This window comes from Coturnix japonica, chromosome 26, assembly GCF_054131305.1.
Source record: "Coturnix japonica strain WE chromosome 26, WE-NBRP24, whole genome shotgun sequence".
Classification (NCBI taxonomy): Eukaryota; Metazoa; Chordata; class Aves; order Galliformes; family Phasianidae; genus Coturnix; species Coturnix japonica.
Window position 1 is genome coordinate 1,318,898 of NC_140688.1, and position 138,813 is coordinate 1,457,710.

The 138,813-nt window shown below is 46.1% G+C and overlaps 11 protein-coding genes and 1 long non-coding RNA gene across 21 annotated transcripts; 3 read left to right on the plus strand and 9 right to left on the minus strand.

Moving 5' to 3' along the window:
• Positions 1-6,756: 6,756 nt before the first annotated feature.
• On the minus strand, positions 6,757-21,121 carry LOC146756524 (uncharacterized). Its single transcript, XM_085524223.1, has 6 exons — positions 21,019-21,121; positions 20,378-20,574; positions 11,720-11,850; positions 10,943-11,127; positions 8,646-8,744; positions 6,757-6,968 (listed from the first exon to the last, which is right to left on the minus strand). The coding sequence occupies exons 1-6, from the start codon at positions 21,119-21,121 to the stop codon at positions 6,757-6,759; spliced, it is 927 nt and encodes a 308-aa protein (XP_085380349.1).
• A 4,175-nt stretch (positions 21,122-25,296) lies between these two features.
• LOC146756525 (E3 ubiquitin-protein ligase Itchy-like) lies at positions 25,297-29,882 on the plus strand. 6 transcript variants are annotated; one of them, XM_085523954.1, is made up of 7 exons: positions 25,323-25,763; positions 26,687-26,807; positions 27,470-27,575; positions 27,762-27,858; positions 28,364-28,436; positions 29,112-29,209; positions 29,551-29,882. In XM_085523954.1, exons 4-7 carry the CDS (start codon positions 27,792-27,794, stop codon positions 29,727-29,729), a joined length of 417 nt encoding a protein of 138 aa, XP_085380080.1. In that variant the 5' UTR covers positions 25,323-25,763; positions 26,687-26,807; positions 27,470-27,575; positions 27,762-27,791; the 3' UTR covers positions 29,730-29,882. The 6 variants fall into 6 exon arrangements, with proteins under 6 accessions (XP_085380083.1, XP_085380080.1, XP_085380079.1 ...); XM_085523953.1 differs by having other exon boundaries at positions 25,323-26,807; XM_085523955.1 differs by lacking the exons at positions 25,323-25,763; positions 26,687-26,807 and adding an exon at positions 26,810-26,936.
• Positions 29,883-34,734: 4,852 nt separating this feature from the next.
• Positions 34,735-36,987, minus strand: LOC146756526 (protein MANBAL-like). The gene is made up of 2 exons (XM_085524265.1): positions 36,605-36,987; positions 34,735-36,166 (listed from the first exon to the last, which is right to left on the minus strand). Exons 1-2 carry the CDS (start codon positions 36,821-36,823, stop codon positions 36,059-36,061), a joined length of 327 nt encoding a protein of 108 aa, XP_085380391.1. The 5' UTR covers positions 36,824-36,987; the 3' UTR covers positions 34,735-36,058.
• Positions 36,988-37,761: 774 nt separating this feature from the next.
• LOC146756527 (uncharacterized) lies at positions 37,762-40,020 on the plus strand. Its single transcript, XM_085524224.1, has 2 exons — positions 37,762-38,689; positions 39,062-40,020. The coding sequence occupies exons 1-2, from the start codon at positions 37,762-37,764 to the stop codon at positions 39,157-39,159; spliced, it is 1,026 nt and encodes a 341-aa protein (XP_085380350.1). The 3' UTR covers positions 39,160-40,020.
• A 5,014-nt stretch (positions 40,021-45,034) lies between these two features.
• LOC146756528 (testis-expressed protein 264 homolog) lies at positions 45,035-54,653 on the minus strand. Of its 2 annotated transcripts, none has more exons than XM_085523959.1 (5): positions 54,540-54,653; positions 53,851-53,921; positions 52,638-52,810; positions 49,448-49,669; positions 45,035-45,469 (listed from the first exon to the last, which is right to left on the minus strand). In XM_085523959.1, exons 1-5 carry the CDS (start codon positions 54,641-54,643, stop codon positions 45,332-45,334), a joined length of 708 nt encoding a protein of 235 aa, XP_085380085.1. In that variant the 5' UTR covers positions 54,644-54,653; the 3' UTR covers positions 45,035-45,331. The 2 variants fall into 2 exon arrangements, with proteins under 2 accessions (XP_085380085.1, XP_085380087.1); XM_085523961.1 differs by having other exon boundaries at positions 52,638-52,928; positions 54,540-54,614.
• A 2,226-nt stretch (positions 54,654-56,879) lies between these two features.
• On the minus strand, positions 56,880-57,836 carry LOC146756529 (E3 ubiquitin-protein ligase PHF7-like). The gene is made up of 4 exons (XM_085524225.1): positions 57,794-57,836; positions 57,436-57,527; positions 57,258-57,344; positions 56,880-57,008 (listed from the first exon to the last, which is right to left on the minus strand). Exons 1-4 carry the CDS (start codon positions 57,834-57,836, stop codon positions 56,880-56,882), a joined length of 351 nt encoding a protein of 116 aa, XP_085380351.1.
• A 560-nt stretch (positions 57,837-58,396) lies between these two features.
• On the minus strand, positions 58,397-71,051 carry LOC146756530 (kinesin-like protein KIF20B). Its single transcript, XM_085524266.1, has 12 exons — positions 70,835-71,051; positions 67,193-68,396; positions 66,614-66,752; positions 65,762-65,884; positions 65,201-65,362; positions 64,065-64,250; positions 63,332-63,451; positions 61,621-61,822; positions 61,107-61,187; positions 60,252-60,378; positions 59,569-59,711; positions 58,397-58,557 (listed from the first exon to the last, which is right to left on the minus strand). Exons 2-6 carry the CDS (start codon positions 68,338-68,340, stop codon positions 64,080-64,082), a joined length of 1,743 nt encoding a protein of 580 aa, XP_085380392.1. The 5' UTR covers positions 68,341-68,396; positions 70,835-71,051; the 3' UTR covers positions 58,397-58,557; positions 59,569-59,711; positions 60,252-60,378; positions 61,107-61,187; positions 61,621-61,822; positions 63,332-63,451; positions 64,065-64,079.
• A 3,021-nt stretch (positions 71,052-74,072) lies between these two features.
• LOC146756531 (uncharacterized) lies at positions 74,073-76,914 on the minus strand. Its single transcript, XR_014937400.1, has 4 exons — positions 76,714-76,914; positions 75,950-76,061; positions 75,447-75,518; positions 74,073-74,199 (listed from the first exon to the last, which is right to left on the minus strand). It is a non-coding gene; the product is annotated as an uncharacterized LOC146756531 (long non-coding RNA).
• A 588-nt stretch (positions 76,915-77,502) lies between these two features.
• Positions 77,503-81,074, minus strand: LOC146756532 (kinesin-like protein KIF20B). The gene is made up of 5 exons (XM_085524226.1): positions 81,007-81,074; positions 80,768-80,884; positions 80,437-80,575; positions 78,952-79,136; positions 77,503-77,574 (listed from the first exon to the last, which is right to left on the minus strand). Exons 1-5 carry the CDS (start codon positions 81,034-81,036, stop codon positions 77,503-77,505), a joined length of 543 nt encoding a protein of 180 aa, XP_085380352.1. The 5' UTR covers positions 81,037-81,074.
• An 8,383-nt stretch (positions 81,075-89,457) lies between these two features.
• On the minus strand, positions 89,458-98,398 carry LOC146756533 (hydroxysteroid dehydrogenase-like protein 2). 2 transcript variants are annotated; one of them, XM_085523963.1, is made up of 11 exons: positions 98,331-98,398; positions 96,396-96,559; positions 95,880-95,978; positions 95,632-95,746; positions 95,230-95,399; positions 94,320-94,418; positions 92,425-92,619; positions 91,896-91,945; positions 90,827-90,995; positions 90,142-90,270; positions 89,458-89,766 (listed from the first exon to the last, which is right to left on the minus strand). In XM_085523963.1, the coding sequence occupies exons 1-11, from the start codon at positions 98,345-98,347 to the stop codon at positions 89,654-89,656; spliced, it is 1,320 nt and encodes a 439-aa protein (XP_085380089.1). In that variant the 5' UTR covers positions 98,348-98,398; the 3' UTR covers positions 89,458-89,653. The 2 variants fall into 2 exon arrangements, with proteins under 2 accessions (XP_085380089.1, XP_085380088.1); XM_085523962.1 differs by lacking the exons at positions 89,458-89,766; positions 90,142-90,270; positions 94,320-94,418 and having other exon boundaries at positions 90,857-91,945.
• An 11,205-nt stretch (positions 98,399-109,603) lies between these two features.
• LOC146756534 (uncharacterized) lies at positions 109,604-111,377 on the plus strand. 3 transcript variants are annotated; one of them, XM_085524268.1, is made up of 4 exons: positions 109,616-110,368; positions 110,455-110,518; positions 110,671-110,781; positions 110,879-111,377. In XM_085524268.1, the coding sequence occupies exons 1-4, from the start codon at positions 110,361-110,363 to the stop codon at positions 110,951-110,953; spliced, it is 258 nt and encodes an 85-aa protein (XP_085380394.1). In that variant the 5' UTR covers positions 109,616-110,360; the 3' UTR covers positions 110,954-111,377. The 3 variants fall into 3 exon arrangements, 2 of the variants coding, with proteins under 2 accessions (XP_085380393.1, XP_085380394.1); XM_085524267.1 differs by having other exon boundaries at positions 109,608-110,518; positions 110,671-110,734; XR_014937383.1 differs by lacking the exon at positions 110,671-110,781 and having other exon boundaries at positions 109,604-110,518.
• Positions 111,378-135,188: 23,811 nt separating this feature from the next.
• LOC146756535 (protein MANBAL-like) lies at positions 135,189-136,368 on the minus strand. Its single transcript, XM_085523964.1, has 2 exons — positions 135,983-136,368; positions 135,189-135,544 (listed from the first exon to the last, which is right to left on the minus strand). The coding sequence occupies exons 1-2, from the start codon at positions 136,199-136,201 to the stop codon at positions 135,437-135,439; spliced, it is 327 nt and encodes a 108-aa protein (XP_085380090.1). The 5' UTR covers positions 136,202-136,368; the 3' UTR covers positions 135,189-135,436.
• Between the last annotated feature and the right edge of the window lie 2,445 nt (positions 136,369-138,813).

Sequence of the window (138,813 nt, forward strand, 5' to 3'; positions counted from 1 at the left end):
CACGGTACAACAGATGGGGCCTCACAAGAGCAGAGTAGAGAGGGACGATCACCTCCCTATCCCTGCTGACCACCCCTCTCCTGATGGAGCCCAGGATCCCATTTGCTTTCCGGGCTGCCAGAGCGCACTGCTGGCTCATGTTAAGTTTCTCATCCATCAGGACCCCCAGGTCCTTCTCTGCCGAGCTGCTCTCAAGGACCACTCCTCCCAGCCTGTACAGGTGCCTGGGGTTCTTCCAACCTAAGTGCAAAACCTTGCACTTTGCCGTGTTGAACCTCATTAGGTTCACTCAGGCCCACCTTTCAAGCCTGTCAAGGTCCCTCTGAATGGCATTCCTTCAACTGCACCACTCAGCTTAGTGTCATCATGCACACACACCCATGTGGACAAATTCTGTATAATCATCTCCTCACTCTGGTGATAAAATCTCCCCGAAGAAGGATCCTGCAGCTCCACCATGGCACCTTCTAACTGAGGAAGAGGACCTTTGGTGAAGAAAAGAGCACTTGGGCAGTATGAGTCTCCAAGCACATGTGCTTCGTGTCTCCAGGCTGCTGCTGAGACCCAAAGGTGCTGTAAATCCATATAACTACCTTCACTTTTGCAGTATGACTGAATTAGGCACAGAAATATGGATAAAAGAGGCATTAAAATCAGAGCAGTTGGCCTTCAAGGCACACAGCTTTCAAAATGGCTCGGAGAGAAGAGCAAACTCTTTGCAAGTAACTATTACCACACAGTTCCATTTGGCTAAGTCAAAACATGTGCATTCTATTCGAGTATGATGATCTTTACATGCAGTTTATAACTGTAAAAAGGTATGTTTCAACTTGGGGAGAGGGGAGCTGTGGTGAGAGCCATGGTTTGGAATCCTTCAGGGCCAGCATGCTTATCTGTGAGTCTGAGGGAGACGCCTCCAGGCCAAAGCAGGTGCTACAGAGAGAAAGGTTTGACACAAATGGTTTTATTTGACTGCTAGAGACAAATGAGTAGGAAGAAGCTATGATTTCTTTGCTGACTGCTGGTAAATCAGAACTGCAGACTGTAGGAGAGCTTAAAGGAGCAGTAGTAGGAGTGTGAATGAATGCTCTCTGTTCTGCACTAGGATGGATGTGTGACCAGCATGACATACCAATCTTCCACTCCCAAATCATGCTTTCCTGGAGGGCCTTCAAAACACTCTCACTGAGCCAAAAAAGACACTTTCTGGGCAGGGAAGGTCCCCAGAATGCCCATAGCCCCACCTGAGCACCTGACACTGGCACTCTGTGCCTGCCTCACTGAGCCTCTTTGTATTTTCACCTCTGCCCAGCATCATGTAGAAGGGCTGCCAAGGGCTGTGTGCCTGCGTGCTCCCCTTGTGACAGCATTGTGTTGTAGGTGCCAACAAAGGGAAAGCACGGACAGTGCAAAGTAGCTGATAATTGCATTAAATGGGACTGTTTTGGCAGCACTTTGATTGTGTGCTGAACATACTTACACGGATCTTCATTAATTTAGGGGCTGAAGAGAGGCTGCAGCTCATTGCACAACATTCAGAGGTTCCCTCCCACATGCAAACGCATCTTTTGAAAAGCCAAGCCTTGATCTCGTTTGAGGTACCTTAGAAAATGTAACTGCAGTGGATCTGCTGAAGCTGAATTATTTGTGGAGAGAACATATTACATGTCTTCCCTTAGATCTAGTCACTACTTATCTCACATGTGCTGTTGTATTAGACAGAAAAAGCACAAAATGGTGTACTTCCTCTTGTTCCAAAGGAAGTGACAGTCGTTATTCTTTCCAGCAAATGTAATTGCATCAATTGTTTCTCACACAATACTCACAATTAAGGTTTCCAAAAGAACAGCTAAACTATAAAGCAGAGGGGAGCTGTTATTCACAGGTGTTGGATTAGATCTAATTTATGAGTGTAGCAGAAGCTACTTAGATGCGGGTGCTTAAAGCACATTCCTTCCTCCTATATTCTGAAAGAATACTTAGACCACTCAAGGATATTTCAATACCCTGAGCTTTTCCTGGAAATGCTTGAATATGGCGTAGGCAAACGAGAGATAAAGGAGAATCTTATAGCACAGGCAGATGACTAATGATGGTGCAAGCCATAAAAAAACACAGGACTACTAACAAGGGAATGGAGATCAGCTGAGTAACCAAAAGAACAGGGTTTCAAATATTCATTTTTACACAAATGCAATTGTGATAGAGTAGGTGCATTATTCCGAGGGAAGGCAGAAAGTGAGATAGAGTAAAAGCTCTGCACTGTGCTGGTCACAGCACATTCAGCATTTTGCAAGCAGCTCCCAGCTGCATAGAATTGAGCAACACACCCATGAGCAGCCCACAGCACTGGAGGTGCTGCTGCCCTGCTGTCACCTACAGGTTGTGCTTAAAAGTACTACTATATGTGAATACTTATGCTGCAGCTCTCTCCAGCTCCTCCAGATCTGAGCAAGACTGGATCAAAGAAGGGTAAGGTGCCCTGTTTTTTGAGGCAGCAAGGTTTTTTATTCATAGGGGAAAAGAGGTGTAGTCCAACATGAACATGTGCCTCTAAAATCTTTGTCAGTCTTCAAGGGAGGGAGCTGGAATTTCATCTGATTAATTTTTCCCCACTCTCAGTTCTCAGGAGGGTCACCGGCTGAGGAACTGGCAAAACTCTTTTCCCATTTTGTTTTCAACCTTTACCTTTTGTCAGCTCACTCTGCATCTTCTAGATCCCAGCCACCCCCAGTTTCCAAACACACCACCTTCTCACCCATCCTCTGCTCATACATGAGGTACCGCCAGCTGATGTTTATTCAGCTCAGAGAACAGCAGCGTATCTAACGGTCTTTAGTTATTAACACAAAAATCTTACCATGTGCTCACACCAAGACAATCTGGTACCATCACCCTTTCAGGTCATGCAGCAAAGCACTTGTTTGACTGCTTTTGAAAGATTCTTTTTCTTGCACTATCCCCTCAATACTCTTCATGTTATCTAGATGAGAACAAGCCACATCTGCTTACATCTCCTTCCAGATGTAACAGCCCTGGCAATCCTAAGGCATACTTCCTGATTGCACTGCTGCAACCAGCATTACACATACAGTATTGCATAATGTAGCCAAGCGTGGGAACAACCACACAGCCACAGGCAAGCTGTCACCTCAAAAGGAAAGTTCCTTCATGTTTTTCATGGCGCTGGGACTGCAGAGTGCAGAAGTGAATTCAACATTCTCTGTATTATTACCAGAATTCAACAGGGATGGAACCTTTACAGCACAAATAATTTTGTTTGAGCACAGGCTTTGAAGACTATAAACTATTTGACCATTGCACGAGTTAGAAAATAAATTCTAAGTCTTGAAATATTCTCTACATACTTAGGAGTAAAATGCCCTACATTTTGAGCAGTTCTGTTGGCAACACTGTGAGGTTGCTACCTCTGGCTTTGCACGTGCTCTTGAACCAGGAGGAGGATCTGTGCTCTTGTCCACTTAGAGAGCATTTGTGCTTTTTCTCATGAGTTTCCATTCTTTCCATGCTAAAGAGGGAAGGTGATGTGCCTGTAAACATGTTGTAGTTTAAACCTTCTGGTGCTGCACGCAGGTGCTGTGGGACGGATTACCTTGTTTGTGGCAGTCTGGGCTGGGGGTGTGTTTGTGTGAAGATCTGCAAGGTGATATTTGCTCCTCCCAGACTTCTTATGGGACATGCACGCATGCAAGCAAATATGTAAAAGAAAACCCACTTCAGGTGTGTTGCATTGCTCCAAAGGAGTGTAAGAAAGGAAAACACCAGTTACATAATAGAAGTATTCTCAAGAAGGAATTGTTTAATCACAAACACCTTTCAGTCTTAATAAAACTAAATTAGATCTTCTCTAACAGATCAGCATTTTATCCACAGTTGTTATACACACAAAAAAAGAGAAAAAAGTAGATTATCGTTTTAAAATGTAGCATTGCTATTATAAAAGAAAGGCTGGATGTTCTGCTGGTACAGCTTCTCCCTCACAGTTTAGCATTAAACTGTGTCAGCATCTTCTCTAGCTTCAATGCTAGTGCCATGTTACCTTTAATCCTTAATTTTCCTGACATGAAGGCCATGGTTGGCATTAGTTTACCTAAAAAGAAGACACAGAATCATCAGGAAAAGGAAAGGAACTGGAGATTGCGATATCATATAGTAGTTACTTTGCTACCAAGTTCTACTGTAAAAGCATCAGAAAAGAGGTTCAACAGATTGACTGGATGCTTTCTGAAGCTACGCTCTGAAAAGTTCAATAGCTACTGAACAAAGCAGTAGATATTTTTATTATAAAATCATGGACTCACAGAGTGACTTACGTTGGAAGGGAATTTAAAGGCCATGCACTTCCAGCTACAGCTCATCCAATTCCAAGACCACAAAGAGAGGTGAGCCTGTCAGCTCATCCATCAGCAAGATGTTTCCTGCCACCAGTAGCTGCCTCAGTTCTGCCAAACCCGTTTGTTACTCACCAGTGAACATCTTCACAAAGTCGCCACTCGACATGCTCATCACAACATCAGCTGCTGCAGGAGGCTTCCCAAACCCAGCACTCCCACTGCTGGTTTTCAGGTCAAGGTACCAAGTGCCTCCTTCATCACCTGAGTGGAACAGGGAGAACCTGTGGCAGCACCACAAGGACTGATGTGCCCTGCCCTTTGCTACCCCCGCCTGCTTTTCTCTCCCATCTTCGTGCTAGACGTGCTGGAGGTGCTGTGCCAGAAGCTGCCCCGCGCTCTCTGTGCAGACAAGGTCAGCCCCAGCAGATGCCCCACAGTGCCACAGTGTCAGGGGACAAGGCAGTGGCTGCTGGTGGAGCTGGAGGCAGCAGGGGTTTGGAACAGAACTACCATGCTGACCCTGTGCAGCACGGCCAGCAGGGTGACACAGCAGAAATGAAACACCAGGAAAACACACCACAGTCCCCAAAAGAGCACCACATGCTGCTGATGCAGAAAGCATCTCCCTGTGACAACAGCAGCAGGGTAAATCCCACATGTGCTGAAGTTGGCTCTGAAAGGCAGCATCTTATAGAGCACACCCAAAGATGTCCCTGTTCCTAGACCAGTTATAAAAGACAAGTATTTACATGTGAAAATACAGACTGACTCTTGCTAGAAAAGTGAGCATTTGAGAATTTTACAAGTGATGGTCTTACCTGACAATTCAAACTGAAAGACGCCCTGCGTGGATTTCACTATTTCTTTATTGAGTTCTCCCTGAATAACTCTGAATGTTTCTGCAACAGGCCCCGCTGAAGCTGATTCTTTATTAAGCTTGGCTCCACCTGATGCCTGTGAAGCACCTAAAAGAAACAGATGGATTCTCTGTAAAATGCTGGAACGCTCTATCTCACTTATCTTTCTAAGAATATATATGTTTTCAGCAGTTCTTCTGCAAAAGCTTCTAAGGTGTGAATCAATTCACTACTTTAATCAGCAACTTTCTACACTGCAGTGAATGTGCTCATTTAACATTAAGAAAGAGCATTTGCAATTTATAAGGCATGTAATGCTTAGCAGCCCCTAAAAGCCATGCAGAAGGTCAGTGTATCAGGAAATAATTATTCTACTCAGTGAATTGCTACTGTGTTGGAGATCTGGGCAGTTGGCAGTATCAGTTCCTGGCAGAAAAGTCTAAGTGCGCACTCACAAATAGTATTTTCAAGGGAACTGGGCTCTTTTCAAACTTAGCCTCTTTCTTTCCTATATTTGTTTTGGCACTCCTATAAAACATATCCAGTATTCCTATTTGCCCTCCAATAGAAACATCACTATTCTGAAAAAGTGAACCTGATGCTTTTGTAAAAAAACAACTTCTCTATTTCATCTTGTAGACATTCACATCATGTACGACTGTGAGAACTTCATGTAGGAATAGAAGCTTCTCAAGTTCTCACACTGCAAGAAAGATGTAACACTCCTGCAAAATATGCTGATTGCTTGTGATTTTTTTACAGCAATATTTACTCATAATCTTCATACCACTTAACTCTGGTGGTAAAAAGCAAAAAGGTTGTTCAAAACAAGGTGCTGATTATGAACTGTGAAAGTTGCAGACACTAAAGTCACTTCCATAAATCAAACAGCCCAAATACAAGAGATTTTGCCACATAGCTTGAATGTAGTCCAAAAGTAACTTGAAATAGAGGAGGCATTCATTATCATCACAAATAATCGACATGTACATGCAGAGGTTGCCCTTCCACGGCCTTCTGATTATGTGGCTGTCATGTCAGTTTCAGCATCCAAGAAGAAGTCAGGCATCAGGGGGTGACCTAAAGGGGAGTTGAACAATAACAGTAAGCCCAAGTAAGGGTGAACAGCACAAACAGGAATCCATTCTGAAGGCAACAGCACCTCAATTTACCAGTAAATGAACTACAGGTTGAAAGAAGACGAGGTGACATGTTTAGGTTCTGGTACATTTAAAATCAGACCCAGAAGCCTCTTACAAATTCAGTCAGAAACATCTGAAGATGAAGAAACACTATCTCACTATTTGGTAAATAGTAATACATGCGCTTGTGGTGCAGGTCTATTTTCTTTTTGCTAATGGGTTTAAAATATATATATATATATATATATTTATATAGGCATTGATTATTAGAGCCTCAGTGGACTATTATGTGCTTTCCCAGAATCCACATTCTCAAACGTGAGGCAAAGCATCTTTTGACTGAGTCAAAGGAATATATCCATATTCCCCATATGGCCTTCCTTCCTTCGCAAACTTCTCGTTTTAAAGATCTCTTTTACCTGGTGCAATTGCATAGACATCAAAATCCTTAACGCCTTCTTCTCTCAGTAGAACTTCATCAATAATGAAGTTTCCAGTGAAAGTTTTCGGCTTTGTTAAAATGCAATATGCAGCATCTGCAATTATGTCAGTTTTTCTGCACTGCTTCTCTATTCCGGATCCTCCCAGCATATCCATAGCAGCTGTATGTATGGCTGGAAAATTCAGAGGACAGGAAATTACAAGTTTAACACTAATGACATCACATACTCATCTCTTTGGCAAATGCATAAACTTTATTCTCCTCTCACATGAAAGTAAATCATGAGAAGACTAAACTGTGAAATACCATCAACCAGCGAAGAATGGTCAACCAGCAAACAATCCTCAAAGTGTAAAGATTCCCTTACTTGAAAAGTATTAAAGGAACCAAAAGAGGAATAAAGGGAAGAACTCCTTGTAATATTCATATTATTCAATGCTTCTATCAATGCTTTCCACACAAAGACTTCCTCTGGCTTTATTCAGGACATGAAAAACTAACAGGACAACTATCTTTCTCAAAGTGAATGTGCATCAGCAATTAACATTTTCTGCAGCCATTACCATACTGAAAATCTCAATTTTAGCCCCACAATAACTTGTGAGATAACAAAGTGACTCTAAGTTAAAGATGAGAAACCCAATAGCACAAACTCAAACTTTTCCTGGCTTATGCTCCTCTACTTTCACATTACAGCCAATTATTATTGTTCTAAATATAGCAAAACTATGGGCAAAGACTGATATGAAAAACCATCTACTGTCCTGCAATCTGCACATCCTTCCATCTATTTCATACAAAGTGCTGCTGGTTTTCCATTAATTCATACATACAGCATCTTCCACTTTGACCCTGCAGTACCTCTACTACTCATTCACACTCTTACAGCCTTTTGGCAGGCTACCTCTTTCACTTTTAGTTAAATCGAGAGCTCATAACATCTCACTATCAGCATATTTTCTTATTTCAAGGAGCTGGATGAACCAATAGAACCATCCTAGAACAGTGTTAATCTCCAGCATTGAAGCTGATCACATATATATGATGTTCTTTAAATTAAAAACTTTGTAATTGTAATGTAGATTCTACAGAAGTCACCTCTCTCACTCTCTAAAGTAGTTAACTTTTGTTTTGGCAGATAAACCTTTCAAAACAACATTTTTCTTCCTAGACTGAACATTACAAACTTTTATACTTCAGAACATGAACAGTTTTCATCAAGGAAACACCGATACATACAAATTTTGAAAGCTCACTTGCTGCTTCTAATGCTTTCAAGACACTGGTCTCTTTGTTCAGCAGCTACCAAACCTTCAACAGCAGCCCTGGTCCTCACTGACCCATGGACAATAAACTGGAGCTAGTATAAGATGGGCACACCAAGTTATTTTTCTGCTATGCGGCCCTTCAGTGTGCTGTGACTTGCAAGAAGTGTTGGATGGTTGTGTGAAGAAGCAATTGATTTCCCACTCAGCCAAAACTTTTTTTTTTTTTTTACATCTACAGAGGTACATATCTTGTCAGCTTCATCTATTTCCTGGCAATCTAACTAGCTGGGGATTCTAAATATTGACATAAACGTCCAATACTACTCAGGGATGGTGTGCAAACCAAAGTTTGAGTCATGTTGAAAGGAGCAGTGACAAGACAGGAGAAAAAGCAGAATGTGCTCAGGCTGAAGGTAAGTTTAAGTGAAAACAGGAAGGCAACAGTGAGAACTAGGAAAGAAAGCCAATACCCACACAACATCTTTGATCACAAAAAAATACACAGAAGTGCTCGGTGTTCTGAATCAGTCCTAAATAAGACCACCTGTATAGGGCAAAACACAACAATTCAAAATAATCACCTGTTTTAGGCCATAAAGCATTGACAGCAACTTCTCCTTTAAATTCTTCTGCCATTCCCAAGACACACATGGATATGCCATATTTAGAAATTGTGTAGGCTACAAAAAGCACACAAAAATCCCATATTTAGTAGTATACATATTTAGTCTACAAATAGAATTTTACTTTTGAAGGATGTAAGTCACGGAAAAATCAACTTTCTGGGGTCAAAGCATCATCTTCCTAGAGTACAGAAACTCTCCCAGCTCCTACCACCCCCTTCAGATACAAACTGACCCTTTTACATGAGTATTGAATTGGGGAGGGAAAAAAAAAAGGAAAAAAGCACGTTGTAAATCCTTTTTGTATACTCTGAGAAGGGGATGTTGCAGAGAAGGAACATGGACCTGCAAGAGGAGTTTAACCATGTTCCAAGTGTTGAAGTTTAAAAGATAATCCACAGGTTTAAGATGAGCAACATATGTTCTAGCCCAAAGACGCAATTGGGGCCTCCTTCACTCCTCAAAGATAATTTCTATTTAAAAAGACAGCAATGAGCTTTATCGCTATCAAATCAAATGTGGAAGCATAGAGAAAAAAAGATTTTGCCTTCCTATCTCTATTGGGAATAGAAAACATGGTGTAGTATTAAGAAATCCTATGAAAAACTCTTAACTCTTACCTGCAGAACCTTCTTGGAAATATAAGCCTTTCACCACCACTGAAGACTTTTTGTACAATAATCCAAGGCTGCCCACAGCAGAACTGCTGCATTCTCCAAAAGCAGAAAATGAGTGACTTCTAAAAACAACAAAACCAACCAATTCTAACGTTTTGATACTCAGTGCAGCTCTCTGTAATTTAATTCTTTTGGCCCTCTGAACACAGAGGACCAGTAGCTCAACACGCTGTAAAGGCAAAGTCCAGGATCACAATCCCAATGCAGGGTGCCAAAGACAAGAGCCAAAAATCAGATTTTCAAAAATGACCATGATTTTCCTTAAGGCTTTCACAGTAAAACTCAGTTTGCAAGTAACTGCATTTAACCCAATAAATCCCCACAAGTCTGTCCAACCAACCAGCAGGCTGACACAGCTGTGCAAACGACTTGTGACTGAGCCCCTGTGTACAAAGGTGTCACACAGAGTGGAAGCACCAGTGAGATAAAAAGGAACTGGGAATATTGCATGAGCATTTCAGCACAGTGTGAGGAGAACCAAAGTTCACCTGCAGCTGAGACTTGCAAGGGAAGCCAGTGGCAACTTGTTTATCTGCTATAATGTGGGTAGGAAGAGCATGAACAAGGGAAAGGCGTTGCTGAGTGGCATGGGTGATTCAGTGAGAGCAGACACTGGTAGTGCCTTGCTTAGGAACATGGTTTACCAGGACATGAGAAACTAGCCATAGATGAGAGGTAATCTTAGAACTTGGAAGGTTGGAAAAGACAATATAGTCCAACCTTCAACCCATCCCCACTATGGCCACTAAACCATGTCCTTCAGTGCCACATCTAAACCCTTCCTGAACATCACCAGGGATGGTGACTTCACCACTTCCCTGCGCAGCATGTTCCAATGCATCATCAATCTCAGTAGGTAAAATCAAGCCTGGTGAACCTGATTGACTTCTGTGATAGAATGAAAGGATTTGAGGCCAAAGTGATAACAGCTGACACCATTCACATTAGCAAGGCTTTCATTACCATCTCTCAAAATACTTTTGTATCCAAGTAAATACATAATAGTCTGGATGGTTGAACAGCCTAAGGGGTAAGAGAAATGTTAACTGGACAGGTTCAGGGAGTTAGAATCATGCAGGTGGGCTCCTTTTGCAGCAGGCACGGCCGCAACCAGGGCAGCCCACAGGCTGCACCGTGGGCGCTTTCTGCACTCGTACAGGATCTCATGACTACTGCTTGCAACACACGGGAACGAATAAGGTCAACGTATGTCCCCGTTCATTAGCAGCGCAGAAATAACGCCGCAGCAGTCACTCAATTCAAATTCCACAGCACACCCACAGCCGCACTTTGCCCTCCGGACGTGCACACAGCTCGGCCCGTGAGCAAACAGCACCGAGCGGGACTCCGGGTCCGACCCAGCCGCTCCAGGGCCACCGTGCCCGGCCGCGGCCTCCACCCCGCGTCCCATCGCCCTCAAGGGGCTGCGGAGCACGCGTCTGTCCCTCCGCCCGGCCCTGGCCCCGGCCCCGGCCCCGGCCCCGGCCCCGGCCCCGGCCCCAGCTCTGCCCCGGCAGCTCCTGTGGCTCGGAGCTCGCGGCCCCGCCGAAGGAAGGAGGAAAGCCCAGGTCGCCTTACCCAGTGTTGGGCAGCATGGCGGCACGGCCATGGGGCGGCTGTCGGCTCGGCACGGGACGCGCTCCCCGCTCACACCGCCCTCCGCGCAGCCGCGGCCCGGGGAGCCGGGCGGAGCCAGGGCCGAGCGGGGCGGGATGAGGGGCGGGTGATGGAAGTATCGGGATGAGTTCCCTGCGGGAGTACACCTCGTTCAACCAAGCCAAAGCCTTGCACGTTTTCACTGACAAAATTAAAATCGCATCTGAGATCTCGCCCTCAAGGAAAGGACTGAATGACCAAACTGAAGTGACAACTGAAACGATTTATTATTGAAACAACCTGTCCTTATAACTATCGGTCTATCCACTACCACTTCGGGCCACTATGCGGGCGCCGACATGACCCCACTGCAGGGCGCTCACTCGTCATCTTCATCACTGTCATCTTCATCGGTGCGCAGCCAGCAGCCTTCCTCTACCCAGACAGAGCTGGTGAAAGGTGGGCGCTGCGGGTCCTCCCAAGGCTCCCACTCCTCTGGCATCACCGTGACTTCATGCTGTATGTTCACCGTGAGCGATAAGGAGTGGAAAAGCAGGCCGGCCTCAGGAGCACGCTGCTCTTGCTCTCTTGGGCGCCAGGGAAGTTCCTGCAGCGCTGGGTTGCGTGGCAAGCTGTCTCCCATGTAAGATGAAGCGGTGAACGACAAGGAAGTAGAAATGTCTCCAGGGCTCCAGCCGCTGTTTGGTGGCAGCAGGGATGGGTCCAGAGGCTGGTTCATTCCCCAAGCTGCTGCAGCACGCATTGGCCGGCTGTGAGAGGCTCGAGCTTGGCATCGGCTGCGGTTTCTCCTTCGGCGCTTGGGAGGCCGGGGTCCCCTGGCTGCAGCCGCCTGGGTGCCGGCTGCCGGACCCGCTGCCTGCAGGCAGCCCCTGCGGGAGCAGGAGCAGCAGCAGCAGCAGGAGCAGCAGCAGGGGCCCGTCTCGGCTCTCCTTCTCCGGGCAGATCTCGGCCTGCGCTGCTCGAGGAGCCGAGAGCTCTCTCCTCCGAAGTCTGGGTTCCAGTTGACGAGAGGCTGCAAAAGGCAAAGGAGAAGAGTCAGTTGTTATCACCTTGCGCTTGAAAGACAGCAAGGTACAGGAGATTTTCAATTGCTAAAGACGGACATGGGAGTGAGCAGCATCACGAGCCGATCCTTGACCACCTCTTGCAGGGTGGGAGCGTCTTTGCTCAGTCCAATTGAAGTTTGTCCTTGCAGACATTTCTGCGACAAAGCGGTTTTCGCTGTGCCACTCGGCAAGTGAAATCCTTCTGAACACCCTGGGGGTTCTGATGGGGTGTCATTGTGATGGCACGTGTTTGTGATGGGGGCTTCGGCCACTCCCAACATGGAGTCACAATGATCACCCCAAGGTGATGCCCAGCCCTTTTCACCAGAGCTGTGCTCTGTCCTTTCATCCCCATCTTGTCTCAATGCAGTGCTGCTTATAAATCAGATTATAAATCAGATATAATTCCATGGGCTTTTCTGAACTCTCATGATCTGCAAACAAGAAGAGAGCAAGAGTTTCTACTGCTTTGTCCAGTATTTAATGAAATGTTCATCTCTGATCTGTGGTTTCATCTCAGTTTAAAGCTGGTTCTTTTTTTGCCTGTTTAAATGTACAAAGTATTTGTTGAGCGAGGGTCAAATCGCAGCTTTTACAATGTTGAGTTCTGGCCATGTTTTGGATCTGTGATATCCACATTTACTGCCATTCAAATCATTCCTCAGTTCCCTTCAGCAAAACTTTGGAACAGAGCAATTAAACATGAGGCAAAGTGACAAAAAGCAAAACATAAAACACATACATAAAAATGTTATTCAACAAGTAAAGTAACTGTTATGGGTTAGCCCTCAGCTGTACCTTCAGAAATGGCCTGGAAAAGCACATTCTTTTTCAGTCAGTCAGCCTCCTTGATGATGATTCTCTTTCTTCTTATTTAGAGACTTAAAGCCATCCCTGTCTTTCCTCACATGGCTTCCTAACATTGCATCTGTGTTAGGAAAGCTGGGATTTAAATGTGATGCAGTATTTGAAATGAGGCTGGAAAAGGTGCTGCCTTCAAACCTTGGGAGGAAAGCATTACTAACAGAATATTGGCCTCTCATACCACGCATCTACAAAATGCCCGTCCTCATTTTGACTTGACATGGTGTAAGCATGAATAAGATGTGGATCTCTAAGAGAAGACGTAACTAAATCCTGCTGCAGTGCCCAGCAAGGAGAACATTTTTTCTGTAATGACTGTGTATAATGACTCAAAGAGAAGACATATAACAGTATTTCTTTATGTTTTGTGAATAATACTTCTTTTGGTTTTCACCTTTTCTGCAGATAGCAAACTGCCCTCTGTTACTGTGAGATGTATGCCACCTAACTGAACGTGATTTTGCTGGAGATGCATCCAGAGCAGAACAAAGCTGTCTCTGGCTGCCCCCTGTGTTTTTCTCTCTCCATTAAAGCAGTAGTTCATCCTGTGGGATGAAAGCTTACTGTGCTGCCCTGGGGGATAGTGATTGTGAATGGCAACTGTGTCAGGGCTGTGTCTGGCTGCTTGTGTGGTTGTACACATGTTTAGAGGGGAGAGAGGACAGGACTGTCATATCCATATATAAGCCATTATGGATTCGAGCCCAATGGAACAAGAAATTCAGTAGCAATAGACAAGGAAAAACAGAAAGATGGAATCTTTGTTTTCTGATGATGTGTTTATGCTATACTGCTTATCCAGGGATGAGCATGTGTCCTAGAGGCAGCATCATGGGAACATAGACAGGTATCCCACCACCTTCCACTCAGGTCCTCAGTGCTGTGCTGTGGGATATTGTGGGAGCTGATGGTGCTGACTATGAGGGGTACTTGATCCTTGCATTACAAACTTTCATGTGGTGCCATTCTTGGACTTTATGCTCTAAACAGACAAGGCTGAACAATGTGCCAGTCTGCTCTGCACTGTAAGGACAAACCCCACAGTGGGTGCTAAAATTCTTCTGGACATTTGCATTCCACAGGATTTTTACATGAGTGTAGAAATGCTCTGCTTATAAATCCGTTCCTCAGGTCACAGCTTTTGTAAAAAAGAAGTGACTAAACAAACTTGTTGCCCTGTTATCAGAAACTGAAGAAAAACTTCAGATTCTTTTACTGGCTGTTCCAGTTAATAAGTGAAAGAAAACCAGCTCTAAGGCCTGTGTAAAATACAGGCGCTATCTGCAAGGTGCTGAAGGTAATGAACGACGCTGATCGCTAACTGTACCAAGAAGAAAAGGTAAGCTCAGCCTTCAAGTCCCCACGGGCTCTGTTTCGATGACCTCTTTCATTTCATCAGCTCCACTGGCACGTTTTTTTCCCAGCCTGAGTAGGGAAAAATCCAGCTATGTGTGTGTGCCAGCAGAGGGAGCGCTCAGCACACGAGATTGAATCACGGAATATCCCGATTTGGAAGGGGCTCTCAAGGATCATAGAACCACAGAATAGTTGGGTTGGAAGGGACCTCAGGGCCCACCCAACCCCTGCCATGGGAGCGCTGCTACCCAGCAGGTCAGGTTAGAACAGGGCCATCCAACCTGGCTGACCCCTTTACTTTAACCCTTTGAGGCTGATCTGTCAGCCCATGGTTCACCCATATTTTGCCTGGATTTTATTTATTGTGGTGGTGGCCCAAATGTGGTTTGACTCCCCACCCCCAGTTTCTTTTAAGGCTAGGGCCCTTCTTGTTCTTAGGCTTGTGGCTGGATTCTCTGACACACACTGAGAGAGCTTTACATGCATTTACTACATATTTCCTACATTTAAAGTCAATGATTGACGGGATTAACAGACTACAAGCTGTGAAAGCTGAAAGGAATGAGGGTTTATTTAAAGCAATCAGTAGATAAAGCTTATCTTTGTTATAGGTAACATTCCTTTTTCATCAGTAACTCAGTGGTGCAAATGTAAGCTGAAAAGTAGAGAAACAAAATCTGTCCCTCTCAAAGAACTAGCGTAGATTTCTCACAACTTATAAGCCAATATGATAAACTGAAAAGGCCAGATTTTTTATTTCTCTACTCATTGGTGTTTCTGCACATCTCATTATTTAAAGGGACTCTTCCTTGCTCAAGTATGATGGTCTTCTGAGTTCCCAACCTGAAGTCATGGCTGTGTGGTACCCTCCTGCACCAGCTCTGCTTTGGGGTCTGGCAGTTCCTTCTGTAACTGCCTCCTGCCATTCCCACCTGGAGATTATGCTAAAGAATGGAGAGGGAACTTTGCAAATGAGTGAGGACAGTAGCACAGCACCTCCTGAGAAAGGCTTACTTCCACAGACTTTTATTGGTGGGCTGCACACATCAGCTTGATGTTACCTTAAGGAAATGAGAAAGTGAAGGGACAACTGCACAGTAGACAGCCAAGAAACAAAGCCATGTAGTCCCCAGAGGATTTTCTTCTCCAGTGTCAGCAAGTAGTAAGGATGAGGAAGGTGACAATAACTCTTCTTGTCAGACTTTTCCCTCTGTTAGCAAGGGAAAATGAGGAAGAAAAGTGTATGCATTTCCTCCATAGCAGAATAAAGCTTAAGCAAGGCAACCTCTGTGCAGGAAAACAAAAAAAATCTTCTCTTGTATTTCCTTAATGTGAACAGTACCTTCTAGCTTTCCCCCTTACTTTCTCCCACTGATAGGAACCACATGGCATGAGCACTAGTTTGTGGAACACACCTTTTTCATCAATGGATGAAGTTTTATCAGGGTGGAGGATAACTGCCACATCATTATTTCCAGTTGTAATCTTTGTCCTAAGGGTGTGTTAGCATGTGTGGGATATGGTACTGGGAGACTACAGAGCACAAAGTTCTGGATCTTTTTTCCCTATAAATATGAACTGTACTCCATAAAAATGCTTTGTCCAGAAGGTTGTTGTCAGCTATTTCTTCATAAGCTGAGAGCTTGCTTTTTTATTATTATTAATTTTTGTTTCTATTTATTTATTTATTTATTGGGGGGGGGGAGGGAGGGGGAAAGAAAGCATTAATGTGATATGGGGGAATGCAGAGATTCAGACTTTGGAGTAAAAGGAGAATACTGAAGGCCACATCTATTCACCAAAAACCACATCTCTCAGAACTCCAAGATTACCAGGCCCAAAATGGAGGGAATAAAAGATTAATGCTGTTGCCTCATTCAAAACTGGGAAGAGACAAGCCCAGATGGCTCGTTTTCTTATTTTCTTTGCCTGAGGAATAAGTGTTACACTGCTGTTGACTGTTAAACACATCCTAACTAAGCAATGTCCTATGTTTGTGTTTATCAGTTTGATTGCTGTCATTTTCCTTTCTTTGTAGAAAGGGAGAGACCCAAACAGAGTGAGGTTTTCTCCATAGGAAATGAACCCTGCTCCAAGAATTCTGCAGCCTGAACAGATGTGACGCACAAGACAAGTTTGTCAGCCTATTACAAATGGGCAGTTGCCTGAAGGACTGCAAATGGCCCTGGGATTTCTGTGACAGAACTGAAAATCAGCCCCTCAGCAGCCCAGCTTTGTCACCACAGACTTTCAGCCCTTCCCTCTGCCTTTCTGTGGGTGCAGCAACTGGCTAAGCCTGAGCTCTCTAAAGCATCTTATAGAACAGTACATCTGTGCTCACAGGTCAGCAGTAGGAGGGCAGAAGTGGAAGGACTGTGGGTCTGTCATAGCATCTGTGCATCACTCATTGATAGCTAATCCAATTCTGAACAGAGGATCTCACACTTAGCAACGCAAGAGGGCTAAGAGAATGATCCAGTTCCACATTCTTAGTGTTGTGAAGCACACTAGGGAATAACTTGGGGAGACAGCCTGGAGACCCAAGTGTCAGGGTCTCTTAAACATAGAAAACAGCCTATTGTACTTATCTGACACATAAAAATTACACATTGCACATTCTTACTAACGTCAGCCAAGTATCCATTCTATAATTAGCATATATTCACACTGCCAGATCTCCTGCTTTCTTTCAAGTGGTTTTCTTGTTGAGCTGTTATTACACAGTTTTTAATCATATTCATTGTACAGGCTCTCGTTTAATTTACCCTGCATTACCTGTGTATGTCTGCCTTGTGACAGCTGACACATACCTGCTGTGACCACAGATATTTCATGTCCCACCAAAACCCAGGGGTCTCTCCCATCATTATTTACCTTCCAGCACAAAGAGGGAGCTGCCATCAATCTAAGAAGGGAATGATGAACCATACTCCTGCCCTTGTTACCCATTCCTGTAGGGTAATAAAGAAGATGGTTACCCTAAGGAAACTCTGCCATACTCTTCATGTGCAGCTCATCAGGAACTTTTCTGACTCCTATTTCATATTTTCCAGATTAGTATTTTTTGCCTGTAAGACATTAATGTTATTCATCTAACGCAGAAGTCATTTTCAGTCCTGAAAGGGGCTCGTTCTTCACACTTTAGAACATTTTTCTATGAGCTTTGTCTTCCAGACAAATACTGAAGAAATCAGAAATATTTTCTGTATAGCAGCAGTTTATATTCTGACTTATGGTGCACTGTCAATCTCCTTTGTCCTTCCACAAGAGAAAGCAACTGGAACAGGTTACTTTGTGTGGTAAAAGCGTAAGGAGAGCTGAAAATGAGACTTCTTGGACTTTAAGGAGCCACAAGAAGAGCCTAGAAAGTGAATGACACTCATGTCTCTGAACATTTAGGTGGACACCAGGGGAGCAAAATCCTTCCTACTGTAAGAGACGAGCAAGTCCAAGACCTCCTCATAAGACTGGATATGTCCAAGTCCATGGGGCAGGATGACGTGCTTCCCAGAGTCATGAGGGAGCTGGTTGATACGCTCACCCAGCCATTCTCCACCGTATCTGAAAAGTCATGGCTGTCAGAAGAAGGCAGGAGAAGTCCCTGGGGTCTGGAAAAGGGAAACATCACTCCCAGTTTTTAGAAAGGCAGGAAGGAAATCACATGGGAAACTATAGGCCAGTGAGCCTTACCTCTGTGCCTGGGAAGATCATGGAGCTGTTCCTCATGGAAGAAATGTGGAGAACGATTTGGAGGTTCTGGTGGACAAAAAGATGGACATGAACCAGCAGTGTGTGCTTGCAGTCTGGAAGACCAACTGTATCCACAGAGAAGTGGCAGCATGGAGAAGTAGGCTCTTGCTCCCCTCCACTCTGCCTTCATGAGTCCCCATCTGCAGTACTGTGTCCAAATCTGGAGCCCACAGCACAAGAAAAGTGCAGAGCTTCTGGATTAGCTCCAGAGGAAGGTCAGAATGATAATTAGAGGTCTAGAGCACATCTCCTGTGAATAAAGAGAGGAGAATTAGGCTACATGTTAGGTTAGATACTAGGGGGAAACTTTTTCAGACAGAGGGTGGTGAGGCAATGGCACAGGCTGCCCAGAGAGGCTGTAGATGTGAGTTACCAACAGTGGAGTCTGGGAAGGACAAGAATCTTCCATTAATCGGTGACTGCTGGAAGGCGACAAAAATAGTGCTCTGCATTACAGTAGTTGAATTCCTGTTCCTCAAATTGTCCCACACTGCCTTCTATTTAGGAAACAAGCTCAGGGCACTCCTTGCCTCATTGCTCCTTTTAATTCAGACCTGCTGCTTCCTACAGGACCAGAAAGACGTCTGCTTAAACACTTGCGTAAGCCTGCCCTGCCCCAGTCAGGCAGAGTAGTATTTGAAACGCCAAAACCATAGCAACCTTAATGCAGATGGCTGCACCCTCAAGCTTCTCTGCCTGAATCTGGCTTCTTTTGGTCTTGTGTCCTCCATTGCTGTTCCAGCAGGGAAGACGCCTCAGACCCTTGAGGATCCCTTATACTATCTGTGCCTTGGTTTCTGGCCTGTGTAGGAGGGATGTAGGACAGAGTGTTGAGCAGGAGACAACCAGATGCTGCGGCGATCGACTGGCAGAGAAGGACCAAAGTACTTCAAAGGTGGGTAGATGTGGATCAGATCTATGGGGCAGGAGCTTCTGTGGGGCAGATGTGGGTCTGATCTATGGGGCAGGAGCTGCTGTGGGGCAGATGTGGGTCTGATCTATGGGGCAGGAGCTGCTGTGGGGCTGATGTGGCTGTCATGGTTTTGTAATTTTTTAATTTTGCTCTCAGTATTCCACATCATAACATCATGTAAAGTATGGATACTTGTATTGAATGTGCAGCCCACAGAAGAAGACTACATATCCCAGAGAACAACAGGGGTAATGATAAGTCACGGGACCAGGACGCTGTATAATCTCGTTCCCAGGCTGGAGTGCCCTCCTTCTTCTCTCCAACTTCTCGGAGAGTGGGAAGCGTTCCAGCCGTGTCGCCTAGAGTTCACAGTCGGCCTCTCGGTTTTCGGGGACTCTCTCATTCCCTGTTTGTTTGATTTGTTAGCCTCAATTATATTATATTGTGTTATCTTGTATTTCGTTATCATATTTAGAACTTCTTTACAGTGAGGGTGACGGAGCACTGGAACAGGCTGCCCAGAGAGGTGGTGGAGTCTCCTTCTCTGGAGATATTCAAGACCCGCCTGGATGCCGAGCTGTGTGATGTGGTGTAGGGAGCCTGCTTTGGCAGGGGGGTTGGATGATCTCGATGATCTCTAGAGGTCCCTTCCAACCCCTACAACTCTGTGATTCTGTGTGATTTTGTAATCAAGCTGCACTCTGCCCGGGCAACAGCCAAACAGGCAGAGGTGTGTGCTCCAGACTGTGCCAGCCTTTGGCATCAGCAGGAAGCTCTGCCCATGCAATACTCCCCTCCTGGCTTCTTTTGACCTCCCTGTAAGGTCTGGTGGCACAGCTTGATCCCAGGTCCCTGCTGGGCTGTTACTCTGCCCCGGGAGCAGCTGCCAGGAAAACCAGTGCCACTGGGAAGGTGACGTGTGCAGTGATGGTCTCTGTCACTCACTTGCCTGCTGTCTTGAGCATCAGTCCATCAGCCTCCCAGGCTGACTCCTCTCAGCCCTCTGGGTACAAATCTGGTGCAGTGGTGCACTTAAGTGAGAGACTTACAGGGTCTGCAGATTGTTAAGGGCTATTTGCTGTTTAAAGCCTAGAAGCTGTTTCTGATTCCTTTAAACCAAACCCAAAGCATCGTGTGTGTGTGTGTGTGGATAGGTGTTTGTGGGTACCAGCGTGGGGAAATCACAGAACAATGTCCTACACTGTTGGTGTGACACTGTTTAATCGTGGTGGTCTCAGGCCGCGGAGGTGGCCCAGGGTCTCTTGCAATGCATTCACCATTAGCAGAAGTTGTCACTGGTCCCAAGAGGGAAGCCGGGGAGAAAAAGGTTTTTCTGCACCTCTAAATGTAGCAAGTCCTCTGCCTCTGTAGAGCATTGCATGGAAGCCCCTTTCAGGGAGCATCAGGACCAGGGCAGAAGGACCAGAGTTTCTTTTCCTTATCACCAGACCATGTGAGTTGTCCCACCACACACTTTGGCAACTTCTGGGGTGACTGGTCCACTGGTGACACTGTGTACATGGGCACAGTTGGAGCCTCTTGAGAAGGTGATTCTCCTTTGTGGAAACGGTCAGCATTGTGATGGGGTGAGGCTGAAATCTCTGTTTCTTTGAGAGCAGCCAACCTGAAGCTGCTTCGTAGTGAGGAGGGTGACTGTGTCTGCCCTATGGGAGAACAAGTTCTCTGGGAAGGTTTACGGCTGCAGAGGCAGATCTGGGGACTTGTGTGCAGTGAAAGAAGCCGGAGGAGAAGAGGGGGGCAGGAGCTGCTCTGCCAAGTGGGAAATGAAGGCACAGAGCGCTGCTGTGGGTACGTGTCCCAGGAGCCCACTGGGTCCCCAAGACATATAGAGCTCAAAGTCCACCCTAAACCTTGTTCCATCCCACAGAGGTGACAACTGGAGGCAGTAGGAGAAGGAAGGGATGGTTCATTGATTTCATCACAAAGGACTTAAGGAGAAATATCCACTGCTGGATATTTCTCAGGGGGGAGGACGCCAGTTCCAGGGAGCTCTGTGTGCTGGGCACAGACTGACTGAGCCCTTCCATTTGGGTGGCTGTGGCAGCACAACCTTCCATCGGGGTTCTCCAGAGGGAGCCGTGTCTCACTGCAGGGCTGGCAGCTGTCCTGGTTGTTCCTTTGGCTGCTCACGGCCTCAGCCACCATCAGCCCCAGCACCATCAGGACCCCCAGCCGAAGGGCCGGGCGCATTGTGTTGCTCTGCATAAACCAGCAGGGGATGGGAAAGGACGGTCGCCTGTTTTGTGCTGATGGAGTTTGTGATCCGCACGTCCAAAGAAACACAGCGCGAGCATTTATTGCCTGTGGAGATGAGCTGCTGGAGGCATCTCCGGGGCAGAGCTGGATAGCGAGGGTGGCCAGAAAGCAAAGGGAAGGGAGGGGAGGGGGACAAGGGCGAGGAAGGAAGGGAAGGGGTAGGAAGGAAAGCGAGAGGAAAGACACGGAACAAGACGTTAATTTTGGGTCCCGGGGGCTGGACTCGATGATCTCTAAGGTCCCTTCCAACCCGCAGAAGACTGTGATACTGTGATACTGTGAATACCAATAGAAAAAAATACAAAACCACGACAGTATGGCAGCCCAAAAAGATTCCCTTGTGGAAGAAGGGGGAGGGTGAAGGAGGGTGAAGGAGGGGAGTGAAGGAGAGTGAAGGAGGGTGAAGGAGGCCGAGGGCTCTTTACCTGGGGCCGGCACTTCTGTGACCTCTTGCTGGCCAGAGAGAAGGGCTGCCCGCTGGGCACAGGGAGCGCCTTGGAGCTCCCGTGTCGTGCCCTGCCCTCCAGCCCCCTCCTCATCCTATGTGGAATGCCAGTGCCAGCAGTGCGGCCGCCATTTTAGAACCCTCTCCATGTCACCTTGGTCACCGCTGCCGCGCGCAACACACTCACCTCTGACAGTTGTGGCAGTTAGCAGCCATGTCAGCAGCTAAGAGGGCTAGGGTAGAAGTTTTCCCTGTTTCAGGCGGGAGGATGGAGCTGGGGGCCCTAGGAGTGAGAAGGAGGAGGGGGCCCGCCATGACCACCAGGCAGAGGAGGGGTAAGAGAGCCATATTCCATCATGCCTGGACCAGCCCCGTGACCACCACCCATGTGGAGCCTATGGAGGTGGATCCCCCTCCAGAGGAACCGATGGAGGTGGATCCCCCTCCAGAGGAGCCCATGGATGTGGATCCGCCCGCGGCATAGCTGACCTGGCACCACACCACCGTGCCAGGCCCTGCGTTGGCATGGTCACAGCTTCACCATCACTGGTCCAGGCACTCGGCTCCTTTCCTGCTGCACGGCCCCTGCCCCCAGCGTTAGCTGGGTGGCATTATTTAACATCTTCTTCTCCTCCTCCTTGTTGCTCCACCGGTTCTGTGGGCCCCCAGTTCCTTCTTCCCCCTGTTGGAGTTAGGTGCTTGTTCTGTTCTTTGTTGTTGATGGTAGTGTTAGGTTAGTGTTAGCGTTCAGTTTAGTTTTAGCGTTAGGGATAGGTTCCTGTTTGTTCTTTAGAGTTAGGCATAGGTTCCTGTTTGTTCTTTAGGGTTAGGTATAGGTTTCTGTTGTTATTTTAGAGTTAGGCATAGGTTAGTGTTCGTACTTACAGTCAGGCATTGGCTGCTACACTCAAGTCAAAGTAACCGCTGCTCCCTGGGTAAGCACGCAGCTGGTTGCTCACCCCGAGCAATGAGTGCGACTGCCCTGAGAGCAGAGGTTTGATGACATCTGCGATGAACTGAATTTCCCTCTTGGGACTTTTCCTTTGCAGAACATGGAGGAGCAGAGCGTGAGTGGCTGAGAAATGGAGCTGGGACTCAGGAGAGCAACACGTGGCTGTGTCCCAGAGCTCCCAAAGTGTGGCCATGGCAAGGTAGGCGTGCCTTACCGTAAGCGTTGTTCAAGCACAGCTCCTGGCACTGTCTGCAACAGATCCGCTCTCTGCGTGCTTTCTTTCAGTCACTGGTGTTGTGCAGCACAGCCACGGCACGGCCCTCAGTGCGTACCCGAGGAGCGTGAAAAGGTAGGTGGTGAATTTTCATCTTGCTAACGCTAGGATTAGGAATGGTGAGCATCCCTAAAAGATTGGCCACGAAGGTGTGATCTGCCTCGGGGAGAAGTTGATTCTCGCCTCTTCAGCTTTTCCCTTCTTTTCTGTCCACCTGTCCTTTCCAGCTCCTCCTCCCCTCAGCTGCAATTGGGGCAGTGCTCGAGTGTGAGGACTCTTCCTTGGCATGCGGTAACAGACAATGCAGATGTGAGTTTTGTGTCCTTCCTTGTTCTTGGGTCCGTAGCCCAAGGATATCTTGCGAGCAGCTCTCTAAGTCAGCCTGTGCTGGCAGCGTGCGTGAGTGAAATAGTGCCTCTTTTTTCCCTCTTGCAGCACTTGCCGAGGCAAGGCAAGCGCTACTCAGCTGAGGAAGAAAGCCGAGAAGGAAAGCGGAAAGCAATGATGAGGGCTTGAGCAAGAAGCTACAAAGGACAGCAGAACCACCTGCAGCGCTTCCTTGGAGGTGGCACCAAAAGCTGCTGACTCAACAGTCCAGTTTACCGGCACAGCCGTGCTTTCCCTGTCATGAACGGTGGAGATGATGGAAGTGAACTGGACAGGAAGGACTTGTGCTGCGTTAGAAGCAAAGAGGGCTTCACCTAGGCAGGACTTGGTGTATGGCAAGAGCTGGAGACGCTGCGTTCCTTCAGGGTGTGTCTCTTGAGATCCAGGCCTGGTGTAGGGTTAGGTTGAAATAGGGCTGGCTGGGACTGGAGAGGGAGGAGGTGACGTAGCCCCGGGATTTGGCTTCTCCTTGGGTCTGACTGGAGGCTGAGTGACTGATTGCTAAGCGCAAATCCTGGGCACTGGGGCTTCATTTTGGGGTGTGGGCGGGGTAATAAATAGAAGCCGAGTCCTTTTGTACGCAATAAAATTGAAGCGAACTTTCTAAACCTGGTGCTGCCTCTTTCAGTAGCTGGTCAGAACGTCCCTCGCTCGGGCTGGCAATCACAGGGCGATGAAGCGGTCGGCTTCACGCCTCTCCCTTGACATGGTGCACGTTTTCCCCTGTTTCCTTGTTGGTCTTCCCAACCTGTAGGTGCTGGTGACAGGCTGTGAGCATCTCCTTACTCTCTGAGGTCCGACAGAAAGAAACCAGAGGAGGGGAAGCAGCCCGCAAGGAAGAAGGGTGTCCCGTGCTCAGCCCCTTGAGTTGGCCTCTCTTCCCTGAGGGCTCCTTCAGCTTCTGAAGCACCGTGTGTTGCTGTTTGCCCTGGGAAGCCCAGCTGCACGCTGGCAGCTGTGGCCTGTGCATCAGCCTCCCCTTGAGGCCCAAGGAGTTGTTTGTTTCTATGTATTCAGTATTGGTGTGGCATTAGGTTGTTTTGTTCTGCTTTGAGATCAGGGGTAATTTAACACTGCTGGAAGTAATTGGGGTTCAGGAGTAGCATATGTAGAATTTTGATCATGCAGCAAGTTGTGATTCCTACTGTGTTAAAGAACTGGCACACACATATACGCCTGCAGCCGGAGCTTGATTGACTCTCGTCAATACGGCCTTCCAAAGCCTGGCCCTGGGGAGCTGTCCAAAGATTTTCCAACCTTTTGTACTACCTAAGTTTATTTTAAACAGCCAAGGAGGAGTAATCTCTTAAAGGCTTTTTTTAAGGCATTGGACTAAGTTTTGATTATCACATCTCAGGAAGCTTCTGCATTCCACCTAGTGCTAATGTGATACATCAAGAGCAGATTACACAAGAGATTCAGGCCTTGCTGCCAGTCTTTTATGAATCCGAACTTTGTTTCATGTTGCCAGATATTCTGGTTTCCTTTTCAGGAGATTCCTTTGCTGTATATTAAGAAGGCCAAGGGCATCCTGGCCTGCATCAGAAACAGTGTTGCCAGCAGGAGCAGAGAGGTGATTGTCCCCCTGTTCTCAGCACTGATGAGGCCGCAGCTCGAGTGCTGTGTTCAGTTTTGGGCCCCTCACTGCAAGGAAGACATGGAGTCCCTGGAACGTGTTCAGAGGAGGGCAACAAAGCTGGTGAGGGGTCTGGAGCACAGGCTGTATGAGGAGCGGCTGAGGGAGCTGGGAATGTTCAGCCTGGAGAAGAGGAGGCTCAGGGGAGACCTCATTGCTCTCTCTAACTTCCTGAAGGGAGGCTGTAGTGAGCTGGGGCTCGGCCTCTTCTCTCGTGTCATTAATGATAGGACCAGAGGGAATGGCTTCAAGCTGTGACAGGGGAGATTCAGGCTGGACACTACGAGGTATTACTGGTCAGAACAGGTGGCCAGGCACTGGAATGGACACAGGGAGGTGGTGAAGGGAAGGGGCCGAGGGCGAGGAAGGAAGGAAGGGAATGGGAATGTAAAAGAGGGAAAGCGAGAGGAAAGACACGGAACGAGACGTGAATTTCGGGTCCTTTTCCGGCAGCCGCCCCCCCCCCACCAGGCCCCAGCCCGGCCTGAGCCACGTGACAGTGCCAGTGACAGGAAGTGCTTCCTGCAGGCGGCGGAGAGCACTTCCGGGCCATGGCGGCCATGAGCGGGGCCGGGAGGAGCGGGCTCCGTGCTGCGAACGGGGTCGGGCCTCGGTGCGGGGGCACGGAGGGGCTGTCGGGGGAGGAGCTCGCGGCGCTGCCGGCACCCAGAGGCGGCTCCCGGGCGGCTCCACGGTCTCGCTGTGCTGCGGAGTCACCCGGCCGGCCCCAAAAGCCTGGAGGCAGAGCCTGAGCCGGCCCCGGCCGTGTTGGTGTGCGTTGTTGTTCCGGGGGTGTGAATGAGGACTCCCCGCTGGAATTGGTGCCGATGGATCCGCACGCCTCGGTGCCGTGTTGGGCTGGGGCAGTGGGCGTGGATGAAGGTTTGTACGGATGGAGTGGGTCTGGATTGCAGTGAGCGGGACAAGTCCGGGCTGCGGTTTGGCATGGTTGTGTTGGTTGCTTTTTTGCGCGCTTTATTGCTGTGGCCGTAGAATTCCCTCTTTCTTACCATCTGATCTGTGAAGGCTTCTTTGTGGGAAGGTTTTGAGGGATAGAAATTGCTTTTGTCATGAGTCATCTGGAAAGGTTTCACAGAAACAGCGACATTTGCAGAAGGAACGTATTGGCATTGGCAGTTGTGCAAAATACTCATTGGGATAGAGAGGAGGGAGTACCTGCAGAAGACCATTCTCTTCTGGTTTTGAGGAAGCCAGGGAGAGCTCAGATTGCAGCTTAAGCAATGTTCTTTTGTCACACTCTGTGTCCTGTGTTGCGTTCCCCAGAGTTTCATCTCTCCTTTCGATTCCAGTTCTCCTGACAGGTTAGGCTTGAATTCAGCATAATATCTGCTTCTCCCTGGGTTCAGGTTCTTTGCGTCTCCTGCCTGCTTTTCTCCCTTTTCTTAATGGAGAGTGGAGTTTCTACCACAGAGCAAAGTTTCCTGATTAACAGAAACAAATATGGAACATATTAGATGAATATAGCTCTGCATTTTTTTCTTCCTCTGGGTAGCAAGGGACTCCTGTGCTCTCATTAATATCAACAGTGAGTAGATGCTGCCTGCTATTGGAGCCTAAAATGCTTTCCATAGTTGAGTGGTTGGAAACATAGGGTTTTAACTTAAAATTGTTTGTGCAGGGTGAAGGTTGGGAACACAATTAGAATACAGTTACACAGTGCTCTATCCCCAGAACTTTCCAGCATTTTTCTTAACACAGCTTACGGTTCATTTCAAAACAAACTAACAAAGATGAACTTGGGTTAGCGTAGCCCGTTTTAAATGATCCTTCTGTGTCTTTTCCAGGCTGGTAGCAGAATGGAGACTTTCCTGAGGCGCTGAGGAACAGACACAAGCTTCTTTTGAAGGCTTCAATGAAATTCTGCCCCAGCAGTATCTGCGGTCCTTTGATGCTAAGGAGCTGGAAGTAAAAGACTATTGTCAGATCCAGGCTGCTACATGTAATACTTGAATTTCAGTCAGAGTCTGAAGAGCAGAGTTCATTAAGGCTGGTGGTTCTGCTTTCAGGATGTGTGAGAGAAGCCTTATGTATCAGGTAGTATTTGGTTACTGTGTTGTTCTTCACTTTCTTCTTTGCAACCAATTTAGACACATTTCTAACGTTAAGATTCTGCCAGCATAAATTTTTTGGCTGACAGTGTTTTTGTAGTCCTTGACAATGTGATTTGCATGTGTCTAAAGAGTGAGTGACTGGAAAGCAAGGGAGATAAGAACCAAATATCAGCGGATGGTCAAATTACAGAGTGGAGCAGGTTTTAGCTGCTTTTGGTCTCTCCAAATTATACTCTGCAGCAGAACATCGTATTTCTAGCACAAAATTGTACGGTTAGGCAATGAGAAAGTATGGTTTATATGTCTAAATGCATTCGTTTTCATGACTGGTGTATCTTCTTTGTTGCCACGGATGTTATTATTTGCTGTGGAAGTTTCAGAGTTTAATATTAAAACCAAGCGTACTGTGATTGCGGGTGCTTTGAAGTACAGTAGTATTTCAGTACAATAGTCTTGCTGTAGAAGCAAAGTAGTAGCTTGTAGTTTCCATGTTTATGAAATTTTTCTTCCCTAAAGGTGCTCCTGTGTGGAATTCAAGAAATTGATCTGAATGACTGGCAGAGGCAATACCATCTTCCGGCATGATAGCAGAACCTGCAGACAGATATTGTGGTTCTGGCAGGTTTGTAGACTTCTTTTTTCCACACAAGAATGCAGCAACAGCTTAATGAGCAATAGTCAGAATTACTCAACAGATAAGTAGCATGTAAATGTAAATGATAACTGCTAATCCAGCTGTCCCATGGGGGATGGGGAAGTGAACATTTCAATATTAAACTTGACATCAATGTTAATTATTATTTTTCAGTTTGGGAAATAAATAGATAATGAGAAGAGAATGAGATTTCTACAGTTTGTTACTGGAACGTGCAGATTACCAGTAGGAGGATTTGCTGACCTCACGGGTAACGAGCCCTCTTTAATGCATTTTATGCTCATGTTATTTCCTTTTTTCTTAATAAGGACCAAGCTGTGTGTTTAAGGGTATTTTTTAATGAATTTATATGGAATCTGAGTCTTGCATATTGGTAGAGCTGTGATAGAAAAAGGGATGGATGGAATGTGAACACGCCTTGCATCAGTGACTTGATCCATGGTTTGGACATGGTCCTGGCAGGGCAGCCTGCTCTGGGTATCCTTGGTTGATCAGAGTGGCAGGACTAGGTAAACTCCAGAGATTCCTTCCAGTACCAAACCAACGATGTGATTCAGTGGTTGAGTTTCTTTGAAAACCGCTTCATATTTATGCATTTCACTACGTGGATTTCTTCAGAGGGATGTAGTGAGAGACAAATGTCTTTGTGCTCTGCAAGTAGTTATAGTCTTGTTTTCACGCGCTGTGTTCATGTATTACCTACTGGTATACACGGGCAGTTAGACCTAAGAATTCATTGTTTGATTTTTGTACAGGGAGCAACAGACCCCAAAAATTTTGCATTGAGAAAGTTGGAAAAGAAAACTGGTTACCTGGAAGTCACACCTGGTAAGTACGAAGGATCAAACTCTGCTGTGGTTCTGTTCTTATGGATAGAAATCTACTTTGAGATTTTAGGAAGTGGGTGTGATATGGAAGTGTCTGAGACTGTGTGAAAGCAAAGCACTGGGCTATGGCAGTAAGCTCTGCTGAGTAATAGTTGAACTTCTGAAAAGCAGTTTTGTTGTGGAGCTGATTCCATTGTAAACGCCATGGATCTGCACATCACTAAAAACGTAAAGCTACTTTTAGTACTTAAGGTTGTCCTTTTTTTAAAGAGTTTGGGATTGATATTTCATTATCACCACGCTCGATCTTGGCAATGAAAATAAATAGCCACGCTCATGCTCCCTCTTGGCTGGAGAAAATGTAGCTTCTGCTCAGTTTCTCAGTTACGCTGGTGCTTTGTGAAGATGCTCAGATTTTAAGTTTCAGATACAGAAGAGAGATTAGGTGAGACTTGTTCCTAAATACATTGCCAGTTATGGAAAGTTATCGCTGCTCAGGTGCTTGTTGTGCTTTAACTCTCACTTTCATAGACAAGTGCATGTCAAGATACAGGTGTTTTAGAGGGTACAAATGCAGTTTTCCTTCTGAACAGGACAGTTCATATGCCTGTGTTCCTCATGGATATTTGGTGGTTTAAACTGTTGTTCAATAATTAAGGTTTCTCTTTGTTTTCAGTTTCAGTCGCTTGGATCTTCCAGCCTATAAGAATTATGAGCAGCTGAAGGAAAAGCTGTTATTTGCAACTGATAACCCCACAGCATCTGCTACCCCAGGTAATATTGGACTTCCAGCTGAGATGAATGACTTTACTGCTCCCAGCACTGCTTGAGCAACCTGATCTGTGTGAATTCATACTGCATAACAAATACATACTCGTATGTAGCTGCCAACTAATCCCAGTTCTCAAACATGAAAGTAACTTCTGTTTCGTTGTTTGCCTTATGAAAATGACATGAAAAACTGAATGAGCTGCTGAGCTGCTGATGGACGAATTAACAAAGCCTTATTGCTCCAGGTAGCTCAGGTGTTCCTATATGAAGCTGCACAGTAAATGAGTCATGTCTTCATCTGATCAAGCAGCGGGAGCTGATATTTTAATGTGTTTCTGTTCCAGAAAAAGAAAAACTGCAAACGAAAAGTCTGTTAAAATTGTCTTGTTTGCATCATTCTGACATGCTGCGCTCTGTCTGTGAATTCAGCTCTTGGTTCTGTTGGTATCTCCAGCCCCTGATTCTTGTGGTGTCTTCTGCATTTTCTTCAAGCATCGCTGTTTGTGTATATATGCTCTATTGAACAAGGACATGAACTGGGATCAGCAGCACTGGATGGTAAAATACTTTACTGAAATTCATTGTCGGCATTTCCTTGTATTGTAATTTCCAATACTCAAGTAACTGTAACAATATCTGTGTAAGTCAAATATTTTTATAAAATGACTCAAAGAGATGCTCGTCCTGTCGTTATTGGTTTGGTGTTACGAAGCACAAGTGTAGAAATGAAGGATTGAACTGCTGCTGGGGGTTGCAGGTAGGCTGGGTTTCTGTCGTGTGCTATTTCTGCCTGCTGGGGATGTGAGCGGGCGTTGGGCCCGAGCCCCGCTCGTGTTGGTCACAGCACAGGGGCTGCAGGAAACACTGGGAGAGCAGAGCAGGGAGAGCCGGGCTGTGTGCAGGCCGGGGCATGACACGGAACCTCGGCAGCTGCGCAGCTGCTGAGCTTTTCCCCCAGGTCTTCAGACTCTCAGGTGATAAGGCTGTGCAGCAAAGCCAGCTGGGCACTGCTGATACTGCGGGCTTAGGGGATGAAGCCCTGCAGCACCTGCATGGCACTCCCTGTAGTCTGCCATCTTTATGTGCACAGCTGCTGTAGGTGTTGTTGGAGCAGTGGAGTGGCAGTGCGGTGCTGCAGGGCAGCTACACACCCCAGGGGCTCTCCATAGGCTGCAGTGATGTGACCCAAGTCCCACACTCACTTTCTTTCCCGTCCCCAAGAATGACATACCAGTAGCAAAATATGTTTTCCCCTTTTCCCAGTGTCCAAAGACAGAGATGAGGTGTCTTAGCAAGTGCACCAGCAATGTGTGGAGCAGAACCGCCTTGGGAGCCACTGTCACACCTGAGTTGATCCGTTTTAGGCTTCCCATGGAAATGTAGCATTTTGACTCTTTGTTAGTAAATCTTTGAGGTTGCATTTGACTTGCTGTTGCAATGTCTGCTGCTTGCTCTTCATGCAGCTAGTCCATGTATTTGTTTATGTAGTCAGTGCTAGGGTTTGATCTAGACAGCTCCGTCATCTTTTCAAGAGCTGCGCCATGGTCGGCTGTGGAGAGAGGGTGAGTGGGAGGGGACACCTGTGTCCCACAGTGGCTCCTCCAGTCAGTGAAGGTCCTGAAATTGGTCTCTTCAGCTAATAGGGAGCTTTCCTCAGCTACCGTGTGTTTGGAGAGAGGAAGAGCAGTCCCAGGACCTTCAGCTGTGAGACTCTTCAGACGGACCTTGTGGAGACATCTGCAGGTGTAGTCTGGGATGGAACGGCTCCTCTTTGGCTCTTGTTACCCACGTGCAGCATGTGGTTATTGAGCTTATAAGGGAGCAACATAGGAAAGAATCCTGTACTCATCTACTACCTAATTCTAAGTCATTCCTCCTCACGGGGAAGTGACTAAGCGTTGGTCCTGGGTGCTAGGAGAGGAATGTCAGATCTGAAAGCAGTGTGAATGATGGACAGCCTTGTTAAACACAGGGCTGCTCTGCAGTGCAGAGGTGCTTGTGAGTTCAGAAGATACCTGCTGAAGGAGAACTGCTTTGCTGTTGGATGTCATCAAGCTGCAATCTGCCCGGGCAACAGCAAAACAGGCAGAGGTGTGTGCTCCAGACTGTGCCAGCCTTTGATTCAGTTCCTGAGGTGAGCTGCGCTTTGCTCGCTGCAAATTCCAACTATATTTGTAGGAATTATTATTATGAATAACACAGTGGTGGTGTTTGAGTCGCAGACAGATGCAGCAGAGCCTTTGCTCTGATCTTTTCAGGAACTCAAGCAGCTTTTTGCCATCCCCACCTGGAGCCATTGAAGCGTGCAGCCAGGAGCTGGACTCAGTGGTCCTCGCAGGGACCCTCCAGCTCAGGAATTCTATCATTTTACAATCACTGAGCTTAGCAGACATGCAAAGAGTGTGGGTGTGACAGCAAGCAATTAGCATGGCCAGCATCAGGAACCCATGGTTATGAGCTTAGGGCTGGTTTAGGTTTGCCAAGCGGGGGGACTAATGCTGGGATCCTTCTCTCCGGCCTGGAGGCTCTCACACAGCAGCATGGTTCTGTGTTTGGCAGGTGGGTTGGACCAAGGCTGTGCAGGAATCAACTGGGCTCTGCTTCAGCTGCAGTCTGAGGGCCTTTGGCTGCAGCCAGCTGCTGTTCACACAGGGTATAGAAAGCTCCAGAGCCACACAAGGGCCTTCGGGCTCCAAGTGAAACCCCACAAGCTGAGGGGAAGGAAGTGAACATCACCATCCTTAAGTATCACCACACGGAGCCTTGACCCTCCCTGGCACCCAGGCATCAAAGGGCTCTTTTCATGTTCTTTACAACAGGCTGGGAAAGAATCTTGGCTTCAAAACTTCCAGAGCAGCACGAAGGAAGTATTGGTTCTCTTCACAGACAGCCTTGGCTCTTCCGCTGCTGCCAGTGGGGAACATCAGCAGAGAGCATCTCTAAAGCAGAGAGAAGCACATGTATGAGAATGAAAGTCAATTAGGTCTGAGCAGGATTAATAGGGATTTAATTGAACTATGTGAACTGGAACTCGGGTCACGAGCTGCTTATGAGCCTGCCTCAAGGGATCATGCAGCTTGCACTGGAGGAGCACAAGGATGCATTGTGAGCGGGACAGCATGTGGTCAGAGAGGGAGACCTGCTTGAACAGTCAAAAATGGAAGAGAAAAACTGCTTGAGATAGATGCCTGGGAATTTGAGGACTTACCGCACAGTCTTTCCTTCCTTTCCTCTTCTGGGGAGGGAACCAAGTAACACCAGCCAGAGCTCACCCAGCTCACCGCTCCTCCTGCAGTCCAAGTGGCTGCCAGGCAGCTCCCTGCTACAGCTACACTTGCCATGGGGCCTACAGAAATCCCCATTATCAATCGACTGAATCCCCATCTAATCCCCCGATCCTATTAACAAACACTGCCTTTATTTTGCTACCTCCATGGGGGCTCTTGGAGCCAACATCCCTCATGAGAGGCAAATTAATTAAGACATTGCACTGTTTCCTCTTTCCAGGAAGGTGGAGGTGTTCTGGCAGACATTTTGCTGCTTCCAAGTCAAGCACAGACTCACGCATGCCTGAAAGTTTGAGCCAACCACCCTCACACAGATCGAAGGAGCTGAAAGGCCTCCCCTAAACGCGTCACTCTCGTGAACAGGCCATGGATGTCCCTGTGTTTCTACAGAGCTCAAGAAGCTTTCATAGTAAACAGAAAGAGGCAGCATGACTTTTAAAAAGTTACTTTTGTTTTAATTTGAAACAAAGATTATATGTAATTGGTGTCAGATATTTTTGTCATGTTTCTTTGTCCTGAAATCTCCAAGCAACTTCGGAGTGCTTTTGTCTCGCATGCTTTGTTCTGTTCTCCTCATACTGCCCACCTGACTCATCCACCAACAGCAAGGGAGAGAAGCAAACGCGGTCCTTCTCACACTGATGGTTCCAGCAAATGTGCTGCTAGTCTTCTGGTAGAGAACAGACACAGCACAGCACTGCTGCTGGACCTGGGCTCACAATGCATTTGTCAATTGAGGATGGCAGTCTGTGTATGCAAAAGGATGGCAGACTTGCAGCCCCACCACAGAACCCTTTTCTTCAAAGCCACTGTAAGCTCTGGGGCACCTAACACATCAGGTTCTCCTCCCGTTGACTCATTTGTGATCAAACAAACCAAGCAGTGAGCTGGCATCAGGAAGCTCCAGATGCCTTACAGAGACTCTGTGGCTACGACACCACCTCTCTCCAGACCCTTCTAGCCATATTTCAGGCTAACACTAGACTGTCCCTGGCCCTGAAGAGACAAACCCTAAAGGAATGCAGTGTCTTCAGCTCTTGCCATATATCAAGTCCCAAATAGGTGAAGTCCTCTTTGCTTCTAATGCATTGGAAGCCCTTCCCTTCCAGCTTCCTTAGTTCCAATCCGCAGTCCACGAAAGGGAAAGCACAGCCATGCCTGAAAAACAGACCACGCAGTCCGTTGCCTTTGGTGCACTTCTGAGGAAGCATTCCAGGCGATTCTGCTGTCCTTTGTGCCTTCCTGCTCAAGCCCTTATCACTTCTTTTTGCTTTCCTTGGCTTTCTTGCTCAGCTGAGCAGCACTTGCCTTGGGTTTCTTCACCATCTCCCAGGTCTTAGACTCAAAGCCCTCCAAGTCCTACAAGAATCAATTGGGAAACAGTCAGGGAGCTTTCTAACAACGTGCTGATGCCCAGCTCATTTCGGGCATTTATGTGAAAGCAAAAGTACGTAAGTGCTGGGTATCTCCGCTGGAATGCATCTATATCAGGCTGAGCCTACATTTAGTAAGACCTGAGCAGCACCATCACTGTGTGTTAATCCACACACAGCCTGTTACCACAGAGGTTGTTATAAGCTTAAGTGCCTAAATCAGGCTTTGTAGAGAAAAAACACCCCCATTTTAACAGCAGGACAAAAACCAACACTAAACAACAATTACTCACACCAGAAAAAGATATCACAGAATCACCAGCATGTATTGAACCACTGAAAAGGTATTTCTGCTAAATTTTCATTTTTATCACGTGCGAGACAAAAGGTAAGCCTCAAAACAGCAGTCAGAATGTCACAGTCAGAGCCTTTACACCAAGACCAAAATCCAGGCAGGGCACCGAAGGCAAAGCTCTCTTCACCTGGACTAACAAGGAATCCTAAGCTATAAAGCTTGTTTCCTTCAGGGCAGATGACAGATCATATTTCAGCCATGGGAAATAAAGTCTAGTTATCTGGTAAAGACACGAGGGAACAGTGCCAGTCTCATTGGAGAAAGCGCACACACACAGATTGCCTCCTTTCATTAAATGCATTTGAGTCTAAATATTGCTTTAGCATCTTGGGTTCTAGCAGTCAGAGCTTGCCAACTAGAAAAGGACACACAGAAAATGGCAGAGCAAGATGTGCTAGCTTCAAGCTTCCAACACAGAGCACCAGATAATAGAGGGGCAGACACGCATCTGACAGTATCCTTTAATCAAAGAGTCCTGTTCAATCATCTCTAAAGTCAGTGGGCTATTACGGTTCACATCTGTGTGGCTTTCCAAGGAAAGTGAGTTGGCTGCCTTTCCAAAGGCTGTAATCAGTGCACGGGGAGCTGCGAGGCTCTGCAGAAACAGAGCAACAAGCAGCTATTACTCAGGTTTGTAGATTGGTGCTGCTGAGAAGTGAACACTGCTTCCTTCTGCTGTTCGAACCAAGGTAGTCTCCAAAGCCTGAAGCCTCTAAAACGAAGCTCATCTGTACCTGAACCTAAGCATCATTCCTAAGAAATGGAGATTGTCTCTTTTGTTTATTGTCATGTGAATTAATCACATGCACAGGGAATCATGGGGACAGTGCATATACAGAGAAAATAAGAAATAGAGCATACAAACAACCTGAACACAAGTTTGTCAGTTCCATCGCATTAATTGGAGGAATGAGGGCCAGAAACCCCACATCAAACAAAGCGGTCATCATTCCCAAAGAACAAGCACAAGATATACAGTATCTCAACTAAATTCATTGAGGGAAATGATGGGTAGTGATGGCTGCAAAGAGAACAGAGGAGTAACGGAGAATCAGCACCAGCAATTGCAGGCTCTGCCTCACTGTAGACCACATCACTGAGGTCCAATTTTAACTAAAGGGAAGGTGGCATCATAGTCTCCTGTCTCACATGAAAACTTCACCTAAAGCTTCAGCTGTACAACCTCAAAGAGCAAGTGTGGAAGCCAGTACTGGAAACAGCCAGTAAACACAAAACCCTCCGAGTCCAACATGCAGCTGGGCTTCCCAGTACAAACAGCAACAGACAGTGCATCAGAACCCAGAAAAAGCCAAAGGGCTTGAGACAAACTCAAGGCGCAGGGACACCTTTCTTCCTTCCACGCTGCTTTTGTTTCTCTCAGCCCTCACAGAGCAGGGGATGCTCACAGTCCGTCGCCAGCAGTTCCAGATGGGCTGAAAGGCCACCAGTTGGGAACACCAAAACGGAAACATGGGACAAGCAGCTCCATTTCCAGGAGGGATGTGAAGCCAACCAGTTCATGACCCTGCGATTACCAGCCCGAGCCAGGCATGTTTTGAGCAGCTATTGAAAGAGGCAGCACCACTATTCAAATGTTTGTTTCGCTTTTATTTGCAACTAAGAGAAGCTAAATGCATCCAAAATACATTTCAATATGAAATCAAATAGGAGGGATACTGGTAATGACTAAAACTTCCTTAGTTCCTCTCCGCAGTCCACGAAAGGGAAAGCACGGCCAGGCCTGAAAACCAGACCACGCAGTGTGTGTCCTTTGGTGCACCTCTGAGGACGCAATCCAGGCGATTCTGCTGTCCTTTGTGCCTTCCTGCTCAAGCCCTTATCGTTTCTTTTTGCTTTCCTTCTTGGCTTTCTTGCTCAGCTGAGCAGCACTTGCCTTGGGTTTCTTCACTGTCTCCCAAGTCTGAGACTCAAAACCCTCCGAGTCCTGCAAGAAGCAATTGGGAAACAGTCAGGGAGCTTTCTTACAACTGGCTGACAGCTGCTTTGGGAGAAAAAGTCACCTGACCGAGCAGCTTTGGGGGCCAGCACTGGAAACCGCCTTCCTGACCTCAAGGCACATTAGAAACTCCACCTCTGTCTAGTTCCCAAAAATCCCATGCAAACCAGAGCCTAAAGTCCTCTCTAGCAAGGCGGTCCGTGCTGGGAGGGTGGACCCTCTGCCTGGCAGCTCATAGGGCGCAGCAGCAGCTGCAGGATAGGATGAGCTGGCAGCTCAAGGCTGCTGGCGTGCGGAAGGAAGGACAGAACCAAGTGCGGCACTCTCAGCAGTGCTGGGGCACACTGCCGTAGGCAACAGCTACAGACGGTTCCCTCCCAGCCGACTGCCTGAGCATTCCTATCAATCTCACACAGCGCTACTTACTGCCTTTGGGGACTTGGAAACTGGCAGGATGATGGCCAGCACACACAGGAGCTGGAAAAGGTCTCCAAACAAGAGTCCGTAGCGCAGCATGTTCTCCAATATCGTGGGCTCAGGGATCTCAGGTGGTGAGAAATGCAGTTCAACAGCCATAGCACAGACAGCTGCTGCTCCACTGCTCTCACAGAGGCTGCCTGCAGTGAGTGGGGAAAAAGGCATCATTAGTCTAAGGCAATGTGATGGGGTTACTTCCTGCTAGCAAACATTTCCAGGCTGATTAAGAGAGGTGCTGGGAAGATATCCAGGGCCTACTGATGCGAGAACAAAGAGGGACAGCAAACTTGCATTTCAGTTGCCTTTGCCCGCCTGCCTACAAAAAGAGCCCTCAGCCTTCAGTACTGCTGCACTTGCAGGTGGGGGGGAGTGAGGGTGACGGAGCACTGGAACAGGCTGCCCAGGGATGTGGGAATACAAGAAAAGCTGTTCAGAGCAGCAGCTGTGGAGCAAGATAAACAGCATGGGAACCAAGGACACCTCTGCAAGGAGAAGAAGAGTCTCACAGCTCTGATTGGTTATGTGCCTGCATGGACAGTTGAAAAGTGTTTTGTAGAATGCTTTGTTGACATGTAAGATGTTTGGGAAAATTGTAAGGGCGGATGGGACAGTTAGAAAATAACAACTTGTGAAGGTATATAAGGGATGTGAGAACTTGTAATAAACGATTTGGATCGTTCACATCTGAGTCCGTGCCGAGTCGCTGCAAATGGCGCCCACAACGTGGAGCAAATCAATCCGCGGCTGAGCGAGCCCGGTCCGGCAGCGTCGCCCGACTGAGCTTCGGAGAGACTGTTTCGCGCGCACCCGCCCCGTTCTGCAGGACAGAAGGTGAGCAGTCGGGAACTATGGGGAGCTCACTAACGAGGGAGCAACGAGTACATCTCGAAGTATTGCGTTCAGTGTTACTGTATCAGGATGAGACTGTGTCTACTTCAGCATTAGCTATTCTTCTTAAATGGATAAACAAAAATGTCCCTGAATTTCCAAAAACTGAGTTCTCTCTCGATGGAGAACTTTGGGACAAAATCGGCTCAAAACTCTACGAGGCTTTTCTCGCTAAAGACAGAAAGGCTGCTAAGCTGTTGCCCGTTTGGAGCCGGATAATGGAAGGGATTAAGCAATCACGACGGGAAAGAATTTATTCCGACTATTCCCTGCCGCCCTCCGTCCCAACCCCGCCGCTGCCTCTCGCTGCGGGAAGCGGCCCGTGCCCGGATCCGACCGGCGGCTCCGACCCCTCCCCGATTCGGGGAGACGAGGGGCCGCGGCCGCCCCCCTTCGCGCTCCCGCCGTTCGCTCCTCCCCCGACGTTCGCCGCGTTGCCGCCCTCTACGGCGCCCTCGCCCTTCGCTCCGCCTACGACGCTCGTCGCGCCGCTTCTGCCCTCCTCCCCCCCCACGTCATGCGCTGGTGCGTCTGTGCAGCCGGCGTGTAACGTGGTTGAAGACACGGACGGATCGAAACCAGGGGATCGTTGTGACCCCGGTCCAGAAGATCCAGAAAGAGAATCGGACGCATTTCCTCCTGATGATACTTTGAAGGAAGCAGGAATGACAAATTTCCCTACAGCGTACTGTGATGTCTTAGAGCATTGCAGAGAAGAAACAATATTAAGGGGTGATGCTGACACGTTGCAGACCTTTCCTAATCAGGTCCCCCGTTTGGAATCTCTGCCTTATGAGGCAGTGAAGGAGCTAAGGGAGTCAGTGAGAACATTCGGAGTTCAGTCAGCCTTTACATACAATCTTTTGGTTACAAACAGTGACAGTTACGCTATGACCCCTCACGATTGGAAAACTGTGTTAAGAATGATCCTCTCTCCTATGCAATACACCGTGTTTATGACTGAATATCAGCTACATAATTTGACTGATAGCTCTTTGCCTCAGACTCGGACAAATCCATGTGGCACAGCACCTCTTCAACTGTGTCAGACAGATGTCACTCACGTTCCTGAATTTGGCCGTCTAAAATATGCACATGTAACAATAGATACTCATTCTTCTTACGTATTTTCCACAGCACATACAGGTGAATGCAGTCTCAAGATTTAGAGTTTAAGGCATTAGCTAGGATGTTGTGTGCTTCTTCTATTTTAGTAATAGATCAGATGTGTATTAAACAGGATTTGATCTAATCAATGCTAGAATCTACAGGAATAGCTCTTTCAATGTTTTAGTACTGTTTGGTTATGATGTTATTAACCTATTAATTAGCTTTTCTTAATTTGCAAAGACAAAACCTGGAAAGGAATCCCAGGCAAAGAGATGACCCTGGATCATAGAACGGATACCTCTTTTACATCCAATTAATTGGGATCTGAAAATATAACCATGCATCATTTTAGACAAAAGTGCACGCTAATAGAACTAAATTTGATGGTTTATTCTGTTTTCCAAGCAGGTGTTCCACTTGGGCTCTATATCACGCACTGGCCATGCGGATGTGGTGTACAACTAGAAGAAATTCTTCAGACCCTGAATGCAGGAGAGAATCTGTGATGGGTGAGAGAGGAACGGTGCACCTTGAAGCAGGGGGACGCCCTGCTGGCACTACCTGTCACATCCACCACCAACATGGCTTGCTGTTTCTCAAGGGTCAATAAGTAATAATGCCCCTAGTGATACTCTAGTACATTTGTCCTCTAAAATTGGTTCTATTTGACATGCTATTCCATTAAATTGTGCGATCATTAATCAATTATTAGCCCAGATAACTCAGTTGGTAGAGCATGGTTATGAACATCTTAAAAGCATTTACTGCACAAATTTTAGTGGTCATTAAAAATCAATATATTAGAGTATATAAAAATTGAAGCCTTTTCCTGATCAGTTACGGATTAACACAATGGGACCCTCATGGATTTATTTTCAGGTTGCAGAAACTTAGGTTGCAGTACAAACATGTTTGTTCTTTTTAGTGGGTTTAACAGTAATGTTGTTATGTTGTATTTGACTTGTCTCTTTTTTCACTTTTAGAGTATTGTCAATCGAGGCCTTGATTGAGTTATAATGATTATGTTATTAATATAAATAGCGTTATTATTTTATAGTATGGTAGTAGCTTGTCAATAAACAAAAAAGGGGGAATTGTGGGAATACAAGAAAAGCTGTTCAGAGCAGCAGCTGTGGAGCAAGATAAACAGCATGGGAACCAAGGACACCTCTGCAAGGAGAAGAAGAGTCTCACAGCTCTGATTGGTTATGTGCCTGCATGGACAGTTGAAAAGTGTTTTGTAGAATGCTTTGTTGACATGTAAGATGTTTGGGAAAATTGTAAGGGCGGATGGGAAAGTTAGAAAATAACAACTTGTGAAGGTATATAAGGGATGTGAGAACTTGTAATAAACGATTTGGATCGTTCACATCTGAGTCCGTGCCGAGTCGCTGCACAGGGAGGTGGTGGAGTCTCCTTCTCTGGAGATATTCAAGACCCGCCTGGACGCCGAGCTGTGTGATGTGGTATATGGAGCCTGCTTTGGCAGAGGGGTTGGACTCGATGATCTCTAGAGGTCCCTTCTAGCCCCTACAATTCTGTGATTCTGTGATTCTGGGAGGGACGTGAAGCCGACCACTTCATGGCCCTGCAATTGCCAGCCCGAGCCAGGCACTGTATTGAGCAGCTACTGAAAGAGGCAGCAACACTTATCAAATGTTTGTTTCGCTTTTATTTACAACAAAGAGAAGCCAAATGCATCCAAAATACATTTCAATATGAAACCAAAAAGGCGGGATACTGGTAATGATTAAAGACACAGCTTCCTTAGTTCCCCTCTGGAGTCCATGAAAGGGAAAGCATGGCCAGGCCTGAAAAACAGACCACGCAGTCCGTTGCCTTTGGTGCACCTGTGAGGACGCAATCCAGGCGATTCTGCTGTCCTTTGTGCCTTCCTGCTCAAGCCCTTATCGTTTCTTTTTGCTTTCCTTCTTGGCTTTCTTGCTCAGCTGAGCAGCACTTGCCTTGGGTTTCTTCACTGTCTCCCAAGTCTGATACTCAAAACCCTCCGAGTCCTGCAAGAATCAATTGGGAAACAGTCAGGGAGCTTTCAAACAACTGAAAGGGAAGAGAAACAAGAGAGGATGGGTGGGTGTCAATAAGGGAAAAGCTTAACAGGCAAGAATAAACCTATCCATGAGCTCCAGCACACACGCGTGACCACTGCCTTGATACTAACAGGAACGTTATTCTAGCCATTAAAGTTACCCATGTTCACGTACCTGGTTGTAGACGTGTTCGTGGCCTTGCTGCTGCTGTGCTCTACAACGCCAGCCACAGAAATAAAGAGTGCAGAAAGCTGATCTGTTGAAGACAGAGGAGTGAGCTGTGCTTAACCAACACTGCTTCAGCACACGCTTACAGTAAGGCACACCTACCTTACAACGGCCACGCAGGAAGCTCCAGACACAGCTCCGGACTGTTTCCATGAAGCCCAAATGCATTTCACAGCCACTCACGCTCTGCTCCTCGACAATCTGCAACAGAGAAGTCACAAGATGCAAATCCCATCCCTCTGAGATGTCACAGACCTCTGCACTCATGAAGCAGTACTCATGTCATTGGGTGAGAAAGCAGACGAGTGCTTACCGAGTGAGCGCTGTTTGCTGCCATCTGCTGGTAGGACCCCACCTAACTCTAAGTACGAACAGTAACCTATGCCTAACTCTAAAACAGGAACAGAAACCTACACCTAACACTAAAACATGAACAGTAACCTACAGCTAGCTCTAAAACAGGAACAATCATCTACTAACACTAAAACGTGAACAATAACCTACTCCTAACTAAAAAAAGCAAACAATAACCTACTCCTAAAACTACAACTAAACTTAACACTAAAATCCACAATAGAAATAGGGTTAGGATGGAACCGGGGGCCCGCAGAGGTCTCAAAGGAGGAGCTGATGTTAAATGAAGCCACCCGGCTAATGCCGGGGGCGGGGGCCGTGCAGACGGTAAGGAGCCCAGCGCCTGGACCAGTGATGGCGGAGCTGAGATGGTAAGGATGTGGGGCCTGGCATGGTGGTGTGGTGCCAGGCCAGCTGTGCCACGGGCGGATCCACCTCCATGGGTTCATCTGGAGGTGGATCTACCTCCATGGGCTCATCTGGAGGTGGATCTACCTCCATGGGCTCCACGGAGGTGGTCATGCAGCTGGTCCAGGCGCGATGGGAACGGGCTCGCTTGCCTGTCTGCCACCTGATGGTCATGGCGGGCCCCCTCCTCCTCCTCTCCGACCCTGCAGTCCCCGGCTCCATCTTCCCACCTAAATCGTGGGAATCCTCCAGCCTTGCTCTCTTGGCTTCCGACATGGCTGTCAACGTCCAGAGCTCTCAGAGGCGAGTGCGTTGCGTGGGGCAACGGTGACCAAGGTGACATGGCCAGGGTTCTAACATGGCGGCCGCACTGCTGGCACTGTTGGCACTGGCGTGGGACACACCAGCTCTGCTCTCCATGTTCCAATCCTGAGCCTCTCCTTGTAACACCTCTGACTCCATTTGCATCCACTCACTCTCATTACATCCCACATCCGCACACTGTGCTGGAACACACACGGGGCCATGCTGCCTCACCGACCCTCAGTGGGGACCCACAGCCGTACAGCACCATCAGCACAGCAGAACCGGGCCGTGCTCCTGATGCTGCCGCTTGTCCAACCTCCCTCTCGCTGCCCCCATTCTGCTCAGGCAGCCGGTCCCAGCAACAAACACCAGCACAGAACTGCAGCCCCGACTCGTCCCGCTCACTGACAGCCAGAGCAAGGACATGTTACACACCTTCCTTCAGCTCCGATCACCTTCCCGGCGCCACCATGCCGCCATGGCCCGGAACTGCTCCCGCCGGCACCAAGCGCTTCCTGCCCCCGCTCCTCCTTTCCCTTCCCTTTCCCTTCACTTTCCATCCGCACTCAGGACGCAGATCTCAATGGAGGTGGCTGCAGAACATCATCAGTGCAGGCAATCAATGGCTCGTGCTGCGCTTCACTGCCTTGTGCTCCTCGGTGCTCTGCTGTGCCCTTTCCTAACCCCGCAGGATCACATCTGCCATCCCCTGCAGCCCCTGTGCTGTGACCAACGCGATTTGTGCTCGGACCCAACGCCCTCCCTGCTGCCGGCCCTCCCCCATGCCCATGTGCTGCACCCACAGCGGCTGCCCCAGCCCCACAGCCCCGCAGCCTCCTGCAGGCAGCACAGCCCCGGGCACCGGGCTTGGCCCCAGCCCCGAGGTGCTGCTGCACGGGCTGAGCCCAGACCCACAGCTGAGATGCAATGACCACTCATCAACATTTCACAGAATCACAGAACTGTCAGTGTTGGAAAATTCTTTACTCAGAGGATGGTGAGGTGCCGGCAGTGCTGCTCAGATCTGGGGGTGCCCCAGGCCATGGAGGGTCCCTGGGCAGGCTGAGCAGAGGGGCAGGCAGCCCATGACAGGAGTGGCACTGGGAGATCCCTTCCAACCCAAACGTGCTGTGATTCTGTGACTTACTGCATATGGTCCATACAAGCCACACATACAGCAAAGACCAATGCTTCCAGAGTCCATGGGTTTGATGCTGACACATGCATCTATTCCAGATACACCAACCTTCTGTTCCACACGGAGCTAACCCGCTGTCCCACCTCGGGGGTACCTGCAGTACAAACCCAGACAGAAAGAGCCCCAACTGCATGGAACTGAAGGGCCCCAGAATCAGGCACTAAAATTAGAGCTAGAGCTCAGCAAGCTGAAAGTGAGCCACCAGTCAGCCCTGCAGGAATGGTGCTGTGTGCCACATCCTCCTCCTCTCCTTGCACGCCCCACGCTCAGTGTGTCATCCTGCCTTAGCTCACACCAGGAGCACACTCTGCCACCAGACCTGCACTGCTCCTGGCACTGCAGGGCAGCACTCCTCAGTAGGACAAGAGTGGGCTCTGTCTCTGCTTTCCTCTCCCCTCCAAAGCCCTTAGAGCTGCAAAGCATTGCACAAACAGAAGATACTGTGACCAAGAAAAATGAGGGCTGTGGGAGCTGCGAAACGCCCGGCTCAAGCAGGGAGAAAGTTTTTCATTTTCACCTCTGCAGAAGCAGCCCGTCATGCAATTTACATCTCGCCCTCCCGGTGCCTCTGGGGGCCGAGGAGCTGGGAAGAGGCTGGTATCAGTGTGTCTGAGCCATGGGATCAATCCCATGTGGATTGGGGGGTTCACAGCTCTTGAGATGCAGGAAACAGCCCCCCAGGGGGACTGAGAGCTGCTGGGAGCAGCATGGAACCATGGATGCTCGTCTGCAGGACGGACACAGAAAACCCAACCCTGCCTTCCTCCAGCCTTGCTGCACAGACACACTCAGAGCCTCTTCTCCCCTACTCACACAGTACCTGCAGGAAAAACCCTGCAGCATGGCTAGCACTACCTCCACCTGCAAAGAAGAGACCGAGAAAGAGCTGGTGCATGCATCCCTGTGTTGCTAGGGACATAACTCATGCCCTCCACCATGGGACCTTTACCCACAGAAGGAAGAGAAGACAGAGCACATAATTCACAGCGAGGGGGTCCTCCCAGCATCATGGGTATTGGTAGCAACTAGTCCCGGAGCAGAGAGTTTCAGAAACAAAGCAAGCATTGCATTTGAAATAAATTTTCTTCCCCAGCTTCCTAAAACTCATTGCCACCCCACTCTGCCTTGTCCCAGCAATGGGAGCCATTTCTCTAAGGCTTCCTGGAGCTCAGCTTTGTGCTTCACACTATGCTCCAGCCCAGATGCCCGGACCACAACCTTTCCTATCTGTCCTTCTCCCACATCACTTCCACATGGCAGCTTTCTGAAGGGGACTTTCACTGGAAAGCTCAAACACCAGGTTTTCATTATATGACAAGGAATCTGCATAAAGCCACATAACCTCTTCTCACTCAAGGAACAAGCTCTGCATTTCTGCTCCCATCCCCATTACCTTCATTGCTGCAGGAGCACACAGCCCCAAGGCTCAGAGGAGCCCACAGGAGGTCAGGACCACAGCTGGAGGTGCTGCCTCCACTCGGCAGCGCAGCTCTCCAGGGACCAGTGCTCTCCTTTCAGCCCTCAGAGGATGCTTTTTCAGCATTAATCACAAAGCCGAAGAAGAGGTTGACGCGATGATTTCTGCCATCACGGATGACTGGAGAGGTGCTAAATTGCTTTGCTCTGTTGCCTTGGCAAGGCTGCCAGGAGCAGCAGCTGTGGCAATTTCTCTGCCTCGCGTCAAGGCAGAGCCCTCCAGCACCTGGCTGGGGAAGGATTCATTGCTGGAGACTCCCACCCTACATGGGGCATTACACGATGAAAAGGAGCCATTCTGAACCACGCATTCACCATTAGACTGAGATAGATCTACAGCACAGCAACACATCAGCCATGGGATGCCCAGCAGATCCTTGTTTCTTGTGGCAAAAGACCTTCCATGGCCAACTCACAGCTGAAAACCTGAAGAGCTCTTAGCCCAGGTCAATACTGGTACCAACCCACATGGATTTCAGATCTGACATTTGAGTTTGCCCTTCCACATCATGAACAATGCTCCAGTTCTGACATTTTCAGTCCTCTCACATCCCTCATGAAACCCTTTTAGCTTAAAACTAAAGCCCCAGTGATATTTTGGGAGCACGAACTCCCAGCTGTGCCTTGCTGCTGCCTGCCCACAGCCACAGGAGATCTCAGTCACCACAGCTCAGATCTGGGCTGTCTTCTCTGAATCTCAGAGCTCCACAGGCTTTCTGGAGGGTGTGCATCCCTGGCTGCTCTTCCACACCTTGATGTCAGCAGGACACACTCAGGACTTGTGTCACATTCACATCCCTGGAAAGAAAATGGCACAATGGGATAAATACCCTCCTGTCCTTCCCCACCTCCCAGAACAACCTCATCATTTTGCAATGCTCCCAGGTCCAAGACCTTATGGAAGACATTTCATGATGAGCTGAAGTCAGTCAGCCTCACAACACTCCTTCACAGACAAGAAAACTGAGAAGGAGAAGGTTTAGGGACTTCACTTTGCTGAACTTGTGCAGACCCAGCCACTGGCACAGAGCAGAGCTGGGAGGTGAGTGCCCAACTCACAAACACATTCTTGGTGAACAAAACAAGTCCTTCCCTCCACACCGACAAGAAATTCACATCAGCCTACTGTGGTCCAGCAGTGCTGGGCACACAGCACTGGAATGCTGTCACAGTGTCAGTGCTGGAGGGGAGATGAAGGTGAGAAAAACTTCCATCCTACATTCTCATAAGGCCAAGCACACCTTCAAAACACCTCTCCCAGAGTACAGCCCCCTGCCCCATATCCCTGCCAAGCCCCAGGCCCACAGCCTGTCAGTGTCAGCACTGGTCTCATCTCTACCATCAAGATGTACTGGACATGCTGAACCATCTGTGACTCTCTAGAACTTTCTTCCTATTTTGATTTGATGCACGGGGACCACTTTACCAGAAGCATCCAACCATCCCCTGTATTCCTGGGGCTGCCTCCCAGCACACGTGGCTTCACGGGAAGTGCTGGGAAGAAAACTGCCAAGGCTCAGGACTGGGGTCACTTCAGCCACCCCAGGCACTGCTCATCCCTGCAGGACAAACAGGAGGGGACAAGGGGACATGCACTGGTTCCCAGCTGCAGTATGACCGGCAGCAGCCAACCCACACAGCCTGCAGCCCCCGGCGCTTGCACAAAACAAGTTGGTATTTTACAGGGCTTCATTTGCAGAGCATGAAATAAACAAACAAAATCAGCTGGGAGAAGGAATTTCAGCAGGAAAATGTCACAATAATTGAGCGCTCCATGCAGCTGCCAGCCCTCTGACCCCAGCTCCTCTTGCACAGTCCCATAGAAAGGATGCTCTGCGGTTCTGCCTTTAGAATGCAGACGGGCTGGGATGGGAACACAGCTCTGAAGACAATCATTTATAATAACAAGCAGAAGTTTGACCTTGGCAAAGCTGAACAAAGCCAGAAGCCGTAGCAACAGGGGTAAAGGAAACAAAAGGAGAAGTGGGAGACGCACACACCCATGTAAGGTGCTGGCAATGAGACCCAGCTGTGGGTTCCCTCTGCAGACAGAGCAGGTCACACGAGGGAGGATGCACCCTGAGAGACATCAGCACCCCACAGCAATGAGACCATGGCTGAAATCAAGTGTCCTCTCCTGCAGGTGGCACTTCAGAGAGTCTCCTGAGCTCAAAATGGGCCAAAAACAGGCACCCAGAAGAGACTGGAAAGTACATCAGTGAGGTTTTACAAGCTCTGTACATTTGATTATCAAAGAGAAGAGATGACTGCATCCTAAACTATCTCAGCCGACAAGGGGAACAGAGCTCAGCTAACAGGCGCTTCAAGCCAGTGGGTAAAGGAGTAATGAGGTTCCCTGTGTAGCAGCAGAAACAAGGCATGAGTGCAGCCTTCCTAGCAGCAAGAGCAACACCTGGTACATGGACTTGGGAGCACCCTGGGGTGCCCTGAGGATGGAGTAAGAGCTCTGTGGTACTGCAGAGTGTTTGCTGGCTTGCTGCACACTGCTGGTACTCAGGAGTTACAGGGACAGTGAGAGCACCTCTCCTCCCCTGCTCCACATGCACGCCAGCCTTGGTTAGAGCACACACCTCTACCAGCCCAAGTCTCCTACCCAAAATCCCAGGGAAAGAGGGCTGCTGGCTCCTACAAGCACCTGGGGCTGCAATTAGCGCCTGTCTGGCTGCCCACGGAGCCCTGGGGACAGGCAATGCCAGGCTGCCCACTGTGCAGGGCTCGCCAAAGCAGTGCATGCAGCCTGCTGCAGAGAGCTAATTAAACCTGAGCCAGAATAAACACTGCTTGAAATGGCAGGAGGTCGATGTTTAATAACCAGCTCCCTGAGCTGCTAAGGATGGTCACCCCAGAGATGGGCTCTGTGTGGGCTCTCCATCACCATCCCAGAGTGGCTGAGGGCACCAAAGAACAGCCGTCACCATGCTCAGGACCAAGCACGGAGCCAGGAGTGGGCTCAGGCCCCAGCAGGACAGACCCCAGCTGTCACCTGCCCTAGGCACAAAGCCCTGGCCCTGAGACACTTCAGCCACCCCGTGTCCTGCATTGTGCCAGCCCAACTGCCTTCAGTCTCTCATGAAGAGAGATGTCTCCTTCAGATTTAACTGTTTTGTAGGCAGAGAGGTCAGGGCTGAAGCCAAGGTGAGGCGTGCACTGCAGCACAGCACCCTGTCCCACAGTCAGGGAAGGGCTCACCCACCTGATACTCAAGGGCTGCTCCCACCATCCTGCTCCACCAGCCCTGGCACCTTCCCCAGTGCACCTCCCTAATTCACTTCTCCATTCCTCAGCAATCCCAGAGCCCTTTCCCCACCCTCCCTCCCACACCTCTTCTCTCTACTTCCCCTTCTCATGACAAAACATGAACCGGTTCCCTTGCCCACTCTGCTCTGTCGCTGCCCCTCTGCATCCCCCAGATGCTGCCAGGAGCAGAGGATCCTGCACCTCACTCCTGACCCCAGCTCTCATTAATAACAGCCGTGCTGCTTAAAGTGGGCAAAGTGTGAAATAAATAAATAAAGCAGAGCTGTCTCACTGCTGTCTGGGGTCGCTCAAGGGAGCTGGGCGCCGGGGGTGGGATGAAGGATGCTATTTGGAGAAGCTGTCTCCATGGCAACCCCCATTCCCAACACAAATCAGGCACAGGTTGCTTGTTTCCATAAAAGTTTCCCCCTCTCTCCTTCCCCTTCCCCAGCCAGAGCCAGCACCACCTGCAGCTGGGAGCAAGATTACTTACGGGTCCTGGCCAGGCAGCACAGAATGGTACCAGCATCCCAAGCCAGGCTCGGGGCTCCTCCCATTGCACCCTGTGACTCACTGAGGCTGAGCAATGCTCTCTTCCCCATGAACCCAGCACAGTGGAGATGCTCATGTTGGAGGTGTGCCTGAGGCCAGAGTGTTTGGTCTGGTCCAGATGGCAGGAACTGAGATGTGTCCCCTCCTTTCTGAACACTGCTCAGCATGCAGCGTGGGATTTCAGCTGATTATTTTATTTCAGAAGTGGCTGCTCTCCTTAGAAGCTGCAGGATGCTCCCAGCACGACCCATGGGTCCCTTTCCAGCCTCAATTCCAGGCACAGATGTATTCGCCAGCACCTGTCCCCAAGCAACAGGCTGCCCTCCCCACGTCACCAGCCTGCTGCCCCCTCCCCACACGTCCCCACTGAAGCCACACGTCCCTCACAGGGCTGGCAGCGCTCTCTACACCCCCACACTGAAGCAGCCAGCAGATCCCTGAGAGGGGACAGAAAGGACAGAGCATGAGGAGGGGGACAGGCAAGAGTACACACATCACAAAGCATGGCACAAGTGGTGGCAGCTGGTGTTTGGGCATCCCTGGGCAGACACCATCCCCAGGAGCACAGCCAAGGGCTGGCACCCATGCAGCGGTCCTGCAGCATGGCGCAGGCTGGGAGATTCACACGGTTCTCCCGCAGGGCTGGGAGTTTCGCCAGGAAAAGCAAGTTTATAAATAGTGAGCTTCAACACGAACAAACGAAAACGACGGAACTCAACAGCCAGATAAGCCGCAGGCTGAGCACCATCTCCACCCCAGCATCCTCCCCATGGAGGGAAGATGTTCCTCTTCCTTTCTACACGCAGCAACCAGGACCTTCTACAAAGCCCCAGCCTACAGGTACCACGTCCCATAAGCTGCTCAGGAACACACCTGCCATGGCTGCTCTGGAGGAGGACAAGGACAGGGAGCAGGGAGAGCAACTGCTGCTCACTGCATGACACTCCTTGCACCACCACTGCTTACCTTGATGTAGGTGTCCAGGGCTGGGTGCACACGGTTGACTGCGAGATGGATGGACAGCGGTGTGGTGAACGGGAAGCTTGCCATGACCACATGGCTGGGCGTGGGGAAGGTGAAGATCTTAAAGCCGTACTTCTGGAACCTCCTGATCTGCTCTTCTGATGGCTTTGCATCCCCCTCGCTCAGGATTCGGCCGATGGCAAAGCGGCACTTCTCAGGAGACACCTGGTTTTGGGACAGAGGGACAGGGCAGCTGAACTTCATTCAAGACTCAGCAGATCAATACACGTGAAGCTGGCACCTGCTCCTCACAGTGCCTGACCCAGCCTCAAACCAGCCGTGCTCTCCAGGACAAGAGTGCAGTGCAGGCACACGCTGGGTGCTCGACACTTGGCAGCCATGCAGAAAGCACATCTCACGGCCTCCATCACAACGGGGTGGGGAAACTGAGGCAAAGAGCTGCTGTCACCTCCCTGGCAAAGCACAACCAGATCAAGGTGTCCTTTTATGTTTCATAAAAGTCCCAGCACTCAGGCTCACAGCTCATGTGTGACACACTGCAGGGACACACTGGGCACAGGGGGAGCTGCCAGCTATCCACAAAGCTTCCCAGGCTGCTGGACAGATAAAAGATGTGGTGGTCAGCAATCAGGAGAGCTGCCTCCTGATGAGTGTGTCTTTCTGCTGCCTCCAGAGCCAGAGGACCACAGCCTCCAAACTCACCCTGAACAAGGCAGCACAGCTCCTCGGGCCCTGCCAGGATGTCTGATAGCAGCAGTGAGATGGACAGATGGAAACCCTGCAGCAACCAACATCACAGGGCTCTCGCACCTCCCCTGCCCCTCAAGCATCCTCTAGCACTGCATGAGCAATGGGACATCCCAGAGAGGAAATGAGCACAGAGGATAAGAGATAAAACAAGAGCAGAGAGTCAGAAGCAGCAGCATCCATCTGCAGGCAAGATGGCTCACTCTTGCCCTCATGTGCTGCAAGGAGGAGCTGCAGATGAGCTCTGTGTAGCTCGCAAGGAAAGGCTGGAACAAGGAGATGCTCCACCACGGAGCAATAGCTCCTGGTTTGCTGCATCGGACAACGGACGAGTGGCATCTGTAATATAGCAAGCCAAGCTGTTCTTGGTCTCCAGTGCATCACAGGATCCCTGTTGTGGATGCAGGAAAGACCCAGCCTCCCCAAATCCTCGCACAAGAACAGATCAGTGGCAAGAAGAAAGGTTCAGCAGACACCCAGCTGCCCCAGCTATGGGGTCAGAGCAACGAAAGGCAGAGCAGACACTGGGCAGAGACCCAAGGAACCAGGAAGGTGACTGTCTCTGTTCACTGGAAGTTCTACAGCCAGCCCAGTGCCATGTACAGCATCTTCAGTGCACACAAAACCAGGAAGTGAACCTCCTCCTGGGCCACATCCCCATCACAATGCAGTCGAGACAACAGGGCACCTTGTTAGAGACACACCCAGGAAGATGTGTAAGGAACAGCTTCCGTATGCACAAAGCAGTGACTATCTCCCCCCAGCCTCACGGGCACTCTTAAGGGTGGGAATTAACCAGGAAGCATTTTGGCCTCATCCACCAAGTGCTGGGGCAGGGCTGGGTGCAGAGCACCAGCTTGCAAAGGATGCCAGTGCATGCCCCAAACTGAACTTGGGCAGAAGCACTGGGCTGGAGCTGAGCAGCAGCCTGCCAGCCATATCCAACCCCTGCTGAGCAGCTATTTTTGTCCCTGCCAGAGGTGGGAGAAGCCCTTTGGGTTGCTAAATATTGAATTAAAAAGGAAAAAAAAAAACAGAAAAAAAGAAAAAGGGAGTATTAATATTAATCTTGTCCATTGAGACGCTTAAAGCACTGTTGGCAGGGGTTCTGCAGCACTCAAAGATACCAGCAGTGTTTTCCCTGCTGCTCCCCTGCTCTTGCAGCCCTGCCTTCCCTCCTCCAGGGCCACAAGGCAGCCCACAAGCAGGGTGGCCAGAGCTGCAGACACCCAGCAGGGGCCCAGCAGTCACCTTCCCTTTCCTGCCACAGCACCAGGACCAGCAGACTGTCACACTGTGAGCACTGGGCCCAGTTCTGGTCTCCCCAGTGCCAGGAGCCCAGGGAAGAGCCACCAAGGGGATGAAGGCTCTGGAGCATCTCTCCTGGGAGGTGAAGCTGAGGGAGCTGGGACTGCTCAGCATGGAGAAGGGGAGGCCCAGGGCCTCTTGTCTGTGTCCAAAAGTCCCACATGGAAGGGGAAGAAAGGACAGTGCCAGGTTCTGTCAGTAGTGCCCAGGGGCAGGAGGAGGTAATGGACACAGCCTGGAATACAGGAGGCTCTCCCTGAGATTGCACAACACCCCCTGAGCTGCCCTGGCAGATGCATGCAGAACCATCAAAGCTCAGGTGCATACAACATTGAGATGGCACCTCCCGCCATCCCAGCCTGCTTCTTCTCTGCCACCCATCCCTCTGCAGTCACTGTTGACACTTGTGATGCACAGGCAGACACAGCCTGCAGGGCAGCACCCAGCACAGCCCTGCACCCTTCCAGCAGAAGCCCACCTGGAGGCCTTTCATCCTACAGCAAGTTCCAACTTGCTTTGCTTTGCAGTTACAGTGCTATTTCATCAGCCAAGAGACCTCACCACGAGCCCGCTGAGAGTTCAGTGAGAAGACTCAGGGGACTAAACAACTACAAGGAAGCTCAGAGAGAGCAAGAGAAACAAGAGAAGGAGTATGGATATGGATCCAGCAAACCAAAGAGACCACTCACTTTGAGATTGTCCCTGGAGGTGCTGAAACAATACAGCAGTGTGTCACCTGTAGCAACATGGTTTATTGGGCATGGTGGTAACGGGTTCATGGTTGGACTTGGTGATTTTAAAGGTCATTTCCAACCATAACGATTCTATGACTCTCTAATTCTATGAGGCATGGAGCTGGGATGACAAGCACCAGGTTCTGCCCTGTAACCAGGGCAGACATAAGGTCTGGCTGATAGAAGATGCCAGTGACAGCAAGCTTTGCTCACTTGACACATCCCCACAAGCATTATCCAAGAAACCCTCAGCTTTCAGGTGCCTCGGCACACAGATCACCCTCTGCAGGTCTGGAGACCTCACAAGCCCCAGTGCTCACCAAAGCAGGACAAGCCACAGGTGCCGCTTGGGACCATCAGGGGCTGCCCTGCCCCAGCCTTACCGTGTGCGGGCTGTCATAGTAAACACCAATGGAGCAGAGCTTCGAGGAGATGCTGCAGCCATCAGTGAAGAGCTGCCCCGACTCTCCATAAGGGCCCACCCGGAACTTGTAAGCCAGTGTGGTGCTGCCGACGGGCGGCGAGCCGGCACTGACCACCACCTCTGTGAAGAGTCCTGAGTAGACAGCAAAGGCAAAGATGGTGAGCAGCAGCAGCACGACCAGCACGGCGATCAGCCCAAGGAGCATCCAGTTGGACATGATGGATTGGTGGTGCCACATCTGTCCTGCGTGCTGACAGAGAGAGCAGAGAGAAAAGAGAAGGAGAGTATTAAGGCAGTGCTTGCACAAAGTGCTCAGTATATAAACCCTGCGCCAAGCTCCCCTGTTCCAGCCTGGTCACCAGACACCAATTATGTTGTTGTGGTGCCGCCCAGCAATTAAGTGGTTGTGGGGGTGGGGATAGAAAGGCACTGTCCTCAGCACCAGGAACCATCCCCAGCACCAGGAACCATCTCTCCTGGTACCAGGAGCATACAAAACAGCCTTGCCTACAGCCCACTCCCATGGGGGATCAACAAACAGTGAGGCTGCATCATTGTAAAGAGATCATCTACACAGTGCTGGGCTGGAGATTACGGCTCCATAACCAAATAAAGGTTATAAAGGCCGTGGGCTGCAGCACAGGATTTGCAGAGCTGAGCAAGGATGGAGCTGGTTTGGGGCTGATCCCCATGCATTGGGATCAGAGCAGGAGGCCCAGCTGGAACAGCATCCCTATCACACTGCACTGCAATGCATTGCTGCCCTTCAGTCCAGGTGGCTTTTATTCATCTCCAAGTTTACAACCCAAGCCTTCCTGTTCTGCCCCACATCCCACCTCCCCGTGCAGTGCAGCAGCCAGGACACAGCTCACCTTCTCCCCAGCACAACAGCCCTGGGGAGCACATCCAAACCCAGCACAACAGAGCTGTGTGCGCCGTGCCCTCCCTCAAACCACAGCACTGACGACGAGGGTTGCTTGCCACAGCCCTATGGGATTCCTGGCTGAAGCAATGCTTGAATCCCATACTGCAAATAAACACTCTGCCTCAAGCTTGCTGTGACAAACGCTTTGTCCAAGAGGAGCTTTCCACCTCCAACACTGTTTGTGCAGCTGAAGAGGAACCACATCCTGGTGGGGGGGCTCAGCACGGGGCTCACCAGCCCCACTCACCTGCGAGCCAGCCACGTTTAGCTACGAGCTGCACATGATCTCTCCCCTGCACAGCCACAGGCCCCACACCTCTGCAACAGGAAAAAATACATGTCACTGCTTCCTCCCCAGCACAGCGGAGCAAAAGCAAAACCCATCGGGACGCAGAACTGCGTCCGACCGAGCCCGATGCTCGGCGCTGCCCCACGCGTGAGCGGGATTAACGCCCCCCGAGCCCCTCTCCCTGCGGCCCCGCACGGGGACCCACGCGTGACAGCGAGGCCTCGCGCCAGGCACGGACACGGGGGAGCAGCGGGTGCGGTTCCCCGGCGGCACCGCATCGCAGCGCCGGATCCACGCGTGATTTCCGAGGCCCGGGGCCGCCCCGCTCCGCGCACGCGTGGGATTCGCCGCGTCTCTGACCCCGCTGAGCCCGGGGCGGCTCCGGGCCGTAACGGGACCCGGGCTGCGAGGCCGTCCGCCCCGCCGGGCCTCCGCCAAACCCCGGGCAGCCCCGAGCCGCCGCCCGCCGTCCCGGAGGGGCCGGAATGGAGCCACCCCCGCGCCGTCAGCTCGGCCCGGCCCGACCAAACCGGGCCCGGCGTCCCACGGCCCACACCGGAGAGCGCTGCGGCGACAACAGGCGGCCGGGCCGGGGCGGGGAGCCCCGGTAGAACACGGACAGCCCCCTTGGGCAGCGCGGCACCCACCTGGGCCGGGCGAAGACCCTGCCGCACCGTTCCGCGCCCCGGCCCCGCCCCGAACCGCCCCACGTTGCTCTGACCCGCCCCAACCCCGCACGGGAGCGCGCCATGGGGCGGGGATACGGCAAGGGGCGGGGTTGCCCTATAGTTATTAGGGGAAGCTGGAGCGCCCCGCGGGGAACAGCGCCCCTTGGCGGGCGGGCGGCAGAGCGGGTGTCACCCCGAGTGATGCCGACTGTGATACAATGGGAGATAAACCACGTGAAGGAAGAACCGGGGAAATTGTTAATTGTGTCGTTTATTAGCCACAATGCCCAGCCTGGCCTTCTCCTTGTTCCGCTTGGAAACGTTGTGTCCCGCTGGAGTCGGGGCTAGAACCCAGCTCAGCATGAACCGGGCTGCGGGAAGGAAGGAATGGGTTGGGTGCTGGGGAAGGGAAGCCCGTGGATCCAGGCACTAAAGCTGCCCACCTCGGGAAAGGCAGAGAAGAACAAAACTGACAGTGGCATAAGGAATTAAGTTTTATTGGGATGGATTCAGATGACATTGGATAGGAAGGGGAGATTGTACACGGCTGTCCTACGGCATCAGCAGGGCCGGCTGGTGATGTGCCGGGCCCGATGTGGTACCCGGGAGCGGCTCCACCCCTGGGCTGGCCCTCGCCGCCTGGACCGGCTCCTGCAGCGTCTTTGGGGCTGGCTGTTGGTCTCGGCAGCCCGATGATGGAGAGGCGAGCGGCTTCGAGTCCGGGCCCGCCCTGGATGTCTGGAGAGTGGCTCAGGCACCTGGGAACTGGGATCTGGCCCCGATGGTGCCTGGCTGGTGCTGCCGGAGCTGCTGCTCTCTGGTGTCATAGAGCTTTGAGATGCCTGCAGCCCGTGCTGGCTGGTGGTGTTGGGGCCAGCGCTGTCCAAGTTGGTGCTGGAGGCTGTAAGAAGAGACAGAAGGTGAATGGGACAGATCTCCAGCCACGGGGTGGGACACGTTCCCATCCGTCCTGGGCCAAAGGGACTTGAGAAAGGCCTCGCCTGACCCCAGCCCAGCAGCACGTGGCTGTTTGCCTCTTACTGGTGCCCTCTCCAGCACAGCTGTCGCACTCCCAGCTGGTTGTGCCCTGACTCACGTTGGAGCAGAGACGGTGTGTTCCTTGTGCAGCACAGGAGCTGCAGAGGAGCAGCTGCCAGGGCCTGTGGAAAGCAATGGGTTGTGGCCGTGAGGACAAAGTGCCCTGAGCCAGGGAGTGCCCGGCACAGCTCTGGTGCTCAGTCTGTGCTCCCCCAGCCCGTGGTGAGGCTGCGATGACACGCAGAGCCCCAGAGGGCAGCTGAGGTCACTCACCCCTCTCCTGACTGCTCCCTGCCTTGGGGGTAAAGGCAGCTGCTGGCATCGCAGCGTTGGTGCCGATCTCCCAGTGCTGCATAGGAGTTGTTGTCCTCCCATGTTGGATTTCTGCCAGAGAAGAGAGGGAATGTGATGAGAGCTCACTGGCCCACAGCTAAAACTAACCCATGAAATCCATCCATCCCCATCCCCATCCACCCCTGTTTCCAGCTTCTCAATGACGCTGAGGCCCATGTTAATGGCTGCCAAGGGCCAGGCATCTCAAGAGCTCTCTGAAGGACACCAACCTGAATGGGATTCGGATCCCCATATTGAGCATGTCTGGAACAAACCAGTCCCTGTCTCTGCAGTTGGGGCACTGGAAGCAGTAAATCCCTGCACGCAGGGCCTGTTCCTGCAGCAGAAACACAAGCAGTGTGGGTGTGAGCCGGGCCTGGTGCTGCTGAGCGCCTGCGGTGCCCGCAGGGCGAGGGGAGGGCTCCTACCTGGATGCAGGCCCGGTGGAACCAGGCGTGTTGGCAGGCTGGACATGACATGGTGGTATACGACCTGCTGTCATCCATGGGCTCCATGCAAATGATGCAGGTCGTGTCCTGCGCTGATGCTGGTTCCAGTGCTTGATGCGGACGATGGACCCAGCAGTAGGACCTGGGGGAAGATGGAAGGGATGGGCAAGGTGAGAAGGGCTGCGAGGAGGGCAGAGGAACGGGAAGGAGCCCCAGGCCTTGGCTCTGGCTCTGTCAGGCTGCTGGGAGGTGTCACAGCGCATTCACAGAATCACAGAATCACAGAATTACCCGGGTTGGAAGGGACCTCAAGGATCATGTAGTTCCAACCCCCCTGCCTAGCAGGGCCACCAAACATACACATTTACTAGATCAGGTTGCCCAGGGCCCTGTCCAACCTGGTCTTGAACACCTCCAAGGACAAGGACCTCCAATTCCTCGCTGCTTTGGCTGGTGCTGACAGCAGGGTTGGAGGCCCACAGGACACACCTGGCAGCCCTTACCTGAACTCCCCAAAGTACTGGGAGATGCATTCACCCCCAGAGGCACAGGACAGGTGGAAGCTCCTCTCACATCCCGGCTCTGCGCAGGTGATGCTGGCCCCCGAACTGCCACAGACGAAGCAGAGCTGGAAAGAGCAGAGCAGCCCCCATCAGCTGCAGGCTCAGGGCCTACGCAGCGGGCCCCGCACCTCTGGGCAGGATGCGGGCAGGGCAGGGCAGGGCTGGGTGGCACTCTGCAGAGCTGCCTGGTGAACAGGGCTGGTCTGCAAGAGCAGGGATTTCTCCTGGAGCTGGGAGGAGGGGCTGGGATTGCTTTCTGGGGACCAGGCTGAGCTCTCCTGGCACCAAGCTCCCTGTTCTGGTCCAGTGCTCACCGTCTGCTCTGCCTGCCTGATTGCACATATCAGGTCTTCATCAAAGCAACCTGCATTTCCAGGTTGACAAAGACTAGTGGAAAATATCTGTATGAGAAGTAAAAGCATGACCTTGTTAGGGCAGAAAAGAGGCAACCATTCCTTGGATGAAGTTGGCAGCAGCCAGGAGGGAACTCACCACACAAAAAGTATGGAAGCAGAATCCAATTTTCTCATGCTTGTGCCCATATATGCTCAAGTCGTCCTCCACTTGACCACAGAGCACACATGCTGGAGAGGAGAGAGTAACAGCAGTGAGCACCTTGCAGGGCCAGGTGACTCAGGGGCCATGGAGGGGAAGGGGCACTGTAGGCCCAGCAGTGCCAGCAGGCAACCACCGCCCAACTGCAGCCCCCCTGGCCAAGGAACAGGGGGGCCCTGCCCGGAGCAGATGTGAGCCTCTATGTTCCCCCAGCTCCCCTCTCCAACACAGGCAGAACCCCAGCACCTCTCTGCCCAGTGTCGGGGAGCTGTGTGCAGGGATACTTTGCTCTCACCTGGCTCTCTGGAGCCGGTGGCCTCCTGTGTCCCCTCGGACATCATGCGCTTCAACAGCGAGCACTCGCAGAGTGTCTATCCCAGCAGTACAAGGCTTCGTCCTCTGCGTGCCAACCTATGGGAGAATCGGGATGAGGCTGAGTTGGCAGCTCAGGCCCCCGAGTGATGGGGAACCGGCCTCTGTCAGCAGCCTCAGGCAGCCCCTTCCTCCCTGCTCACCTCACAAGTCGCACTGAGCTGGGCCTGAGCCCCGCAGCCTCAGCTCTGCTCTACACCCTGCAAGTCACAATGGCTGTTCTGTGCCACCCCCTGTGGAACCATCACACCTCACAGGGCTGAGGGCACCCAAGCAGGAGGGCAGTGGCTCTTGCAGCCATCCTGAACAAGTACAGTTATTACTGCACAATGGGTAAATAGCAATCAGTCCTAGAGATACTGTTCCTATACAGGGGAGGCAAGACAAAAATAAATAAACCCTTAACCACAATAAAATCCAAACACAGTTTAAGAAAGCTTGTGTTTATTTCAGCCTCAATGGAGCCAGTTTGAAACTGTCAGAGAGACACGGTACACCTACATACATATTTAAGAACACAACGGAGTAACTGTTACTGTTTATTAACAACCAGTTTTAATAATATGATAAAAGTATGTCCTGAGAAAGGGGAACAAACATGCTTCTTCAAGGTTTTTTAGCTGTTCTGGATCTCAGCCGTCGCTTGATGATCAGATGATCACTTTCCTTCTTTTGTTCCTCAGATTCCTGAAGAAAACATTTCAAAAGTTACTCATCTTTTCACACAAGACTGACAAGCTCTTCTTGACCCACGCAAACATATTTCTTCCGCTAAATGGATTTCAGAATGGAATTTGCTTATTATATTTTATTCAGAAAACTATGGGATACCGAGATCATTTTAATGCAGCTTAATCACAAGGAACAAATATGGAGAATGTACAAAATCCTGTTTATCTTAAAAAAGCACACACATCTGAGGAAAGCCTGAAGGCAGCTTTCATTTTGAAATACTTCTTTTCAAAAGAGTATTATAATACTTGTTTTGTGAAACATGAAGCGTTCAGAAAACATTTTTAGCCTCAATCCCTGTAGCTATGACTTGCCCAGAATTTCAGTTCTCGGTTCAGTTCCCTGTTCTCAGAACTACAGTGAGAGAAGAAATTATCTCATCTTCTTCATCCTCTAACAGAAAAAAAATAACATTTTGGTTTCTGCCCCTATCATTCGTCAAATCATCAAAAAATTCAGAGGGATATTACAGTATGGGCAAATGATCACTATGCTGAACAGAAAAAGGACTCTAATATAATTAAAAGATGCAGTTCCAACAGAGCAAGAATGTTCTTAGCACAATAGCTGCCGACAGAGTCATGAAACTGGCACATCAGATCCTTTGCAAGTTGGCTTAGACAGATCATAGTTTAAGCATACCTAAAAAGCTGTCTAAGTTGTGCTCTAGAAAAGCGTGTAGCAGAATAATCCCACTCCAACACACTGAAATTATCTATGATTCCAAATTAGAAGACATCTCCGTGATTGCTACATCACCTACTTAGTAAACTGTAAGCCAGCCAAACACAGAGATCTTTGAGGACAAACTAAAACAGAACAGCAGGAAGACCAACAAGAATGACTTGGTAGAATAAAGAAATACCTCAGTACTTTCAACCTCCTCCTGCAAATAGATGAAACCTCCAGTCTGTTTGGACTCCTTAGTAGTTTATTTTAAGCCAAGACTACAGTATAATCGCTTACCGAAGAAGCAGGTATATCTAGAGGGCCAGAAACGACAGTTGAATACAGCTTCCTTTTGGATCGTTTTGGCTTGGTCTCTCCTTCTTCGAGACTTTCAGGTTCGTTTGATTTAGGAGAACTTACTGCTGACATCAGCTTCTTGGCTAGAAGAAATTTGTTTTGATACATAAACCAATCAACTTACTGGTTTTGTGAGTCTTTAAATCACTGAATGCAAAAAAAGCTTCGTAACAAACTTGGTTTATAAATGACACGTAAAATTTAAGTGAAAATACTCAGAAATTGTATTTGTTCATCGAGGTTCTTTATTGCTTCTATAGCTGAAACAGTTTATAGCTTCAGGTATGGCAGCTTAAAGCACGCATTAAAATGGAGTATGAAAGACAATCATGGCTCAGAAGTTGCTGGAAGTCAGAAACTTCAGCAGGAGTTAAACAACAGGCCTAACTTTCGTGCTGACAGAAGCACAAGACAGAAGCAACTTTCTCTGTATACTTGTAGGTTTTCACAAATGTAATAATGAATCTCTGAAGAGACGAATAAATGCATTTACTTCATAAATCAAAGGACAACTTAACATGGCAGACAAGTTCTCTAAGAACACATACATTAATAGCCTACAGCAGAAACAAGCCATTCTACAATGTCTAGAAAACATGGAATAAAACTTATTCTACACCAACCTTTAGAGTGTATAATAGAAGGGGAGCTTTGAATAAAATCTCCAACTTTTTGCAGTGTTTCATCCTTCTTTTTAGTCAGTCTTGAAGCATGTACTCGTTTTCTCAGGAAGTAGTCTTTTCCAGATTTCTGTTAAACAGAGATGTGAACATGTGAAACAAGAGCATTGTTTAAACTTCATTTTAGTTCAACGTTATTTTAAGTTGACATTTTGAGCTTTACTACTGACACCTCTGTTCATTATGCTGATGATACCACAACGGCATGTAATGTAGACAATTTTATACCCTTTAGGGAGTTGTCAAAATCTCAGCTATTTCAAGGCATACGTTTCTTAAAGTTTCTTAATAAGGCAGTAGTTTCTTTAAAAGTAGCTCCCAAGCTGTGGAGTTGTTTCTTACATAAGCTGTTCTAATTACATAAAATAAACAAACATACAAAACAGAAGACAACAGATGGGAAAAATCTACTACTCATACTCTGACCATGCCAAGGATACTGCTATCACATGTGAACATCTGTTTTTAATAACTGCCATGCATATTAATGATATGAACCTTAGTTTAATACAAGGGCTTCACTTACAAAAGCACACGATAATACACTAAAGCTTCTCTTCCCAACCATTCAGTGTGCAATATCCTTCCCTCCAAATCATTACACAGTACAGCCATTACACGCTCTGGGGACAGACTGACTTGCCCTTTGGTTAGCTTATGGAATTTAATAGGAAGAGCTCATAAGCATGTAAGATTCCCATTCAGGTATACACATAAGGATAAGACACTGCTTCTTTCGTGTGACCACACAATTACAGGAAGTCCCAAGCTAGCTTCAAAACTAGGACAAAAACCAACCATTTTCTCGTCACTTGCAGAGGGTGAATTAAAAGCCATGACAGATTTTGTATTTTTCGTGTTCTCACTTTTCACAAAATCCTGGGAAAATAAGACAAGTTTCAGCCATGATTCTTTTGGAAAGAACAATTGATGTCACAAAAGTGAACACTTTAAACACTTTTGCTAATAGTAGGGAAGTATTTGCTAGTGGTAACTATTCCACTGTAAATAATAAATAAGCATTCAATTATAAAAACAGGACATTAAGATATCAGTATTAGACATCTCATGATGTCTAAAAAGCTGATTTATGTCTACAGGTTTCAAAGAAAATACACAATGGAGTTAAGAGAAATTCCCTTCTCTTAAACCATTATCACTGAGCTTGGCTATTAGTTTTGTTCATTAAAGCAGTTCATTGATTAAATTCTTCAACTACTTTACTGAGGTAGAAATAGCATTTTTTTAATGCTTAAATGAGAATGGTAAAAAGGCATCAGATATTTTGTTTTCTGTTGGGTCTAGGTCATACCTCATCCATGTCATCACTTCTTTTCTTTTTTTGCCTTAGGCATTTTCACTCCTAAAGGTATCATGCTGCCGTGCTGCTTTATCTCCATCTTATCAGGTTGCAAAGGTGTCAGTGGGATTTCCAGCTCCGGTTTTGGGAACCGACTAGTTTTGCCATTTTCTGTGGACACTCCAGAAGAGTCGAGGACAGTTTCCAAATGATCCTGATAGCACAGAAGAATTTTAAGTGCAAGTGTTAAGGTAGCCATGAGATTAAAAAGCTATAAAGCATCTGGAAAAGGATATGTAAGCATTCAATTTTCCTGCTGTAAGAACACTTGTAACAGAAGGAGTCTATTTCAGTTACAGCAGAGTTTTACCCTTCTTTCCTAGAACTTGTTACATTTAAAATTATTTCCAATCTATGATCACAAAAAAATTTCTCCATGTTAAACTGAGCCTGATACTTTACAAGTCATTTTTTTCTCAAGGGCACAGACAACTACACTTTTTTTTAATAGAGAATGGTGGTAGAACTGACACGATTTTCCTCATCTCAACTCTGCTGTGTCAGAACTGGGCAGGAACAGGAGCATTTGATTCAAGTGTTTGATTAACTTCCAGCTTAATCTTAGGGAATTTGCCCTTCCTCTTCTACACTAGAGATGTTATTTACATAAGTAAGGTCCAGCTGGCAAGGTGCAAGCCCAGTACAAGTCATTAAAGAACTCCATTGCTATCTTTACCCTGGAGAGAATACAGACATTCAAGCAATGACACCGTACTTAAGCTGAAGGCTACCATGTACCTGCTCATGGTCAAATGGCAGCAAATGCACAGCTAAGTGACAGGGAAATGTCAGTATGCATTTCCCCAGCAGCACTTACTGTCCACAATCCACCCAATCCTGTTTTTCTCAACAGGAACAACAAAGTCAGAACTGAGATCATCTGGACTCCTCCTTCTCTATGGCAGGAATTCAGCTAGCATATCAAAAATGAGTTCAGATGCTGGTTGAACACATGGAAGACAGGCTGCTGGGGACATCAGAAAATGGTAGATGGCTGCTTCTACTGCTGCTAGTAACTAGCAAACTCCAGTGTCCCAAACACAGACTAGCAGCTTTTACTACTTACACTGTTCCGACCCCCTGAGGGGAGTCTTCTTCCTCTCAAAAAGTTACCAAAGATTGCAGAAAGACAAAAAGTAGTCAGAGCCACTTTATCAGGCTCTGCTAAGAATCTGAATGGAGTATCACCACCCACTGTATTTCCAAGAATTAAGTTGGTTAATAAACATTTTGTTTTTAAAATATATGTAACTGCTATTTTATGAAAGTCAGCAATTAAAAACTTATATAGGAATGATTAACATCATCTGCTAACAAAACAATATCCAGAAATCCTGCAGAGAAAGAAAATAAGTTCAATTTGCTGTGCCCGTTTCAGTGGCTCCATGAATTTTTTCCAAGTAACTTATCTAATCATGAGCCACTTCATAAGCATTAACATGAGGAGAGTTTTCAACAGCACCTGACAAAAATTCATCACACAATTGTTTCAACAGCTTTTATTCCTATCAAAGGCTATAAAAACAGGTGATCTGATCACCTTGAAAGGGATAAATAAATTAAAACTTGGGAATTGTTTAGAGAACATGAGATCTTTTCCTACTCATTCCTTATCAAAAGCAATACAATCACAACATTTTCAGATCTGAAGTTTCATACTAACCTCAGATTCATTTAATGAAGTGAGGCTCCTAGTACATCGACGTGACAAATAATTGTCTTCAGCTTTGCATCTTAATGGAATACTTTCTCCAGTTTTAGTTTTGCTTTGTTGTTTCCTAGGCTGTAAATATTTAAAAGGAGTAAAGATTAGGCTATGCATTAGACCTCCAAAATATCTCGAGTTTTCTAAAGTTACAGTGTAAAACCTCAAGCTCAGACGCCACATGAACACGTAAGCTGAAACACAGCACAAGTGTGGGAAGGTAGTAACATCTATTCATTGTGTGATCTTCAGATACACCCTACTGGGTCTCACTAACAGTCTCAGGCAGTATTCTGCCTCCAAAAGAGAGAAAGCGAGACATTATTTAGGGACAAAATCTGTAACGCTGGTCGTTTTGTCATCCATTCCCCCCATACTCTGCACGCTCACAGCTGCTATGTTAGAACACCAAAGGCTAAACCTCTGCCTAATCTTCAGCATCCACATACGAATACATGGAAAACTGCATGGAAAAGTTCCATAATGTACACAGAGAAATGGTGTTCTAGTAAATAAAATATTTTTGAGAAGATGAGAGCTCATGTTTGAGTGGAAGACAAAAAGAACCAACAAGTATTCATCACTGAATATGTAGTTCAAGGACAGTATGCTAAGAAAAATAATTCCAGCTCCAGTATCTCCTAGGAAAACAGAAGAACAAAAAGGGGTTAACAAGATGTTAAGTACTGACTTTCTATAAATATAATCATACATTTTCATTTCCAGAGTCATTCCTTCTACTTTGTCTTTCTTCAAGTAAAGGTATTTCTGGCAAACATTGAGGGCTACTGTGGTTAATGTGTTGTTTTAATTCCTTTATAAAGTCATCTTTGTCAGCCAGTTCTTTTCTTAACTCTTCTATCACAGTTGCATTATCCTAATAAACAGTAAAAACTGCTGAGTTGTGGGATTGGCAAAAGGAATTAACACACACAAGCAGTATTGCAATTACTTAGTAGCATCAGTTTTAGAATTGCAGGCTAGAACACTTAACTATTCAAGAACAGTAACATTTCACGGGTTTGTACGGTCACTGTTACAAGTGCAGTAGTCACAGAATTGCCTGGGAAGTTGTAATGCAATATATTTTGATTCTTCTATTTTACTTATGTGCTTCAGCCTTCATCTCTCTTAAGATATAATAACCCGAGCTTTTATTTGTTCCCAAATCCTCGGTACTGTGAGAAAGTCGGCAGTTGTAGGGGAAGTTTTGCTATGAGAACATCTTTCTTCTCAGAGAAAGTGAATCCAAACATTCTCAAAAGAGCACAACTCATTTAGTCATCTGTTTAGCTTCTGAAATTCTATGCTACGGCTTAGATTGGCTATCCTGATTAAAAGCTGGATGTTGAAATAAGAAACGCAACTTCCAGAGATCATCCCCCCTCTGCTTTTTGATGCTTCCCTTAATCTCTCTCCACGTCCCCTTCTGTCTTTTCATGCCATTGTAGATACTACCTCAGAGAAAGCAAAGAAAGTAAGAAACCTGAGACAGAACTACTGTCTGAGTATTGAGCCTAGCTTGGGATCCGGAAATGCTGTGAATTATCGGAAAAAGCTACAGATGTCCAGTATGATTGTAGGATCATAAGCATCAAACTGACATCTGTTTATTTGAACTACTGAAAAAATTGAAATTTTAGTAATTAACAGAAATTCTGTTTCTGAAGAACAAAAATAAAAGCTGGTGCTTTTTTTGGTTAGTTGCACATGATGTCAATACAACAGTGTTCAAGAACAGAACCACACCCAGAATACAAAGAGCAGGTACAGGAGTCTTACAGAATTTATGGGTAGCTAATCAGGTAGGAGGAAAGGAGAGCTGACCTTGCTTGAATCCTTTAAGGCAGATTGTCTCAGTTCTGCTATTTCTGTCTCTTTTTGTATGGCAATAGAAGCCAAAGTTTTGAGCTGTTCTTCCAAAGCTTCTACTAACTGATCTCTCTCCTCACGCCACTTTTGAATATTATGGTCCCTTTCCTCCAGCTCCTATATTTCATGTTGAAAGAAAAGCATACACAGTAGAAACAAGCAGAATCTTTAAGACAGCCTAGAATTAATAAGTTTTTCATATAGCATAAATAAGGACTCAAGCTGATAGAAAGAGTTTATGGTAAGACATTTCAATTAACATATCGTGATGTCACTCAACAAGATCAGGTAACATGCATGTATTACATATGTATTTACTATGCAGATTATTGTATTTAAAGCAATCTGCCAGTGCTCTGTAGTGACTAATTATTTGAATATCTTTCATGGTCTACCACTAATTTCAGTTGGCCACTTTCATTTTGCTCCAATTTTTATTTTTTTTTTTGACCTTTTTCCTGTTGCTTGGAAAACCTGCATCATTCATTTAATAAAAATTAAGAGCAAGAAAAATACCTGTTTAAGTTGTTGGATAGTATAGTCTTTATAATCCAGCTCATCCTTAAACTGGTTATCAATCCTTTCAAGTTCATCCATCTTGTTCCTGAGGGATTCCTCCACAGAACGCATCGTGGACACCTGTAATGTAAGCACAGCTCACGGTTCATTAAAAGACTTCTGTAATCCAACCTGGCCAAATACTTCTTTGTTAAATAAAGAGGAATTCACAAACAAGTGCTGAGTAGGAAAACGACAGCAAGTGCAAGGTTACCAAGGAAGACATGAATTCATTTTTAAGCTTCAATTTTCCACTCCAAGCACACCCAATAAACTTTCAGACTAAGTACCTGCAAAATGGGTTTTAAAATATCTACTTGTTTAATAATTAAATTTTAACTATTAACATCACTGAAGCTGAAATTGAAGAAAAAAAATATACATGCTTATATTAAAGAGCCTCTGGAAATCAGTCTATTTCTCTTCAAGTAAATAGCATTCTTCTTCCCAGTTATCAGCGTTTTTTCACAAGACTTAGGTTTTAGGCTTTGGAGTTACCACGGATACCAATGGCAAGTCACCAGTAACTTAGAGATAATAACAAGTCCCCTCCAGAGGCAGATTAGCTATTCTCTTCACAAACCTTATTCCAGACTACTAACCAACTTTACTTTCCTCTGTTCATTATCTATGTGAAACCATGTTTTAACTTCTGGTCCCCTCTAGAGCTTCAATGGCAACTTTACCTAAGATTTGCTGCTAGCCACACTAGTGTGAAATTTCCAGCTTCATAGTTAAAGTTTGAGAAGTTTTAACAGCAGAAAGCCAAGCATAATCTTACAGAAAAAAATATCTCAGTTGACTACAAACCTCGCTTTGTACTTGCTGAATTTGTTTCTCGGCATCAGAATGTTTGTCTTTTAGATCTGCATACTCTTCTTCTTTCCTCTGCAAATCTTTTTTCAAATTCAGTACAAGGGCAGAACTCTCAGAAAGAATAATTTCTAGCCTTATGTTAAAAATAAAGACACAAAGAACATTACTGTTATACATCTCATGGAAACAGCAATTACAGCTTAATCCATGCCCTGCCTGTTGGTTTCTATTTGTAAATAGACTCTTAAATCTATCTAGACCAGTGACAAGATTTAAACAATTACTTTTGAATTTCAGCTTGCTTCTCATAATCAGATGCTGAAGCAATAAATTATTCAGATGCTATTCTGAGGGATGGACAACAAAACCACCAGCAATCCCCATATTATTCTTTATTTCCTTGCACACTCCTGTTTTCCCTTGGAACTCAAGTAGCATACCAAAGCATCCTAAAGTAGTAGTTTGGCCATTGATAAGCATGCAGATGCATTAAGTCGAAGGGATGTTCCCATTAACTATTTTTAACTCTAGTTCATTCTCAAAGGGCTCTAAGTTAACTCAGTGGTTACTTACGATTCTATACGTTGCACTTTCTCCATTTCACTCTTTTCCTTTTCCCGAAGAGAATGTTTCATCTGCTCCAAGCTGTTTTTCAGCTGCATAACTTCTTGAATCAGATTTGCTTCTTTGCTACTTAACTCTTCAACCTTTTTGTCTGCATTTGCAGACTTCTCCTGCAGAGTTGCTGTAACTGTCTCCAGATTAACAATAATAGATTCTTTTTCTTTAGGTAATTCATTGAGTTTTGACACATTGTCTTCCATTGTCTTGGAAGCCTCCAGGCGATATTCAAGCTCTCTTATTTTTACCTCACAGTTGGCAACTTCCTCCTGAAATTGTGCAATCACTCTCTGATCTTCTGCAGTCTTTTCTTCAAAGTCCTGAGTTTTCTTTTCTATTTGCTCATGTAACTGATTCACAAGATCATCTTCCTGACTAGTGTGAGTTGTAATCTCACATAGCTTCATTACAAGTTGACGATTATGATTTTCAGCATTATTCAGTCCCGCCTTTAGGTTTTCATTGTCTTGAAGCAGTGCTTTGATGTGCTGACTTTTTTGTGAGGAAACATCAACAATACTTCTGCATACTTCCCAAATCCTTTCAAGACTATAGTTAAAGGAGAGGTCCTGCACAAGATCTGAGATGGAAGAAGTCTGTGACTGAATGCATGCAGAACTAATTTGAGATGTCCCTGGCTCATCTTTTTCAGAGTCTGAGGAATCCTTTACACTGACAAAGTCAGTACCGATGGCGTGAAACTCTAAGTGACATTTGTATAATTCATCTAATTTGGTCCGCATTTCTTTTACTTGTGACACTTTATCAATTATATATTCTTTGGCAACTTCTATGTTGTTAGTTAGTTGGGCATTTTTGTCTTCTAGTGTCATATTTATAGATTTCTGTTCATCCAGTTCAGAAGCAATTTCCCAATAGTCAGCTTGACCCTGCAGAATTTGTTCACGGAGGGCATCAGCTGTTTCTTCAGAAAAAGAAAGCTCAATACGCAGGCTTGTTACCTGCTTACTGAAATCTTCTTTTTTATTTTTTTCTCTTCTGCATTGTTCTTCAAGCACAGTTAAATGATGTTCCAAGATTTCAGTTCTTTCCCTCAGTGCTAGTACTTCCTTTCGGTACGTGGAGCACTTTTGTTTCATGTGTTCAATTTTCTTTTGCTCTGCAGTGTTCTTTTTCCTTCTCTCATTTACAACTACTGTAAAACAAACAAACAAACAAAAAAAAAAAAAAGGGAAAAGGAATGTAGCTCAGATTGATTAAAATCATTATTACATAGCAGTTCACAACACCAAGTAGCAACTTCTAAGTGAAAAACTGTCGTAATATGCAAGCCATGCCCTCACATCACATAGTATTTGATACTAGTGAAGGAATTAAAGTCCTCTGAACACGTAATCAGGTGCCTCAGATTTCTATACAGAATTAACAGCAAAAGGTTTTCAGTCTGGAAGAACACATTTACCATGGCACTACTCAAACCTTCCACTCCACACCAGTAGAAAATCTAATTAGATTTAAGAAACATGGGAACGAGATAGATAATTCACAGCTATATTCTTTCTATCTTCCGTGCTTCAGCAATCCCTATAAGGCAGATGGAATCACTCCATCTACATCTAAATGGTAGATAAACAGTTCTCTAAGAAATTTCATTCCAACTCACAGTCCTCTTACTTTCAAAAGAAAGATAAAACCCTGGACAAGTTGATCACTTAAGTGTTGATATCTGTCTCTCTTATTCAGTTGATCTCTAAACAAAATATGAGGATTCCTACTTCTGTCCACACTTACTCTTTTGCATTTAAGTTCACTCATAAAGTTGTACAAATTTGCAGATTCAAGTTTCCATAAATATTCCATTAGCTTGGGGCTGTTTTTTTCTTTAACTGGTGAGCAATTAGCTAAAATCACATGCATTTTCTTTCTATCAAAAGCGACTTCTGCTGTATTTCATCACTGCTTTAGAATCCAGTTACGTCCATTCCATAATATGCATACTTTAAGTATTAGAAAAATAAATATAAGTCAAGACTTACTAGGGATTGTGTCACCACAACAATATATTCCATGGTGATTCTTGTACAGTCCTTTTATTACTACAACTACAGAAATGCAGAATTTTATAGCGCCCACGTGCAGCCTGCATTACATACAGATTCACATGTACTGCATGGAAACAGCCTCTTAACTCATCTAAGGAGTTTTATATACAGCCCTCAACTGATTTAAAAGTCATACTGAAGAAACAGCAGTGGCATATTCCACCCCAAACCAGGTTTTGGATTTTGACTGCTGCTCCCAGCAACACTAGTGAGGGGAATATGATTTATAAGTAATCTAAACACTTTATGCTGAAAACAACAAGCAAGCACTAAAGCAAGATAAATAAGACTAGGGAGAAGATGTGTAATGTTCAGTCTAGAAGCTCCTTACACAGGAAGTAGGGAAAAAGCATTATTACAGAGCATAGGAAACAAGACCTAAAAGCTCAGAGAATGGTGTAAATACCCTGAACTTGAAGCTGAGATAACCTAGCATCTCCTAAAACACTTTTGCTCGTGCTACTTATATAACTAATTCTACAAAAGAACCAGCACAACATACCTGTGCTCATTGTTCTACTGTGTATATTTAACATAGCTAAAGAATATATATTAAGCGGTTTTTGAAATTGGACGCTATTAATACTCACAAATAGAAGAAAATTTTAACATGATTGAATACTCAGTACTTCTTAACAGAAAACTTCATGATGACATTGTGACTATCAGCTACCCATTTTAATTCCTATGTGGAGCATTGCTGTCATTAATTTTTAAATGAGAGCTTTGGTCATATGATTAGAACAAACCCACTACTATTTGGAGTATGGAGGAGTCCACATCCCTCCCTCAGTCTCTGGTAAGATGCTTATATGTGATGCCATTCAGTGGTCACATTAGGATTCAATATTTATGCCAAATAAAGGCAGCAGGGACAAATCATCCAAGAACAGCATCTCATCCAAAGAAGGCCTTGACTTTCTCCCTTGCACATATTTTGCAAGAGGAATACAAGAAAGGAAGGGACTACAGCTAAGTTTTAGATTTTCCCTTCTACATTGTATATGCCTTCCGTAATTCTAGGAACACTGATGCTCAGCTGTGCCCAGAAGTGAAGTTAAATGCATCAGAGCTTATCCAAACCATTTTGCTCAAATATTGCCCATGAGCGAGCAATTAGCAGGTCGTCAACAATTTTGATAGTTGCTTCAGGAAAAACAAAACAAACAAACAAAAAAAGGCACTTGAGCAGCCGATGCTACTCAGAAGATCAGCAACAGCAGTTGAAACAATCCTAAAGAAACTGCTTTAAAACTATTACCAAATCTGCAAGTGCATCAACAGATGAGGAAAAAGCAGAAAAAAGGAAAAAAATAGTGCAAAAAACTTTTAAGCATTCAAAAATGAACAGCATAGGACCTTCTGAAAAAGGGATATTTACATAACAGTTACTTCTATTTACAGTTTAACACAGTGGCTTTTCTCCTTATACCATAAGGTACGCGCTTCACAGCCTTTTGCTTCCTATCCGGAATAGGAAGCAATTTATTGTTTTGGAAGACACCCTGTTCAAGGATGGAAGAAACTGTACCTTTCTTTGGAGGTGGCTCTTCCACAGTAGGCTTATCTTCATCAGTACTGCGCTTTCTTCCCACTTCCAACTCAGTTTTCTCTTGTTTCAGTGCTTTAACTGAAAGCACTGAAAATTGGCTGCTTTCAGTTCCTTTATTAGTGTTCTCTTCTGCCGGTTCTGCTTTAATGGTAGTTAAATGGTAGGTAGTCTTTTCCTGTATTGATATAAGATCAGTTACATTGAAGCTTAACAAAAGGAGCACTTAAGTCTCAGTAATCTTCTGTAGGCAAATATTTACACAAAACCATACAGCTAAAATATTAACCCGGTGACTCTATAGACATCAGTTACAAATCTCAATAGCAGACAGAACAAGTCTTCAGATAATGACAAGTGCAATACTCGGTAGAGTATACAAGGGAAAGCAAGAGCCTAGCAGGTTACAAAGTAAAAGACTTGCACACAATCAAGAGTTTACCAGTTTATCAAAGAATTTCCTGTTTCCAAGAAGTCAACAAAATTACAAACATGGTCAAAGAGCAAACGGTCAGCTCTCATACAAGTTCATCACATCACACTTCTGCTAAGCTGCTAAAATCACTTTCATCGTGACAGATATAATCCAACCTTAAAGCTTAGTCAGCTCTGTCACGCATATTTTAGATTGTGTCCTTGACCACAAGTGAAGCTTCCTTACTTACAAGATGACGATTGTTAAGCCATGCTGGCACTGCCAAGGACTGATTATTCATCTTTAGTAGCTTATGAAAAGAAAAGCCTCAGAAGTGTTCAGGCCACACAATCTCACAGATAGAGTTGGAGCCTTGTTCTTGGAAGAAGTAATAGGTGAGGACATGACTACTCATCACAGTCAGCTTTAATACCATGGAAATACTAAGTTGCAGTGATGCAGACAGTCAAAGACTAAGAAGGGTCAAGTTGCTAAGCTTACAAGGTTAGAGATCTGAGTGACAGAATTAACTATAAATGTTTTCAGAGCTACTTCAGGCTACCAAACATCAAAAAATGAACAAAAACCATCAGAAGTGGTATGCACACATACTTAATCAAGCTAGTCTTCACATATTCAGTAGCTCGCAGTACATTAGTCAGGATAAAGTTTTATGGACTGCATAGAACTTGGAGATATCCTGATAATGAAGCCTACTGGAATAGCATTTTAAGCTACCACAAGTTGGTATTAAAACAATTTTACACAACATCTTCTTGATAAAGTTACCTCAGTTGCTTCTTTAAGTTGCTCATCAGACTCATCCAATTTAATCATCTGCATTTCAAAGTCTGTAACACACAGAAAAGGTTGTATTACATAAGTAGCCAATAGATAGTTTATTAAGTAATCAATTTTTCCAGATATTCTAACGTTTAGGTAGCTTTTGAACAGATTAATTAATTTGCATGTGGTCTTCACTTATTGGGAGTGATTCAAAAGTTTTCTATATTTCTTGGAACGAAAACATTGCATCAACAAGACATAAAGAAGAGTAGAGATTACAATATAAAAGTAAAAATCAAGATATAGACATTTAACCCCATACTTACGAAAGCGTAAAGCTGCTAGTTGCAGTTTAAAGGAGAGGGGGAAAAAAGAAAAGAAATAACCAAAAACCGTGGAATTGCTGAACCTGAATATACACAAGGAACAAACTATCACTTATCTACAGGCTATGGTTCCAAAGGTAGAACATCTCCTCTAATTCCTACTCAAACTGGTTATTTCTCTTTTAGATTAATGAACTATTTCTGTCTTCTACCTTTCACATCGCATAACTCACCTTTGTTCTTCTGCATCAGCTCTTCTTCAGTTTTAAGTAGTTTGGTGTTTTTCTCTGTTAGCTCTTCTTTGGTCTCCATCAGTTCAAAGTTAGTTTTCTCCAGCTGCTTTTCAAACCAGCCAGTATCTTCCTTCGGGTCCTCCAGGGATACAATGGAACTATGTGCTGCCTCAGCTTGCTCTTTAATATCCATGACATCATAATGCACAGAATCAAGAATGCCCTCAGGATCAACACAGGTGTCAGGCACTATGCTATGTTCTCCACCCTGAAATGTAATTTATAATCAGTTAAAACTGGTGAATAGCTGACTACATAATAGCTGTTATTTCTACACATAGTCTGGATAGCCACTATGAAGACAGCCATACAAGAAGTTTTTAATTTCAGCTTCAAAACCCACCTCACAAATTCACATACAACATGACAGTGATTCGTATGGGGGGAAGATAAGTGGCATTCTAGTAACAGTTAATATATTTTATAGTATTTGATGTTTGGTCACTACTTAAACCAGTTTTCTAGAAATTACAAAAGAGTTATTGCAGACTCCAATCCTGCTTTTAACCTCAAGAGTTTCACTAGGCAAACAATGTACAAGAACTGCCACTTCATGCAGCCATAGATTTCTGCTTTTTTTATGTTTTGAGTTTCCAGTTGCATTCAATGCAACTGATCATCATCTTTTCAGTTCTTTGTCTTGCAGCGCCACATCACCCTCATAGGCTGCTCCCTCTACTTTCACACTTAACCTCTTTCAGATAAGGCCACAATCCAAGGGCACACATCCATCAATAGTGCTTCAAACACAAACTCTCAGCACTTCAAAGTTTTCCATCAAGACTGTAGCACTGATCTGACAGCTTAACTTCTTCAGTGTTATATCATAGCACTCACTCCTACCCATTCCGCTTAACCCCCACTTTCCCACTGAAGCATCTGATGGCCATAACACAGCTTTTCAAACTCTTTACTGCTCCACTTCTTTTGTCAACACTTGAACTGGACAATATTCAAAATTACAACAGCAGCAACATATGGGGTAGCTGGATTTGCTTTCCTACATGGGATCATATTTTGAGAAGAGAGAAAAATTAAGTAAATAGCATAAAATCTCCTCCAGATGTAACAAGTTGCTTCTTGTTAGGTTGAATACTTTTTAGGAATGAGATTCTCAGAAGATGCTTCTGCCCTCACACCCCAAAGAAACACAAAGACCCCAGTAGAGATTTTTAGAAAACTCTGTAGGAAAATTAAGCTCAACTAAAACACTAAATTAAAAAACCTGACTGCTGCATGGAGACAAACACCCAGATTCACTACAGATACTACACAAATAGATTCATATTCTTAGAAGAACAGAATTTTTTCTTTAAATGCAAATCATAAGTACTGATCAACAAAACAGACTACAACATACTCACTTTTTGTGCAATAGCTGAGAATCTTAGCACATTGAGTGTTTCTTCATAGGTTGAAGCACACTGGCTGATGTTTGCTAACATGTGTATCTTCCCTTTTCCACTGAAGAATCCCTGAAGAAAGTGTGTTAACTTACTTTCACAAAACGGTATGTGCTGCTGCACCCTTTGAAGACAAAAACCACAACAAATCCCATTAGCAGAAGTTAACAGCTTCATTTCAATGTGAGAGCTATCCAAGTGGAAGACAACACATTAATAACTGCACTAGTCTTTAAATCATTTTGAGTTGTGGGTTGTTTTGAATTTAATCTTTCTTCTAGTTTGCAGACAGGTTGTATGATTGTTCCAGCTACTATGCAGCCATTATCTTCTTAGACAACCCACAAGAACATTTAAAACAAAAAGTACATTCAACATCCAGCCTAAGATAGGTCATACAGCCTCACGTTAGCTTAAATTCTCTCTCACCTTTCTCTTTCCCTTACCACATCTGGCAAACTGACCTATCTACTTCTAAGAAAACAGTACCCAACAAAATCAGAGATAACCACTCTCTCAGTATATTGTCTCTAGGAAAGGACAATAGTAAATACTTTGGAAATAAAGAAGCATATACTTATCACAACATCTCTGGTGTTTCCTAAACCAAGGTTAAGCCACTGAATCAAACAGCTGGTGATGTACAGAAAATTAGGAGAGAACTCCTAAAGCGTGACTAAACACACTGTTCTCTAGTGAGGTTACCTGCTGGACTCTTTACAGCTACTGAATTCTGCAAACAGAGCTAAAAGCTTCACATAGCTACGCTCCTGTCACAACACACGTGACCCATAAGTAGCTTTAGTGCAGGAGTGGTAAATGAGTTCTTATTTTAAAGAAAATTACTATCAAAGTCATCACTACATTTCCCCCATATTGTTAAAATTTCAAGTGATCAGGACCAACAAATAAAACAGTTCTGAATAAATCAAAGCACTTTAAGCAGCAGCTAATTTTAAGGAATCCTTCTTCCCTAGAAAGGACAGACAGATAAGAGACTAATCCAGTAGCAAGGCCTATTTTCATCTACTTTTAAGCATAACAGAATTTGAATAGGCTACCAGGCACAGTGTGGCATTTCATGAACACAGAGCTCACCTAATCTTTGGGACAGAAAGACACCTTCAAATGAGAATCAGCAGAGAATTCTGCAATTATATCCAGCTGTGACTGTAAATAAATACTACATTGTTTAAAATACAGAAAGCTCTGTCTGCACTCATTTAGAGCACAATCTCAGACAGAAGTAGCAAGCAGGCTTTCTTCTCTCTGAATTTGGTTAGCTAGATCAGCCTAATATCAATACATCAATACTGAAAGTAACTGACAATTTCATCCTAAAAGAAGAAGGGAACTCTGCTCTGAACTTACTCATTGACTCGTGTCACTCGTGGCATTTCAAGGTCTCCGATTCTTAGTACCTTAATTGTAAATATACTGTGGCTAAAAGGAGAAATGAAGCAAGGTCAATAGCCAGAAATACACACATTTTCTAAAATCTATAACATCTGTTCAAAACACTGCTGGATTTATTCCAGATTCAATTAACAATAATTCTACTAGATGCATTAAGCCTTTTAAAGACACATTCTTTCTTACTTTATTTTGCTTTTCTTCCCCCTCATGAACCACCATTACTTACATGGAAGAAGGCTTAGTTGTTTTGTTGAGAGTTTTTGATAAAACACTTAGCTTTTGTATGCGCTTATCTGCTTGAAGGACTAATCCTTCTAGTTTAAAGCACTAGAATCACATGGAACACTAGATATCAAGCCTTTTTAAAGCCTCTTCCCCAAAAAAAAGCCATAAACAATATTTTCATTCATCCCTCTTCCCCACACTATGTTACACCCAATGTTAGTGAAAGTTCCCACCTTCAGCTGGAGCAAGTATTTAGCTTTGTGCTTGCAAAACTCTGGTGTTTCTGTCCCAGTTTAAAAAGCCTGAAAGCTTCTTTAGAATCAGAAATCTGAACCCACTGCAAACCTTTCAAAAGAAGGAAAAGTGATTTTTGCAAGCTTCATTAGCAAAAGAGAAGGTGAACAAGAAATAAGGTATACAAACTAAGAACATTTAGTTAAGACAATAAAATACTTCATTAACTCTGCCTCAAACATACGACAAGCTGATGGCAGATAAGACTAAGATTCTTCCTCCCACAGAAAAGGGCAAGTTATAGTATAGCACAACAGTTTATCCTACCAGTATACTAAAGTATGCTCCATCCAAATTAAGCAAGCAGCCTTAGTACTGAAAGTACAAAAGCTAAGTTCTTAAACTACAGAAGCCCAGAGTTTGTATTCATTGGTGCAGAAGTCAATCTGAGAAGTTTTTTGTTTTAGCTTGTAGTTTTTATTGGGGATGGGTTATCTGGATTTTGTCTGCATTATAACGACTGTATGGCTCTCATTTTCAAGGATGATGAAGGCAGTGGAGTTCACACAGGCTTTATGGGCAAAGTACAGGAATAAGGAGAATACTGTTGAAGATGCAGATACATACATGTAGCTTGTTGCCTTCGCATTCAAGCAGACACTTCTAGAGCTACACTGAACACATTTAAGAGTTTTCTATCTCAGAAGAAACATGTTACACTATTCCATGACAAGCTTGGCAGTTTGCAAAGTATTCTAGTTACCTTTTACGTAAGAATATCCCTTGATGTCTTGAGCAAGGCAAAGTGTCCTTTTTTTTCTGTCATTTGATAAAGGAGCCAGTAAATCATAAAAACATTCATTGTAAATCTCAAAAAATGAAACCCAGAGAACTTCACAAAATCATCTATAGATAATCTGCTAAGTTGGTCTGATCCTTCTGAGAGATTTTCTGCACCTGCAAAGTAGAAAATATTACAAGTCAATGTAGAGACAGTAAAACTAGCTGCATTTAAAAATAAGTAATAGTTAAGCTTACAGCTTAAAACTTTTCCCAGAACATAAACACAGAGAATCCCCACCTCTCATACAAACACCAAGTATCTGGAAGTCAAGACGCTTGCCCTACACATTTGCAAAGACACGCCTGCTATAAAGCTTGCTTTTTCACTTCCAAAACCCAATCTAACATTTATAGTTAGGCTAGAAATATTCAGAACTCTTCAGTCTTTACAATATAGAGAACTGAACTAGTAAGGACACTTCGTTCTGACTTTTTAGGGAAAAAAAAGTATTTAGTGAGTTCTTAAGTGCCCTAAAGGCCTGTCGGAAAACCACTAGGGATCTTATCACAAATCATACTCTTTTTCTTTGTTTTACTTTCACCTCATAAAACCAGGTTATGATAGATGTCCCAGTAGTCTCCAGCCATTTTCTGCCCAGATGTCCTGCCCATTATTCCGTTCTGTTACAAATAAAAGCTAAATAATCCCTTTATTATCAGCATTAGCCAAAAAAGCCAGTCGTTGACCTTACAGAAGCTTTTCTAATTGCTACTGTTTAATATAAAACATACCCTTAGAATCAGCTGGGGATTTGTCATTAGTGCTGTTGTGATGGTCTACCTACGAAAGAAAACAGAGACTTTAGGATTTATTATTGATGTACAGCACCAATACACCACTGGTTGCTTTTATTTATTTATTTATTTATTTATTTAAAAGCAGCTGTATTGCTCTACCACAAAACAATACAGTATAGTTCCAAGGTGCCAACACAAAAATCCTGGCTACACATTTTGACTGGTTTCACCTTACTACTCATTTCTGACAATTCCTTTACTATAAGATCTGATGCACTTCAGCTTCCTGATTCAGAAAGAAAAAGAACAAATAGGGAGAGAATCCCCAACAGGAAAAGGAGTTATTTAATAAGATGATTTTCAATAGCCCATTTATAATCTGCATTTTACCCTTCATGAATCTTGGACTCCTGAAATATTTTTCTTATTGGGATTTTCTTAATTCAGGACTTCCATATCCTATGGCTTATTAGGTCAACTCTCAGAAAAGGAAGTTAAGGTAGAATACTCGATCACTTAATGTAGATAAGCAGCTTATTATTTCTTAACTCGGGCTATCAAAGTGTTACACAAATGAAGTTATGACTAAATTTTGTAAATATAATATTTTTAAGTAGTTTGGTCATAGAAAATACAGAATAGCTCCCAACATGTAGATCTCATGATGTTCATAGATGTATACTCAGTTCCCAGGCTTCAGGTTGTGTTGCTTTTTTATAGAGCACAAAAGTAGAAAGAAATTCTCATCTACTGAAGAGGAGGAATCTCACCTACCAGATACAGTATGCTTAGAAGTAAAACTTCTAACATAGAAGTTTTCATCTACATGACACTCACCCAGATCTGGCTTTGTATAGTCAGCAAAGCTTGTACCTACTTAGCTTATAAGGTCAAGTATTTTACCTAGGAGCACGGTTCTTGAAACTAGAGGAGGCACCTATATCGCACGATCGCATCTTAACTCTCTAATGGAGTAGGATGAGATCAGCATATAGCTGTCCACTGCATTTTCTTTCCACATACTCACTAAACCTAGAACAGTTTTACACATCTTTGGTTCATGTAGAAGACACGTGCTGTTTTTCCCCGAAATACTTAAAGATCATTGGAGCCAGACTTCATACTCAGCTGTGCTCTTGAAATAATTCAGAAGGAATTTTACTGCCACCTGCCTTTCACACTGTGAAGTCCACACTTAACCAACTCATCAGTAAGATCAAGTTAATATACTCCACAACTAAAATACCCCAGTGCGGTGTAGCACACCACTAATAAGATGTTTCATTCTTTTTCAGCAGGAACAGAAAGACAAATAGAAAACTGTGTGTAAATACAGAACCCTCTTTCATTACAGAATGGAAAGGATAACACTGAACTATCACAAGATGCATGTACTCATCATTTCTTTATAGTTTCCTACCTCTTTTGTCAGACGAAGCAACGAATTTTTAAGAGCAATTTCTTCTCTCACTTTGTCATTAGTCAGTTTTACGTAATCTCTCCACCTAATAGGTTTCAGATCCATTTTTGTGTATAGCCTTCCTCCAACAGTTTTAAACCACATATCCATTGTCCTTGGCAAAATACCAACATCATCTTCTGTCCCTGTAAGCAATACACAAAAGAAGGGCCAGGTTACTATTGTAAGCAACATATAAACATAAATGAAGACAAAGATAACTGATTCTAATCTCAAAGTATACACAAAGAATTTAGAGGCCAGTTACAGTCTGAAGCAATGTTTGCAGTGTTACTAGACTGTTCCCTGAAAAATACTGGCTTTAAGCAACAGCTCACATCCCATTCCTTAGACATTACAGGGCATCACTTTAAAACAGCCAGAATATTCTGCATAAGCTTAGCCTTAAGAAGAAAAAATAACCCACAGCAAACTCCCACATTTAACAGATGTGCAGATTTTCAACTGTTTACCAGGCTCCCTTCCCGCTCTGAAACAACCCTGAAATAACAACCAGAGTGATGTCTCTGCTACAACATCCCGTTCGTCCCACAAACCCTATTTATAAATATCTACAAGTCTCATAAAAACTGTTAAAGTAACTCAGCTCCTTTCCCATTGCCTTTTCTTGGAGCACACAACTACCTCCACATCTTGCCTACTTCACGCCTTAGTTTTTCCACTGTCACTAAATACCAAGCAAGCTTCAGTGTTTTAAAGTCAGTCATGAACACAAGAGAGGACAATACGCAGAAGAATTTCTATAGTGCTGTATGGAAGGTGCATAGAAAGATAATTTTTGAACATACTACCCTGTTGATTCTTAATATTTAAGTCCTAAAAAGGTATTACTGTGGGAAAGTCTTCAGCTCCATGCATATAAAACTATTGGAAATACATAGTAACAGAACACTAAATAACAGAAATAAGGGGAATTTGTTTCCTGTGAACCCAATCGTTTCATTTGTTATGACGATATTAAACATAAAAAACAACTGCTCCCAGCCAGAAAGGACATTGATGTATTATTTCTGTACTACTAAAGCTCAGGGAACACAATCTTCTATGCTGCTGTTATTACTAAAATCAGAAATTTGAAAAAAGATTGAAATACTTTGATCAAATGTTTCAGAATGTTTAATTTCTGCCTACAATAAATCAAACTCAGACATACTTTGCCTTCAAATAAAGAACAGCATTTAAGATGCACGCATTTATAGTAGGAACAAAAACCAAAGTTATTGTAGTATAGACTGTCTTACACACTTGTAAATTTAGTAATATTTGTTATGGAAGAAGACGACTTTTCAAGGCTACTAATATTCAAAAGAAGGCAACGTACAAGGCCTGTTGAGTAACTAGGTAAGAAGTCATAACATCTCTCTCTTCTAGAAGTAGTTCTCACTATAAGAAATTAATTCAAAGAAAAAGCATTTCTGCTCATACCTTGGAATGTGTAAGTTTTCCCAGCATTTGTAACGCCATACGTAAAAACAAGGCGATTACATCCTTCTAAGAACTCTTTCACTGGTTGCTTCACAGTACCTTCAAAGAATTCTTCTTGAGTTGCTTCAGGTCCAAACACCTGAATGTTACCAAGAAGCTGGTTAATCTCTTTATTTTGTTTAAGCAATATTTAGGTACTTGTAAGGAGTCAGATACACGTTGATAATTCTAAAGACAGTTAAGAAAAACTTGTTTGCTTTATATGAAGTAACAGAAGACAAGCAACTTTTTCCATAAATAACTTAATATCATTTAAAGACAATTAATTTACCCGTGAAAAGGTGAACTTCTGTGTTGTCTGCCCTAAAGTTTTATCGCTCATTCTTCCCAATGAGCTCTTAGGGGACTTCAGTATAATGCTTGTTGAGTCCTCAAGTGAAACACATCCCTATTACAAGGAAGCACAAGTAATGCAGGCATGAAAAAAGTTTTAAAAGGTCATCTTACAGGAAAGAAAACATATATACTTTAAGGGTTGTTTTTTTGTTTATGATTAAATAAATGCCTTACCTGCGATCCATTTGCTCTCTCCCGTGCCATAAAGGGTTTAATACGCAGGCAAACTTGTATGTGTCCCCTAGGCTCCAAATTAGACCTCTAAAATTAAAGAGCTGGAAGTTAGAAATCTGACTAGATCCTCTGTTTGATGATTAGCACATTAAAGCAGTATTATTTTCATCATCCTATTGTAACAGACTCATTTGTTAACACAGGAAGTAATAATATTTTACTGTTTTCACAAGTGCTTTGGACCCTGCTAAACTTCTTTGTCAGAGCCTAGAATTTCAGAACAAGTACTACTGCAACACACTCCTGTACTGCATTCAGGCCAACTATAAACAAAAGTACTCCATTATTGTGCTTCTGAGACAATGTTAGCTTCATCAACTAATACCGGTGCTCCTCATAAGGTATCAAAGCAACACCACACATCTTGGTCTAGTCTATGCACAGTCTAAAAGCATAGTGAAGATGATTTTCATCTCCTCTGTAAGATTCTAATGTTTCTTATAAAGAAAAGAATTAAGGTGGTTTTTTTTTTTGGAGAAACAAGCTGCCTTTGTAGTCCTGAGGGCCCCTTTTTGTCACCTGTTGGGCATAGCAAGAGAGCTTTTCTTGTACAAATCTATGCCCTGGGTACCTTTCTCCATCCCAAAACCTAGAGTTGTGGTGCAGACACTGGATGCTGACCAGAGCAGTAAAAGAACAGAAGAGGGGAAAAGCAGATACAGGTAAGACACATAAAAGAAAGAAAAAGAGCAGAAGAGAAGGAAGGATACGGTTAAGAACAAAGGACATAAGATGGAAATTGCTATAGAGGATTGGACTGGACATGAGCAGATCAGAGCTACACCAAGGTGTGGCTTCTCCCTGTGTCCCTGTCCACCACTGGCAACATCCCCCAGTGACAGGGATGATGCTGCCACAGCAGCTGATGGGGTTGTGGTCTGGGGTTATGTTCTATGCAGAGCCTCCACAACCTGCTACAGACCTCCAGTTCCCTGCCACTTCTTTTTTTTCCAGGTGTCTGCACACAAGGAACAGGTGTTCCCCATGCCCTGCATACTGGTAATTAGTGTGGGCAATTACTGTGTGGGAATTGGGGGAGGGAAATTCAGGGGTGGGATAGTGAGGAGGAATTGGAGGGGGCTGGGAAATTGTTTGGGTGGGACTGTAGAGATCAGGCATGACTGCTAGGATGGGGGATATTTGGTTGGAAATACTGTCATTTCTATTACTCATTGCTTTGTATGATAAGTTATTAAATGCTTTATGTTCCCTCTGCTACATCTCTGCTTGCAGTCATTTGTGCAGTGACAAAGGTCCTCAGCTCTACATGCCCACCTCCAAGGTAGGATGGAGCACCACAGATGGCAGTGTTCCACAGCTGCCACCAGCAGCCCCAGCTCGTCCCTCCACACCTGAGGTGTGAGTGGCTGTGAGAGGAATGTCTCTGTGGAAGTGCAGCTCATTCCTCCCCTCTGATGGGGGCAGAAGGCATCTGCATTTCCCTCATGGCTCTTATTTCCTGCGTTACTGTGGGAAATAAGCTGAGCCACTGTGCCTCCCTACTATGGCAAGCTCTGCAGCTCTGCCACTGTCTTTATACTCAGCTGCTCCTGTGTGTAATGCTCCACACTTGGACCCTGCAGGGCCCAAAGGCCTCCTTGGCTGCTGTTACTCACCTGGACATTGAGGGTGCTGTGTCTCCAGTCTGTACCTGCTTCCAGGTGGCACTTGCAAGACACTGCGAGTCCACCTGGTTGGAACTGCAGTCAACAAACACAAACGTGAAAGAAATAAGAAAGGATTCTTTCATTTCACAGGCTTTCATCTCCATTGGAAGATGTTCTGCTGTGCAGCACAGCTGGGAGCATTTCATATGTGCCAAAAAGGGGGATCGGCCCAGGCCCCAAAGCAGCTCCGACTGTGCTGGGTTCCCCTATCACCTGGGCCCTGCAGTGGCCTCAGCTGTGCCTGGTCCCCCTCTGCTCTGGGCCCTGAGCTGGCCCCAGCTGTGCCTGGTCCTCCTCCATCCTGGGCCCCAAGGCCCTGCCTCTGCCTGCTCCCCCTCTGCTCTGGGCCCTGAGCTGGCCCTAACTGTGCCAGGCCCCCCTCTGGCACAGGCCCTGCCTCAAGCCCCGCCCCCTGTGGGCAGCAGTGCTAGTGCCTGTTGGTTTTGCTCTCTTCCCTCTTCTTTCCCTGTTCTCTTCACAAATGCTTTCAGATCCCCCAGGACGACGTGCACTGATACTGCTGCCTTCTTCCTGCACAAACTTTCTGGGCAGCTCAGCTTTTTCTACAGAGCAGCGTGCCTTTGGAAGTGCTTGGAGGATGTAAACTAACAGCAAGAGAACACTGAGCTCTTCTGGGTCTTTCTAGACATGGCAAAGAGACAGGAGAGTGTGCTCAGCCTCGAGTGGTTGCTTGTATGCAGAAATCACAGTTGTCAACACCTGTGCTGTTTTGCTGTAGGCAGTAGTGTGTGACAAGAAGCCTATAATTATCAATTTAGTGAACGTAATTAATTGTAACAGTTCCCCTTTCTTCTTCCCTTGACACTTGGGTTATGGAGTTCTCCTATGCTATGTGCTGGTGTAATACCTCTGAGCCACAGCACTGTTGCGTTTAGCAAAGCTCATGGCAACAGGCTTTGGCCAACCTCAGAGCTACGTAGATGATGAGAAGATATCTGATGATAGGAGAGAAAATGAACAAGCTCCAAGGTAAGTGTTGTTTTTTCCTTCTAGTCAGCACGCCATCGCTAAATCTTCCATGCTGTGACTTTTATCTTGATAGTGATGATCCCTTAACCTCACACCTTTAGCACAGCACTTTCTGTGGAGATTCCCACCAGTGACAAAGTATTAGTGCCGCTTTTCTGCCTGTTTCTTTTTTGTCTGTATTTTCCAGAATGTGGGTATTTCTTTCATTGCCCACAAACACTGCCCAGTGCAGGAGGAGGCAGGGACAAGAGTCAGGAGCAAGGGCAGAATAGTTTCTCTGTTAGTGAATGGAATGCCAATGTTTTCTGCATATGGACTTGCCATAGTGCTTCTTACAAGGCCTAACACTGGGATGAAATGTGCCCTGAAGCAGGTGTGCTTTTTAGGAAGGCAAAAGAGAAATGCAGATAATGCTAAGGGGGGCCACTAAGATGATCAGAGGGCTGGAGCACCTTTCCTATGAGAACAGGTTGAGGGAACTGGGCTTGTTGTGCTTGGAAAAGAGAAGGTTCCAGGGAAACCTCACTGTGGCCTTCTAGTATTTGAAAGGAGCGTATAAACAGGCAGGGGAATGGCTGTTTACGAGGGTGGATAGTGATAGAACAAGGGGGAATGTTTTAAAAGTGATATGGGGACGTTTAGGTTGGATATTAGGTTGATGTTTTTCACGCAGAGGGTGGTGACACACTGGAACAGGTTGCCCATGGAGGTTGTGGATGCTCCATCCCTGGAGGCATTCCAGGCCAGGCTGGATGTGGCTCTGGGCAGCCTGGTCTGCTGGTTGGAGACCCTCCACACTGTGGTCCTTTTCAACCCAGGTTATTCTATGAGTCTATGGCTGTACAATTGTATCAGACCTCAGGGAAGTCACGTGGAAGAGACAAGCCTTTGAAATTAAGCTTGATTCGCTTTGCCCCTCATACACCTGATCACTGCATCCCTTACTTGGCAAATGGTCTTTCTGTGGGGTGTAGATGAGTAAAGGGGAGGAGGAAAATAAAGCAGCTGCTTTGTCTTAGAGCTCTTGTTTCGTTGGGGTCTGGCCCTATTTTCTGAAACTAAAAGACAATGTGTGAAAGAAGGACAGGGAAAGGCACAAGGAGGTTTTGGTTTTGGTGCTGACTCCAGCTCGCTGCTTGTTGCTGGGAAAGGCACACTTAGCTCCAAGGAAGGATGCATGCGTGGAAATCCAGTGGCCAGGGGCAAGGGGTACCCAGCAATAGAGGGCAACAAGAGCTGGGGTGATTTGCTTTAAACTGCAGCCAGTGAAGTCCTGTCCCATTGGATCTGACATATGTCTCCCCATTCCCTTCCAGTTTGTGCAGAGATGGCATGAGACAGAGGGCATTGCTTTCTGCCAGACTGCAGGAGCAGAAGCATTTCAGGTACCTAAATGGTTTGGTTTCCTCACAGAATCACACAGAATCACAGAATTACCCGGGTTGGAAGGGACCTCAAGGATCATGTAGTTCCAACCCCCCTGCCTAGCAGGGCCACCAAACATACACCTTTACTAGATCAGGTTGCCCAGGGCCCCGTCCAACCTGGTCTTGAACACCTCCAAGGACGGGGCATCCACAACCTCACTGGGCAGCCTGTTCCAGGACCTAACCACTCTTCTAGTAAAGAACTTTCCCCTAACATCCAACCTAAATCTTCCCTCCTTCAACTTAAAACCATTTCCCCTAGTCCTGCTATTATCAGCCCTTTCGAAGAGTTTACTCCCCTCCTGGGAGTAAGTTCCCTTCAGGTATTGAAAGGCTGCAATGAGGTCACCCCGCAACCTTTTCTTCTCCAGGCTGAACAAACCCAACTCCCTCAGCCTGTCCTCATAGGGGAGGTGCTCCAGCCCCCTGATCATCTTCGTGGCCCTCCTCTGAACCCTTTCCAAAATCTCCATGTCTTTTTTGTACTGAGGGCTCCACACCTGGACACGGTACAACAGATGGGGCCTCACAAGAGCAGAGTAGAGAGGGACGATCACCTCCCTATCCCTGCTGACCACCCATCTCCTGATGGAGCCCAGGATCCCATTTGCTTTCTCAGCTGCCAGAGCGCACTGCTGGCTCATGTTAAGTTTCTCATCCATCAGCACCCCCAGGTCCTTCTCTGCTGAGCTGCTCTCAAGGACCACTCCTCCCAGCCTGTACAGGTGCCTGGGGTTCTTCCAACCTAAGTGCAAAACCTTGCACTTTGCCATGTTGAACCTCATTAGGTTCACTCAGGCCCACCTTTCAAGCCTGTCAAGGTCCCTCTGAATGGCATTCCTTCAACTGCACCACTCAGCTTAGTGTCATCATGCACACACACCCATGTGGACAAATTCTGTATAATCATCTCCTCACTCTGGTGATAAAATCTCCCCGAAGAAGGATCCTGCAGCCCCACCATGGCACCTTCTAACTAAGGAAGAGGACCTTTGGTGAAGAAAAGAGCACTTGGGCAGTATGAGTCTCCAAGCACATGTGCTTCGTGTCTCTAGGCTGCTGCTGAGACCCAAAGGTGCTGTAAATCCATATAACTACCTTCACTTTTGCAGTATGACTGAATTAGGCACAGAAATATGGAGAAAAGAGGCATTAAAATCAGAGCAGTTGGCCTTCAAGGCACACAGCTTTCAAAATGGCTTGGAGAGAAGAGCAAACTCTTTGCAAGTAACTATTACCACACAGTTCCATTTGGCTAAGTCAAAACATGTGCATTCTATTCGAGTATGATGATCTTTACATGCAGTTTATAACTGTAAAAAGGTCTGTTTCAACTTGGGGGGAGGGGAGCTGTGGTGAGAGCCATGGTTTGGAATCCTTCAGGGCCAGCATGCTTATCTGTGAGTCTGAGGGAGACGCCTCCAGGCCAAAGCAGGTGCTACAGAGAGAAAGGTTTGACACAAATGGTTTTATTTGACTGCTAGAGACAAATGAGTAGGAAGAAGCTATGATTTCTTTGCTGACTGCTGGTAAATCAGAACTGCAGACTGTAGGAGAGCTTAAAGGAGCAGTAGTAGGAGTGTGAATGAATGCTCTCTGTTCTGCACTAGGATGGATGTGTGACCAGCATGACATACCAATCTTCCACTCCCAAATCATGCTTTCCTGGAGGGCCTTCAAAACACTCTCACTGAGCCAAAAAAGACACTTTCTGGGCAGGGAAGGTCCCCAGAATGCCCATAGCCCCACCTGAGCACCTGACACTGGCACTCTGTGCCTGCCTCACTGAGCCTCTTTGTATTTTCACCTCTGCCCAGCATCATGTAGAAGGGCTGCCAAGGGCTGTGTGCCTGCGTGCTCCCCTTGTGACAGCATTGTGTTGTAGGTGCCAACAAAGGGAAAGCACGGACAGTGCAAAGTAGCTGATAATTGCATTAAATGGGACTGTTTTGGCAGCACTTTGATTGTGTGCTGAACATACTTACATGGATATTCATTAATTTAGGGGCTGAAGAGAGGCTGCAGCTCATTGCACAACATTCAGAGGTTCCCTCCCACATGCAAACGCATCTTTTGAAAAGCCAAGCCTTGATCTCGTTTGAGGTACCTTAGAAAATTTAACTGCAGTGGATCTGCTGAAGCTGAATTATTTGTGGAGAGAACATATTACATGTCTTCCCTTAGATCTAGTCACTACTTATCTCACATGTGCTGTTGTATTAGACAGAAAAAGCACAAAATGGTGTACTTCCTCTTGTTCCAAAGGAAGTGACAGTCGTTATTCTTTCCAGCAAATGTAATTGCATCAATTGTTTCTCACACAATACTCACAATTCAGGTTTCCAAAAGAACAGCTAAACTATAAAGCAGAGGGGAGCTGTTATTCACAGGTGTTGGATTAGATCTAATTTATGAGTGTAGCAGAAGCTACTTAGATGCGGGTGCTTAAAGCACATTCCTTCCCCCTATATTCTGAAAGAATACTTAGACCACTCAAGGATATTTCAATACCCTGAGCTTTTCCTGGAAATGCTTGAATATGGCGTAGGCAAACGAGAGATAAAGGAGAATCTTATAGCACAGGCAGATGACTAATGATGGTGCAAGCCATAAAAAAACACAGGACTACTAACAAGGGAATGGAGATCAGCTGAGTAACCAAAAGAACAGGGTTTCAAATATTCATTTTTACACAAATGCAATTGTGATAGAGTAGGTGCATTATTCCGAGGGAAGGCAGAAAGTGAGATAGAGTAAAAGCTCTGCACTGTGCTGGTCACAGCACATTCAGCATTTTGCAAGCAGCTCCCAGCTGCATAGAATTGAGCAACACACCCATGAGCAGCCCACAGCACTGGAGGTGCTGCTGCCCTGCTGTCACCTACAGGTTGTGCTTAAAAGTACTACTATATGTGAATACTTATGCTGCAGCTCTCTCCAGCTCCTCCAGATCTGAGCAAGACTGGATCAAAGAAGGGTAAGGTGCCCTGTTTTTTGAGGCAGCAAGGTTTTTTATTCATAGGGGAAAAGAGGTGTAGTCCAACATGAACATGTGCCTCTAAAATCTTTGTCAGTCTTCAAGGGAGGGAGCTGGAATTTCATCTGATTAATTTTTCCCCACTCTCAGTTCTCAGGAGGGTCACCGGCTGAGGAACTGGCAAAACTCTTTTCCCATTTTGTTTTCAACCTTTACCTTTTGTCAGCTCACTCTGCATCTTCTAGATCCCAGCCACCCCCAGTTTCCAAACACACCACCTTCTCACCCATCCTCTGCTCATACATGAGGTACCGCCAGCTGATGTTTATTCAGCTCAGAGAACAGCAGCGTATCTAACGGTCTTTAGTTATTAACACAAAAATCTTACCATGTGCTCACACCAAGACAATCTGGTACCATCACCCTTTCAGGTCATGCAGCAAAGCACTTGTTTGACTGCTTTTGAAAGATTCTTTTTCTTGCACTATCCCCTCAATACTCTTCATGTTATCTAGATGAGAACAAGCCACATCTGCTTACATCTCCTTCCAGATGTAACAGCCCTGGCAATCCTAAGGCATACTTCCTGATTGCACTGCTGCAACCAGCATTACACATACAGTATTGCATAATGTAGCCAAGTGTGGGAACAACCACACAGCCACAGGCAAGCTGTCACCTCAAAAGGAAAGTTCGTTCATGTTTTTCATGGCGCTGGGACTGCAGAGTGCATAAGTGAATTCAACATTCTCTGTATTATTACCAGAATTCAACAGGGATGGAACCTTTACAGCACAAATAATTTTGTTTGAGCCCAGGCTTTGAAGACTATAAACTATTTGACCATTGCACGAGTTAGAAAATAAATTCTAAGTCTTGAAATATTCTCTACATACTTAGGAGTAAAATGCCCTACATTTTGAGCAGTTCTGTTGGCAACACTGTGAGGTTGCTACCTCTGGCTTTGCACGTGCTCTTGAACCAGGAGGAGGATCTGTGCTCTTGTCCACTTAGAGAGCATTTGTGCTTTTTCTCATGAGTTTCCATTCTTTCCATGCTAAAGAGGGAAGGTGATGTGCCTGTAAACATGTTGTAGTTTAAACCTTCTGGTGCTGCACGCAGGTGCTGTGGGAGGGATTACCTTGTTTGTGGCAGTCTGGGCTGGGGGTGTGTTTGTGTGAAGATCTGCAAGGTGATATTTGCTCCTCCCAGACTTCTTATGGGACATGCACGCATGCAAGCAAATATGTAAAAGAAAACCCACTTCAGGTGTGTTGCATTGCTCCAAAGGAGTGTAAGAAAGGAAAACACCAGTTACATAATAGAAGTATTCTCAAGAAGGAATTGTTTAATCACAAACACCTTTCAGTCTTAATAAAACTAAATTAGATCTTCTCTAACAGATCAGCATTTTATCCACAGTTGTTATACACACAAATAAAGAGAAAAAAGTAGATTATCGTTTTAAAATGTAGCACTGCTATTATAAAAGAAAGGCTGGATGTTCTGCTGGTACAGCTTCTCCCTCACAGTTTAGCATAAAACTGTGTCAGCATCTTCTCTAGCTTCAATGCTAGTGCCATGTTACCTTTAATCCTTAATTTTCCTGACATGAAGGCCATGGTTGGCTTTAGTTTACCTAAAAAGAAGACACAGAATCATCAGGAAAAGGAAAGGAACTGGAGATTGCGATATCATATAGTAGTTACTTTGCTACCAAGTTCTACTGTAAAAGCATCAGAAAAGAGGTTCAACAGATTGACTGGATGCTTTCTGAAGCTACGCTCTGAAAAGTTCAATAGCTACTGAACAAAGCAGTAGATATTTTTATTATAAAATCATGGACTCACAGAGTGACTTACGTTGGAAGGGAATTTAAAGGCCATGCACTTCCAGCTACAGCTCATCCAATTCCAAGACCACAAGAGAGGTGAGCCTGTCAGCTCATCCATCAGCAAGATGTTTCCTGCCACCAGTAGCTGCCTCAGTTCTGCCAAACCCGTTTGTTACTCACCAGTGAACATCTTCACAAAGTCGCCACTCGACATGCTCATCACAACATCAGCTGCTGCAGGAGGCTTCCCAAACCCAGCACTCCCACTGCTGGTTTTCAGGTCAAGGTACCAAGTGCCTCCTTCATCACCTGAGTGGAACAGGGAGAACCTGTGGCAGCACCACAAGGACTGTGTGCCCTGCCCTTTGCTACCCCCGCCTGTTTTTCTCTCCCATCTTCGTGCTAGACGTGCTGGAGGTGCTGTGCCAGAAGCTGCCCCGCACTCTCTGTGCAGACAAGGTCAGCCCCAGCAGATGCCCCACAGTGCCACAGTGTCAGGGGACAAGGCAGTGGCTGCTGGTGGAGCTGGAGGCAGCAGGGGTTTGGAACAGAACTACCATGCTGACCCTGTGCAGCACGGCCAGCAGGGTGACACAGCAGAAATGAAACACCACGAAAACACACCACAGTCCCCAAAAGAGCAGCACATGCTGCTGATGCAGAAAGCATCTCCCTGTGACAACAGCAGCAGGGTAAATCCCACATGTGCTGAAGTTGGCTCTGAAAGGCAGCATCTTACAGAGCACACCCAAAGATGTCCCTGTTCCTAGACCAGTTATAAAAGACAAGTATTTACATGTGAAAATACAGACTGACTCTTGCTAGAAAAGTGAGCATTTGAGAATTTTACAAGTGATGGTCTTACCTGACAATTCAAACTGAAAGACGCCCTGCGTGGATTTCACTATTTCTTTATTGAGTTCTCCCTGAATAACTCTGAATGTTTCTGCAACAGGCCCCGCTGAAGCTGATTCTTTATTAAGCTTGGCTCCACCTGATGCCTGTGAAGCACCTAAAAGAAACAGATGGATTCTCTGTAAAATGCTGGAACGCTCTATCTCACTTATCTTTCTAAGAATATATATGTTTTCAGCAGTTCTTCTGCAAAAGCTTCTAAGGTGTGAATCAATTCACTACTTTAATCAGCAACTTTCTACACTGCAGTGAATGTGCTCATTTAACATTAAGAAAGAGCATTTGCAATTTATAAGGCATGTAATGCTTAGCAGCCCCTAAAAGCCATGCAGAAGGTCAGTGTATCAGGAAATAATTATTCTACTCAGTGAATTGCTACTGTGTTGGAGATCTGGGCAGTTGGCAGTATCAGTTCCTGGCAGAAAAGTCTAAGTGCGCACTCACAAATAGTATTTTCAAGGGAACTGGGCTCTTTTCAAACTTAGCCTCTTTCTTTCCTATATTTGTTTTGGCACTCCTATAAAACATATCCAGTATTCCTATTTGCCCTCCAATAGAAACATCACTATTCTGAAAAAGTGAACCTGATGCTTTTGTAAAAAAACAACTTCTCTATTTCATCTTGTAGACATTCACATCATGTACGACTGTGAGAACTTCATGTAGGAATAGAAGCTTCTCAAGTTCTCACACTGCAAGAAAGATGTAACACTCCTGCAAAATATGCTGATTGCTTGTGATTTTTTTACAGCAATATTTACTCATAATCTTCATGCCACTTAACTCTGGTGGTAAAAAGCAAAAAGGTTGTTCAAAACAAGGTGCTGATTATGAACTGTGAAAGTTGCAGACACTAAAGTCACTTCCATAAATCAAACAGCCCAAATACAATAGATTTTGCCACATAGCTTGAATGTAGTCCAAAAGTAACTTGAAATAGAGGAGGCATTCATTATCATCACAAATAATCGACGTGTACATGCAGAGGTTGCCCTTCCACGGCCTTCTGATTATGTGGCTGTCATGTCAGTTTCAGCATCCAAGAAGAAGTCAGGCATCAGGGGGTGACCTAAAGGGGAGTTGAACAATAACAGTAAGCCCAAGTAAGGGTGAACAGCACAAACAGGAATCCATTCTGAAGGCAACAGCACCTCAATTTACCAGTAAATGAACTACAGGTTGAAAGAAGACGAGGTGACATGTTTAGGTTCTGGTACATTTAAAATCAGACCCAGAAGCCTCTTACAAATTCAGTCAGAAACATCTGAAGATGAAGAAACACTATCTCACTATTTGGAAAATAGTAATACATGCGCTTGTGGTGCAGGTCTATTTTCTTTTTGCTAATGGGTTTAAAATATATATATATATATATATTTATATAGGCATTGATTATTAGAGCCTCAGTGGACTATTATGTGCTTTCCCAGAATCCACATTCTCAAACGTGAGGCAAAGCATCTTTTGACTGAGTCAAAGGAATATATCCATATTCCCCATATGGCCTTCCTTCCTTTGCAAGCTTCTCATTTTAAAGATCTCTTTTACCTGGTGCAATTGCATAGACATCAAAATCCTTAACGCCTTCTTCTCTCAGTAGAACTTCATCAATAATGAAGTTTCCAGTGAAAGTTTTCGGCTTTGTTAAAATGCAATATGCAGCATCTGCAATTATGTCAGTTTTTCTGCACTGCTTCTCTATTCCGGATCCTCCCAGCATATCCATAGCAGCTGTATGTATGGCTGGAAAATTCAGAGGACAGGAAATTACAAGTTTAACACTAATGACATCACATACTCATCTCTTTGGCAAATGCATAAACTTTATTCTCCTCTCACGTGAAAGTAAATCATGAGAAGACTAAACTGTGAAATACCATCAACCAGCGAAGAATGGTCAACCAGCAAACAATCCTCAAAGTGTAAAGATTCCCTTACTTGAAAAGTATTAAAGGAACCAAAAGAGGAATAAAGGGAAGAACTCCTTGTAATATTCATATTATTCAATGCTTCTATCAATACTTTCCACACAAAGACTTCCTCTGGCTTTATTCAGGACATGAAAAACTAACAGGACAACTATCTTTCTCAAAGTGAATGTGCATCAGCAATTAACATTTTCTGCAGCCATTACCATACTGAAAATCTCAATTTTAGCCCCACAATAACTTGTGAGATAACAAAGGGACTCTAAGTTAAAGATGAGAAACTCAATAGCACAAACTCAAACTTTTCCTGGCTTATGCTCCTCTACTTTCACATTACAGCCAATTATTATTGTTCTAAATATAGCAAAACTATGGGCAAAGACTGATATGAAAAACCATCTACTGTCCTGCAATCTGCACATCCTTCCATCTATTTCATACAAAGTGCTGCTGGTTTTCCATTAATTCATACATACAGCATCTTCCACTTTGACCCTGCAGTACCTCTACTACTCATTCACACTCTTACATCCTTTTGGCAGGCTACCTCTTTCACTTTTAGTTAAATCGAGAGCTCGTAACATCTCACTATCAGCATATTTTCTTGTTTCAAGGAGCTGGATGAACCAATAGAACCATACTAGCACAGTGTCAATCTCCAGCATTGAAGCTGATCACATATATATGATGTTCTTTAAATTAAAAACTTTGTAATTGTAATGTAGATACTACAGAAGTCACCTCTCTCACTCTCTAAAGTAGTTAACTTTTGTTTTGGCAGATAAACCTTTCAAAACAACATTTTTCTTCCTAGACTGAACATTACAAACTTTTATACTTCAGAACATGAACAGTTTTCATCAAGGAAACACTGATACATACAAATTTTGAAAGCTCACTTACTGCTTCTAATGCTTTCAAGACACTGGTCTCTTTGTTCAGCAGCTACCAAACCTTCAACAGCAGCCCTGGTCCTCACTGACCCATGGACAATAAACTGGAGCTAGTATAAGATGGGCACACCAAGTTATTTTTCTGCTATGCGGCCCTTCAGTGTGCTGTGACTTGCAAGAAGTGTTGGATGGTTGTGTGAAGAAGCAATTGATTTCCCACTCAGCCAAAACTTTTTTTTTTTTTACATCTACAGAGGTACATATCTTGTCAGCTTCATCTATTTCCTGGCAATCTAACTAGCTGGGGATTCTAAATATTAACATAATATTAATATCTAAATATTAACATAAATGTCCAATACTACTCAGGGATGGTGTGCAAACCAAAGTTTGAGTCATGTTGAAAGGAGCAGTGACAAGACAGGAGAAAAAGCAGAATGTGCTCAGGCTGAAGGCAAGTTTAAGTGAAAATAGGAAGGCAACAGTGAGAACTAGGAAAGAAAGCCAATACCCACACAACATCTTTGATCACAAAAAAATACACAGAAGTGCTCGGTGTTCTGAATCAGTCCTAAATAAGACCACCTGTATAGGACAAAACACAACAATTCAAAATAATCACCTGTTTTAGGCCATAAAGCATTGACAGCAACTTCTCCTTTAAATTCTTCTGCCATTCCCAAGACACACATGGACATGCCATATTTACAAATTGTGTAGGCTACAAAAAGCACACAAAAATCCCATATTTAGTAGGATACATATTTAGTCTACACATAGAATTTTACTTTTGAAGGATGTAAGTCACGGAAAAATCAACTTTCTGGGGTCAGAGCATCATCTTCCTACAGTACAGAAACTCTCCCAGCTCCTACCACCCCCTTCAGATACAAACTGACCCTTTTGAGTTTGAGTATTGAATTGGGGAAGGAAAAAAAAAGGAAAAAAGCACGTTGTAAATCCTTTTTGTATACTCTGAGAAGAGGATGTTGCAGAGAAGGAACATGGACTTGCAAGAGGAGTTTAACCATGTTCCAAGTGTTGAAGTTTAAAAGATAATCCACAGGTTTAAGATGAGCAACATATGTTCTAGCCCAAAGACGCAATTGGGGCCTCCTTCACTCCTCAAAGATAATTTCTATTTAAAAAGACAGCAATGAGCTTTATCGCTATCAAATCAAATGTGGAAGCACAGAGAAAAAAAGATTTTGCTTTCCTATCTCTATTGGGAATAGAAAACATGGTGTAGTATTAAGAAATCCTATGAAAAACTCTTATCTCTTACCTGCAGAACCTTCTTGGAAATATAAATGCCACGCTAGGGGCATGAGATTTGTACTGTGTTTTATCAGAAAACAATTTTCTTTCACCTTTTCTTTCAGTGCAAAACACTCTGAGGAACCATTCCTGTCAGTCTCTTGTGAGCACTAAAAACACAATATCTGGAATTCTTGGCTGGCGCTCCTGCACACGTCATTAGTTACTCACACATTTCTCGACACATAACAGCAAAGGCAATGGATGCTACTTACCACAGTGATTTTTGAACCACGTGGGTTTCATATTCAGAGGTGGGCTGAGGTTCAGGATATGGGGGTTCTTACTTTTCCGTAAGTGGGGAAGGCACACAACTTCTGTGCAGCAACTTCTACTAAAGCAGATATTCCAGATGTTCGGAAGCAATAGTCTCCTTGTAATAGTTCTGGAAAGGGAGTAAACCATGATGTGCTAACAAGCCAGATTACCAGTGTAGAGAATCATCTAGTCCCATATTTCTTACCTTCTGCTCACATATTTATCTCATTTTTAAAACCACATTTGAAAAATAATACAGTATATATGCGTTTAGTTATTATTACTCTCTGCACCAAGATCTCAGACAAACTGAGACAGCATTAAACATTTTGTCAAAATGGCTTTGCCTCAGCACTTACGTGAGGTAGGTTCCTCGTACGTTGACATCCATCATAAGATTGACCTCCTTGGTTTCTGTTTCCAAAGTGCCGGTCAAAGAGATGGCGCTTGCATTGTTCACCAAAATATCAATCCCTGGTTTTAAAGTAAGTCACCTCACATTAGCAGTGAAATAAGAAAAAACAGGAGTAAAGCAGGTTAGGCTGTTCTTTCCTCTTCTTCTTCATTGAATAATCTGCTTGGTAGACTCCCCTGCCCCTCAGCATACCTCCAAATGTCTTCACAGCTTTCTCCACGGCGCTGATAATTTGCTCTTCTTGCCTCACATTAACGATGCATGGCAATGCCTTTCCTCCAGCTGCTTCAACTGCGTGATTAGAAAAAAGCACACTTAGAATTTGTCTCTCAGACTGCACAAACTGACTACTGAGATTTTCTCATTCAGTGAATGCATTAAAAATTACACCTTTCAAACTCTGACTCTTTTACATACTGCATAATGAATAGGGATGCCACAACAAAATCCTAACACTGAGAATGTACATGGCTCACCACACATTTTAATTAACATAACATTTTTACCTTTATGCACATGTGTATTCATTAACATCAAACTTAAATACCTCACAGAATTCCTGGGAGGCAGGAGAAGCACTTGGGTTCATTCTTTTAAAGCTGAATGGGAGCTAGGAGAGTCAGAGCAGTTTCCCACTCATACGCAAGAACTAAGCAATGACACACACACACAGCCCACAGTCTGAAGCCCACCCTGATTACAACTTACTCTCTTCTGCAGCTGTGTAGATAGTCCCAGATAGTTTAGGATGGGGCTCTGCTGTCTTGGCAGCGATCACAATGTTTGCACCATCCCTGGCAGCCTTCAGAGCAATGGCTTTGCCAATTCCCCGGCTCGCACCAGTGATGAAGAGCGTGCAGCCTGCTAGTTTCCTGAAGATGTGAAGGAGGTAGAGGGGAAACAAGAGGGGGAACAAAGCAAAATCTGGAACTCAGTGACTTCTTGCAGTCTTTGGGGACAAAAACAATCACTGCAGTCTTAGCAAGAGGCAACTGCCTTCAACATTTTACAAGGAAAACAGACCCAAAATACAGAATAAATGGATAAAGCTACAGAAAAGCCTTTCACCACCACTGAAGACTTTTCAGTCAGACAATAATCCAAGGCTGCCCACAACAGAACTGCTGCATTCTCCAAAAGCAGAAAAGGAGTGACCTCTAAAAACAACAAAACCAACCAATTCTAACGTTTTGATACTCAGTGCAGCTCTCTGTAATTTAATTCTTTTGGCCCTCTGAACACAGAGGACCAGTAGCTCAACACGCTGTAAAGGCAAAGTCCAGGATCACAATCCCAATGCAGGGTGCCAAAGACAAGAGCCAAAAATCAGATTTTCAAAAATGACCATGATTTTCCTTAAGGCTTTAACAGTAAAACTCAGTTTGCAAGTAACTGCATTTAACCCAATAAATCCCCACAAGTCTGTCCAACCAACCAGCAGGCTGACACAGCTGTGCAAACGACTTGTGACTGAGCCCCTGTGTACAAAGGTGTCACACAGAGTGGAAGCACCAGTGAGATAAAAAGGAACTGGGAATATTGCATGAGCATTTCAGCACAGTGTGAGGAGAACCAAAGTTCACCTGCAGCTGAGACTTGCAAGGGAAGCCAGTGGCAACTTGTTTATCTGCTATAATGTGGGTAGGAAGAGCATGAACAAGGAAAAGGCGTTGCTGAGTGGCATGGGTGATTCAGTGAGAGCAGACACTGGTAGTGCCTTGCTTAGGAACATGGTTTACCAGGACATGAGAAACTAGCCATAGATGAGAGGTAATCTTAGAACTTGGAAGGTTGGAAAAGACAATATAGTCCAACCTTCAACCCATCCCCACTATGGCCACTAAATCATGTCCTTCAGTGCCACATCTAAACCCTTCCTGAACATCACCAGGGATGGTGACTTCACCACTTCCCTGGGCAGCATGTTCCAATGCATCATCAATCTCAGTAGGTAAAATCAAGCCTGGTGAACCTGATTGACTTCTGTGATAGAATGAAAGGATTTGAGGCCAAAGTGATAACAGCTGACACCATTCACATTAGCAAGGCTTTCATTACCATCTCTCAAAATACTTTTGTTTCCAAGTAAATACATAATAGTCTGGATGGTTGAACAGCCTAAGGGGTAAGAGAAATGTTAACTGGACAGGTTCAGGGAGTTAGAATCATGCAGGTGGGCTCCTTTTGCAGCAGGCACGGCCGCAACCAGGGCAGCCCACAGGCTGCACCGTGGGCGCTTTCTGCACTCGTACAGGATCTCATGACTACTGCTTGCAACACACGGGAACGAATAAGGTCAACGTATGTCCCCGTTCATTAGCAGCGCAGAAATAACGCCGCAGCAGTCACTCAATTCAGATTCCACAGCAAACCCACAGCCGCACTTTGCCCTCCGGACGTGCACACAGCTCGGCCCGTGAGCAAACAGCACCGAGCGGGACTCCAGGTCCGACCCAGCTGCTCCGGGGCCACCGTGCCCGGCCGCGGCCTCCACCCTGCGTCCCATCGCCCTCAAGGGGCTGCGGAGCACGCGTCTGTCCCTCCACCCGGCCCTGGCCCCGGCTCCAGCTCTGCCCCGGCAGCTCCTGTGGCTCAGAGCTCGCGGCCCCGCTGAAGGAAGGAGGAAAGCCCGTGTCGCCTTACCCAGTGTTGGGCAGCATGGCGGCACGGCCATGGGGCGGCTGTCGGCTCGGCACGGGACATGCTCCCCGCCCACACTGCCCTCCGCGCAGCCGCGGCCCGGGGAGCCGGGCGGAGCCAGGGCCGAGCGGGGCGGGATGAGGGGCGGGTGATGGAAGTATCGGGATGAGTTCCCTGCGGGAGTACACCTCGTTCAACCAAGCCAAAGCCTTGCACGTTTTCACTGACAAAATTAAAATCGCATCTGAGATCTCGCCCTCAAGGAAAGGAGTGAATGACCAAACTGAAGTGACAACTGAAACGATTTATTATTGAAACAACCTGTCCTTACAACTATCGGTCTATCCACTACCACCTCGGGCCACTATGCGGGCGCCGATATGACCCCACTGCAGGGCGCTCACTCGTCATCTTCATCGGTGCGCAGCCAGCAGCCTTCCTCTACCCAGACAGAGCTGGTGAAAGGTGGGCGCTGCGGGTCCTCCCAAGGCTCCCACTCCTCTGGCATCACCGTGACTTCATGCTGTATGTTCACCGTGAGCGATAAGGAGTGGAAAAGCAGGCTGGCCTCAGGAGCACGCTGCTCTTGCTCTCTTGGGCGCCAGGGACGTTCCTGCAGCGCTGGGTTGCGTGGCAAGCTGTCTCCCATGTAAGATGAAGCGGTGAACGACAAGGAAGTACAAATGTCTCCAGGGCTCCAGCCGCTGTTTGGTCGCAGCAGGGATGGGTCCAGAGGCTGGTTCATTCCCCAAGCTGCTGCAGCACGCATTGGCCGGCTGTGAGAGGCTCGAGCTCGGCGTCGGCTGCGGTTTCTCCTTCGGCGCTTGGGAGGCCGGGGTCCCCTGGCTGCAGCCGCCTGGGTGCCGGCTGCCGGACCCGCTGCCTGCAGGCAGCCCCTGCGGGAGCAGGAGCAGCAGCAGCAGCAGGAGCAGCAGCAGGGGCCCGTCTCGGCTCTCCTTCTCCGGGCAGATCTTGGCCTGCGCTGCTCGAGGAGCCGAGAGCTCTCTCCTCCGAAGTCTGGGTTCCAGTTGACGAGAGGCTGCAAAAGGCAAAGGAGAAGAGTCAGTTGTTATCACCTTGCGCTTGAAAGACAGCAAGGTACAGGAGATTTTCAATTGCTAAAGACGGACATGGGAGTGAGCAGCATCACGAGTCGATCCTTGACCACCTCTTGCAGGGTGGGAGCGTCTTTGCTCAGTCCAATTGAAGTTTGTCCTTGCATACATTTCTGCGACAAAGCGGTTTTCGCTGTGCCACTCGGCAAGTGAAATCCTTCTGAACACCCTGGGGGTTCTGATGGGGTGTCATTGTGATGGCACGTGTTTGTGATGGGGGCTTCGGCCACTCCCAACATGGAGTCACAATGATCACCCCAAGGTGATGCCCAGCCCTTTTCACCAGAGCTGTGCTCTGTCCTTTCATCCCCATCTTGTCTCAATGCAGTGCTGCTTATAAATCAGATTATAAATCAGATATAATTCCATGGGCTTTTCTGAACTCTCATGATCTGCAAACAAGAAGAGAGCAAGAGTTTCTACTGCTTTGTCCAGTATTTAATGAAATGTTCATCTCTGATCTGTGGTTTCATCTCAGTTTAAAGCTGGTTCTTTTTTTGCCTGTTTAAATGTACAAAGTATTTGTTGAGCGAGGGTCAAATCGCAGCTTTTACAATGTTGAGTTCTGGCCATGTTTTGGATCTGTGATATCCACATTTACTGCCATTCAAACCATTCCTCAGTTCCCTTCAGCAAAACTTTGGAACAGAGCTATTAATCATGAGGCAAAGTGACAAAAAGCAAAACATAAAACACATACATAAAAATGTTATTCAACAAGTAAAGTAACTGTCATGGGTTAGCCCTCAGCTGTACCTTCAGAAATGGCCTGGAAAAGCACATTCTTTTTCAGTCAGTCAGCCTCCTTGATGATGATTCTCTTTCTTCTTATTTAGAGACTTAAAGCCATCCCTGTCTTTCCTCACATGGCTTCCTAACATTGCATCTGTGTTAGGAAAGCTGGGATTTAAATGTGATGCAGTATTTGAAATGAGGCTGGAAAAGGTGCTGCCTTCAAACCTTGGGAGGAAAGCATTACTAACAGAATATTGGCCTCTCATACCACGCATCTACAAAATGCCCATCCTCATTTTGACTTGACATGGTGTAAGCATGAATAAGATGTGGATCTCTAAGAGAAGACGTAACTAAATCCTGCTGCAATGCCTAGCAAGGAGAACATTTTTTCTGTAATGACTGTGTATAATGACTCAAAGAGAAGACATATAACAGTATTTCTTTATGTTTTGTGGATAATACTTCTTTTGGTTTTCACCTTTTCTGCAGATAGCAAACTGCCCTCTGTTACTGTGAGATGTATGCCACCTAACTGAACATGATTTTGCTGGAGATGCATCCAGAGCAGAACAAAGCTGTCTCTGGCTGCCCCTGTGTTTTCCCCTCTCCATTAAAGCAGTAGTTCATCCTGTGGGATGAAAGCTTACTGTGCTGCCCTGGGGGATAGTGATTGTGAATGGCAACTGTGTCAGGGCTGTGTCTGGCTGCTTGTGTGGTTGTACACATGTTTAGAGGGGAGAGAGGACAGGACTGTCATATCCATATATAAGCCATTATGGATTCGAGCCCAATGGAACAAGAAATTCAGTAGCAATAGACAAGGAAAAACAGAAAGATGGAATCTTTGTTTTCTGATGATGTGTTTATGCTATACTGCTTATCCAGGGATGAGCATGTGTCCTAGAGGCAGCATCATGGGAACATAGACAGGTATCCCACCACCTTCCACTCAGGTCCTCAGTGCTGTGCTGTGGGGTATTGTGGGAGCTGATGGTGCTGACTATGAGGGGTACTTGATCCTTGCATTACAAACTTTCATGTGGTGCCATTCTTGGACTTTATGCTCTAAACAGACAAGGCTGAACAATGTGCCAGTCTGCTCTGCACTGTAAGGACAAACCCCACAGTGGGTGCTAAAATTCTTCTGGACATTTGCATTCCACAGGATTTTTACATGAGTGTAGAAATGCTCTGCTTATAAATCCGTTCCTCAGGTCACAGCTTTTGTAAAAAAGAAGTGACTAAACAAACTTGTTGCCCTGTTATCAGAAACTGAAGAAAAACTTCAGATTCTTTTAGTGGCCATTCCAGTTAATAAGTGAAAGAAAACCAGCTCTAAAGCCTGTGTAAAATACAGGCGCTATCTGCAAGGTGCTGAAGGTAATGAACGACGCTGATCGCTAACTGTACCAAGAAGAAAAGGTAAGCTCAGCTTTCAAGTCCCCACAGGCTCTGTTTCGATGACCTCTTTCATTTCATCAGCTCCACTGGCACGTTTTTTTCCCAGCCTGAGTAGGGAAAAATCCAGCTATGTGTGTGTGCCAGCAGAGGGAGCGCTCAGCACACGAGATTGAATCATGGAATATCCCGATTTGGAAGGGGCTCTCAAGGATCATAGAACCACAGAATAGTTGGGTTGGAAGGGACCTCAGGGCCCACCCAACCCCTGCCATGGGAGCGCTGCTACCCAGCAGGTCAGGTTAGAACAGGGCCATCCAACCTGGCTGACCCCTTTACTTTAACCCTTTGAGGCTGATCTGTCAGCCCATGGTTCACCCATATTTTGCCTGGATTTTATTTATTGTGGTGGTGGCCCAAATGTGGTTTGACTCCCCACCCCCAGTTTCTTTTAAGGCTAGGGCCCTTCTTGTTCTTAGGCTTGTGGCTGGATTCTCTGACACACACTGAGAGAGCTTTACATGCATTTACTACATATTTCCTACATTTAAAGTCAATGATTGACGTGATTAACAGACTACAAGCTGTGAAAGCTGAAAGGAATGAGGGTTTATTTAAAGCAATCAGTAGATAAAGCTTATCTTTGTTATAGGTAACATTCCTTTTTCATCAGTAACTCAGTGGTGCAAATGTAAGCTGAAAAGTAGAGAAACAAAATCTGTCCCTCTCAAAGAACTAGCGTAGATTTCTCACAACTTATAAGCCAATATGATAAACTGAAAAGGCTAGATTTTTTATTTCTCTACTCATTGGTGTTTCTGCACATCTCATTATTTAAAGGGACTCTTCCTTGCTCAAGTATGATGGTCTTCTGAGTTCCCAACCTGAAGTCATGGCTGTGTGGTACCCTCCTGCACCAGCTCTGCTTTGGGGTCTGGCAGTTCCTTCTGTAACTGCTTCCTGCCATTCCCACCTGGAGATTATGCTAAAGAATGGAGAGGGAACTTTGCAAATGAGTGAGGACAGTAGCACAGCACCTCCTGAGAAAGGCTTACTTCCACAGACTTTTATTGGTGGGCTGCACACATCAGCTTGATGTTACCTTAAGGAAATGAGAAAGTGAAGGGACAACTGCACAGTAGACAGCCAAGAAACAAAGCCATGTAGTCCCCAGAGGATTTTCTTCTCCAGTGTCAGCAAGTAGTAAGGATGAGGAAGGTGACAATAACTCTTCTTGTCAGACTTTTCCCTCTGTTAGCAAGGGAAAATGAGGAAGAAAAGTGTATGCATTTCCTCCATAGCAGAATAAAGCTTAAGCAAGGCAACCTCTGTGCAGGAAAACAAAAAAATCTTCTCTTGTATTTCCTTAATGTGAACAGTACCTTCTAGCTTTCCCCCTTACTTTCTCCCACTGATAGGAACCACATGGCATGAGCACTAGTTTGTGGAACACACCATTTTCATCAATGGATGAAGTTTTATCAGGGTGGAGGATAACTGCCACATCATTATTTCCAGTTGTAATCTTTGTCCTAAGGGTGTGTTAGCATGTGGTACTGGGAGACTACAGAGCACAAAGTTCTGGATCTTTTTTCCCTATAAATATGAACTGTACTCCATAAAAATGCTTTGTCCAGAAGGTTGTTGTCAGCTATTTCTTCATAAGCTGAGAGCTTGCTTTTTTATTATTATTAATTTTTGTTTCTATTTATTTATTTATTTATTGGGGGGGGGAGGGAGGGGGAAAGAAAGCATTAATGTGATATGGGGGAATGCAGAGATTCAGACTTTGGAGTAAAAGGAGAATACTGAAGGCCACATCTATTCACCAAAAACCACATCTCTCAGAACTCCAAGTTTACCAGGCCCAAAATGGAGGGAATGAAAGATTAATGCTGTTGCCTCATTCAAAACTGGGAAGAGACAAGCCCAGATGGCTCGTTTTCTTATTTTCTTTGCCTGAGGAATAAGTGTAACACTGCTGTTGACTGTTAAACACATCCTAACTAAGCAATGTCCTATGTTTGTGTTTATCATTTTGATTGCTGTCATTTTTCTTTCTTTGTAGAAAGGGAGAGACCCAAACAGAGTGAGGTTTTCTCCATAGGAAATGAACCCTGCTCCAAGAATTCTGCAGCCTGAACAGATGTGACGCACAAGGCAAGTTTGTCAGCCTATTACAAATGGGCAGTTGCCTGAAGGACTGCAAATGGCCCTGGGATTTCTGTGACAGAACTGAAAATCAGCCCCTCAGCAGCCCAACTTTGTCACCACAGACTTTCAGCCCTTCCCTCTGCCTTTCTGTGGGTGCAGCAACTGGCTAAGCCTGAGCTCTCTAAAGCATCTTATAGAACAGTACATCTGTGCTCACAGGTCAGCAGTAGGAGGGCAGAAGTGGAAGGACTGTGGGTCTGCCATAGCATCTGTGCATCACTCATTGATAGCTAATCCAATTCTGAACAGAGGATCTCACACTTAGCAATGCAAGAGGGCTAAGAGAATGATCCAGTTACACATTCTTAGTGTTGTGAAGCACACTAGGGAATAACTTGGGGAGACAGCCTGGAGACCCAAGTGTCAGGGTTTCTTAAACATAGAAAACAGCCTATTGTACTTATCTGACACATAAAAATTACACATTGCACATTCTTACTAACGTCAGACAAATATCCATTCTATAATTAGCATATATTCACACTGCCAGATCCCCTGCTTTCTTTCAAGTGGTTTTCTTGTTGAGCTGTTATTACACAGTTTTTAATCATATTCATTGTACAGGCTCTCGTTTAATTTACCCTGCATTACCTGTGTATGTCTGCCTTGTGACAGCTGACACATACCTGCTGTGACCACAGATATTTCATGTCCCACCAAAACCCAGGGGTCTCTCACATCATTATTTACCTTCCCAGCACAAAGAGGGAGCTGCAATCAAACTAAGAAGGGAATGATGAACCATACTCCTGCCCTTGTTACCCATTCCTGTAGGGTAATAAAGAAGATGGTTACCCTAAGGAAACTCTGCCATACTCTTCATGTGCAGCTCATCAGGAACTTTTCTGACTCCTATTTCATATTTTCCAGATTAGTATTTTTTGCCTGTAAGACATTCATGTTATTCATCTAAAGCAGAAGTCATTTTCAGTCCTGAAAGGGGCTCGTTCTTCACACTTTAGAACATTTTTCTATGAGCTTTGTCTTCCAGACAAATACTGAAGAAATCAGAAGTATTTTCTGCATAGCAGCAGTTTATATTCTGACTTATAGTAATAGTAATAGTCTCGTGCGGGTTGGAAGGGACCTTAGAGATCATCGAGTCCAACTCCCGGGATTCGACCCTCTGTGCTGCAAAGTGACACTTCTACCACTTGCACCACAGGGGGGATTCGAACCCCAGGCCCTGGTGTTGCAAGGCGGTTATGGTGCACTGTCAATCTTATTTGTCCTTCCACAAGAGAAAGCAACTGGAACAGGTTACTTTGTGTGGTAAAAGCATAAGGAGAGCTGAAAATGAGACTTCTTGGACTTTAAGGAGCCACAAGAAGAGCCTAGAAAGTGAATGACATTCATGTCTCTGAACATTTAGGTGGACACCAGGGGAGCAAAATCCTTCCTACTGTAAGAGACGAGCAAGTCCAAGACCTCCTCATAAGACTGGATATGTCCAAGTCCATGGGGCAGGATGACGTGCTTCCCAAAGTCATGAGGGAGCTGGTTGATACGCTCACCCAGCCATTCTCCACCATATTTGAAAAGTCATGGCTGTCAGAAGAAGGCAGGAGAAGTCCCTGGGGTCTGGAAAAGGGAAACATCACTCCCAGTTTTTAGAAAGGCAGGAAGGAAATCACATGGGAAACTACAGGCCAGTGAGCCTTACCTCTGTGCCTGGGAAGATCATGGAGCTGTTCCTCATGGAAGAAATGTGGAGAACGATTTGGAGGTTCTGGTGGACAAAAAGATGGACATGAACCAGCAGTGTGTGCTTGCAGTCTGGAAGACCAACTGTATCCACAGAGAAGTGGCAGCATGGAGAAGTAGGCTCTTGCTCCCCTCCGCTCTGCCTTCATGAGTCCCCATCTGCAGTACTGTGTCCAGATCTGGAGCCCACAGCACAAGAAAGGTGCAGAGCTTCTGGATTAGCTCCAGAGGAAGGTCAGAATGATAATTAGAGGTCTAGAGCACATCTCCTGTGAATAAAGAGAGGAGAATTAGGCTACATGTTAGGTTAGATACTAGGGGGAAACTTTTTCAGACAGAGGGTGGTGAGGCAATGGCACAGGCTGCCCAGAGAGGCTGTAGATGTGAGTTACCAACAGTGGAGTCTGGGAAGGACAAGAATCTTCCATTAATCGGTGACTGCTGGAAGGCGACAAAAATAGTGCTCTGCATTACAGTAGTTGAATTCCTGTTCCTCAAATTGTCCCACACTGCCTTCTATTTAGGAAACAAGCTCAGGGCACTCCTTGCCTCATTGCTCCTTTTAATTCAGACCTGCTGCTTCCTACAGGACCAGAAAGACGTCTGCTTAAACACTTGCGTAAGCCTGCCCTGCCCCAGTCAGGCAGAGTAGTATTTGAAACGCCAAAACCATAGCAACCTTAATGCAGATGGCTGCACCCTCAAGCTTCTCTGCCTGAATCTGGCTTCTTTTGGTCTTGTGTCCTCCATTGCTGTTCCAGCAGGGAAGACGCCTCAGACCCTTGAGGATCCCTTATACTATCTGTGCCTTGGTTTCTGGCCTGTGTAGGAGGGATGTAGGACAGAGTGTTGAGCAGGAGACAACCAGATGCTGCGGCGATCGACTGGCAGAGAAGGACCAAAGTACTTCAAAGGTGGGTAGATGTGGATCAGATCTATGGGGCAGGAGCTTCTGTGGGGCAGATGTGGGTCTGATCTATGGGGCAGGAGCTGCTGTGGGGCAGATGTGGGTCTGATCTATGGGGCAGGAGCTGCTGTGGGGCTGATGTGGCTGTCATGGTTTTGTAATTTTTTAATTTTGCTCTCAGTATTCCACATCATAACATCATGTAAAGTATGGATACTTGTATTGAATGTGCAGCCCACAGAAGAAGACTACATATCCCAGAGAACAACAGGGGTAATGATAAGTCACGGGACCAGGACGCTGTATAATCTCGTTCCCAGGCTGGAGTGCCCTCCTTCTTCTCTCCAACTTCTCGGAGAGTGGGAAGCGTTCCAGCCGTGTCGCCTAGAGTTCACAGTCGGCCTCTCGGTTTTCGGGGACTCTCTCATTCCCTGTTTGTTTGATTTGTTAGCCTCAATTATATTATATTGTGTTATCTTGTATTTCGTTATCATATTTAGAACTTCTTTACAGTGAGGGTGACGGAGCACTGGAACAGGCTGCCCAGAGAGGTGGTGGAGTCTCCTTCTCTGGAGATATTCAAGACCCGCCTGGATGCCGAGCTGTGTGATGTGGTGTAGGGAGCCTGCTTTGGCAGGGGGGTTGGATGATCTCGATGATCTCTAGAGGTCCCTTCCAACCCCTACAACTCTGTGATTCTGTGTGATTTTGTAATCAAGCTGCACTCTGCCCGGGCAACAGCCAAACAGGCAGAGGTGTGTGCTCCAGACTGTGCCAGCCTTTGGCATCAGCAGGAAGCTCTGCCCATGCAATACTCCCCTCCTGGCTTCTTTTGACCTCCCTGTAAGGTCTGGTGGCACAGCTTGATCCCAGGTCCCTGCTGGGCTGTTACTCTGCCCCGGGAGCAGCTGCCAGGAAAACCAGTGCCACTGGGAAGGTGACGTGTGCAGTGATGGTCTCTGTCACTCACTTGCCTGCTGTCTTGAGCATCAGTCCATCAGCCTCCCAGGCTGACTCCTCTCAGCCCTCTGGGTACAAATCTGGTGCAGTGGTGCACTTAAGTGAGAGACTTACAGGGTCTGCAGATTGTTAAGGGCTATTTGCTGTTTAAAGCCTAGAAGCTGTTTCTGATTCCTTTAAACCAAACCCAAAGCATCGTGTGTGTGTGTGTGTGGATAGGTGTTTGTGGGTACCAGCGTGGGGAAATCACAGAACAATGTCCTACACTGTTGGTGTGACACTGTTTAATCGTGGTGGTCTCAGGCCGCGGAGGTGGCCCAGGGTCTCTTGCAATGCATTCTCCATTAGCAGAAGTTGTCACTGGTCCCAAGAGGGAAGCCGGGGAGAAAAAGGTTTTTCTTCACCTCTAAATGTAGCAAGTCCTCTGCCTCCGTAGAGCATTGCATGGAAGCCCCTTTCAGGGAGCATCAGGACCAGGGCAGAAGGACCAGAGTTTCTTTTCCTTATCACCAGACCATGTGAGTTGTCCCACCACACACTTTGGCAACTTCTGGGGTGACTGGTCCACTGGTGACACTGTGTACATGGGCACAGTTGGAGCCTCTTGAGAAGGTGATTCTCCTTTGTGGAAACGGTCAGCATTGTGATGGGGTGAGGCTGAAATCTCTGTTTCTTTGAGAGCAGCCAACCTGAAGCTGCTTCGTAGTGAGGAGGGTGACTGTGTCTGCCCTATGGGAGAACAAGTTCTCTGGGAAGGTTTACGGCTGCAGAGGCAGATCTGGGGACTTGTGTGCAGTGAAAGAAGCCGGAGGAGAAGAGGGGGGCAGGAGCTGCTCTGCCAAGAGGGAAATGAAGGCACAGAGCGCTGCTGTGGGTACGTGTCCCAGGAGCCCACTGGGTCCCCAAGACATATAGAGCTCAAAGTCCACCCTAAACCTTGTTCCATCCCACAGAGGTGACAACTGGAGGCAGTAGGAGAAGGAAGGGATGGTTCATTGATTTCATCACAAAGGACTTAAGGAGAAATATCCACTGCTGGATATTTCTCAGGGGGGAGGACGCCAGTTCCAGGGAGCTCTGTGTGCTGGGCACAGACTGACTGAGCCCTTCCATTTGGGTGGCTGTGGCAGCACAACCTTCCATCGGGGTTCTCCAGAGGGAGCCGTGTCTCACTGCAGGGCTGGCAGCTGTCCTGGTTGTTCCTTTGGCTGCTCACGGCCTCAGCCACCATCAGCCCCAGCACCATCAGGACCCCCAGCCGAAGGGCCGGGTGCACTGTGTTGCTCTGCATAAACCAGCAGGGGATGGGAAAGGACGGTCGCCTGTTTTGTGCTGATGGAGTTTGTGATCCGCACGTCCAAAGAAACACAGCGCGAGCATTTATTGCCTGTGGAGATGAGCTGCTGGAGGCATCTCCGGGGCAGAGCTGGATAGCGAGGATGGCCAGAAAGCAAAGGGAAGGGAGGGGAGGGGGACAAGGGCGAGGAAGGAAGGGAAGGGGTAGGAAGGAAAGCGAGAGGAAAGACACAGAACAAGACGTTAATTTTGGGTCCCGGGGGCTGGACTCGATGATCTCTAAGGTCCCTTCCAACCCGCAGAAGACTGTGATACTGTGATACTGTGAATACCAATAGAAAAAAATACAAAACCACGACAGTATGGCAGCCCAAAAAGATTCCCTTGTGGAAGAAGGGGGAGGGTGAAGGAGGGTGAAGGAGAGTGAAGGAGGCCGAGGGCCCTTTACTTGGGGCAGGCTCTTCTGTGACCTCTTGCTGGCCAGAGAGAAGGGCTGCCCGCTGGGCACAGGGAGCGCCTTGGAGCTCCCATGTCGTGCCCTGCCCTCCAGCCCCCTCCTCATCCTATGTGGAATGCCAGTGCCAGCAGTGCGGCCGCCATTTTAGAACCCTCTCCATGTCACCTTGGTCACCGCTGCTGCGCACAACACACTCGCCTCTGACAGCTGTGGCAGATAACAGCCATGTCAGCAGCTAAGAGGGCTAGGGTAGAAGTTTTCCCTGTTTCAGGTGGGAGGATGGAGCTGGGGGCCCTAGGAGTGAGAAGAAGGAGGGGGCCCGCCATGACCACCAGGCAGAGGAGGGGTAAGAGAGCCATATTCCATCATGCCTGGACCAGCCCCTTGACCACCACCCATGTGGAGCCTATGGAGGTGGATCCCCCTCCAGAGGAACCGATGGAGGTGGATCTCCCTCCAGATGAACCAATGGAGGTGGATCCCCCTCCTGAGGAACCGATGGAGGTGGATCCCCCTCCAGAGGAACCGATGGAGGTGGAACCACCTGCAGAGGAGCCCATGGAGGTGGATCCGCCCGCGGCATAGCTGGCCTGGCACCACACCACCGTGCCAGGCCCCGCGTTGGCATGGTCACAGCTTCACCATCGCTGGTCCAGGCACTCGGCTCCTTTCCTGCTGCGCGGCCCCTGCCCCCAGCGTTAGCTGGGTGGCATTATTTAACATCTTCTTCTCCTCCTCCTTGTTGCTCCTCCGGTTCTGTGGGCCCCCAGTTCCTTCTTCCCCCTGTTGGAGTTAGGTGCTTGTTCTGTTTTTTGTTGTTGATGGTAGTGTTAGGTTAGTGTTAGTGTTCAGTTTAGTTTTAGCATTAGGGATAGGTTCCTGTTTGTTCTTTAGAGTTAGGCATAGGTTCCTGTTTGTTCTTTAGGGTTAGGTATAGGTTTCTGTTGTTATTTTAGAGTTTGGCATAGGTTAGTGTTCGTACTTACAGTCAGGCATTGGCTGCTACGCTCAAGTCAAAGTAACCGCTGCTCCTTGGGTAAGCACGCAGCTGGTTGCTCACCCCAAGCAATGAGTGCGACTGCCCTGAGAGCAGAGGTTTGATGACATCTGCGATGAACTGAATTTCCCTCTTGGGACTTTTCCTTTGCAGAACATGGAGGAGCAGAGCGTGAGTGGCTGAGAAATGGAACTGGGACTCAGGAGAGCAACACGTGGCTGTGTCCCAGAGCTCCCAAAGTGTGGCCATGGCAAGGTAGGCGTGCCTTACCGTAAGCGTTGTTCAAGCACAGCTCCTGGCACTGTCTGCAACAGATCCGCTCTCTGCGTGCTTTCTTTCAGTCACTGGTGTTGTGCAGCACAGCCACGGCACGGCCCTCAGTGCGTACCCGAGGAGCGTGAAAAGGTAGGTGGTGAATTTTCATCTTGCTAACGCTAGGATTAGGAATGGTGAGCATCCCTAAAAGATTGGCCACGAAGGTGTGATCTGCCTCGGGGAGAAGTTGATTCTCGCCTCTTCAGCTTTTCCCTTCTTTTCTGTCCACCTGTCCTTTCCAGCTCCTCCTCCCCTCAGCTGCAAGTGGGGCAGTGCTCGAGTGTGAGGACTCTTCCTTGGCATGCGGTAACAGACAATGCAGATGTGAGTTTTGTGTCCTTCCTTGTTCTTGGGTCCGTAGCCCAGGGATATCTTGCGAGCAGCTCTCTAAGTCAGCCTGTGCTGGCAGCGTGCGTGAGTGAAATAGTGCCTCTTTTTTCCCTCTTGCAGCAAGCTTGCCGAGGCAAGGCAAGCGCTACTCAGCTGAGGAAGAAAGCCGAGAAGGAAAGCAGAAAGCAACGATGAGGGCTTGAGCAAGAAGCTACAAAGGACAGCAGAACCACCTGCAACGCTTCCTCGGAGGTGGCACCAAAAGCTGCTGACTCAACAGTCCAGTTTACCGGCACAGCCGTGCTTTCCCTGTCATGGACGGTGGAGATGATGGAAGTGAACTGGACAGGAAGGACTTGTGCTGCGTTAGAAGCAAAGAGGGCTTCACATAGGCAGGACTTGGTGTATGGCAAGAGCTGGAGACGCTGCGTTCCTTCAGGGTGTGTCTCTTGAGGTCCAGGCCTGGTGTAGGGTTAGGTTGAAATAGGGCTGGCTGGGACTGGAGAGGGAGGAGGTGACGTAGCCCTGGGGTTTGGCTTCTCCTTGGGTCTGACTGGAGGCTGAGCGACTGATTGCTAAGCGGAAATCCTGGGCACTGGGGCTTCATTTTGGGGTGTGGGCGGGGTAATAAATAGAAGCTGAGTCCTTTTGTACGCAATAAAATTGAAGCGAACTTTCTAAACCTGGTGCTGCCTCTTTCAGTAGCTGGTCAGAACGTCCCTTGCTCGGGCTGGCAATCACAGGGCGATGAAGCGGTCGGCTTCACGTCTCTCCCTTGACATGGTGCATGTTTTCCCCCGTTTCCTTGTTGGTCTTCCCAACCTGTGGCCTTTCAGCCAACCCGTAAGTGCTGGTGACAGGCTGTGAGCATCTCCTTGCTCTCTGAGGTCCGACAGAAAGAAACCAGAGGAGGGGAAGCAGCCCAGCAGGAAGAAGGGTGTCCCGTGCTCAGCCCGTTGAGTTGGCCTCTCTTCCCTGAGGGCTCCTTCAGCTTCTGATGCACCGTGTGTTGCTGTTTGCCCTGGGAAGCCCAGCTGCACGCTGGCAGCCGTGGCCTGTGCATCAGCCTCCCCTTGAGGCCCAAGGAGTTGTTTGTTTCTATGTATTCAGTATTGGTGTGGCATTGTGTTGTTTTGTTCAGCTTTGAGATCAAGGGGTAATTTAACACCGTTGGAAGTAATTGGGGTTCAGGAGCTTCTATGGGGCACATGTGGGTCAAATCCATTGTGCAGGAGCTGCTGTTGGGCATATGTGAGTCAGATCTATGGGGCAGGAGCTGATGTGTTGCACATGTGGGTCAGATCTAAGGGGCAGGTGCTACTGTGGGGCTGATTGGGGTAAGATCTATGGGGCAGGAGCTGCTGTGGTTCAGATGTGGGTCAGATCTATGGGGCAGCAGCTGCTGTGGACCTGATGTGGGTCAGATCTATGGGGCAGGAGCTGCTGTGGACATGATGTGGGTCAGATCTATGGGGCAGGAGCTGCTGTGGACATGATGTGGGTCAGATCTATGGGGCAGGAGCTGCTGTGGCTCTGATCTATGGGGCAGGAGATGCAGTGCGGCAGATGTGGATCAAATCTATGGGGGAGGAGCTGCTTTGTGGCTGATGAGGTTCAGATCTATGGGGCAGGAACTGCTGTGGTTCAGATGTGGGTCAGATCCATGTGTCAGGAGCTGCTGTGGGGCAGATGTGGGTCAGATCTACTGGGCAGGAGGTGCTGTGGGGCAGATGTGGGTCAGATCCATGGGGCAGGAGCTGCTGTGGGTCAGATCTATGGGGCAGGAGCTGCTCTGGCCCAGACGAGGGTCAGATCTATGGGGAAGGAGCTCCTGTCGGGCTGATGTGCTTCAGATATATGGGGCAGGAAGTGCTGTGGGGAACATGTGGGTCAGATCTGTGGGGCAGGAGCATCTGTGAGGCTGATGTGGGTCTGATCTATGGGGCAGGAGCTGCTGTGGGGCAGATGTGGGTCAGATCTTTGGGGCAGGAGCTGCTGTGGGGCAGATGTGGGTCAGATCTATGGGGCAGGAGCTTCTGTGGGGCAGATGTGAGGCAGATCTATGGGGCAGGATCTGCTGTGGGTCAGATCTATAGGACAGGAGCTGCTGTGGGTCAGATCTATGGGGCAGGAGCTGCTGTGAGGCAGATGTGGGTCAGATCTATTGGTCAGGAGCTGCTGTGGGGCAGATGTGGGTCAGATCTATGGGGCAGGAGCTGCTGTGGAGTTGATGTGGGTCAGATCATGGAAAGTAGACCAGTAGTAAATATTAATTATATGTTTGCTGAGCAGATTTTATTCTAGGTGTGTGGACTTGGAGAGGATTCAGTTGACAGTGGGTGCTCTCAGACCACATAAGCTATCTCTGTTCCTAAGTCCTGTATGACTTAGGAATGACTCCTATATGAAGTGCTGTATACTTATGTACCCCGAGTAACAACTTTTGCCTTATTTTTCCTTTAATGATTTCACTGTGGGTTTTATTTTTTCTTTTTTTTTTTTCCTACTCTTCGATTGCCTTCATAAAACCTAGGCAAGAACTTTCTGACTAGTTTGATGACCGACACGTTGCTGGCCTTCTTATTGGGCTCTGTTATGTGAAAGTAAAGCTCCTGTAGATTGTAGCTTAAATATGTTAAGGGTATCATATAAAATAATATATCAGCTAATTCTCTTCCAAAGTTATTTATGTTCAGATTTACCAATGAATATTATGATCAACTTGTAGCTCCTCCAAGCTTAAAATGAGTGTCGATAGGTTAAATTAGCTTGATTTTTTTCTTTGTCTGTTCAACAACTTTCTTTCTATTTTTTGTTGTTATTATTGTTTTATTTCTTTGGTGTTCTTTTTTTTTTTTTTTTTTTCTTTTCCAAATGCTGCAATTTCTGCTATAGTAATCAACTGTCAGTGTTTCATATGTACATACCTACTGTACGATCCTATTCAGCTGTAGCAATTTTGATTTATTTCACAATATGTAGTCTTTCCACAATTTCTATATCCCTTCATCTGCTATCGAAAGAGGCAAAATATTCAAATAGTTTTCAAATTATAAAAATAATAAAATTAAATGAATGAAACTGGAAACCTTTTTTGGGGGGAAATACTCTACCGCTTCATTTTATCTCTGCAAGGTATTACTGCATGAGCCCCAATAAGAACAGCGCACAGAAGCTAGTGTAAAGCTTAGCAAGTTCATTCTGTTCCTGTGGGGACAAACTAAAGAGGATCACAAATGTATTTCACTTTTATTGATGAGTTGCTATCTCCTGAGAGTAAATCATAAGGAGACAGGAGCAGTTCTTATATCTTCCATTAGAGTATCCTTCTAGTGTCAGAGACAGAATGTATTTTGGTTTTATTCTTTAGAGTTGAGAGCTGCTAGACTGCTTTCTAGTCTGTTGGAGGAAGTGCATTGTAATAAAAATGGACCCGAAATAAATGGGAAATGTTATATTATTTGGAGTCCCTGGAATTCATGGAATACTGAAATTCATTTAAAAAGAAAATCTAGATGTTGCTTTGTCAGTATTTCCTGGAGGGAACTGATATTCAAAGTAATATTATTTCTCTTTCGAGCCTTTAAAATCGATAGTAAAATTCAATCATTCATTTAAGAGCAAAAATTGATTAGAACTGTATTCTTTAATAGTATACGAGTTTATGTACTTCAGCATGATAGTATTTTCACATCTACATTCTTGATGAATAGTTATCTTCAGCCGAATTTCAAAAAAATCTTCTTTTGCTGTTCTCATAGTTCAAAACATAGAAACAATAACTTAATCAAGCTCAAAGGTGGCTAACTCATTGAAGTTGTTGGCATTTCAGTTCCTCTTGACACTTTTGAGAGAAATGGGCAGTATTTAAAGACACTGTTCTAAAAAAACATGGAAAATTAGTGTTGACAGGATGGTTGGGTCCGTTGGGGCCAGTGTGTGTCCCAGGTGCTGCCTGGCCCCAGCCTCCTCAGCTGCCCCATGGGCTCTTCTATTGCTGCCGGCGGGGTGGCCTCTTCTTTGATGGTGCTGAGGCCTGTGAGTCACCGGCCTTCCTCTTCGGGGCTCGCCGGGTCCCCTCAGGTGGGCTGGTGCCGGAGGGCCCTGCCACAGGCTCTCCTGGCTCCTCCTGAGGCGCTGCCTGCTCTGTGGTGACAGTTGCAGGGTTGCCGTGTGGGCGGCTGGGATGCCCACGAACCTCTTGTGTTGCCCTGCCCAGCATTTCGTCCCTGTTGGAGCTGGCAGGGCTGCTGGAGGGTGCTGAGCCAGGGACAGGTGGCTCCTCTGGTGTGGCAGCTCTGGGCTCTGCTGCTGTGGCCTCCTGTGCCCCAGGAGCAGGGGGGATGTTGAGGCCCAGGAAGCGGCCTGCCACCCGGCTGCACCTCCGCACCGCAAAGGCGATGAAGTGCCTCACAAAGGTCACTGTGTGGCCGTGCAGGTCAGGATCCAGCATTTCTATCAGGATCCCCTCTGCCAAGCCTACGAGGAGCAGGGCCCAGATGACACTGTCAACCAGGATATTTGCCTGTGGCCCCTCGGTGCCCAGGATGCGGTGCAGGTTCTGGCGCAGCCAGGACCGCAGGGGCCGCAGCAGGGCCGGGTGCTCCCTGAAGAGGGAAGCCCAGGTGGCAGGGGAGAGGCCGCCCAGAGGATGAGGATGCGTGGGCACTGCAGGCCATGGCCGGGCTGCGTGGTGGAGTGCGGGTCTCCGTGTAGCAACGGACGCCTGTGCAGCTGGTCTGACCTCCACCTCCTTGTAGTTGTCGTCTGCTTGCACGGAGTGAATGATGGTCTTCACGTCCCGTTTGCACAGCGGACACTGGGGCCTGGTGCTTGTCCACCGCTGGACAAAAGAGTTATTAATCCCTCTGAGCAATCTAAATGATGCATGGATATGCTATTTGAAGTGTTAGGGTGCAATCATTATATTCCTTGTAGAAGGACCATGTTTTGAAAAATTTAACTTGAAAGCCATTTTTGCAATTTTGTACTGTTAATATACACTCTACCAAGTTTGATTAGATTTAAATGGAACCAATAGTATATGTGGATATTATTTATGAATACTTTAGATATCACATCAATTGACGCTGTGAAGTAGAGCGGCATGTATTTGTTGCCCAAGGCATGCATTTGCTGGGTAGTGTTAATATCCATCTTGTACTCCTGAAGAGCTCACTGTTTACAAATGGCACCTGTTCTACTGCTCTTCTGATGGTCTAGAAATGGAATTCAGCTAACTGTAAGGATTGCAAGTACTGCAGTGTTGCAAGGATCGAGTTGCAATGCTTTAATGTAGTAGGTGCCTTCTCTCTGACAGCCTTAAAGTATTTTCTTGTATGTATGTGTCATCTTCTTTCCTGAGAGTTTAAGCTCTAGGGTACAATGTTTGGGAGGTCTTGATGCTCTTTGATACAGATTTGAGAGGGTTTTTGACATTTATTGTTTCTGAAATGGTTTGATCTTGTCTTAGAGAGTCGAATGCCACAGATAGGTAAATACTATCTCCTGTTGCTGAATCAGTGCAACATTTATGGCATCCTGCTGGTTTTTTATTTGTTTTTTAATTTCCTGATTGATCTATACATTATTGCTGCATATGAGCTCGCAGATGAGTTAACAGGTGATGAGAACTCTAATGCCGGGCAGGGCATGACTGCTCTTCATCTTGTGTAACAAAACAGGGGCTGCTACTGTGACCTGATATTTAAAGGATATGTTGAGTGAATAAAAAGATGCCTGAAGTTGAACCCAATAATTGTGAGGAAATAGAATGTATTTTTTTGGCTAATCATCTCTTCCTCTTTTTATGAAGGGTATTGGTTTGCCAGATATTTTCAGATTCATTTCAGATAAATGATTTTGTGCTTCTGTCATTTGGTGGGTTGATCGCACAGTTTGTTTTGGGGCAGTGCCTTTGCTGAGGGATGGTGAGAGAAAGCACCTCTGGTACTATGTGTTCGTGCCACCTGGTGGCTTTGCTGGGCACCCTGGGCTTCAGATACACAGTTAAAAACACAGGTGTAAAGTGTCTGTAAAATCCTCTACATTCCAGTACTGTAGTTTTTTTCTACTAACCCAGTGAGAGTTAAACTTTTAGTATATGCAGATCGACTTAAGCTGGTTCTTATCTTTGTTAGCAGTTTTTAGCTTGTGGTTCTTTTGATCTGATATCAATGACATAAGTCAGAGCATTTGTAAATACAGATTCTGAGTGGAATGCACAGATGGTTTGTCTCCAGAACAAAACAAGCCTTCAGTAAAAGGATTTTGTAGGTATTTATAGATAACTATTATCCTGTTGCTAATTACATACTGTGAATTTAAAGTGGAAAATATTCTTTCTTGTCTCACTTAGAATACAAAGAGGTGCCTAATGTTGTGCTGTTTCCCAGCTTCATTAATTGACTTTTTTTTTTTTTTTTTTTTCCCAGGCGTCAGTATAGGGGTAGGTCCTGTTTAATATCTTTATTGATGATCTGGATGGGGGGATTGAGTGTATCCTCAGTGAGTTTGCAGATGCCTCCACGCTGGAAGGAAGTGTTGATTTGCCTGAGAGTAGGAAGGCCTTACAGAGGGATCTGAATTGGCTGGATCAATGGGCTGAAGGCAATTGTATAAGCTTCAACAAAGTCAAGTGCCAGCTACTGCACTTTGATCACAATATCATGCCACTCCATTTTGCAGGCTTGTGGCTAGAATCTAGATTCTGGTGGTGTTCGTTGACAGCCAGATGAATGTGAGCCAGCAGTGTGCCTGGTAGCCTAGAAGGCCTGGCTTGTATCAGAAATAGTGTTGCCAGCAGGACCAGGGAGATGATAATCTCTCAGTACTTGGCATTGGTGAAGCTGTGACTTGAGTACTGTGTTCATTTTTGGGCCCCCTCACTACAAGAAAGACCCTGGCACATGTTCATAGAATGGTAATGAGGCTGGTGCGGGGTCTGGAGCATAAGTCTTGTGAGGAGCAGCTGAGGAAGCTGGGGGTATTTAGTCCAGCAAAGAGGAGGCTTGGGGGGAGACCTCATTGCTCTCTACAACTTCCTGAAGGGGGGTTGTGGTGAGGTGAGGTTCAACCTCTTTTTGTGTGTAACTAGTGACAGGACAAGAGGGAGTGGCTTAGAGTTGTGCCAGGAGAGGTTCTATTGGATGTTCAGAGAAACAACTTCTCAAAAATAGTCATTAGGTATTGGAAAGGTTTGCCCAGGGTGATGGTGGAATCACCATCCCTGCAGACGTCCAAGAAACGTGTAGATGTGGCTCTGAGGGACATAGTGGGCATGCTGGGAGTGGGTTGATGGTTGAACTAGATGACCTTCAGTGGTCTTTTCCAACCTTAAGTCACAGAATCATAGAACCATAGAGTCATTCGTTCTTCTAAGAACCAGCTACACTCTGAAATGCTATACAGCTTGGTTGGTCCTTCTGATCTTTCTCATTTATGGCTCTGTATTATCTTATCCTCAGTGATCCTGCCGTCCTTCAAGAAAGGTGCTTTAGATATACTTCTGTTATACTTCAGCTTGATTGCTTTAAGTGTATCTCTCAATACCACAGTCCAAGGAAATGTGTGTGTACATTCTTCCGGCTAGATAAATAAATAAAAACACAAAGCATCTCTGAAGCTCGGACTCACTGTGTTTATTAAATGTTTTATTAACTTCATAATGACTCACAAAGAAACATTTTAATTTTGATTGTGTGTTTCTGTCTATGCTCTGATTTCTGTTAAAATCAGCTTTTGGATATGTAGAGGGAGAATTTTTTCGGTGAATAAGTGTGTGTTTAGGGCAGGAATGGATGATCCTTGATTTCACATGGTAGATGTTCTTTACCTGCTCTGTACTCATTTTACAAATCATTTCATGCTGTAACAGTAAACAAATGGTGAATTCTTCATCAGATACGTCTGCTACTGTAAGGTCTTTGTCTGATTTCAAAGTTAAAGTCAGAAGTCAAACTAAAAGAAGAAAAAACTAGTTTGATAAGGACGTATAGAAATTCTGCCTTTCTGTAACACAGCTTTGTTGGAAGTAACCGCGGGAGACAAGTCTCATGCTATCATGGTCAACAAGCCTCGTTTATTAGGTGTTACAGCATCTCATTTATACAATCAGTAATAAGTTCATGCATATTGCAAAAGTTAAGCTCAGGATTGGTGAATTAGACATTACTTCATCCGGCCTTTGTGGTTAGACTTATGGAGACTTTTTCTTTGCAGCTCTGTCTACACCTTGCTACACATCTTGCTTTTCCCTCAGGCCGTCCTTGCCTCTAGATACATATTTCGTCTTTAGCTACATACCCTGTCTTTTCACATCCTGATTTCTCCATAGCTGCTTAGCCCGTGATCGGCCCTAGAATAGACCGTCTTTGTCTTCAGTCACGTTCATTCTTTCACAATTTAACTAGTGGAATCTCTTCATGTCCTTTCTCATGAAGCCATTCTGCATAAACATTCTCCACACAGCTCTCCTAAATAAATGGCCGTGGTTAAGGGCATGTTTTCAGCAGGCCATTTAGACACACGCCTGCCAGATTTCCCCATCCCTTGTCTTTGTTCAGTCAGATACCTCCCAATTATCGGTCTGATTTCTGACTTTTAGGGGGATGAGTCAAGTTTGCTCCATCTCACCAAAGTCTGATGGACTGTGTTCTCAACTTCTTCACCGTGATTCTATCCCTTCCTATCTTTTCATTTTCTCTTTCTTTTTCTTTTGCTATGTCATTTTCTTCTCCTTTTCCTTTTAATTTTCCTTATCCTTTCATCCTTTCTCTTTTTTTTTTTTTTTCTTTTTCTCTTTCTCTTTCTCTCTTTTTAATTTTTCATGCTCAGTGTGTGAAATACTCACAAGTCCTGTTCAATTTTACGTTGATACCTCCCAACTCCCTGGCTGATCTATCCCAGAGAGATTACTGGAATTTTCTCCATTCCTCAAAAATCTGTTGTCAAGTCCTTCACCATGATTTTATCTATCCCATCCTATCAGTGTCTAACTCATTTCTTGTGCAAATATTCCCTAAGAAAGATAAACCTCAATAGAAGCAGCTTGGACGTGGCATGCAATTGATCACTGTGTTTTTCTGTTCATTCAATTGCATCACCTTTCCTTCTGTTTGTTGGCCATAAATAAAGAGAAATCTTTCTTTTTCTGTGTGCAGCTGGTTCTCTGTGGAAAGCCAGTGGGAGTTTGTACAAAGGAGGTTTAACACTGAGTGGGTGACAACAGAGAAGAGTGATGTGAGGAAAAGTGATGCAAGTCCCATGGGGCCAATGAGAGTAGAAGAGGGGTGGGGAGGTTGAGGAGGAACTTTGTCCACACAGCAACAGAATAGAACTCATTGGGGACATCCTGCATTGACATCAGTTGCAAAGTGCTTCTTTAACTTCTTGTATAAAACAAACTATAAATAAACAGACATTAAATGCATTTTGGATTCTTGCTCTTTAAGCTCTCTCCATTTTGCTGAACACGTTCTGAAAACCTGAAGAAGACAACAGGAAGGCACAAGGCACAAGAGGCTCTTTAGTTTATAATGGGCCCCAGGGTGCATTTGGTGCTGAGTCCATCAACCTCCAGTGCAGAGAGAAGTTTGCATAAAGTACTTGGCAAGACAAAGTCAGAAGTAACAGTGAAGTTTCTTGGAGTATTAATGGGCCCACTGAGGGCCATTAGCAAGCAAGCTTCCCAAGGGACTTGTTAGAGCAGATAATTGGAAGCCATGACTCCAGTCAGGCAGAGGCACTGGTATGGTGGCTCTGATGTGTTGGAAGTAACCGCGGGAGACAAGTCTCATGCTATCATGGTCAACAAGCCTCGTTTATTAGGTGTTACAGCATCTCATTTATACAATCAGTAATAAGTTCATGCATATTGCAAAAGTTAAGCTCAGGATTGGTGAATTAGACATTACTTCATCTGACCTTTGTGGTTAGTCTTATGGATACTTTTTCTTTGCAGCTCTGTCTACACCTTGCTACACATCTTGCTTTTCCCTTAGGCCGTCCTTGCTTCTAGATACATATTTCATCTTTAGCTACATACCCTGTCTTTTCACATCCTGATTTCTTCTCAGCTGCTTAGCCCGTGACCGTCCCTAGGATAAACCGTCTTTGTCTTTAATCACATTCATTCTTTTACAATTTAACTAGTGGAATCTCTTCATGTCCTTTCTCATGAAGCCATTCTGCATAAACACTCTCCACATTTCCCCCGTTTTCTTTTAAAATGAAAAGGCTCAGTTTAACGACCGATTAATCATATTTAACAAGCAGTTCAGTTCATTTGTTCAATTAGTTCTCATGTAGTTTTATCCTGCTCCATAGCTGCTGCTCTGTGAACTCCTCATCTCGATCCATGGCTGCTGCTCCATAAAATTCTTCTTGTATTACAACAATTCCAAGATACTGCCTATAGAATAACAACACTACTTAAATTAATAACATAACTATTATAACTCAATCAAGACCTCGATTGACAATACTCTAAAAGTGAAAAAAGAGACAAGTCAAATACAACACAACAACATTACTGTTAAACCTACTAAAAAGAACAAACATGTTTGTACTGCAACCTAAGTTTCTTCAACCTAAAAATAAATCCGTGAGGGTTCCATTGTGTTAATCTGTAACTGATCAGTAAAAGTCTTCAATTTTTGTATACTCTGATATATTGATTTTAATGACCACTAAAATTTGTGCAATAAATGCTTTTAAGATGTTCATAACCATGCTCTACCAACTGAGTTATCCGGGCTAATAATTGATTAATGATCGTGCAATTTAATGAAGTAGCATGTCAAATAGAACCAATTTTAGAGGACAAATGTACTAGAGTATCACTAGGGGCATTAATACTTATTGACCCTTGAGAAACAGCAAGCCATGTTGGTGGTGGATGCGACAGGTAGTGCCAGCAGGGCGTCCCCTGCTTCAAGGTGCACGTTTCCTCTCTCACCCATCACAGATTCTCTCCTGCATTCAGGGTCTGAAGGATTTCTTCCAGTTGTACACCATATCCGCATGGCCAGTGCGTGATATAGAGCCCAAGTGGAACACCTGCTTGGAAAACAGAATAAACTATCAAATTTAGTTCTATTAGCGTGCACTTTTGTCTAAAATGATGCATGGTTATATTTTCAGATCCCAATTAATTGGATGTAAAATAGGTATCTGTTATATGATACAGGGTCATCTCTTTGTCTAGAATTCCTTTCCAGGTTTTGTCTTTGCAAATTAAGAAAAGCTAATTAATAGGCTAATAATATCATAACCAAACAGTACTAAAACATTAAAAGAGCTATTCCTGTAGATTCTAGCATTGATTACATCAAATCCTGTTTAATACACATCTGATCTATTACTAAAATAGAAGAAGCACACAACATCCTAGCTAATGCCTTAAACTCTAAATCTTGAGACTGCATTGGTAAAACAGAAAATCACACACTATGTCAAACTATTACTAATATTATCTATAACACAGCAAGTTACAAAGTAATACCACTAAGTAAGAAACACACAATCACAATTACTATAAAGGCTGGATGCTATTTTCTGCCTTCAGATGAGACCAAAGATATCATGCTGGAACCCACACAGGGCCAGTCCCTGTGGAAATATGAGCATATTCACGACCCCAAGTTGTCAGTGGTAGAGGACAGTCCCAAAGTCCTGTGGCCATATTCCAAACATTAACCATAGGCTGTTCCTTTAGCACCGGGGAAGCCTCAAAATGACGATCCACATAAGCTGTATCTCTATGAACATGATTCAAAAGCTTCATCACAAGCACAAGCAAAACCTTGCATAATCTTTCTTGTAGTGTGTCTCCCATATTCCCCCTTTTTTGTTTATTAATAAGAATGGATTTCAATGTTTGATAAATGTGATCAGTGATAGCTTGTTCAGTGGGAGAATGAGCAATGGCTGTAGTATGTTTAACACACCCTTCTTGGAGGAAAGTTTGAGTGGCCTTAGAGGTATACGCAGGCCCATTATCTGTTTTTGTAGTATGTGGGATTCCCATAGCAGCATAAGCAGATAACCAGTGTTTACGGGTGTCATGACTGTGTTCACCTGTATGTACTGTGGCAAATATGTAAGAAGAATGAGTATCTATTGTTACATGTGCATATTTTAGACGGCCAAATTCAGGAATGTGAGTGACATTTGTCTGACACAGTTGAAGAGGTGCTGTGCCACATGGATTTGTCCGAGTCTGAGGCAAAGAGCTATCAGTCAAATTATGTAGCTGATATTCAGTCACAAACACGGTGTATTGCATAGGAGAGAGGATCATTCTTAACGCAGTTTTCCAATCGTGAGGGGTCATAGCGTAAGTGTCACTGTTTGTAACCAAAAGATTGTATGTAAAGGCTGACTGAACTCTGTATGTTCTCACCGACTCCCTTAGCTCCTTCACTGCCTCATAAGGCAGGGATTCCAAATGGGGGACCTGATTAGGAAAGGTCTGCAACGTGTCAGCATCACCCCTTAATATTGTTTCTTCTCTGCATTGCTCTAAGACATCACAGTACGCTGTAGGGAAAATTGTCATTCCTGCTCCCTTCAAAGTATCATCAGGAGGAAATGCGTCCGATTCGCTTTCTGGATCTTCTGGACCTGGGTCACAACAATCCCCTGGTTTCAGTCCATCCGTGTCTTTAACCACGTTACACACGGGCTGCAGAGACACAGCCGCGCAGGACGAGGGAGGGGCGGCATGGCGAGGCGCAGAGAACGACGTGGGCGAAGCAGAGGGCGGGGGTGCTGTAGAGACCGACAACGCGGCGAGAGACGTGTGCGGGGGGGCAGGCGGCCGCTGGCTGGGAACGGCTGCTTGTATCGGAGCGCGGCCGCTGTTCTTTCGTGCGCTGCTTCTCACGTTTCCCGACTTCCTATAGCATACAGCAGCGTTGTGGGTGTTGGATTGACACTTGCTGCGCCAAATCCCAGTGGCTTGGCACTCGTAACGGATGTGGCCAGTTTTTTCACAACGGAAACATTTCATGAGGGAGCTGTTCTGCGAGCGTGGGCTTGTAGCGACTGCAGCTTGGAGGGGTGCAAGGGCTGCTGACACTTGATTCTGAGAAGCCTCAGCCTGTGCCTTTAATCCTGCCCCTAACTCTTTAATAGCCTCAACTATGAAAGCCTGAGCCCCCGTGGGCACGCTCGATAGTCTGTCTAACGCCTCCTCTATTGTCCAGTTACTCCTCAAAGTACTTAGAATGCCGCGAGCTGTAGCATTACAATTCTGAAGTGCACAATGTTTTAGCATTATTTCCCTCATGTACTCTGGTACTCCAGCCTTCTCTATGGCTCCAGCTACCTTATCTATGAACGCTCCAAAATCCTCATTTCTTCCCTGCTGGATTCCCATATAAGACAACAACCCACCTGGTGCCTTGATCTTATCCATAGCCTGCATGACTAGATGCATTGACTCCCTACATTTAACTGGTCCTAATAAAGCCTGGGCCTCCGTCCGGATGAAAGGACCCACCCCTAAAAGTTCTTCAACAGTGACATTATACAAGGGATCTCCGGGCTGCCTAACTATCGCAACTCTCTGTTGGCACATCTCTTCCCAATAAGCATTAAATAGCAGTTGTTCGTGCTGCGAAAAAATCAACCTAGCTATAGCCCGACAATCAGATGGCAACAAAACCTGAGTACTCCAGATATAATCCAGTGTCTGTCTCACTGGCTCACTTTTTACTCCAAACTGACTGACTGTAGACCGCAATTGTAACAACAACTTCCAATCTAAAGCACTGATAGCAGCCTGTGTCCCACCTGCAGCATTAGGCGAATACCCCACCGACAGCACCATCTGTGGCACCGCTTCCAACGCCTCACCGTCTCCTGCCTCTGAACAAGCCCGCGCCAGCGCAGCCCAAGCCCCCCCCCGCTCCCGCGCGACGGCCTCCGCCAGGTCACTGTGTGCCCCAGGGAGCGGCTCATTGCAAAGGGGGGTCGAGGGGGCCGGCTGTAGCGCCATGGTCGATGCAGGCGGCTCGTCTGATACAGACGTGCCGGGAGACGGAGACGGGGCACTCGGCTCCGCAGCCACTGGCAATGCAGGCTCGGCGGCCGGCGGCAACTTTACGGTGGACACTGCAGGGGGCCCCGGGCAATCTGACCATTCATTATAATTCTTATTCCTCCCCTGCACAGCACTAGCTTGCTCTACCGCTTCCTTTTCTGCCTGATATTGCAACAAATCATTATAAACAACACGCCACCACTTCCCGCATTTTTTAGCCATTTTCTCCCCATCTATCATTCCCTGAAAAATTGCATCTCCAAATTTACGCCACTCATCAAGATCATGCACTAAATGCGGATTCTGAAATAACCCTTTAGCATACCCATACACTAATAACTTAGGGAGTTCCTTTTCCAAGTCTACCCCCTTAAACTGTCTCCGCCTAAGAAAAGCGGAAAATAAATTATATGCTGCTTGCCTGTCCATTTTTACTCACGTCGGTACCGTTGCAGCCCTCCAGGCTTCGGCAGCACGTGTCGGTCGAGCCCACCTGTGTGGTCACTCGAGACGCGGAGCTCCAATTTTAGCTCTTTCGTCGTCCGTCGGGCTGTGAAATCCGGACCCGAACCCAACGCAGTTCTTCACCCGTGGCGCCCTTTTTTTTTTATCACGTCGGGGTCACCATTTGTTGGAAGTAACCGCGGGAGACAAGTCTCATGCTATCATGGTCAACAAGCCTCGTTTATTAGGTGTTACAGCATCTCATTTATACAATCAGTAATAAGTTCATGCATATTGCAAAAGTTAAGCTCAGGATTGGTGAATTAGACATTACTTCATCTGACCTTTGTGGTTAGTCTTATGGATACTTTTTCTTTGCAGCTCTGTCTACACCTTGCTACACATCTTGCTTTTCCCTTAGGCCGTCCTTGCTTCTAGATACATATTTCATCTTTAGCTACATACCCTGTCTTTTCACATCCTGATTTCTTCTCAGCTGCTTAGCCCGTGACCGTCCCTAGGATAAACCGTCTTTGTCTTTAATCACATTCATTCTTTTACAATTTAACTAGTGGAATCTCTTCATGTCCTTTCTCATGAAGCCATTCTGCATAAACACTCTCCACACTGATGCTAAGAAAATCCTCCTTTGTCTTAAAAAACAAACAGGACAAGACCTGATTCCCAGACCCTTGGCATGGAGATCCTGTCTCTCATGTTGGCTCAGGGCACTTCCTGTGGCAGTGAGTTGGAAATCTATATGATGTTAGGTGAAAGACATGGGAAGGGAAGATCCCAGGCTCTGCATGTGTTGCAGAAATGCTGTCAAGTTCATAACCCACATGTGCCCTGTGTCTCATCAGAGGATGTGGGATGTGAGAAGGGCCCCGTCTGAACAAGCAGTCAATCCCAATGTAACTCTGAATCTCTGATCTCTCAGTTCCAGTGCCCTCCTGTGCACACTCTCCCATAGTTTGATGCACTTGATCTTCTGCGGTGCCCAGAAGTGCACCCAGTGCTCCAGGTGAGGCTGCAGCAGTGCAGAGCAGACAGGGACGACCCTTTCCCTCACCCAGATGGCAATAACTTACTTGATGCACTTTATGGGACCATTGGCCTTCCAGTCAGCTGTCATGACTCTTAACTTACTTAGATGCAATTGAAATGAGAGCCCAGAGCATACTAAGGTGTCATCATTGAAAGAACGTAGGTGTTCCATAGCTTTGAAATGCCTTGGACTCCAGAGTATGCCAGAGATGGAGCAGAACAGAAGATTTGCCTGTTCTGTAGTGAGCTCATCCATTTAGTAAGCAGAATAACACTACATGCTACATGGGGACAGTTGCTCTACTCTGCTCTGCTCTGCTTTGCTCTGCTTGCAGGGGAATGGAGCGGGGGGTTGCTCTCATGTCAGTGCAGATAAACTCACTTTCTCTTTAACCCTTTTTCCTCTGTGAACTATTCCACTATTTGTACCCTCAGATACACTTCCACATTCCCTCAACAACACTTCCATATGCCATTAACAATTATGCTTTCTTATACCATAAGAACAGTTTGTCAAACAATACAGTTCTTCAGTTCCCATAAACACCGTTAATACCATATATCTTTCCATTAACAGTTAGTATTCTTCAGTGATAAACACCTTGCCACAGAACCAGCACTGACTGGCCCTCCTCCCTCTCACGCTTCCTCACAGGCAGAACATAGTATTACGTAAATGGGTTGACACTCATTAAATAGGATAATAAAAAAGGCTTTTGAAATTACGTTAAGAATAATATGAAGACTAGTGAGACGGTGGGTCCCTACTAAGTGAGGGAGGTGTTCTGGTAATGGGGGTTGTTGAGAAGGTGGAGATACTGAAGGCCTACTTTGCTTCTGTCTTCAGTGTAAAAGCTCTCCTTCAGGAATCCCAGACCCTGGAGCTTAATGAGAGGGTATGGGGAATGGAGGACTTGCCTTTAGTCAAGGTAGAGTTGGCCCATGAGCGCCTAGGCCACAACAATACTCATAAATCCATGTGTGCTGAGGGAGCTGGCAGAGATGACTGCAGAACCACTCTCTATCATCTTTGAGAGGTCTTAGATAATGGGGGAGGTGCCTGAAGACTGGAGGATAGCCAGTGTCAATCCTGTCTTCAAAAATGTGTATGAAGGAAGATCTGGGTAACTACAGGCCAGAGAGCCTCACCTCTGTCCCTGGAAAGGCGATGGAACAGCTTGTGCTGAATGCCATCTTCAGACAGTTGGAAGAAAAGGAGGTTATCAGGAGTTGTCAGCATGGGTTTACCAAGTGGAGGTCATGTGTGACCAACCTGGTAGCCTTCTATAACACTGTTGCTGGCTGGGTGGATGGGGAGAGAGCGATAGATGTTGTCTACCTTGATTTCAGCAAGGCTTTTGATACTGTCTCCCACAATATCCTTATAACAAAGATAAGGAAAGATGAGTGAACAGTGAGGTAGGTTGAGGACTTGTTGCAAAACGGCGGGAGAAAAGCAGACGACCACACCTGTCATTGACATATGATCAGCTATTCTCGTTTATTCCTTGGCTGCGTGTACCTTTATATATATATATATAAGGTATATATATATATATATATATATATATATATATATATATATATATATATATAATAATACGGATAATTAGCTCATACATATTGCAAAAGCAGAGCTCATCATTGGTTCCCAATTACATACCATCCCCGAGTATCTTTGCAGCTTGTTGTTATCATCCTGAAAGTTACTCCCTTGCCGAGTTCACAAAACCATGGTTAGTTTCTCACCATCCCAGGGCATCCTGTTGATCTCACTGTCCTTGCAGGTGGCATGGCTGCTTGATTAACTGCACTGTGTTTACGACCCTTCTCAGCTAGCTGTAAAAAACACTCTCTACATTTCCCCCGTTTTCTTTTAGGATGAAAAACGGTTTGATTTAACGACCGATTAATCATATTTAACAAGCAGTTCAGTTCATTTGTTCAGTCAGTTCTCATGTAGTTTTATCCTGCTTCGTAGCTGCTGTTCTGTGAACTTCTCATCTGGATCCATGACTGACGCTCTGTAGAATTCTTCTTACAATACTGCCTATAGAATAGCAACACTACTTAAATTAATAACATAACTATTATAACTCAATCAAGGCCTCGATTGACAATACTCTAAAAGTGAAAAAAGAGACAAGTCAAATACAACATAACAACATTACTGTTAAACCTACTAAAAAGAACAAACATGTTTGTACTGCAACCTAAGTTTCTGCAACCTGAAAATAAATCCGTGAGGGTCCCATTGTGTTAATCTGTAACTGATCAGGAAAAGTCTTCAATTTTCATATACTCTAATATATTGATTTTAATGACCACTAAAATTTGTGCAATAAATGCTTTTAGGATGCTCATAACCATGCTCTACTGACTGAGTTATCCGGGCTAATAATTGATTAATGATCGCACAATTTAATGGAATAGCATGTCAAATAGAACCAATTTTAGAGGACAAATGTACTAGAGTATCACTAGGGGCATTATTACTTATTGACCCTTGAGAAACAGCAAGCCATGTTGGTGGTGGATGCGACAGGTAGTGCCAGCAGGGCGTCCCCTGCTTCAAGGTGCAGCTTTCCTCTCTCACCCATCACAGATTCTCTCCTGCATTCAGGGTCTGAAGGATTTCTTCCAGTTGTACACCACATCCGCATGGCCAGTGCGTGATATAGAGCCCAAGTGGAACACCTGCTTGGAATACAGAATAAACTATCAAATTTAGTTCTATTAGCGTGCACTTTTGTCTAAAATGATGCATGGTTATATTTTCAGATCCCAATTAATTGGATGTAAAAGAGGTCTCCGTTCTATGATACAGGGTCATCTCTTTGCCTGGGATTCCTTTCCAGGTTTTGTCTTTGCAAATTAAGAAAAGCTAACTAATAGGCTAATAACATCATAACCAAACAGTACTAAAACATTAAAAGAGCTATTCCTGTAGATTCTAGCATTGATTAGATCAAATCCCGTTTAATACACATCTGATCTATTACTAAAATAGAAGAAGCACACAACATCCTAGCTAATGCTTTAAACTCTAAATCTTGAGACTTCATTGGTAAAACAGAAAATCACAGAATCACAGAATTATCAAGGTTGGAAAAGACCTAGAAGATCATCTAGTCCAACCATTACCAATACTTCCTGGCTAAATCATATTCCTCAGCACCACATCCAAGCGTTTCTTGAACACTCCCATGGTTGGTGACTCCACCACGTCCCTGGGCAGTGCATTCCAATGCCTGACTACTCTTTCCGAAAAGTAATACTTCCTAATGTCCAGCCTGAATCTCCCCTGATGCAACTTAAAACCATTCCCTCTAGTTCTATCACTATCACACACTATGTCAAACTATTACTAATATTATCTATAACACAGCAAGTTACAAAGCAATACCACTAAGTAAGAAACACACAATTACAATTACTATAAAGGCTGGATGCTATTTTCTGCCTTCAGATGAGACCGAAGATATCATGCTGGAACCCACATAGGGCCAGTCCCTGTGGAAATACAAGCATATTCACGACCCCAAATTGTCAGTGGTAGGGGACAGTCCCAAAGTCCTGTGGCCATATTCCAAACATTAACCATAGGCTGTTCCTTTAGCACTGGGGAAGCCTCAAAATGACGATCCACATAAGCTGTATCTGTATGAACACGATTCAAAAACTTCAGCACAAGCAAAACAAGCAAAACCTTACATAATATTTTCAAAAACTTCAGCACAAGCAAAACAAGCAAAACCTTGCATAATATTTCTTGTAGTGTGTCTCCCATATTCCCCCTTTTTTGTTTAATAATAAGAATGGATTTCAATGTTTGATAAATGTGCTCAGTGATAGCTTGTCCAGTGGGAGAATGAGCAATGGCTGTAGTATGTTTAACACACCCTTCTTGGAGGAAAGTTCGAGTGGCCTTAGAGGTATATGCAGGCCCATTATCTGTTTTTGTAGTATGTGGGATTCCCATAGCAGCATAAGCAGATAACCAGTATTTACGGGTGTCATGACTGTGTTCACCTGTATGTGCTGTGGCAAATACATAAGAAGAATGAGTATCTATTGTTATATGTGCATATTTTAGACAACCAAATTCAGGAATGTGAGTGACATCTGTCTGACACAGTTGAAGAGGTGCTGTGCCACATGGATTTGTCCGAGTCTGAGGCAAAGAGCTATCAGTCAAATTATGTAGCCGGTATTCAATCATAAACACAGCGTATTGCATAGCAGAGAGGATCATTCTTAACACAGTTTTCCAATCGTGAGGGGTCATAGCGTAACTGTCACTATTTGCAACCAAAAGATTGTATGTAAAGGCTGACTGAACTCCGTATGTTCTCACTGACTCCCTTAGCTCCTTCACTACCTCACAAGGCAGGGATTCCAAATGGGGGACCTGATTAGGAAAGGTTTGCAACGTGTCAGCATCACCCCTTAATATTGTTTCTTTTCTGCATTGCTCTAAGACATCACAGTATGCTGTAGGGAAATTTGTCATTCCTGCTCCAAACAAAGTATCAAGAGGAAATGCGTCCGATTCGCTTTCTGGATCTACAGGACCTGGGTCACAACAATCCTCAGGTTTCGGTCCATCCGTGTCTTTAACCACGTTATACACGGGCTGCACAGACGCAGCCGCGCACGACGAGGGGGGGGCAGCACGGCGAGGCGCAGAGAACGACGTGGGCGAAGCAGAGAGCGGGGGGGCCGTAGAGACCGACAACGCGGCGAGAGACGTGTGCGGGGGGGCAGGCGGCCGCTGGCTGGGAACGGCAGCTTGTATCGGAGCGCGGCCGCTGTTCTTTCTTGCCCTGGGCTGGAGGTTTCTTGACCGGTGACGGCAGGTGACGGTGTTGTGGTTGTCCGAGCGGCAGTTCTGGCACCACACACCGACAGCTTGGCAATTCCGTCGCAAATGTCCCTTAACGCCGCACCGGAAACATTTAAAAGAGGTGCTTGGGCCTGAATTGGTTACCGCAGACGCTTGTAAGGGTGCAAGAGCTGCTAACACTTGATTCTGGGAAGCCTCAGCCTGTGCCTTTAATCCTGCCCCTAGCTCTTTAATAGCCTCAACTATGAAAGCCTGAGCCCCCGTGGGCACACTTGATAATCTGTCTAACGCCTCCTCTATTGTCCAGTTACTCCTCAAAGTACTTAGAATGCCACGAGCTGTAGCATTACAATTCTGAAGTGCACAATGTTTTAGCATTATTTCCCTCATGTACTCTGGTACTCCAGCCTTCTCTATGGCTCCAGCTACCTTATCTATGAACGCTCCAAAATCCTCATTTCTTCCTTGCTGGATTCCCATATAAGACGGCAGCCCACCTGGTGCCTTGATCTTATCCATAGCCTTCCTGGCCAGATACATTGACTCTCTACATTTAACAGGTCCTAATAAAGCCTGGGCCTCCGTCCGGATGAAAGGACCCACCCCTAAAAGTTCTTCAGCGGTTACATTATACAAGGGATCTCCAGGCTGCCTAACTATCGCAGTGCTCTGTTGGCACATCTCTTCCCAATAAGCATTAAATAGCAGTTGTTGGTGCTGCGAAAAAATCAACCTAGCTATAGCCCGACAATCAGATGGCAACAAAACCTGAGTACTCCAGATATAATCCAGTATCTGTCTCGCTGGCTCACTTTTTACTCCAAACTGACTGACCGTAGACCGCAATAGTGACAACAACTTCCAGTCTAAAGCACTGATAGCAGCCTGTGTCCCGCCTGCAGGATCAGGCGAATACCGCCCCGGCAGCACCATCTGTGACACCGCTTCCAACCCCTCACCGTCTCCCACCTCTAAACAAGCCCACGCCAGCGCAGCCCAAGCCCCCCCCCCCGCTCCCGCGCGATGGCCTCCGCCAGGTCACTCTGTGCCCCAGGGAGCGGCTCATTGCAAAGGGGGTTCGAGGGGGCCGGCTGTAGCGCCATGGTTGATGCAGGCGGCTCATCTGATACGGACGTGCAGGGAGACGGAGACGGGGCACTCGGCTCCGCAGCCACCGGCAACGCAGGCTCGGCGGCCGGCGGCAACTTTATGGTGGACACAGCAGGGGGCACCGGGCAATCTGACCATTCATTATAATTCTTATTCCTCCCCTGCACAGCACTAGCTTGCTCTGCCCCTTCCTTTTCTGCCAGATATTGCAGCAAATCATTATAAACCACATGCACAGTTCCCACAATTTTTAGCCATTTTCTCCCCATCTATCATTCCCTGAAAAATTGCATCTCCAAATTTACGCCATTCAGCAAGATCATGCACTAAATGCAGATTCTGAAATAACCCTTTAGCATACCCATACGCTAATAACTTGGGGAGTTCCTTTTGCAAGTCTGTCCCCTTAACCTGACTCTTTTTTTCAAAAAGCAAGAAAATACCTGACGCTTTTTTTTAAAAAAGCAAGAAAATGTTTAATAAACCGCTTGCCTTCCCATACCTATTTGTCAGCGCGCTGTTGCAGTCTTAAGGACGTTGGCGGCCCGTATCGACTAGGTCCTTCTATAAGGTCACGTAGAGCACCTGCACCTTCTTTTCCTGGCTCATGCTATCCCCGCTGCTTAAGGATCCGAACACCTTCGCTGCTGCGATCCTTCCTGGTAGGCCACGTCAAGGGTCACCATTTGTTGTAGAACGGCGGGAGAAAAGCAAACGACCACACCTGTCATTGACATATGATCAGCTATTCTCGTTTATTCCTTGTGTCACGGTTTGAACGAAAAATCCACCTGCGTCCGTGACAGGGGGCCGTGGGCCCCGGAGGGGCCCTAGGCCGAAAGGAAAAAGTTAATTAGGAAAAGAAAACAGCGGCAACGATCTAAGGAGGAACACTTATTTACTAAATACTATATCGAAATACCGGATAACACAATAAAATACAAAATAATTGAAAATTGAAAATTGAGCTAACGAATCAAGCAAAATAGGAGAGAGAATGAGTCCCGTAACCGAGAGGCCTACTGTGAATCTAGGCGAACGGCTGAAGGCTCCCACACACTCCCCTGAACGCCAGAACTCGAAAGACCTCAGTCTAGTCTGCGACCGAGTTAATATAGAGTCCAGGTCCCGTGACCTATCGTGTTGCTCTCTGGGAGATGTAGTCTTCTGTAAGTTGCAGATTCAGTAAAATTATTCATGCTTTATATGATGTTATGATGTGGAATACTGATAGCAAAATTACAAAATTATTAAACCATGACACCTTGGCTGCATGTACATTCATAATACGGATAATTAGCTCATACATATTGCAAAAGCGGAGCTCATTATTGGTTCCCAATTACATACCATCCCCAAGTATCTTAACAACTTGTTATCATCCTGAAAGTAACTCCCTTGCTGAGTTCACAAAATCATGGCCAGTTTCTCACCATCACAGGTCATCCTGTTGTTCTTGCTGTCCTTGCAGGTGGTATGGCTGTTTGTTTAACTGCACCATGTTTACGACCCTTCTCAGCTAACCAGCTGTAAATAAAACTCTCTACAGGAAATAAAGTCTAGTTATCTGGTAAAGACACGAGGGAACAGTGCCAGTCTCATTGGAGAAAGCGCATACACACAGATTGCCTCCTTTCATTAAATGCATTTGAGTCTAAATATTGCTTTAGCATCTTGGGTTCTAGCAGTCAGAGCTTGCCAACTAGAAAAGGACACACAGAAAATGGCAGAGCAAGATGTGCTAGCTTCAAGCTTCCAACACAGAGCACCAGATAATAGAGGGGCAGACACGCATCTGACAGTATCCTTTAATCAAAGAGTCCTGTTCAATCATCTCTAAAGTCAGTGGGCTATTACGGTTCACATCTGTGTGGCTTTCCAAGGAAAGTGAGTTGGCTGCCTTTCCAAAGGCTGTAATCAGTGCACGGGGAGCTGCGAGGCTCTGCAGAAACAGAGCAACAAGCAGCTATTACTCAGGTTTGTAGATTGGTGCTGCTGAGAAGTGAACACTGCTTCCTTCTGCTGTTCGAACCAAGGTAGTCTCCAAAGCCTGAAGCCTCTAAAACGAAGCTCATCTGTACCTGAACCTAAGCATCATTCCTAAGAAATGGAGATTGTCTCTTTTGTTTATTGTCATGTGAATTAATCACATGCACAGGGAATCATGGGGACAGTGCATATACAGAGAAAATAAGAAATAGAGCATACAAACAACCTGAACACAAGTTTGTCAGTTCCATCGCATTAATTGGAGGAATGAGGGCCAGAAACCCGCCATCAAACAAAGCGGTCATCATTCCCAAAGAACAAGCACAAGATATACAGTATCTCAACTAAATTCATTGAGGGAAATGATGGGTAGTGATGGCTGCAAAGAGAACAGAGGAGTAACGGAGAATCAGCACCAGCAATTGCAGGCTCTGCCTCACTGTAGACCACATCACTGAGGTCCAATTTTAACTAAAGGGAAGGTGGCATCATAGTCTCCTGTCTCACATGAAAACTTCACCTAAAGCTTCAGCTGTACAACCTCAAAGAGCAAGTGTGGAAGCCAGTACTGGAAACAGCCAGTAAACACAAAACCCTCCGAGTCCAACATGCAGCTGGGCTTCCCAGTACAAACAGCAACCGACAGTGCATCAGAACCCAGAAAAAGCCAAAGGGCTTGAGACAAACTCAAGGCGCAGGGACACCTTTCTTCCTTCCACGCTGCTTTTGTTTCTCTCAGCCCTCACAGAGCAGGGGATGCTCACAGTCCGTCGCCAGCAGTTCCAGATGGGCTGAAAGGCCACCAGTTGGGAACACCAAAACGGAAACATGGGACAAGCAGCTCCATTTCCAGGAGGGATGTGAAGCCAACCAGTTCATGACCCTGCGATTACCAGCCCGAGCCAGGCATGTTTTGAGCAGCTATTGAAAGAGGCAGCACCACTATTCAAATGTTTGTTTCGCTTTTATTTGCAACTAAGAGAAGCTAAATGCATCCAAAATACATTTCAATATGAAATCAAATAGGAGGGATACTGGTAATGACTAAAACTTCCTTAGTTCCTCTCCGCAGTCCACGAAAGGGAAAGCACGGCCAGGCCTGAAAACCAGACCACGCAGTGTGTGTCCTTTGGTGCACCTCTGAGGACGCAATCCAGGCGATTCTGCTGTCCTTTGTGCCTTCCTGCTCAAGCCCTTATCGTTTCTTTTTGCTTTCCTTCTTGGCTTTCTTGCTCAGCTGAGCAGCACTTGCCTTGGGTTTCTTCACTGTCTCCCAAGTCTGAGACTCAAAACCCTCCGAGTCCTGCAAGAAGCAATTGGGAAACAGTCAGGGAGCTTTCTTACAACTGGCTGACAGCTGCTTTGGGAGAAAAAGTCACCTGACCGAGCAGCTTTGGGGGCCAGCACTGGAAACCGCCTTCCTGACCTCAAGGCACATTAGAAACTCCACCTCTGTCTAGTTCCCAAAAATCCCATGCAAACCAGAGCCTAAAGTCCTCTCTAGCAAGGCGGTCCGTGCTGGGAGGGTGGACCCTCTGCCTGGCAGCTCATAGGGCGCAGCAGCAGCTGCAGGATAGGATGAGCTGGCAGCTCAAGGCTGCTGGCGTGCGGAAGGAAGGACAGAACCAAGTGCGGCACTCTCAGCAGTGCTGGGGCACACTGCCGTAGGCAACAGCTACAGACGGTTCCCTCCCAGCCGACTGCCTGAGCATCCCTATCAATCTCACACAGCGCTACTTACTGCCTTTGGGGACTTGGAAACTGGCAGGATGATGGCCAGCACACACAGGAGCTGGAAAAGGTCTCCAAACAAGAGTCCGTAGCGCAGCATGTTCTCCAATATCGTGGGCTCAGGGATCTCAGGTGATGAGAAATGCAGTTCAACAGCCATAGCACAGACAGCTGCTGCTCCACTGCTCTCACAGAGGATGCCTGCAGTGAGTGGGGAAAAAGGCATCATTAGTCTAAGGCAATGTGATGGGGTTACTTCCTGCTAGCAAACATTTCCAGGCTGATTAAGAGAGGTGCTGGGAAGATATCCAGGGCCTACTGATGCGAGAACAAAGAGGGACAGCAAACTTGCATTTCAGTTGCCTTTGCCCGCCTGCCTACAAAAAGAGCCCTCAGCCTTCAGTACTGCTGCACTTGCAGGTGGGGGGGAGTGAGGGTGACGGAGCACTGGAACAGGCTGCCCAGGGATGTGGGAATACAAGAAAAGCTGTTCAGAGCAGCAGCTGTGGAGCAAGATAAACAGCATGGGAACCAAGGACACCTCTGCAAGGAGAAGAAGAGTCTCACAGCTCTGATTGGTTATGTGCCTGCATGGACAGTTGAAAAGTGTTTTGTAGAATGCTTTGTTGACATGTAAGATGTTTGGGAAAATTGTAAGGGCGGATGGGACAGTTAGAAAATAACAACTTGTGAAGGTATATAAGGGATGTGAGAACTTGTAATAAACGATTTGGATCGTTCACATCTGAGTCCGTGCCGAGTCGCTGCAAATGGCGCCCACAACGTGGAGCAAATCAACCCGCGGCTGAGCGAGCCCGGTCCGGCAGCGTCGCCCGACTGAACTTCGGAGAGACTGTTTCGCGCGCACCCGCACCGTTCTGCAGGACAGAAGGTGAGCAGTCGGGAACTATGGGGAGCTCACTAACGAAGGAGCAGAAAGTAAATCTCGAAGTATTGCGGTCAGTGTTACCGTATCAGGATAAGACTGTGTCTACTTCAGCATTAGCTACTCTTCTTAAATGGATAAACAAAAATGTCCCTGAATTTCCAAAAACTGAGTTCTCTCTCGATGGAGAACTTTGGGACAAAATCGGCTCAAAACTCTACGAGGCTTTTCTCGCTAAAGACAGAAAGGCTGCTAAGCTGTTGCCCGTTTGGAGCCGGATAATGAAAGGGATTAAGCAATCACGACGGGAAAGAATTTATTCCGACCATTCCCTGCCGCCCTCCGTCCCAACCCCGCCGCTGCCTCTCGCTGCGGGAAGCGGCCCGTGCCCGGATCCGACCGGCGGCTCCGACCCCCCCGCGATTCGGGGAGACGAAAAGCCGCAACCGCCCCCCCTCGCGCTCCCGCCGTTCGCTCCTCCCCCGACGCTCGCCGCGTTGCCGCCCTCTATGGCGCCCCCGCCCTTCGCCCCGCCTACGACGTTCGTCGCTCCGCCCCCCGCTCCGCCTACGACGCTCGCCGCGCCTCCGCCCTCCGCTCCGCCCATGACGTTCTCTGCGCCGCTGCCCTCCGCCCCCCCCACGTCGTGCGCTGCAGCGTCTGTGCAGCCGGCGTGTAACGTGATTAAAGACACGGACGGATCGAAACCAGGGGATCGTTGTGACCCAGGTCCAGTATATCCGGAATGCGAATTGGGCGCATTTCTTCCTGATGATAATTTGAAGGGAGCAGAAACGACGAATTTCCCTACAGCGTACTGTGGTGTCTTAGAGCAGTGCAGAAAAGAAGCAATATTAAGGGGTGATGGTGACACATTGCAAGCCTTTCCTGTGTTGTATCAGCCGAATCAGGTCCCCCGTTGGGAACCCCTGCCTTATGAGGCAGTGAAAGAGCTAAGGAAGTCAGTGAGAACATACGGAGTTCAGTCTACCTTTACATATAATCTTTTGGTTGCAATTGGTGATAGTTATGTTATGACCCCTCATGACTGGAAAAGTGTGTTACGAATGATCCTCTCTCCCATGCAATACACCGTGTTCATGACTGAATACCGGGATCAGGCTGCTGTCCAGGCCTTGAATAATTTGAACAATCTAAATCACATTGGCCTAGAGGAACTCATGGGGGAGGGGGTCCGGGCAACACCTCAGGCACAGGCACAGCTGGACAGGCAATGCCTGGAACAAGTTAAGACTTTGGTGTTGCGTGCTGTCCGTCGGGTTCCTGATATTAATTCACCCGATGCTTCATTTACTTCAATTAGGCAAGAGGCTACTGAGCCTTACATTAAATTTCTTGACCGTTTACAAAATTCATTAGAGAGACAAGTAGAAAATGAAGCTGCCTGAAATGTCTTGCTTAAGCAATTAGCAGTAGAAAACGCAAATGCAGACTGTCGAAAGGTTTTAAAGTCCCTAAGGAATGCAGATCCATCAATTACTGACTTGATTAAAGCCTGTCAAGATGTAGGCACAGAAAGTCATAAAATGGCCCTGCTAGCAGATTCATTGGCCACCCAACTTGATGCAGGGACAGCTCAAAAAGTAAAGTGTTACAATTGTGGAGAACCAGGTCATGTCCAACGGGACTGTAAAAAGCCCAAGCGAGTAAATAAAAATGCTTCTGCTGTTCCAACTCGACCCTGTCCACGGTGCAGGAAGGGGCTACACTGGGCTAGAGACTGCCGATCCAAACTTCCTGTTGCTGCACAGCCCTGCGATCTGCCGGGAAACGGCAAGAGGAGCGCGAGACCGCGCGATATGACAGCAAATACGGTCCCGACTCAGCCAGACGCTGTCTGGCCAGCTCACTCAGACCAGCCACCATTGGCAGCGCAGGAGTGGATTTGTCCACTGCCCAGTCAGTGACGCTGACTGATAGCACCGTGACTCTCA

Coding starts and splice junctions, on each gene's coding strand:
- LOC146756524 (XM_085524223.1), bottom strand. CDS start 21,121: ATGCGCCCGGCCCTTCGGCTGGGGGTCCTGATGGTGCTGGGGCTGATG. Junction 11,851..20,377: donor AGAAGTTGCCAAAGTGTGTG/GTGGGACAACTC, acceptor CTGCTCCCGCAG/GGGCTGCCTGCAGGCAGCGG. Junction 11,128..11,719: donor CTCTCACAGCCGGCCAATGC/GTGCTGCAGCAG, acceptor TGGTTGAACGAG/GTGTACTCCCGCAGGGAACT.
- LOC146756525 (XM_085523953.1), top strand. CDS start 27,792: ATGAGATTTCTACAGTTTGTTACTGGAACGTGCAGATTACCAGTAGGA. Junction 28,437..29,111: donor TTACCTGGAAGTCACACCTG/GTAAGTACGAAG, acceptor CTTTGTTTTCAG/TTTCAGTCGCTTGGATCTTC. Junction 29,210..29,550: donor CACAGCATCTGCTACCCCAG/GTAATATTGGAC, acceptor TTTCTGTTCCAG/AAAAAGAAAAACTGCAAACG.
- LOC146756526 (XM_085524265.1), bottom strand. CDS start 36,823: ATGATGCCTTTTTCCCCACTCACTGCAGGCAGCCTCTGTGAGAGCAGT. Junction 36,167..36,604: donor TTTCCAAGTCCCCAAAGGCA/GTAAGTAGCGCT, acceptor TGCTTCTTGCAG/GACTCGGAGGGTTTTGAGTC.
- LOC146756527 (XM_085524224.1), top strand. CDS start 37,762: ATGGAAGGGATTAAGCAATCACGACGGGAAAGAATTTATTCCGACTAT. Junction 38,690..39,061: donor ATTTTCCACAGCACATACAG/GTGAATGCAGTC, acceptor TTTTCCAAGCAG/GTGTTCCACTTGGGCTCTAT.
- LOC146756528 (XM_085523959.1), bottom strand. CDS start 54,643: ATGGCGCGCTCCCGTGCGGGGTTGGGGCGGGTCAGAGCAACGTGGGGC. Junction 53,922..54,539: donor AGGGTCTTCGCCCGGCCCAG/GTGGGTGCCGCG, acceptor TTCCTGTTGCAG/AGGTGTGGGGCCTGTGGCTG. Junction 45,470..49,447: donor CCCTGGACACCTACATCAAG/GTAAGCAGTGGT, acceptor TTTTCTTTCCAG/GGATGTGAATGTGACACAAG.
- LOC146756529 (XM_085524225.1), bottom strand. CDS start 57,836: ATGTCCGAGGGGACACAGGAGGCCACCGGCTCCAGAGAGCCAG. Junction 57,345..57,435: donor GCTTCCATACTTTTTGTGTG/GTGAGTTCCCTC, acceptor CTTCTCATACAG/ATATTTTCCACTAGTCTTTG. Junction 57,009..57,257: donor TCAGGCAGGCAGAGCAGACG/GTGAGCACTGGA, acceptor TGCTCTTTCCAG/CTCTGCTTCGTCTGTGGCAG.
- LOC146756530 (XM_085524266.1), bottom strand. CDS start 68,340: ATGAAACAAAAGTGCTCCACGTACCGAAAGGAAGTACTAGCACTGAGG. Junction 66,753..67,192: donor AAAGTGCAACGTATAGAATC/GTAAGTAACCAC, acceptor TTTTAACATAAG/GCTAGAAATTATTCTTTCTG. Junction 65,885..66,613: donor TTCAGCAAGTACAAAGCGAG/GTTTGTAGTCAA, acceptor CTTACATTACAG/GTGTCCACGATGCGTTCTGT.
- LOC146756532 (XM_085524226.1), bottom strand. CDS start 81,036: ATGGCACGGGAGAGAGCAAATGGATCGCAG. Junction 80,885..81,006: donor AGAGAGCAAATGGATCGCAG/GTAAGGCATTTA, acceptor TCCTTGTAATAG/GGATGTGTTTCACTTGAGGA. Junction 79,137..80,436: donor GAAAACTTACACATTCCAAG/GTATGAGCAGAA, acceptor TATTGCTTACAG/GGACAGAAGATGATGTTGGT.
- LOC146756533 (XM_085523963.1), bottom strand. Junction 95,400..95,631: donor GTACGAGGAACCTACCTCAC/GTAAGTGCTGAG, acceptor CTCCCTTTCCAG/AACTATTACAAGGAGACTAT. Junction 90,271..90,826: donor CTTTCAGTTTGAATTGTCAG/GTAAGACCATCA, acceptor TGTTCCACTCAG/GTGATGAAGGAGGCACTTGG.
- LOC146756534 (XM_085524267.1), top strand. CDS start 110,300: ATGGAACTGGGACTCAGGAGAGCAACACGTGGCTGTGTCCCAGAGCTC. Junction 110,519..110,670: donor TACCCGAGGAGCGTGAAAAG/GTAGGTGGTGAA, acceptor TGTCCTTTCCAG/CTCCTCCTCCCCTCAGCTGC. Junction 110,735..110,878: donor GGACTCTTCCTTGGCATGCG/GTAACAGACAAT, acceptor TCCCTCTTGCAG/CAAGCTTGCCGAGGCAAGGC.
- LOC146756535 (XM_085523964.1), bottom strand. CDS start 136,201: ATGATGCCTTTTTCCCCACTCACTGCAGGCATCCTCTGTGAGAGCAGT. Junction 135,545..135,982: donor TTTCCAAGTCCCCAAAGGCA/GTAAGTAGCGCT, acceptor TGCTTCTTGCAG/GACTCGGAGGGTTTTGAGTC.